The sequence below is a fragment of the Triturus cristatus genome, chromosome 5_1, assembly GCF_964204655.1.
Source record: "Triturus cristatus chromosome 5_1, aTriCri1.1, whole genome shotgun sequence".
In the NCBI taxonomy this organism is placed as follows: Eukaryota; Metazoa; Chordata; class Amphibia; order Caudata; family Salamandridae; genus Triturus; species Triturus cristatus.
The window spans coordinates 946,954,010-947,098,188 of record NC_140587.1 but is presented as its reverse complement, the minus strand read 5'-3'; positions in this window follow the sequence as shown (position 1 = coordinate 947,098,188).

The window sequence follows — 144,179 nt, the reverse complement described above, 5'->3', positions numbered from 1 at the left end:
TGTTGTTTTCAAATGTGTTAGCATTTGCCTCTCTTTTGTGAGATACTGATTTGTGCTGAATGCTAGCCATCACACTTCAACAAAACAAGCTGCCCCTTTCCTACGAATGCATGTCTTACAGAACCAGACCACCACGAATTAAATCTCTGACAACAATTCCTTTGTGCACACAGACTCATGGTGTGATTCTAGGCAGAAAACAATATTCCTGGGTGATACCAGTACACCTTTACTTATGGTGAAGACATACTCCATAATATCTGACAAGTTCAAGGCAGTTAAATATCTTCCAAAACATAAAATGTAAAACACAACTTTAAAACAAGAATCTCATTTATATTTTTTTTATCAAAATGCACCACATACATCCCCTCTCAAATTCATAACTCACCTTTAAAAGTAGTTAGTTGAGAAAGAAATGTGCCACTCACACAGCAGATTATCAGAGCCAGAATCTCTGAGCTGTACTCCTCTCACCAGAACCACTAAATGGCAAAATTCCCCTCTCTTTTTTCACACATATACATGTTAACTTCAAATCACATTGCTTCCCACATTTTTTTAAATGGAAACACACATTTCTATTGGCAGAAGAGAGCTAAAAACACAAGTGGAGAATGTGAAAGGGGGGCAGGGTAGAGAGTCCCTGACCCCCTAGGCCTTCTCAGGGGGACCATGAAAGACCCCTAAGGTCCCAAAAAAAAAGAATTCATAAAAAAAATAGAATCAAAAATCAAGTTTAAGTGTTTAGATGTTGGTTGGCTCTAAAAAGAGCCGTTGTGTTCATTGAGTGTTTTTTGGTACCTACAAGTAAGTACCGATGCAGAGTCTAAAGTTGAAGAGGAAGACTCTGTTGCCTTCATCTGTGAAATGAACACAGTCTCCTCTATAAATGCCTTGCATGTTGTAACGCAAGTTGTTGTGGTATACAGAACCCATACCATAGTCTCTGAGAAAAGCAGAAACAGACTTATTGACGTGCTCTCTTGCTTTGTCAATCTGCGGACAATATTGGTTGGATCAGTTCCACTTTTGCCTTTGGCATATATTAGAATATACAAAGGTAGTTTGTGGAAAAAGTGACATCAGTATGTAAGCCTCCATTTTACAACTATCTTTCTTTTCATATTGCCATTCTACTGAAAGACACCTTCTGAGTGCATCCAGATCTCCTTGAAAGATGTTCACAGTGTGGATTGTAGGTCATAGCTATGTCTTCTGGAGTGAAAAGTATGCAGAAAAAAGAGGTATTTTCAAAGACCTTGCTTTGCCAAATGTAGACATTAAATGGATTGGTCAGAGAGGGTTAAAGTGGCACCAATTAATGCCTTTGGTGAAATCCTTTCTACATCTCCCACAGCCTAACCTTATAATTGTGCACTGTGGTGGAAATGACCTAGGCACTTTAACTGGGGTAGGTCTGGAAATGCTTGTTAAGGACACCTTTGTGCAATTGATGTTACTTTTTCCACAAACTACCTTTGTATATTCTAATATATGCCAAAGGCAAAAGTGGAACTGGTCCAACCAATATGGTCCGCAGATTGACAAAGCAAGAAAGCACGTCAATAAGTCTGTTTCTGCTTTCCTCAGAGACTATGGTATGGGTTCTATATACCACAACAACTTGCGTTACAACATGCAAGACATTTATAGAGGAGATGGTGTACACTTCACTGATGAAGGCAACAGAGTCTTCCTCTTGAACTTTAGACTGTGCATCGGTACTTGTAGGTACCAAAAAACACACAATAAACACAAGGGCGCTTTTTAGAGCCATCTTATATCTTTTCACTTAATTGCAAATGTTTATTATTTTTTTATTTTAAAAAAATTTTTGGGTGCGCGCTGAGTGCGCGCACTCGGCGATATTTTTTTTCAAAATATAAATCTTTTTTTTTGCCCTACAAGGTCCTACTGTGACCCCCTTACAATGCCTAGTGGGTCAATATCTCCCCACTCTGCCCCCTTTTCACGTTCTCCCCCTTTGTTTATCACCCCCTCTTTATGTGAGAGACAAAATGGCGGCCGCCGCTTTCTGATTTCCACCGATTCGAATGTTTACTGACATCTAACAACCAATCAGAAGTGCGCTCGCGCACGGCAGGGTGCGCGCACAGGACTTGCTCAGTGCGCGCACGCTGCGCGCGTACAGATATATATATTGATTTAAATGCTAATTTCTCAGGAAATACTGAACAGATTTACACCAAACCTGCAAAAGGCACTTCATGGACCTTATGGCTACCTCTCTGCCAAATTTCACATAATTCTGTTCAGCCGTTCGGGCTGTAGCTGCGACTAAAGTCCCTATGGGAAAATGCATGGGGAAAACGCGTTTTGGGACCCCCCTTTTTTCTCGGCCCCCGCTTGACGAATCACCCCGAAACTTTCAGGGTAGGAGCTGAGCGGAGCGCCCCATTAGTTTTGAAAATTTCGCGATTATTCGTCAACCGGCGCCAAAGTTATTCAAAATAGAATTTTGAGATTTCCTATGGAAACACGGTCCTAACTATAACTACCTACTGGCGACCGCCAGTAGGTAATATATATATATATATATATATATATATATATATATATATATATATATATATATATATATATATATATATCCAAAAATTAGTGAACCTAATGAGGAGACCGCCACTAAACAGGAGGTTATCAGCCTTTAATGTGAGGAAACACAGTCCGGTGGAAAGACAGTTCCTTTTCAAACATGTGAAGCCCAACGCGTTTCGAGCACTCCTGTGCTCTTGGTCACGGGCAGAGTAAAGGCAAACACCAACGGCAGTCAAAGGGAGCCTTGATAAGCATAACAAGTCCCGCCCTGATAGGCGTGAGCCAACTGGCCTGCTGGTACTTGATGTTCCCTTCGATGTATTATCCTGGTGGATGCCGTAGTATGCCAAAATTAAAACACTGTATTCCCCCAGTGGGTCAGGTGCCAGCTGCCTCTTACATCGTGCTGTGCATCAAACATCGCTCACATCGGCCCTTCTGTTCCTCTGTGTTTCGAGTTTTCAAAGGACCGGGTCCACACCACACGTGGCAGGGCGTCTCCGCGACCTAGGTCAGGCCGCCAAACATCCAAAAATTAGTGAACCTAATGAGGAGACGCCACTAAACAGGAGGTTATCAGCCTTTAATGTGAGGAAACACAGTCCGGTGGAAAGACAGTTCCTTTTCAAACATGTGAAGCCCAACGCGTTTCGAGCACTCCTGTGCTCTTGGTCACGGGCAGAGTAAAGGCAAACACCAACGGCAGTCAAAGGGAGCCTTGATAAGCATAACAAGTCCCGCCCTGATAGGCGTGAGCCAACTGGCCTGCTGGTACTTGATGTTCCCTTCGATGTATTATCCTGGTGGATGCCGTAGTATGCCAAAATTTAAACACTGTATATATATATATATATATATATATATTATCTACTGGCGGTCGCCAGTAGATAGTTATAGTTAGGACCGAGTTTCCATAGGAAATCTGAAAATTCTATTTTGAATAACTTTGGCGCCGGTTGACGAAACCTCGCGAAATCTTTAAAACTAATGGGGCGCTCCATTCAGCTCCTACCCTGAAAGTCTCGGGGTGATTCGTCAAGCGGGGGCTGAGAAAAAAGGGGGTCCCAAAACACGTTTTCCCCATGCATTTTTCCATAGGACCTTTAGTCGATGGTACAGCCCGAACGGCTGAACAGAATTACTTGAAATTTGACAAAGAGATAGTCCTCAGGTCAGGCATGTGCCTTTTGAATATATGGTGTCAATCTGTTCAGTAGTTCCTGAGAAAATTGCAGTTAAAAGTACATAAATATCTATATGCGCGCACCATAATTTCCGCAAGCGTAATTCTGATTGGTGGTTAGATGTCAGTCAACATTCGAATTGGTCGAAATCAGGAAGTGTCGGATGCCATTTTGTGTGTAACAGTGAAAAAGAAAGGTGGAGAACGTGAAAATGGGGCAGGGTAGAGAGTTCCTGACCCCCTAGCCTTTGTCAGGGGGTCCCTGAAGGACCCCGAAGGGTGAAAAAAACATTTTATTTTTTTTCCAAAAATTGCGGCGTGCGCGCACTGTGCGAGCACCGTGCGTGCACGGTGCGCGCACCAAATGTCCTCGAGCATAATTCTGATTGGTGGTTAGATGTCAGTCAACATTCGAATCGGTCAAAATCAGGAAGTGTCGGACGCCATTTTGTGTGTGACAGTGAAAAAGAAAGGTGGAGAACGTGAAAAGGGGGCAGGGTAGAGAGTTCCTGACCCCCTAGCCTTTGTCAGGGGGCCCCTGAAGGACCCCGAAGGGTGAAAAAAACATTTATTTTTTTTCAAAAAATCGCAGCGTGCGCGCACCGTGCGTGCACCGTGCGCGCACCGGGAAAAACCCTTAAAAAAACCCAAAAACATTTTAAACTGTTTATAAGTTTATAGAAGATATTAACTATGCTGTTCAACTTTATCCAAATTCAAAATAAAAGAGCTGAGCCATTCCATATTAAAGGATACAGTCAATCTATAACTATATACATAGGTAGTTTATTGTAAAATAAATATATAAAAAATATACTAATACATACATAAATTAGCATTTAAAAAACCTTACAAATTCACTAAAAAAAACATATGTTTCACACACGTTATAGTTAGGAATTAGCATTTAAAAAACCTTGCAAATTCACTGAAAAAACCATAGGTTTCACACATGTTATAGTTAGCTGGAAATTTCACTCGTAAAAAACCATTGAAATTCCCCCGTTATAGTCAGTTCAGATAACTATAACTCGCGCGACTGCAATCCACTGCTGATGACGTCACATATTACATCACTCATGACATGGTCAGTGACATCACTCATGATATCACTGATGACATCTCAAATGACATCACTGATGACATCACTGATTACATCATCCAGTGAATATGTGTCTTTCTGAAAAATAAATATTTTTTATATATGTATATCTAAAGGTTAATGGAAGAATACATGGGTAAATAAGTGTCTAAATGGATGTTTTTTATTGTAAAATTAATTGTATAACTGACTTATTAACAGTATCTTAGTGAATACAGTGATGTAATATGTGACGTCATCAGCAGTGGATTGCGGTCGCGCGAGTTATAGTTATCTGAACTAACTATAACGGGGGAATTTCAATGTTTTTTTACGAGTGAAATGTCCAGCTAACTATAACATGTGTGAAACCTATGGTTTTTTCAGTGAATATATATATAGGTATAGTTAGTACCTAGTTACAATATGAAAATCATATCATTCTTTTCCTAATAACTTTAGCGCTGGATGACAAATCTTCGTGAAATTTTCAAAACTGGTGGGGCTCTCCGGTCAGCTCCTATCCTGAAAGTTTTGGGGTGATTCGTCAAGCGGGGGCCGAGAAAAAAGGGGGGCCCCAAAGTGCGTTTTCTCCATGTTATTTCCCATAGGAAATTTTGGAATATATATATTATCTACTGGCGGTCGCCAGTAGATAGTTATAGTTAGGACCTATTTTCCATAGGAAATCCGCAACATTCTATTTGGAATAACGTTAGCGCCGGTTGACGAATCCTCGCAAAATTTTCCAAACTTTTGGCCAGCTCTGATCCGCTCCTACCCTGAAAGTTTTGCGGTGATCCGTCAAGCGGGGGCCGAGAAAAAAGGGTGGTCCCAAAACGAGTTTTCCCCGTGCAATTTCCCATAGGATCTGTTGTCGCAGCTACAGCCCGAACCGCTGAATGGAATGACACCAAATTTGGAAAAGAGGTAGTCCTCAGCTCGGAGTCATGCCTTTTGCATACATGGTGTGAATCTGTTCAGTAGTTCCTGAGACAATTAGGGTAAAAAAGTTAGTGATATCTATGGCCGCGGAGGATCCGCGGACCGCATGCGCACCATCCCGAACCGAGCACGCACCCTCCCCGAATCGAGCGCGCACCTTCCCGGTCGCGCGCTGAATGCTAATTGGCTGTCGAGTGTCTCTCTACATTGGAAAACAGGAACTGTTGGCGGCCATTTTCTGCCTCGGTAGAAGCGAGGCTGAAGATGCAAGGGGAATAAGTGTGTAAAACATATTAAGGGGGCAGAGTGGAAATACTTTGACCCTCTAGAGGTGCTTAGGGGGTCTCAGAAGAACCCCCTGGGGCCCACTTTAAAAAAAAAAAACACGGGGAAATGCGCGCACGGTGCGCACATCCTATCGTGTTGGATGCATGGATTCTCTTGCGGTGGGTGCGCGGATCCACAGCAGCGTTTTTTGAAAAACGACAAGAAATCATTGGTTGCATGACAACTTTCTACACTGAAAGGTAGGGTGTATATTTCTGTTTTTTAAAGGTATGATTGTTATTGGTTAACAAAAACAGATTGTAAGGAACATTATATATGATAAGCTGATATGTTGAAAAGTCAAGCACACTTCCTGTCTTGTGTAGGAACATTGTGTGCTGAACTTGTGACCTGTGAGCTCAGTGCAGTGTTCCATGACATGTTTCTATGGTAACAGGCAGAAGGCAGATTGGGGGAAGGGTTGAAATGTATTTCAGTTGGAAAGGGTTGAAATGTTTAACCAATAGAAATGTGTGTTCGCTTTGAGTTTATGTGTGAAGGATTGTGATCTGATGTTTACATGTATATGTGTGGAAAATAAAAAGGGAAACTTTTCCATTCTTTGCTTTTGCTGAGAGGTGCACAGTGCAGAGATTCTGTAAAAGAAAATATGGTGAGTGATTGATATACTTCTTAATCTACAAAAGAACTTGAAAGATGAGTTATTTAATTGTGAGGGGATGTATGTAGACTATTTTGATTTTAATCAGACTACTGTATTTTTCCTGCTAAAGTGTAGGGAGTACTTTTTTTCTCTACAATGTGTGTGCATGTAGAAACCATTCTGTGATAAGCATTTGTGTTTTTCATGTGTTTGTAAACAGATAACTGTGCAGTTTTTATATTTTGGTAGAATTAGAAACCAGTCATTGTTTATGAATTTGTGAAATGAGTTATGTTATGTTTCATATTAAAATGTAGTACTACTTCTAGATGAAGGAATGTGTTTTGGTATAGTGCAAGGGATAGTGTTGTTTGTCTAGAATCACACAGTGAGTCTGTGTGCATTTGGGAACCAATGTAAGAGAAGCATTTGGTAACATTGTGTATTTGCTGACAGATAACTGTTTTAACTTGTCATGTTGTGAAGTTTTAGTAGCATTAGAAGACAGTTATGGCTTATGATTTGATTAAATGAGTCAGGCTTTGACAGAAAAGTGCAGTCCTGAAATATGTAGATTGTGTGCAGTTCCCTTACCAGTTGCACTGTAGTGAATGAGTTTTGGTAAACTCCTAGGGATAGTGGTGCATGTCTAGAATCACAGTGTGAGTTAGTGTGTATTTGGGATCAGTGTGAGAGAAGCATTTGGTGATATTATGTATTTGCTTACAGATAACTTTTTTAAAACCTGTCATGTTGTGAAGTTTTAGTAGCATTATAATCCAGTCTTTGGTTATGCGTTGATTAAATGAGTCATGCTTTGACACTGATGTGCTATACTTAAATATGTAGATTGTGTTCAGTACCTTTAACTCTTCTAGACTAGTGGATGAGTTTTGGTAAACTCCTAGGATAGTGTTGATTGTCTAAAATCACACTGTGAGTCTGTGTGCATTTGGGTAAGGATTGTGAGAGAAGCATTTGGTAATATTGTGTATTTGCTGAGAGATAACTGTTTTAAAACCGGTCATGTTGTCAAGTTTTAGTAGCATTAGAAGCCAGTCTTTGTTTATGATATGATTAAATGAGTCAGGGTTTAACACTAAGGTGCAGTACCATGTACTGTTCTGTTCACTGTGGCAGAACTGAAAATTTTAAAGTTTTACCTAAGCACTGTCCTAGAAGTAGTCTGATTATTTAGTCAGTTTCTAAGTACCAAATAGACTGCTTCAAATGTCTATGCAGTATGCATGTAGTGTTCTAACATACTATACACTTGTCTTTTACACCTTCAATTCCCTAGTCAGTATCCATACACTTCCAGGAAATATCCTGTCACTTCCTTTGCAGTCCTCTAGAGACCCATTCAACAGCCTGTACTAATCCATTCACTGTGCCAAAACCCAAACACTTATAAATTCACCAAGACACTCTCTTTCCAGTACTCTAATGATTCAGTCACTGCCTAAGTATTCATGCACAGAGCCAGGTCTTAGCATATGGACTTCTTCATACCCCTATCCACTATGCATGCAGTCCTCTAAGCACCTACACACTTGTCTTTCACACCTTCAATTCCCCAGTCAGTATCCGTTCACTTCCAGCAAACACCCTGCCCCTCCATCTGCACTCCTCTACTGACCCATTCAGCATCATGTACTAATCCATTCACTGTGCCAAACCCTAATAAATTCACCCAGGCACTCTCCTTGCAGTACTCTAATCATTCAGTCAGTACCCAAGTACTCATCCAGTGACCTAGGCCTTAGTATATGGACTGCTTCAAACCCTTATCCACTATGCATGCAGTCCTCTAACCACCTACACAATTGTCTTTCTCACCTTCAATTCCCTAGTCAGTATCCATACATCTCCAGGAAATACCCTGTCACTCCCTTTGCAGTCCTCTAGTGACCCATTCAGCACCATGTACTAATCCATTCACTGTGCTAAAACCCAAACACTTATAAATTCACCAAGATACTATCTTTGCAGTACTCTAATCATTCAGTCAGTGCCTAAGTATTCATACACTGAGCCAGGCCTTAGCACATGGACTGCTTCAAACCCCTATGCACTATGCATGCAGTCTTCTAACCACCTAGGGGCATATGTATCAAGCAAATTTTTAGTCGCAAACGCTGCGATTCGCAAAATACAGCGTTTGCGATTAAAAATTCGCAAAACGGGATGTATTAGGCAAATTCCCAACGCAAATTTAAGGAATTACTAATTTAGCGATTTCTTAAGTTTGCGTAAGCATTTAAGAAATCGCAAATTGCGATTTCTTAAATGAAATGTAACACTCACCAAAGGATTGCGATTAATCCTTAAGAAATCGCAAATTACCACCAACTACTAGTTGGTGTTAATTTGCGATTTCTTTTAAAAATGCACGTTTTGTAATTTTACAAAGTGCCACGTGACGCACATACATTCCCTTAGGGCATGTATGTGCGCCATATGACCACACATGCTAATTTCAGGGGTGTATCAGGGTGTCATCTTGACACCCTTGCACCTTTGAAATTATTCTCAAATTGCGATTAGCAAATTGCGATTCGCAATTTGAGAATTACTTCCCATATATTCCTATGGGTCTCCTGGCCCATAGGAATGAATGGGCAGGTATTCCTTAATTGCGATTTTGCAATTTGCTAATCGCAATTAAGGAATTTTAAGAAATCGCAAAAAGTTTGCAATTTTTTAAATACATCCCGTTTTGCAATTCTCAAATAGCGATTCCTTAAAAATCGCTATTTGAGAATCGCAAATGGTGATGTTGATACATATGCCCCCTAGACACTTGTCTTTCACACTTTCAATTTCCTAGTCAGTATCCATACAGTCCAGCACTTGTGACTGCCTTTGCACTCCTCTAGTGACCCATTCAGTACCAAGTACTAATCCATTCCCTGTGCGAAAAGCCTAGCACTTATAAATTCACCTAGGCACTCTCCTTGCGGTACTCTAATCATTCAGTGAGTACCCAAGTAGTCATGCAGTGAGCCAGGCCTTAGCACATGGACTGCTTTAAATGCCTATGCAGTATGGATGCAGTCCTCTAATCTCCTACACAGTTGTGTTTCACACCTTCAATTCCCTAGTTAGTATTCATACTCTTCTAGCAAACACCCTGTCACTCACCCAGTGTGTCTCCTTATAGTATTGTAATCATTTAGTCAGTTAGCATGTAGTCTTTTAGTGAGGTAGGCTTTAGGGCATGAACTGCTTCAAAGTAGTATGCACTATGCATGTAGTGTTTTAACGATCGTCACACTTGTGGTTCAGGGCTATAGTTTCTTAGTCAGTTTTTATATAAAATGTGTTTGTACAGTAATGGAATAGTATAAATTTGAAAGTTATTAATATACATGTATTTGTGTTTCTTTTTTACAGATACAGAACAGGAGTGTTTCTCATCTGTTTGCACTCTTCTCGTGCAAGATTATTTGGATGAAGGGTCCTTAGGTGTTTCATCATACTTGCTGTGCCGCACGAGTATTTTTTGTTAGGATCCCCTCGTAACAGAACTCTTTTGCAAATCTTGCGAATGAAGAAGGTGGCATTGGTCTTTGTTTGCTCCTTGGAAAAAGTTAAAAATGTCTTCACCACTGAAGAAAAACATTGTGGGCGTGGTGCCTTCTGCAAAAAAAATTCCACAGATTCGGTAAATATTTTAAAGCGGCAACATTTACAGTTTTTGTAAGGTAAACTTATAATTTTTTTTTAGCTGTATACATTTTATATATCTGTGATTTGTTTCTTGTGGTATTTTGTTGAGAATACCATGTTGTTTTTTTTTTAACAATCTTTTTGATTTTCCACAGGAATGTTCCGCCTTGTTGTTTTGTATTATTGTTTTTACATTTTGTTTATTAGTTTATTGTTTATATTTATGTTAATAAAAAATAAAGTTTGAAAATAGTTTATCGTTTATATATTTATTATTATAAAAAATAAAGTTTAACCCCTTCGATGCTCATGACGGAACGGTTCCGTCATGAGCATCGGTTGGGCTGTGCTCATGACGGAACCGTTCCGTCATGAGGACAGCCCCCGGGGGAAGCGCTGGCGCTCCCCCCCTTGAGCAGCGATCTTCACCCCCTTTACGGGGGTGGCAGCGGAAGAGCTTCCGCTGCCACCCCCGAGCCCCCCCGAGCCCCCCCACGCTTTCTGATGACGTCAGCGCGCACAGCGCGCGCCGGCGTCATCAGGAAGCGTTGGACGCGCTGGAATCCATTTCTTCCAGCGCGTCCAGGGGAGCAGAGGTAGGTGTTTGTAGTCCGGTGGGGGCCGCGGCGGTGAAATCTGTAGTATTGAGGCATCGGGGGAGAGGAAAGAGTATTTCCTCTCCCCCGATGTCTCAATACAGGGCATTCCTGCTCCACGATCGCGCACAGCGTCACGATCGTGGAGTAGGGATGCCCCACTAGACACCAGGGATTTGGTATTTCGAATTTGGGAAGCGACCCCTTAGGCAAGGGTCGCTTCCTTGGGGATAAAAATTTGGCGAAGTCTTTTCTGCCCCCCCTGGGGGCAGATCGGTCCGCTTTCTGCGCGTTTCTGCCCCCAGGGGGGGCAGAAAAGCCCACTAGACACCAGGGATGTCGTTTTTACTATGTAGGAAGCGACCCCTTAGGCAAGGGTCGCTTCCTTGGGGGCAACATTTTTGGAAGTCTTTTCTGCCCCCCCTGGGGGCAGATCGGTCCGCTTTCTGCGCGTTTCTGCCCCCAGGGGGGGCAGAAAAGCCCACTAGACACCAGGGATGTCGTTTATGCTATGTAGGAAGCGACCCCTTAGGCAAGGGTCGCTTCCTTGGGGGGCCCAATAATTTGAAGACTTTTCTGCCCCCCCTGGGGGCAGATCGGTCTTCTTTCTGCCCGTTTCTGCCCCTAGGGGGGGCAGAAAAGCCCACTAGACACCAGGGATGTCTATTTCGTTATGTAGGAAGCGACCCCTTGGGCAAGGGTCGCTTCCTAGGGTGGTAAAGTGATTAGAAGACTTTTCTGCCCCCCCTGGGGGCAGATCGGTCGTCTTTCTGCCCGTTTCTGCCCCCAGGGGGGGCAGAAAAGCCCACTAGACACCAGGGATGTCTTTTTCTTTATGTAGGAAGCGACCCCTTGGGCAAGGGTCGCTTCCTTTGCGGCCTAATTATTTAGAATACTTTTCTGCCCCCCCTGGGGGCAGATTGGTCGTCTTTCTGTCCGTTTCTGCTCCTAGGGGGGGGGGGCAGAAAAGCCCACTAGACACCAGGGATATAAATATTATTGTAGGAAGCGACCCCTTGGGCAAGGGTCGCTTCCTTGGGCCCCTAAATGTTTTGAAGACTTTTCTGCCCCCTCTGTGGGCAGATCGGTTTTATTTTTTTGCCGTTTCTGCTCCCATTGGGGGCAGAAAAGCCCACTAGACACCAGGGAATTAGTTCAATTAGAAATAGAAGTGACCCCTCGCTTCCAGGGTGCAATTTGTTATATGTATTTGGCTCACCTGCCCCGGGACTGAATAGCCTTTTTTTTCCTGCTGTTTTCTGCCTGACCTGGCACACAAACCGATTGACCATTTGGGTAGTGACATGGCATGTTATAATGTTTATTGTTATATTTTTTGTGATTTCCAATTGTAATGTTTTTTTGTTTACTTTTTTGTTCTAGGTGAAGGCTTTTCTTCTGTTCACGGTGACGTTTTGGTTCTGGTGGTTTTGCTGTTTGTGTAGTTTGGTAAGAGACTGTTTTTTTGTACAATGCAAATGTGTTTGATTTCTCTGCCTGTTTTTTTTTGCATATGGTGTAATAATAGCAGTATGTTTGGTTTTTGAGTTTCAAAAACGTTTTGCATTGGTGCACGATGTGTATTTTGTTGTCTTGTGAGTAATTTGTTTTTTTTTCTTCTTTCTAGTTTGATATCGTTGGTCTTTGCTGTGTCACTGCAGAGTTTGTTTCTGGTGAGTGCAGCTGTCTCTTTTGATTTTGGATTGTATAGTTTTTGAGTACATTGATCTTATTGATATAAGGTACACATTTCTTTACTTACTTGGTTTGCACATTGTTGGTTGTTGTTGACTTGTTTGTGCAGTCTTCTATCTTAGTAGGTATAATGGCTAGCCGCAGGATGACTGCTCAGCAGGTTGTTGGTTTGCTGTTTGAGTCTTCCTCTGATATTGGGTCAGAGACTGACTCTGCTTCTGAGGGAGAGGGGGCAGGGGACGATTCTGGCAGTGAGTTTTCTCTCCGTATGGGGTCATCGGATGATGAAGATACTCTTAGTGCGGATGAAGTGCCTGTGTTAGAGGAGGAGACTGATGTGCCGATAGTGCGGCAAGAGGCATCTGGGCTGCAGCCTGCGGCTGCAAGGCTTCCCGTTGGTGTAGTGCGGCAAGAGGCATCTGGGCTGCAGGCTGGGGCTGCAAGCCTTTCCGTTGGTGTAGTGCGGCAAGAGACATCTGGGCTGCAGGCTGGGGCTGCAAGGCTTCCCGTTGGTGTAGTGCGGCAAGAGGCATCTGGGCTGCAGGCTGGGGCTGCAAGCCTTTCCGTTGGTGTAGTGCGGCAAGAGACATCTGGGCTGCAGGCTGGGGCTGCAAGTCTTCCCGTTGAAAGTGATGACCTCTGGGTTGCCCCTGGCATGGTGCAGCCGGAATTTCCTGAGTTTACTGGTGTTCCAGGGTCTAGAGTGAATACCGAGAACTTTTTGCCTGTAAATTTTTTTCAGTTGTTTATGGACGATGTGTTTTTGGCAGAGATTGTTGAGCAGACTAATTTGTATGCCGAACAGTTTTTGAGGGACAACAGTGCCAGTCTTAAGCCACACTCTAGAGCTACCCGGTGGACTCCCACAAATGTTGAAGAGATGAAGAAGTTCTTGGGTTTAACTTTTTTGATGGGCTTGCTAAGGAAGCCATCATTGGCTTCATATTGGTCTAGCAGTCCCTTGATGGCAACGTCTATTTTTCCGGCAGTCATGAGTCGTGACAGGTATTTGCTTCTGCTTCGGATGATGCACTTTGTAGATAATGGTTTAGCGTTGCCACGAGATCACCCTGATTGTGACCGTCTTTTTAAGATTAGGCCTGTCCTTGATCACTTTGTTGATCGATTTTCTGAGATTTATGCCCCTGGTAGAGAAATTGCAGTGGATGAGTCTTTGGTGTTGTTCAAGGGCCGCTTGGTTTTTAGGCAATACATTCCTAGTAAGAGGGCACGCTATGGAATAAAGCTGTATATGCTGTGTGACAGAAGGACTGGATATGTCTCTAATTTCAGGGTGTACACCGGTAAGGAATCTAGGTTTAACCTCCCTGGTTGTCCGTCCACTTTTGGAGTGACTGAGAAAATTGTTTGGGAACTTGGTAGAGGATTTTTTAACAAAGGCCACCATTTATATGTAGATAACTTCTACACTGGTGTACGGTTGTTCAGGGAATTGGCCAAAGTGGACACTTTTGCTTGTGGCACAGTCCGCTGTAACCGTAAAGGTTTTCCGAAAGAACTTGTTTGTCAAAAGCTTGTGCGGGGACAGTGCAGTGCGTTGCGTTGCCAGGAGCTTCTTGCTGTGAAGTTTACAGACAGGAGAGATGTCTACATGCTGACTTCCATCCATGATGAAAGCACTGCACCTGTGACTGTTTGGGGTCAGGTCGCTGAAGCGCGCAAACCTGTATGTGTTTTAGACTATAATAGGTACATGGGTGGTGTTGACAGAGTAGATCAGAGGTTGGAACCTTACACTGCTCTTCGTAAGGCTTACATTTGGTACAAGAAGTTGGCTATCCATCTTTTCCACTTGGCAATGTTTAATGCTTTTGTTGTGTTCCAGGATTCTTGCCCTGAGTCAAAGATGACTTTTGCTAAGTTTCAGGAGTCTGTAATAGGCAGCCTTGTTGTAGTGGAACAGGCAAGTGTTCCTAGAGTTGGACTGGTGGAGGATGTTGCTAGATTGAAAGATCGCCACTTTCCAGATCACATTCCTCCCACACCCGCAAAAGATTTTCCCAGTAGGAGATGTAGAGTCTGTTGGCGAAGAGGTTTGCGGAAGGAGAGTCGTATGTACTGCCCCGATTGTCCCTCTCATCCTGCACTGTGTCTCTCTGCTTGTTTCCGAGCGTACCACACGCGTAAAAACTTCTGGGAAGATTCATGAGTGGTAAAGTGAACTGCCTGGTCTGTATTCTTTGGAAAATATGATTCTGTTTCAAGGTTGGTGTTAGTGCAATGTATTTAGTTGCTGATTTTCTGTTAGAAGATTTGTATCTATTTGCAATTTGTTTGTGTTTTTATTTTTTTCTAAAAAAATCCAAAATGTGATGGCGGTGTGTGTAGGCTTGCGCTTGGCTGTTGGTGTGTGTGGACTGGCACTTGGTTGGTGGTGTGCGTGGAATGGTGCTTGGCTGACGGTGTGCGTGGACTGGCGGTGTGCATGGACTGGCGGTGTGCGTGGACTGGTGCGTGGCTGGTGGTGTGCGTGGAATGGTGCTTGGCTGGCGGTGTGCGTGGACTGGTGCGTGGCTGGTGGTGTGCGTGGAATGGTGCTTGGCTGGCGGTGTGCGTGGAATGGTGCTTGGCTGGTGGTGTGCGTGGAATGGTGCTTGGCTGGCGGTGTGCGTGGACTGGTACTTGGCTGGCGGTGTGTGTGGACTGGTGGTGTGTGCGGACTGGTGTTTGGCTGGTGGTGTCCGTGGACTGGAGCTTGGCTGGTGGTGTCCGTGGACTGGAGCTTGTCTGGTGGTGTGTGTGGACTGGAGCTTGGCTGGCGGTGTGCGTGGAATGGTGCTTGTCTGGTGGTGTCCGTGGACTGGAGCTTGGCTGGCGGTGTAGGTGGATTGGCGATTGGCTGCCGGTGTGCCTGGACTGGCGATTGGATGGCGGTGTGCCTGGACTGGCGCTTGGCTAGCGGTGTGCGTGGACTGGCGTTTGGCTAGCGGTGTGTGTCGACTGGTGCTTGGCTGGCTGTGTGTGAGTAGTGACTTTCTGCTGGTCACTACACACACTGCTAGCTGAGTGCCACTCCATGCAATCCTTCAGCCTGTGTAGTTGCTGTGTCTGGATTGTGGGCGTGTGAAAGTGATGGGCCCTTGAATGGCGCTGTGTGCTGGTGTGAGTTTTGTTATGTGATGGGCCCGCGGCTGGCGGTGTGAATGGTTTTGTATGTCTCACACGTATGAAAGGTGTATGAATGGCCTGTAAAGAGGTTGGTGCCTTGTCGTGGCTTTACAGCTCACGAGCTGTGAGTCAATGGTTCAGTTTCTTGCCCTTTCAATTATTACCAGTGCATTTCATGTTTTGTGAAATCACTTGGTAATACAATTTTATCTACTGAACCATCACTCACCCTCGTGCCAAATCCAACCAGTATGTGTGTGTGCTTGCGGCTTAGATGACTGTGCAGTAATATTTGTCTTTCTGAAGCAGGGTGTACCTTGTCCCTTTTTGGTGATTTTTGTACTGTGTTGCTTTTGTACCTGGTGGTGCGAATGGTCTTGTTTGTATCACGTATGAAAGGTGTGTGAATGGCCTGTAAAGCGGTTGGTGCCTTGACGTGGCTTTACAGCTCACGAGCTGCAAGTCATTGGTTTGGTTTTTTGTGAATTTAATTATTGACAGTGCATTTCATTTTTGTGAAATCTCTTGTTAATAAAATTTAATACACTGAACCATGACTTGCCCTCGTGCCAAATCCAACCAGTATGTGTGTGTGTTTGAGGAATAGATGGTTGTGCAGGAATCTTTGTCTTTTGTTTCTCTGCCAAGGTACACTTTCCATGTAAGAATAACCCACCAACTGTAGATATTGTCGAAAACCCTTGGGAGTTCATGGTGATGTCTCTCTAGTGATTTGAAAAATATTTTTTATCCCCATTGTCCTGTAAACCTCAAATTGTCTGCCACATTTTCTTTGCAGTATTATTCCTAAATTCTCACGCTGTAGTAACAATAGGTAATCTGGTTTTGCAAGGGGGGTTACTTTGGTTTTTTGCCCAGGGCTCGGCGGCCATCTAGGGAAACCTTTCCAACCCACGCATTTCTGAAAACTAGACACCCGGCGGCTTCCAGGGAGGTATGGCTTGCGTGGATCCCCCAACGTTTCCTTACCCAGAATCCCCTGCAATCCTCATTTTTTGCCCTAAAAATCACTTTTTTCACACATTTTGGGGTGGGAAAGTAGTGGCATCACCGGGCTCACACAAATTTACCACCACCCAGCGTTCCCCCAGGTCTCCCGGTAAAAATGGTGCCTCACTTGTGTGGGAGGCCCAAGTACCCGCGGCAGGCAAGGGCCCCAAACGTAGTGAGGCGACATCAAGATGGCCTATCGCCAAACCACCTGGTTTTGCAAGGGGGGTCACTTTGGTTTTTGGCCCGGTGCGCGGCGGCCATCTAGGGAAACCTACCAAACCCAGGCATTTTTGAAAACTAGACACCCGGCGGCTTCCAGGGAGGTATGGCTTGCGTGGATCCCCCAACGTTTCCTTACCCAGAATCCCCTGCAAACCTCAAATTTTGCTCAAAAAATCACTTTTTTCACACATTTTGGGGTGGGAAAGTAGTGGCATCACCGGGCTCACACAAATTTACCACCACCCAGCGTTCCCCCAGGTCTCCCGGTAAAAATGGTGCCTCACTTGTGTGGGAGGCCCAAGTACCCGCGGCAGGCAAGGGCCCCAAACGTAGTGAGGAGACAACAAGATGGCCTATCGCCAAACCACCTGGTTTTGCAAGGGGGGTCACTTTGGTTTTTGGCCCGGTGCGCGGCGGCCATCTAGGGAAACCTACCAAACCCAGGCATTTTTGAAAACTAGACACCCGGCGGCTTCCAGGGAGGTATGGCTTGCGTGGATCCCCCAATGTTTCCTTACCCAGAATCCCCTGCAAACCTCAAATTTTGCTCAAAAAATCACTTTTTTCACACATTTTGGGGTGGGAAAGTAGTGGCATCACCGGGCTCACACAAATTTACCACCACCCAGCGTTCCCCCAGGTCTCCCGGTAAAAATGGTGCCTCACTTGTGTGGGAGGCCCAAGTACCCGCGGCAGGCAAGGGCCCCAAACGTAGTGAGGCGACATCAAGATGGCCTATCGCCAAACCACCTGGTTTTGCAAGGGGGGTCACTTTGGTTTTTGGCCCGGTGCGCGGCGGCCATCTAGGGAAACCTAGCAAACCCAGGCATTTTTGAAAACTAGACACCCGGCGGCTTCCAGGGAGGTATGGCTTGCGTGGATCCCCCAACGTTTCCTTACCCAGAATCCCCTGCAAACCTCATTTTTTGCTCAAAAAATCACTTTTTTCACACATTTTGGGGTGGGAAAGTAGTGGCATCACCGGGCTCACACAAATTTACCACCACCCAGCGTTCCCCCAGGTCTCCCGGTAAAAATGGTGCCTCACTTGTGTGGGAGGCCCAAGTACCCGCGGCAGGCAAGGGCCCCAAACGTAGTGAGGCGACAACAAGATGGCCTATCGCCAAACCACCTGGTTTTGCAAGGGGGGTCACTTTGGTTTTTGGCCCGGTGCGCGGCGGCCATCTAGGGAAACCTACCAAACCCAGGCATTTTTGAAAACTAGACACCCGGCGGCTTCCAGGGAGGTATGGCTTGCGTGGATCCCCCAACGTTTCCTTACCCAGAATCCCCTGCAAACCTCAAATTTTGCTCAAAAAATCACTTTTTTCACACATTTTGGGGTGGGAAAGTAGTGGCATCACCGGGCTCACACAAATTTACCACCACCCAGCGTTCCCCCAGGTCTCCCGGTAAAAATGGTGCCTCACTTGTGTGGGAGGCCCAAGTACCCGCGGCAGGCAAGGGCCTCAAACGTAGTGAGGCGACATCAAGATGGCCTATCGCCAAACCACCTGGTTTTGCAAGGGGGGTCACTTTGGTTTTTGGCCCGGTGCGCGGCGGCCATCTAGGGAAACCTACCAAACCCAGGCATTTTTGAAAACTAGACACCCGGCGGCTTCCAGGGAGGTATGGCTTGCGTGGATCCCCCAACGTTTCCTTACCCAGAATCCCCTGCAAACCTCAAATTTTGCTCAAAAAATCACTTTTTTCACACATTTTGGGGTGGGAAAGTAGTGGCATCACCGGGCTCACACAAATTTACCACCACCCAGCGTTCCCCCAGGTCTCCCGGTAAAAATGGTGCCTCACTTGTGTGGGAGGCCCAAGTACCCACGGCAGGCAAGGGCCCCAAACGTAGTGAGGCGACATCAAGATGGCCTATCGCCAAACCACCTGGTTTTGCAAGGGGGGTCACTTTGGTTTTTGGCCCGGTGCGCGGCGGCCATCTAGGGAAACCTACCAAACCCAGGCATTTTTTAAAACTAGACACCCGGCGGCTTCCAGGGAGGTATGGCTTGCATGGATCCCCCAACGTTTCCTTACCCAGAATCCCCTGCAAACCTCAATTTTTGCTCAAAAAATCACTTTTTTCACACATTTTGGGGTGGGAAAGTAGTGGCATCACCGGGCTCACACAAATTTACCACCACCCAGCGTTCCCCCAGGTCTCCCGGTAAAAATGGTGCCTCACTTGTGTGGGAGGCCCAAGTACCCGCGGCAGGCAAGGGCCCCAAACGTAGTGAGGCGACATCAAGATGGCCTATCGCCAAACCACCTGGTTTTGCAAGGGGGGTCACTTTGGTTTTTGGCCCGGTGCGCGGCGGCCATCTAGGGAAACCTACCAAACCCAGGCATTTTTGAAAACTAGACACCCGGCGGCTTCCAGGGAGGTATGGCTTGCGTGGATCCCCCAACGTTTCCTTACCCAGAATCCCCTGCAAACCTCAATTTTTGCTCAAAAAATCACTTTTTTCACACATTTTGGGGTGGGAAAGTAGTGGCATCACCGGGCTCACACAAATTTACCACCACCCAGCGTTCCCCCAGGTCTCCCGGTAAAAATGGTGCCTCACTTGTGTGGGAGGCCCAAGTACCCACGGCAGGCAAGGGCCCCAAACGTAGTGAGGCGACATCAAGATGGCCTATCGCCAAACCACCTGGTTTTGCAAGGGGGGTCACTTTGGTTTTTGGCCCGGTGCGCGGCGGCCATCTAGGGAAACCTACCAAACCCAGGCATTTTTTAAAACTAGACACCCGGCGGCTTCCAGGGAGGTATGGCTTGCGTGGATCCCCCAACGTTTCCTTACCCAGAATCCCCTGCAAACCTCAATTTTTGCTCAAAAAATCACTTTTTTCACACATTTTGGGGTGGGAAAGTAGTGGCATCACCGGGCTCACACAAATTTACCACCACCCAGCGTTCCCCCAGGTCTCCCGGTAAAAATGGTGCCTCACTTGTGTGGGAGGCCCAAGTACCCGCGGCAGGCAAGGGCCCCAAACGTAGTGAGGCGACATCAAGATGGCCTATCGCCAAACCACCTGGTTTTGCAAGGGGGGTCACTTTGGTTTTTGGCCCGGTGCGCGGCGGCCATCTAGGGAAACCTACCAAACCCAGGCATTTTTGAAAACTAGACACCCGGCGGCTTCCAGGGAGGTATGGCTTGCGTGGATCCCCCAACGTTTCCTTACCCAGAATCCCCTGCAAACCTCAATTTTTGCTCAAAAAATCACTTTTTTCACTCATTTTGGGGTGGGAAAGTAGTGGCATCACCGGGCTCACACAAATTTACCACCACCCAGCGTTCCCCCAGGTCTCCCGGTAAAAATGGTGCCTCACTTGTGTGGAAGGCCCAAGTACCCGCGGCAGGCAAGGGCCCCAAACGTAGTGAGGCGACATCAAGATGGCCTATCGCCAAACCACCTGGTTTTGCAAGGGGGGTCACTTTGGTTTTTGGCCCGGTGCGCGGCGGCCATCTAGGGAAACCTACCAAACCCAGGCATTTTTGAAAACTAAACACCCGGCGGCTTCCAGGGAGGTATGGCTTGCGTGGATCCCCCAACGTTTCCTTACCCAGAATCCCCTGCAAACCTCATTTTTTGCTCAAAAAATCACTTTTTTCACACATTTTGGGGTGGGAAAGTAGTGGCATCACCGGGCTCACACAAATTTACCACCACCCAGCGTTCCCCCAGGTCTCCCGGTAAAAATGGTGCCTCACTTGTGTGGGAGGCCCAAGTACCCGCGGCAGGCAAGGGCCCCAAACGTAGTGAGGCGACATCAAGATGGCCTATCGCCAAACCACCTGGTTTTGCAAGGGGGGTAACTTTGGTTTTTGGCCCGGTGCGCGGCGGCCATCTAGGGAAACCTACCAAACCCAGGCATTTCTAAAAACTAGACACCCGGCGGCTTCCAGGGAGGTATGGCTTGCGTGGATCCCCCAACGTTTCCTTACCCAGAATCCCCTGCAAACCTCAAATTTTGCTCAAAAAATCACTTTTTTCACACATTTTGGGGTGGGAAAGTAGTGGCATCACCGGGCTCACACAAATTTACCACCACCCAGCGTTCCCCCAGGTCTCCCGGTAAAAATGGTGCCTCACTTGTGTGGGAGGCCCAAGTACCCGCGGCAGGCAAGGGCCCCAAACGTAGTGAGGCGACATCAAGATGGCCTATCGCCAAACCACCTGGTTTTGCAAGGGGGGTCACTTTGGTTTTTGGCCCGGTGCGCGGCGGCCATCTAGGGAAACCTACCAAACCCAGGCATTTTTGAAAACTAGACACCCGGCGGCTTCCAGGGAGGTATGGCTTGCGTGGATCCCCCAACGTTTCCTTACCCAGAATCCCCTGCAAACCTCAATTTTTGCTCAAAAAATCACTTTTTTCACACATTTTGGGGTGGGAAAGTAGTGGCATCACCGGGCTCACACAAATTTACCACCACCCAGCGTTCCCCCAGGTCTCCCGGTAAAAATGGTGCCTCACTTGTGTGGGAGGCCCAAGTACCCGCGGCAGGCAAGGGCCCCAAACGTAGTGAGGCGACAACAAGATGGCCTATCGCCAAACCACCTGGTTTTGCAAGGGGGGTCACTTTGGTTTTTGGCCCGGTGCGCGGCGGCCATCTAGGGAAACCTACCAAACCCAGGCATTTTTGAAAACTAGACACCCGGCGGCTTCCAGGGAGGTATGGCTTGCATGGATCCCCCAACGTTTCCTTACCCAGAATCCCCTGCAAACCTCAATTTTTGCTCAAAAAATCACTTTTTTCACACATTTTGGGGTGGGAAAGTAGTGGCATCACCGGGCTCACACAAATTTACCACCACCCAGCATTCCCCCAGGTCTCCCGGTAAAAATGGTGCCTCACTTGTGTGGGAGGCCCAAGTACCCGCGGCAGGCAAGGGCCCCAAACGTAGTGAGGCGACATTTGGGATAGGCAATGTTGATGTTGCCTCACTACGTTTCTAGTTTTCAAAAATGCCTGGGTTTGGTAGGTTTCCCTAGATGGCCGCCGCGCACCGGGCCAAAAACCAAAGTGACCCCCTTGCAAAACCAGGTGGTTTGGCGATAGGCCATCTTGATGTCGCCTCACTACGTTTGGGGCCCTTGCCTGCCGCGGGTACTTGGGCCTCCCACACAAGTGAGGCACCATTTTTACCGGGAGACCTGGGGGAACGCTGGGTGGTGGTAAATTTGTGTGAGCCCGGTGATGCCACTACTTTCCCACCCCAAAATGTGTGAAAAAAGTGATTTTTTGAGCAAAAATTGAGGTTTGCAGGGGATTCTGGGTAAGGAAACGTTGGGGGATCCACGCAAGCCATACCTCCCAGGAAGCCGCCGGGTGTCTAGTTTTCAAAAATGCCTGGGTTTGGTAGGTTTCCCTAGATGGCCGCCGCGCACCGGGCCAAAAACCAAAGTGACCCCCCTTGCAAAACCAGGTGGTTTGGCGATAGGCCATCTTGATGTCGCCTCACTACGTTTGGGGCCCTTGCCTGCCGCGGGTACTTGGGCCTCCCACACAAGTGAGGCACCATTTTTACCGGGAGACCTGGGGGAACGCTGGGTGGTGGTAAATTTGTGTGAGCCCGGTGATGCCACTACTTTCCCACCCCAAAATGTGTGAAAAAAGTGATTTTTTGAGCAAAATTTGAGGTTTCCAGGGGATTCTGGGTAAGGAAACGTTGGGGGATCCACGCAAGCCATACCTCCCTGGAAGCCGCCGGGTGTCTAGTTTTCAAAAATGCCTGGGTTTGGTAGGTTTCCCTAGATGGCCGCCGCGCACCGGGCCAAAAACCAAAGTGACCCCCCTTGCAAAACCAGGTGGTTTGGCGATAGGCCATCTTGATGTCGCCTCACTACGTTTGGGGCCCTTGCTGCCGCGGGTACTTGAGCCTCCCACACAAGTGAGGCACCATTTTTACCGGGAGACCTGGGGGAACGCTGGGTGGTGGTAAATTTGTGTGAGCCCGGTGATGCCACTACTTTCCCACCCCAAAATGTGTGAAAAAAGTGATTTTTTGAGCAAAAATTAAGGTTTGCAGGGGATTCTGGGTAAGGAAACGTTGGGGGATCCACGCAAGCCATACCTCCCTGGAAGCCGCCGGGTGTCTAGTTTTCAAAAATGCCTGGGTTTGGTAGGTTTCCCTAGATGGCCGCCGCGCACCGGGCCAAAAACCAAAGTGACCCCCCTTGCAAAACCAGGTGGTTTGGCGATAGGCCATCTTGATGTCGCCTCACTACGTTTGGGGCCCTTGCCTGCCGCGGGTACTTGGGCCTCCCACACAAGTGAGGCACCATTTTTACCGGGAGACCTGGGGGAACGCTGGGTGGTGGTAAATTTGTGTGAGCCCGGTGATGCCACTACTTTCCCACCCCAAAATGTGTGAAAAAAGTGATTTTTTGAGCAAAATTTGAGGTTTGCAGGGGATTCTGGGTAAGGAAACGTTGGGGGATCCACGCAAGCCATACCTCCCTGGAAGCCGCCGGGTGTCTAGTTTTCAAAAATGCCTGGGTTTGGTAGGTTTCCCTAGATGGCCGCCGCGCACCGGGCCAAAAACAAAAAGGGACCCCCTTGCAAAACCAGGTGGTTTGGCGATAGGCCATCTTGATGTCGCCTCACTACGTTTGGGGCCCTTGCCTGCCGCGGGTACTTGGGCCTCCCACACAAGTGAGGCACCATTTTTACCGGGAGACCTGGGGGAACACTGGGTGGTGGTAAATTTGTGTGAGCCCGGTGATGCCACTACTTTCCCACACCAAAATGTGTGAAAAAAGTGATTTTTTGAGCAAAAATTGAGGTTTGCAGGGGATTCTGGGTAAGGAAACGTTGGGGGATCCACGCAAGCCATACCTCCCTGGAAGCCGCCGGGTGTCTAGTTTTCAAAAATGCCTGGGTTTGGTAGGTTTCCCTAGATGGCCGCCGCGCACCGGGCCAAAAACCAAAGTGACCCCCCTTGCAAAACAAGGTGGTTTGGCGATAGGCCATCTTGATGTCGCCTCACTACGTTTGGGGCCCTTGCCTGCCGCGGGTACTTGGGCCTCCCACACAAGTGAGGCACCATTTTTACCGGGAGACCTGGGGGAACGCTGGGTGGTGGTAAATTTGTGTGAGCCCGGTGATGCCACTACTTTCCCACCCCAAAATGTGTGAAAAAAGTGATTTTTTGAGCAAAATTTGAGGTTTGCAGGGGATTCTGGGTAAGGAAACGTTGGGGGATCCACGCAAGCCATACCTCCCTGGAAGCCGCCGGGTGTATAGTTTTCAAAAATGCCTGGGTTTGGTAGGTTTCCCTAGATGGCCGCCGCGCACCGGGCCAAAAACCAAAGTGACCCCCCTTGCAAAACCAGGTGGTTTGGCGATAGGCCATCTTGATGTCGCCTCACTACGTTTGGGGCCCTTGCCTGCCGCGGGTACTTGGGCCTCCCACACAAGTGAGGCACCATTTTTACCGGGAGACCTGGGGGAACGCTGGGTGGTGGTAAATTTGTGTGAGCCCGGTGATGCCACTACTTTCCCACCCCAAAATGTGTGAAAAAAGTGATTTTTTGAGCAAAAATTGAGGTTTGCAGGGGATTCTGGGTAAGGAAACGTTGGGGGATCCACGCAAGCCATACCTCCCTGGAAGCCGCCGGGTGTCTAGTTTTCAAAAATGCCTGGGTTTGGTAGGTTTCCCTAGATGGCCGCCGCGCACCGGGCCAAAAACCAAAGTGACCCCCCTTGCAAAACCAGGTGGTTTGGCGATAGGCCATCTTGATGTCGCCTCACTACGTTTGGGGCCCTTGTCTGCCGCGGGTACTTGGGCCTCCCACACAAGTGAGGCACCATTTTTACCGGGAGACCTGGGGGAACGCTGGGTGGTGGTAAATTTGTGTGAGCCCGGTGATGCCACTACTTTCCCACCCCAAAATGTGTGAAAAAAGTGATTTTTTGAGCAAAATTTGAGGTTTGCAGGGGATTCTGGGTAAGGAAACGTTGGGGGATCCACGCAAGCCATACCTCCCTGGAAGCCGCCGGGTGTCTAGTTTTCAAAAATGCCTGGGTTTGGTAGGTTTCCCTAGATGGCCGCCGCGCACCGGGCCAAAAACCAAAGTGACCCCCCTTGCAAAACCAGGTGGTTTGGCGATAGGCCATCTTGATGTCGCCTCACTACGTTTGGGGCCCTTGCCTGCCGCGGGTACTTGGGCCTCCCACACAAGTGAGGCACCATTTTTACCGGGAGACCTGGGGGAACGCTGGGTGGTGGTAAATTTGTGTGAGCCCGGTGATGCCACTACTTTCCCACCCCAAAATGTGTGAAAAAAGTGATTTTTTGAGCAAAAATTGAGGTTTGCAGGGGATTCTGGGTAAGGAAACGTTGGGGGATCCACGCAAGCCATACCTCCCTGGAAGCCGCCGGGTGTCTAGTTTTCAAAAATGCCTGGGTTTGGTAGGTTTCCCTAGATGGCCGCCGCACACCGGGCCAAAAACCAAAGTGACCCCCCTTGCAAAACCAGGTGGTTTGGCGATAGGCCATCTTGATGTCGCCTCACTACGTTTGGGGCCCTTGCCTGCCGCGGGTACTTGGGCCTCCCACACAAGTGAGGCACCATTTTTACCGGGAGACCTGGGGGAACGCTGGGTGGTGGTAAATTTGTGTGAGCCCGGTGATGCCACTACTTTCCCACCCCAAAATGTGTGAAAAAAGTGATTTTTTGAGCAAAATTTGAGGTTTGCAGGGGATTCTGGGTAAGGAAACGTTGGGGGATCCACGCAAGCCATACCTCCCTGGAAGCCGCCGGGTGTCTAGTTTTCAAAAATGCCTGGGTTTGGTAGGTTTCCCTAGATGGCCGCCGCGCACCGGGCCAAAAACCAAAGTGACCCCCCTTGCAAAACCAGGTGGTTTGGCGATAGGCCATCTTGATGTCGCCTCACTACGTTTGGGGCCCTTGCCTGCCGCGGGTACTTGGGCCTCCCACACAAGTGAGGCACCATTTTTACCGGGAGACCTGGGGGAACGCTGGGTGGTGGTAAATTTGTGTGAGCCCGGTGATGCCACTACTTTCCCACCCCAAAATGTGTGAAAAAAGTGATTTTTTGAGCAAAAATTGAGGTTTGCAGGGGATTCTGGGTAAGGAAACGTTGGGGGATCCACGCAAGCCATACCTCCCTGGAAGCCGCCGGGTGTCTAGTTTTCAAAAATGCCTGGGTTTGGTAGGTTTCCCTAGATGGCCGCCGCGCACCGGGCCAAAAACCAAAGTGACCCCCCTTGCAAAACCAGGTGGTTTGGCGATAGGCCATCTTGATGTCGCGTCACTACGTTTGGGGCCCTTGCCTGCCGCGGGTACTTGGGCCTCCCACACAAGTGAGACACCATTTTTACCGGGAGACCTGGGGGAACGCTGGGTGGTGGTAAATTTGTGTGAGCCCGGTGATGCCACTACTTTCCCACCCCAAAATGTGTGAAAAAAGTGATTTTTTGAGCAAAAATTGAGTTTGCAGGGGATTCTGGGTAAGGAAACGTTGGGGGATCCACGCAAGCCATACCTCCCTGGAAGCCGCCGGGTGTCTAGTTTTCAAAAATGCCTGGGTTTGGTAGGTTTCCCTAGATGGCCGCCGCGCACCGGGCCAAAAACCAAAGTGACCCCCCTTGCAAAACCAGGTGGTTTGGCGATAGGCCATCTTGATGTCGCCTCACTACGTTTGGGGCCCTTGCCTGCCGCGGGTACTTGGGCCTCCCACACAAGTGAGGCACCATTTTTACCGGGAGACCTGGGGGAACGCTGGGTGGTGGTAAATTTGTGTGAGCCCGGTGATGCCACTACTTTCCCACCCCAAAATGTGTGAAAAAAGTGATTTTTTGAGCAAAATGTGAGGTTTGCAGGGGATTCTGGGTAAGGAAACGTTGGGGGATCCACGCAAGCCATACCTCCCTAGAAGCCGCCGGGTGTCTAGTTTTCAAAAATGCCTGGGTTTGGTAGGTTTCCCTAGATGGCCGCCGCGCACCGGGCCAAAAACCAAAGTGACCCCCCTTGCAAAACCAGGTGGTTTGGCGATAGGCCATCTTGATGTCGCCTCACTATGTTTGGGGCCCTTGCCTGCCGCGGGTACTTGGGCCTCCCACACAAGTGAGGCACCATTTTTACCGGGAGACCTGGGGGAACGCTGGGTGGTGGTAAATTTGTGTGAGCCCGGTGATGCCACTACTTTCCCACCCCAAAATGTGTGAAAAAAGTGATTTTTTGAGCAAAATTTGAGGTTTGCAGGGGATTCTGGGTAAGGAAACGTTGGGGGATCCACGCAAGCCATACCTCCCTGGAAGCCGCCGGGTGTCTAGTTTTCAGAAATGCCTGGGTTTGGTAGGTTTCCCTAGGTGCCGGCAGGGCTAGGGTACAAAATCTACAGCTAGTCACTTTGCCAAAAACAGGGTCATTTTTCACTGCAAAACCACGTTGCGTTCTGCGCCGTTTCCTGTCGCGGGCACTAATCCGACCCGCACAAGTGAGGTACCATTTTTCTCGTAGGACTTTGGGGAACGCAGGGTGGGTGGAAATTTGTGGATCCACGCAGATTCCAGAACTTTCCATCACAGAAATGTGGGGAAAATGTGTTTTTTTTGTCAATTTTTTACGTTTGCAAGGGATGCTGGGTAACAGACCATGGTGGGAGGCAGTCAAGTCACCCCATCCTGGATTCCCCTGGGTGTCTAGTTTTCAGAAATGCATGGGTTTGCTAGGTTTCCCTAGGTGCCGGCAGGGCTAGGGTACAAAATCTACAGCTAGTCACTTTGCCAAAAAAAGGGTCATTTTTCACTCCAAAACCACGTTGCGTTTTGCGCCGTTTCCTGTCGCGGGCACTAGGCCAACCCGCACAAGTGAGGTACCATTTTTCTCGTAGGACTTTGGGGAACGCGGGGTTGGTGGAAATTTGTGGATCCACGCAGATTCCAGAACTTTCCATCACAGAAATGTGGGGAAAATGTGTTTTTTTTGTCAATTTTTTACGTTTGCAAGGGATTCTGGGTAACAGACCATGGTGGGAGGCAGTCAAGTCACCCCATCCTGGATTCCCCTGGGTGTCTAGTTTTCAGAAATGTATAGGTTTGCTAGGTTTCCCTAGGTGCCGGCAGGGCTAGGGTACAAAATCTACAGCTAGTCACTTTGCCAAAAAAAGGGTCATTTTTCACTCCAAAACCACGTTGCGTTTTGTGCCGTTTCCTTTTGCGGGCACTAGGCCGACCCGCACAAGTGAGGTACCATTTTTCTCGTAGGACTTTGGGGAACGCGGGGTGGGTGGAAATTTGTGGATCCCCGCAGGTTCCAGAACTTTCCATCACAGAAATGTGGGGAAAATGTGTTTTTTTGTCAATTTTTTACGTTTGCTAGGGATTCTGGGTAACAGACCATGGTGGGAGGCAGTCAAGTCACCCCATCCTAGATTCCCCTGGGTGTCTAGTTTTCAGAAATGTATAGGTTTGCTAGGTTTCCCTAGGTGCCGGCAGGGCTAGGGTACAAAATCTACAGCTAGTCACTTTGCCAAAAAAAGGGTCATTTTTCACTCCAAAACCACGTTGCGTATTGCGCCGTTTCCTGTCGCGGGCACTAGGCCGACCCGCACAAGTGAGGTACCATTTTTCTCGTAGGACTTTGGGGAACGCGGGGTGGGTGGAAATTTGTGGATCCACGCAGATTCCAGAACTTTCCATCACAGAAATGTGGGGAAAATGTGTTTTTTTTGTCAATTTTTTACGTTTGCAAGGGATTCTGGGTAACAGACCATGGTGGGAGGCAGTCAAGTCACCCTATCCTGGATTCCCCTGGGTGTCTAGTTTTCAGAAATGTATAGGTTTGCTAGGTTTCCCTAGGTGCCGGCAGGGCTAGGGTACAAAATCTACAGCTAGTCACTTTGCCAAAAAAAGGGTCATTTTTCACTCCAAAACCACGTTGCGTTTTGCGCCGTTTCCTGTCGCGGGCACTAGGCCGACCCGCACAAGTGAGGTACCATTTTTCTCGTAGGACTTTGGGGAACGCGGGGTGGGTGGAAATTTGTGGATCCACGCAGATTCCAGAACTTTCCATCACAGAAATGTGGGGAAAATGTGTTTTTTTTGTCAATTTTTTACGTTTGCTAGGGATTCTGGGTAACAGACCATGGTGGGAGGCAGTCAAGTCACCCCATCCTGGATTCCCCTGGGTGTCTAGTTTTCAAAAATGTATAGGTTTGCTAGGTTTCCCTAGGTGCCAGCAGGGCTAGGGTACAAAATCTACAGCTAGTCACTTTGCCAAAAAAAGGGTCATTTTTCACTCCAAAACCACGTTGCGTTTTGCGCCGTTTCCTGTCGCGGGCACTAGGCCGACCCGCACAAGTGAGGTACCATTTTTCTCGTAGGACTTTGGGGAACGCGGGGTGGGTGGAAATTTGTGGATCCACGCAGATTCCAGAACTTTCCATCACAGAAATGTGGGGAAAATGTGTTTTTTTTGTCAATTTTTTACGTTTGCAAGGGATTCTGGGTAACAGACCATGTTGGGAGGCAGTCAAGTCACCCCATCCTGGATTCCCCTGGGTGTCTAGTTTTCAGAAATGTATAGGTTTGCTAGGTTTCCCTAGGTGCCGGCAGGGCTAGGGTACAAAATCTACAGCTAGTCACTTTGCCAAAAAAAGGGTCATTTTTCACTCCAAAACCACGTTGCGTTTTGCGCCGTTTCCTGTCGCGGGCACTAGGCCGACCCGCACAAGTGAGGTACCATTTTTCTCGTAGGACTTTGGGGAACGCGGGGTGGGTGGAAATTTGTGGATCCACGCAGATTCCAGAACTTTCCATCACAGAAATGTGGGGAAAATGTGTTTTTTTTGTCAATTTTTTACGTTTGCAAGGGATTCTGGGTAACAGACCATGGTGGGAGGCAGTCAAGTCACCCCATCCTGGATTCCCCTGGGTGTCTAGTTTTCAGAAATGTATAGGTTTGCTAGGTTTCCCTAGGTGCCGGCAGGGCTAGGGTACAAAATCTACAGCTAGTCACTTTGCCAAAAAAAGGGTCATTTTTCACTGCAAAACCACGTTGCGTTTTGCGCCGTTTCCTGTCGCGGGCACTAGGCCGACCCGCACAATTGAGGTACCATTTTTCTCGTAGGACTTTGGGGAACGCGGGGTGGGTGGAAATTTGTGGATCCACGCAGATTCCAGAACTTTCCATTGCAGAAATGTGGGGAAAATGTGTTTTGTTTGTCAATTTTTTACGTTTGCAAGGGATTCTGGGTAACAGACCATGGTGGGAGGCAGTCAAGTCACCCCATCCTGGATTCCGCTGGGTGTCTCGTTTTCAAAAATGTATAGGTTTGCTAGGTTTCCCTAGGTGCCGGCAGGGCTAGGGTACAAAATCTACAGCTAGTCACTTTGCCAAAAAAGGGTCATTTTTCACTCCAAAACCACGTTGCGTTTTGCGCCGTTTCCTGTCGCGGGCACTAGGCCGACCCGCACAAGTGAGGTACCATTTTTCTCGTAGGACTTTGGGGAACGCGGGGTGGGTGGAAATTTGTGGATCCACGCAGGTTCCAGAACTTTCCATCACAGAAATGTGGGGAAAATGTGTTTTTTTTGTCAATTTTTTACGTTTGCAAGGGATTCTGGGTAACAGACCATGGTGGGAGGCAGTCAAGTCACCCCATCCTGGATTCCCCTGGGTGTCTAGTTTTCAGAAATGTATAGGTTTGCTAGGTTTCCCTAGGTGCCGGCAGGGCTAGGGTACAAAATCTACAGCTAGTCACTTTGCCAAAAAAAGGGTCATTTTTCACTCCAAAACCACGTTGCGTTTTGCGCTGTTTCCTGTCGCGGGCACTAGGCCGACCCGCACAAGTGAGGTACCATTTTTCTCGTAGGACTTTGGGGATCGCGGGGTGGGTGGAAATTTGTGGATCCACGCAGGTTCCAGAACTTTCCATCACAGAAATGTGGGGAAAATGTGTTTTTTTTGTCAATTTTTTACGTTTGCAAGGGATTCTGGGTAACAGACCATGGTGGGAGGCAGTCAAGTCACCCCATCCTGGATTCCCCTGGGTGTCTAGTTTTCAAAAATGTATAGGTTTGCTAGGTTTCCCTAGGTGCCGGCAGGGCTAGGGTACAAAATCTACAGCTAGTCACTTTGCCAAAAAAAGGGTCATTTTTCACTCCAAAACCACATTGCGTTTTGCGCCGTTTCCTGTCGCGGGCACTAGGCCGACCCGCACAAGTGAGGTACCATTTTTCTCGTAGGACTTTGGGGAACGCGGGGTGGGTGGAAATTTGTGGCTCCACGCAGATTCCAGAACTTTCCATCACAGAAATGTGGGGAAAATGTGTTTTTTTTGTCAATTTTTTATGTTTGCAAGGGATTCTGGGTAACAGACCATGGTGGGAGGCAGTCAAGTCACCCCATCCTGGATTCCCCTGGGTGTCTAGTTTTCAGAAATGTATAGGTTTACTAGGTTTCCCTAGGTGCCGGCAGGGCTAGGGTACAAAATCTACAGCTAGTCACTTTGCCAAAAAAAGGGTCATTTTTCACTCCAAAACCACGTTGCGTTTTGCGCCGTTTCCTGTCGCGGGCACTAGGCCGACCCGCACAAGTGAGGTACCATTTTTCTCGTAGGACTTTGGGGAACGCGGGGTGGGTGGAAATTTGTGGATCCACGCAGATTCCAGAACTTTCCATCACAGAAATTTGGGGAAAATGTGTTTTTTTTGTCAATTTTTTACGTTTGCAAGGGATTCTGGGTAACAGACCATGGTGGGAGGCAGTCAAGTCACCCCATCCTGGATTCCCCTGGGTGTCTAGTTTTCAGAAATGTATAGGTTTGCTAGGTTTCCCTAGGTGCCGGCAGGGCTAGGGTACAAAATCTACAGCTAGTCACTTTGCCAAAAAAAGGGTCATTTTTCACTGCAAAACCACGTTGTGTTTTGCGCCGTTTCCTGCCGCGGGCACTAGGCCGACCCGCACAAGTGAGGTACCATTTTTCTCGTAGGACTTTGGGGAACGCGGGGTGGGTGGAAATTTGTGGATCCACGCAGATTCCAGAACTTTCCATCACAGAAATGTGGGGAAAATGTGTTTTTTTTGTCAATTTTTTACGTTTGCAAGGGATTCTGGGTAACAGACCATGGTGGGAGGCAGTCAAGTCACCCCATCCTGGATTCCCCTGGGTGTCTAGTTTTCAAAAATGTATAGGTTTGCTAGGTTTCCCTAGGTGCCGGCAGGGCTAGGGTTCAAAAACTACAGCTAGACTCTTTGCAAAAAAAGTGTAAATTTTCAGTGTGAAAATGTGGTGTGTTCACCTTAGGTTTTGAGCCACTTCCTGTCGTGGGCACTATGCCTACCCACACACGTGAGGTACCATTTTTCTCGGGAGACTTAGGGTAGTTCAAATTTGTAAAGCAACTGTTATTACCTATTGATTTTTGATGCATTTCTCCCTTCCAAATGAAAGACATTGTGTAAAAAAAAAGTCATTTTGAAAAATGACTAATAATTGTCATGCAAATATGAGTATTCCCAATTTCGAAAATGTGCAAATATCCACTGTTTCTGAACTCTGTAATTTGTTCCCATTTCAGAAATACATAGGTGACTTTCATACCGATTTTTCCAAGTATACATTTTCACACAATAATTGCTATATACCCGGACCAAAAAAAAAAACATTACAAAATGCTGCTCATTTTTCTACTCTGGGTTCGTTGGGCTCTTGGTGAACCTACAAGTCCTATATGTCCCCACAACCAGGAAGGTCTACCGGATGTAACGGTACATTGCTTTCAAAGAGATGTCATAATTCGAAGAAGTTACAGGTAAAAACGTTGACTCAAGAGGCTGCTTTTTTCAACAAATTTTTAATTTTTCGTATATTTGCCTGTAAATGTCTATAAAGAAACCTTGATGGATCTACGCAAATGACCCCTTGCTGCATTCAGAATTTTGTCTACTTTTCAAAAATGTATAGCTTTCCAGGATCCATTATTGTTTTGTTACCCTTTTCTACCGTTAACTGGAAGGAGGTTGAAAGCACAAAAAATAGCAAAAATAGGGTATGTCCCAGAAAAATGCCAAAACTGTGTAAAAAATGTTGGTTTTCTAACAAAAGTCTGTCATTCCCTAAAAGCTGGAGAAATTGTGATTTCAGCCCCACAAACCCTTTTTTGATACCATTTGCAGAGAAAAACCCAGAAGCTTTCCTTTGCAGCCCGTTTTTCACATTTTTCACAAAAAAAAAAAAAAATTGCTGTATTTTGACTAATTTCTGGGAACCCTCTAGGAGAATCCACAAACCCTGGGTACCTTTAGAATCCCCAAGATGTTGGAAGAAAAGGACGCAAATTTGGCGTGGATACCTAATGTGGTCAAAAAGTTACAGGGGCCTAAACACGCACTACCTCAAATAGCCCAAAAAGGGCTTAGCACAGGAGGGGAAAAGGCCTGGCAGCGAAGGGGTTAAAAAAAATAATAATAATGTTTTTGGTTGTTCTCTTAACTGCTGTGTGACTCTTTCTTGTTCCTATTACTGTTATTTGATGGAGTCCACCATGGTGTTAAATTTTGGGGCACTTATGGCTGGAATACTAGTGATATCTGCAGTTTGCACCAACTTCTGAATAGTGTGTTAGATTTATCTCAACTTTACTTCCATTAAAGTGCTGATAATGAAATGGAGAGTAGCCGTTCCCGTGCAAAAAGACATGAGGTGCACCTTTGCGATTTATTCTAAATACTAAAATCCTGTATTGTATTGCACTGAGGTATTGGCTGGACTTACAGTGTACACACAAAATCTATTAAGACATCTCATTGTATTTATATTGATTGGGAATAGTGCATCAGGTGCTGGATCTTGACGAGATACGCTGCTCAGTTCGTATATTGTTGTGCACACGAAAAAAATCACATAACAACTTTCACACCAATTGCAATGCGAAACAAATTCCGGCGATAAGACATGTTAGCACCAGGAATTTTACACCTGCTTTCTGCTGGTGTTAAGCAGGACAACTACCTGCACCATGAAAGGGAACACAGCCAAGAGCCACACCAGAACACCCACAGGTGCCACAGAGTCAATGAGCATGATACAGGGATACCCATGAGAGCCAGAAGACTCATCTCAACAACTCTAGGATCGCCAATGCCCCCCAAACCCACATCTTAGTAAGTGTGTCCCTGTGGTCATTGTCTTAGCATGATAGGCACGAGCCCTGCAACATCACAGTGTGCTGTCACCTCAGCGTTGGCAGTGAGCCTGGATGTGTAGCTACGTACGCATCCTCCTGCATGCACAACTGGCGTGTGCTGGTCTGTTGTTCACAGGTCAGAGCAGGGGTGTGCCTATCCGGCAAGAGGAACGGGGTGTCTCGGACATGTCCGTGTAAGGGAAGTGTGGTGTGTCTCTGTTTTCTGGTGTGGCCTGTTACAAGAGCCGCAGTAGTCGATGTTGTAAAGTGGCATGCACCACCTCCAAACGGCACTGAGATGTCGTTGTTAGATTGTAGCAGGACATGCGCAAATAGGCATTACAATGGCGTGCCGTACGAGTGCACGAGATACAACAGCTCACCGTACAAAAGTGTGGGGGCTCATGGGAGGGAGGAGCAGCCGTTTGACAACATAACACACAGTGAACTCGACCATGTGCCACATGCTGGGCATCTCATCCATGATGACCACGGTCGCAGACATCCCACAACACCAACGACTGGCCTTTGTACACATCCTGTATGAATGCAGCGTGGTTTTCACTTCTATGCTCGTTCAGTGGTGTGATGTTGGCAGGTTGTGTGACTTGTGCTCCTTGTTGGTGTGTTTCATTTTGGCCATTGTTAGTCTATATGTGTGTTGTACTTAATTGTGCATGTGTGCCATTCTTCCCATCTCCTCCCCTCCCCCCACTCCCTGCTTCTTCTTCTTCCTAGTGCTGTTGTGTCTATAATTTTGTTGCTGCACACATAAATACATGTAAAGAATAAATTAGAATAGTTCCTGGATTCTTTTAGGTTTCAAAACTTCTCTATTGGTTTCTTTTTAATTTTCCATATGAACCGTTTTTTTAAATATTCAACAACACATAGAAGTCAGAAGTGAAACGTATTCTATCAACACACTTTCTAGAACATTCTACAATACGTGCAGGTTAAAAGTTCATACATTTTTTAAAACTTTACGATATTTTTTTGTAACATTTTCTTGAACATTTAACGACACATGCAGGTTAAAAGTTGATGATTGTTTTAAGTTCGAACAGTGCCTTCCAAATGCAAGTAGCAGGTGTGGTTGAGCTGAGCAATTTTTATCCTATGATATGTACTCCACGTTGAAACTGCTTTTTCTTAACCAATCACAAAGATGCTTTTCCACAAAACTAATGGGCACCCTACTTTTAAAAAAGAATGCTTTTCATGATATCTTCAGAGATAAGTTAGATAGGAATTAGCATTTAAAAAACCTTTGAAATTCACTGAAAAAACCATAGGTTTCATGCACGTTATAGTTAGGAATTGGCATTTAAAAAACCTTTGAAATTCACTGAAAAAACCAAAGGTTTCAGGGGCGTTATAGTTATGAATTGGCATTTAAAAAACCTTAGAAATTCACTGAAAAAACCATTGGTTTCAGGGCTGTTATAGTTAGCTGGACATTTCCCTCGTACAAAACCCTAGAAATTCCCCTGTTATAGTTAGTTCAGCTAACTATAACTCGCGCCCCCGCAATGCACTGCTGATGACATCACATATTACATCACTCATGACATGGTCAGTGACATCACTGATGACATCTCAAATAACATCACTGATGACATCACTGATGATGTCATCCATGTGATAAATTAGTGCATCTTCTCACACCCTAATATAACCTTTGATGCAACGACTCAAAATTTCAGACGGCTATTTTGACAACCATAGATACTCCAATACCAATAACTACTCACCCACTCATTGACTTTTAGGTCTACATACATCTCCACTCACTCACCTGTACAGTTACTCATACTTACAGTCACTCTGTGCATTTATACACCTATATAGACACTCACACACCGCCAATCATCCATTGAGGTACTGATACATCTAGTCAGTCATGTAAATAATTAATCACAGCAAAATTTACTCAGCTATACAGTTAAAAACACTAAAGTTCACTTACTCATAAAAATACTAACAAATTATGTGTCTTCCTGCAGAAAAACAAACAGCACATGACACAGATATCCTTGCACTATGGCGCATACAGCCACTCACAAAATCACACACTCTCACATATAGATAGTTATATACTCTTATACACATATACACTGTGTTTCACATATGTAGTTACTGACACATGTACAACTGAGATATACATTCAATCACTAACACACCCATACATACACTCACCCAACCATACAGTCCATCACAGATGCACTCTTAAAAACATGCACCCACTGAGTCACCCACTCACACATCTAGTCACAGAGTCACACACACCCTACCCACACAAACTCTCAGGCACCCATACAGATACTCAGACAACCAATCAATAACCCATATAGACACTCATATAGCTATTCACAAAACCATGCAGCCACTTATACACCAACACACAGACACATACAGACATTCACACAGTTTAGTCACTAGTCTGCACTAAGATACATTTAATGACTCACTTATAGACTCAGTTACGCACCTAGAAAATCATCCATTCACACACTTGTACATCCACTTATTTTGCAACAGGCCTTTCCCTATATATATTAAACATAATAAAACTGTTCAGAAACACATACTCAATGGATGATGTTATCAGTGATGTCATCAGTGATGTCATTTGAGATGTCATCAGTGATGTCATCAGTGATGTCACTGACCATGTCATGAGTGATGTAATATGTGACGTCATCAGCAGTGCATTGCGGGGGCGCGAGTTATAGTTAGCTGAACTAACTATAACAGGGGAATTTCTATGGTTTTGTACGAGGGAAATGTCCAGCTAACTATAACACCCCTGAAACCAATGGTTTTTTCAGTGAATTTCTAAGGTTTTTTAAATGCCAATTCCTAACTATAACGCCCCTGAAACCTTTGGTTTTTTCAGTGAATATACATATATATATATATATATATATATATATATATATATATATATATATATATATATATATATATATATATTTTCAGTGAAAAAACCATAGGTTTCACACACGTTATAGTTAGGGGACATTTCACTCATAAAAAACCATTGAAATTCCCCCGTTATAGTTAGTTCAGCTAACTATAACTCGTGCACCCGCAATCCACTGCTGATGACGTCACATATTACATCACTCATGACATGGTCAGTGACATCACTCATGACATCACTGATGACATCTCAAATGACATCACTGATGACATCATCCTGTGAATGTGTGTTTTTCTGAAAATTAAATATGTTGTATATATGTATATCTCAAGGTCGATGGAAAAATAAATGGGTATATAAATGTCTAAAAGGATGATTTGTTTTTGAAAATTTGATTGTGTTATTGACTGATTAAGTGTATCTTAGTGAATACATTGCTTAGTGAGTAATGTTTAAATATGTAATTATCTATATCAGTCTCTGACTTTGTGTATAAGTGTCTGCTTGGGTTGGTGAGTAGCTACATGGGTGTTTATATTGGATTTAAGGATGTTTTTTGAGTATCAGTCTGAGTGTCTGCATGGTTCGGTGGGGGGTATTACGTACTGCATAGGTGCATGTATGATTGGCTCTCTGGTTGTATGTGTTGAGGACAGCATGTGTGCATGACTGTATGGGTGGATGAGTGTGTGTATGGGTGTGTGTTGGACTTGGCCCTTCTGGCAGGTTCACCCCTGAACTTTTTGCTTTTTATTGGTGACTTGGTGTGGTGATTTGTTTGGTTCCTGCGCACTTTCCCTGTGTCCCAGGGTAAAGTGCGTGCGTGCTCTGAGTGCATGTGGTGAGATAGGCCTGCCCTCCCATAGGAATGCATGGGGAATGTATGTGTCCCTAGTAGTTCCTGAGGTGTGGGGTGTGCAGGCCCGAGTTTGGTATGTGCGGACTCGTGGGAGTGAATGCTGCGCGATGATGTGTGCGGCGTGCATGTACCTAGTGTGGAAGTGCCACTTCTAGAAGTGGGCACTTCTGTGTGCAGTGCGTCTGGCGTGTGATTGGCTGGAGCTGGCTGGTGAGCCTGGCTCCAGGAGTCTGGTTGGGTCTGCCCCAGTGGTGAGTGTGAGATTAGCATGCTGATGGCTGGGGAGGAGTGCACCTTGGACCTGAATAGGGCAGGGTTTTCCCCACACACTGCTGGCTCCGCCCCCTGTGGTGCGACTGACGACCCTAGCCCTGCCAGTGAATAGAGTGAGGGGCTGAGCACATCAAGGGTGCTCCCCAACCAGCTGCGACTGGTTTTCCCCCTCACCCTGAACCCAGACAAAGGGATTTGGTGTATAAAAAGGGGCTGTGTCCCCTTACAAAATGTTCTTGTTCTGACTTGAATCTGCCAGGGGCGCGCTGCTGCTGGGGCCCAGGAGGGACCGCCATTGGGGGCTACCTTCCTGCTGGAGGGCCCTGTGTGCCGGCCCCTGGGCCCTGCGTTGCCCCCTGGATGCCTGCAGGACCTTTTTGGACCTTTTGCTGGTCCTTTTACACTGCCCAGGCTTGATACAGCCTTCTAGCGCCTGGGAGCGCTGAAATCGGGCTCCTGACGGAGCACTGGAGCTCTGCAGCATGCTGCTGCCTATTGCCTGAGGGAATCCCCACTGGAGGGATTCCCCCGTCATGGCTGCCGAGCGGGAGCCACCCCGCTTCATCCTTGTCCTAGATTGCGGGTGCCCACCCCGCTTCATCGGTAATTGTAGATTGCGGGTGCCACCCCACGTTATGCCTCCTTTAAGGGGAGCGGGTGCCCACCCCGCGATTCACCGTGTGTGGCGGGTGCCCACCCCGCTGTTTGGTGTGTCCGGCGGGTGCCCACCCCGCCTTATGTCGTGAATTTAGAGGGAGCCTACCCCTCTTACAAAGAAATCACCGCCGCGGCCCAAGCTGCCTTTGAAAGGCATCGCCGAGCCCGCGGCCCGCCTGGTTGTGGGCGGGGCCGCGGGACGGAAGGGGAAGTGCGGCCATTGCCGGCAAACTGTCCCGGAGCCTCGCAGGCTCCACCGAGAAGCACCCGGGAGCTGGAAAGCCTCGCAGCCTCACGAAGCCAGGCGGGAGCCTACCCCGCTCTGGCCAACGCCCCACAAGCCGGCCGTGGAGAGAGCCAGGCAGCGCGACTCGGCTGCCCGGCCTCAGGAGAGCCGACATTAGGAGCAGAGCCGGCGCGTAGGAGACCCCGGTAAGGAGAGGGCTCGGGGTGGTCTCTGTGCGTGTCTGAGCCCCCCCCACGAGGAGGCTCCACCAAAGGGGACAGCATTCTCTGCCTGGGAGCCCACGAGGCTCCAACGCATACGGGGGCAGTTCGTTTGGTACTCAGAGCGGCCCCGGAAGGCAGCGGGCCGCTCCAACGTTACTGGGCATTGTTTTCTCTGAGCCCACGTGGCTCCAACGGTGGGGGCATATTTGTTTTAGAGCGCTCGTGCGCTCCAACGAAGAGGGCATCATTTGTCTAGAGTCCAGAGGGACTCCAAGGGGGACATGTTATTTTCTGAGCCAGGTGGCTCCAGCGTTTTGGATAATGTGTTCAGGGGCCAGTGAGAGCCCATGCCTCCTATTTGCCTTCCCCAGCTGCGCAGCACTTAGTGCCAGCTGCAGCGTTTAGGCCCTGTGCTTGTCCCCAGCTGCCCAGCAAGTAGTGGGCAGCTGCTACGTTTAGGTTTTGGCGCAACCTGGACTATAATGTGATTTTGGGTGCCAGGAAATGTACTGTGTAGTATGTTTGGCGCACCCTGTGTTCATGCTTTTGGTGCTAGGAAATGTACGGTGTATAGTATGTTTTGCGCACCCTGTGTTGTGTACCTCTAAATGTGGTTAGTTCTGCCTAGGAGGTTGTTTTACCTTGTTTAGGTTGATGGTAAGGAGAATGTACTTCCCTGTGTTATGTACGCCCCTAGTGTAGGTGTACTTAGGTGGCTAGGTCTAATACGTTAGACCAATGAGAGTTGCATAATGTGATTTATGCCCCTGTGATAGATGCAGGATAGGTTTTATACCTGATGCTAGTGTGATGACGCTGAGGTCATTATTGCGCCAGTAGAGACTGGTTATGTTCTACATGTACACTTGGTAATTTGTGTTATGTTCTAAGAGTGCTAATTCCTGACAGTGGTCCATGTGGCCCTGTCCCCTGAATATATAATCCCTTGTAAATTCTGCCCGTGCCTGTTGGCACATTGTAGAGTGTGTGTTTTTATCTAAGGTGTTGTGTATAATACAAAGGCTATTTTTATAGAATACCTTGTGTGGAGTTTCCTTTGTGGTGGGCCTTGGGTGTTGTTGCTGGGTGCGCGCGCAAACGCTTTACACATCGCCTCAGGGATAAGCCTGTCTGCTCGTGCCAAGCTACCAAGGGGGTGAGCAGGGGTTATCTTTGGCGTGTAACTTCCTTGCCCTGACTAGAGTGGTGGTTTCTGCCTGGCTTTGGCGCAAGCCTCAGCCAACCAGAAATCCCATTTCTAACAGTGTGTTAGTGAGTGAATGACTGTCTCAATAGTGTCTTTATGAGTAACTACATATGTTTTAAAGAAGTATATTTGACTATTGGTGTATATAAGTGAGTATGTGTGAGAGTGAGAGATTGAAACAGTTCCTGTATGTTTAATTATGTTTTTTTAATAGTGAATATTTAAAAGAGTAAGTATGTGTAAGTTTCTGTAGAAGAAATTGATGAGGTGTGTGTATAACTGAATATGCAAGTAAATGGATGTTTGACTCTTTATTAGCATGAGTGACTATGTGTGTGAGTAACTCTATGGATGAGTGACAATGTGGAACAGGATGTGTAGGTGTATGAGTACATATGATGAGTGAGTACATGTATGAGTGACTGTACAGGACTGTTGGTGAATGAGTGGATGTGTATGTGATTCTTAGAATTACTGAAGAGGTTGTTGTAACTGGTATTGGTATGTCCATTTTTTTGAAAATTTCAGTCTCTATTTTTGAATGTTTGTGTCATAGGTTATATTAGGGTGAGAGGAGGTCTACCACTCTGTCACAAGGATGATGTCATCAGTGATGTCATTTGAGATGTCATCAGTGATGTCATGAGTGATGTCACTGACCATGTCATGAGTGATGTAATATGTGACGTCATCAGCAGTGGATTGCGGGTGCGCGAGTTATAGTTAGCTGAACTAACTATAACGGGGGAATTTCAATGGTTTTTTATGAGTGAAATGTCCCCTAACTATAACGTGTGTGAAACCTATGGTTTTTTCACTGAATTTGCAAGGTTTTTTAAATGCTAAATCCTAACTATAACGTGTGTGAAACCTATGGTTTTTTCAGTGAATTTGCAAGGTTTTTTAAATGCTAATTCCTAACTATAACGTGTGTGAAACCCATGGTTTTTTCAGTGAATTTGTATGGTTTTTTAAATGCTAATTCTTACCTATAACATGTGTGATTCCCATGGTTTTTTCATTTTTTTTTTTTTTTTTACAAATACTTAAATTAAACGTGTTTTTTTTTTTATTTGCAAGTGGTTTTTTTTGTTTTTGTTTTTTTACTTTATATTCCCTTAAAACACTATGCTTAATTTAAAAAAATTCTGCAATATATTAATTTTTCTCATTTTTTTTTTCCAAACAGGTAAGATATATTAGTATAACATAGAGATTATTTTTTTCCTTTTTTTTTTTTTTTAAGTGCGCGTACGGTAAGCTTACGGTAAGCGTACGGTTTGCGTAATGTTAGTAAAATTTCTACTCTTTTTGCGTTTAGTTACGCAATTTACATAGCCGTGCGTACTGCGTACGGGGCGCGTAAGCGTGTACGCTACACGCGGACGTTACGCGGAAGTGTTGGGGAGTGCCTGTTATGCGCATGCGCGTGAGCGCGTGTCTTTTTTACGCGCATGCGTACTTTTACCGTAAGCGCACCGTAAGCGCTCCGTAAGCGTAACGTAAGCGTAACGTACGCGCGCGGTGGGTCATGTGATCATGAAACAAAACTTTTGATTGGTTCAAAGGAGTTTCAGTTCTAGAACTCTCCTACACCACACCCATTCCCCTCATTTCTGCTTGTGATCCCTTAGGAGAAGGAGCTGAGTTGTCTTTGGGATACGATGGCAGACCAGCACTCTTCTGCTGAGAGTGAGGCTAGCAGCACCACCATCAGGCAGAGAAAGAGGAAACAGAAGAGCTCTTTTATATGGGAGTATTTTAGTTTTCCAGAGGGTGAGAAAAAAGTCAATGCTGCTTTGGTGACTTGTAAGCTGTGCCAGCGTGTACTTTCAAGAGGTAATCCTAACAAGAAGTATTCCTTCGGGAATCACACAATGTTAAGACACCTTGAGGATGTACACCCTAGGACACATGCACGACATACTAGAGGTAACCCTTCAGTAAGTCGAGCAAGCACATCCACAGCAGCTCAGTCGAGTCCTTCTTCGGAAGCTCAGCAGAGCCCTTCATCTGTGGGGGCAGAATCACCTTTTTCTGATCCTGTGGAAATGAACCATCGGTTTGCGAGGGTTACAATGTGGTGTTCATTTTGCCATGGTCTAATTGTTCATAGGGAGACCAGTCTTCCCCTCATTAACAACAAAATAGACCAGCACATTTGTCCTACCAGCTAATGTTCCCATTCTTCCTTTCCTCTGTCCCTGCATGAACACAAGGGCTCTTTTAAGAGCCAACCTTACCTCTCAACTTCTTTTTTTAACTTTTTTTTTTTTTTTTACCGTACGCGTACGGTAAGCGTATTTTTTTTTTTTTTTTAAAAACACAAAAAAAAAATTACCACATTTCAAGATACTTGAGAGATTAATAACTAAATAATGTAAATCTGTTTGAGGAGAAGTGGAAGAAAGGGACCATCTAATTTCTGACTTACCTGACCCACCCAACAATTTAATTTTTATTTAAAATTTAAATTGAAATTACTTGTAAAAATGGATGGTTTTTTTCGAAAATTTTCTTTCACAATCTGAAAAAAAAGAAAAAAGTATTAATATTTAATAAATCATTATATAACACAGTACACGTATTTACATATTTTCCAAAAACAATTTTTTGCCATTTTTTTGCTGTTTTCAGAATATATTGCATTTCACTATAAATCGTGAAAGCAATTGCATTCATCACTTAACAGCGGGCAAAAAAAAAATAACAATCTCAAAGATTGTTTTCAAAAAGCCCAGAATCTCTTCTCACTTAAACATAACATTATAGAAATGCAAAATATTCAAAAAAAATATCATCTAATAACAATAACTTTTTCTTTAAAATACCGTCTGACAATTTTGTTACAGAAGCATAATCACAAAAATAATATATCTCAAATAACTCCACAATACATCTGGTTACCTTTCCTTTAGGCCAAATGGTAATTTTACAATTCTTTTTTGATTAAATTTCCAATGGTAATCCAATAAAATTCCAAAATTTAAATTGGACAGATGTTACTGATTCTCTCTAAAAGTTTGGTTTCCGAAAGATTAATTAGGAATTAAATAAGTCCACAATACAATTGATTACCTTTCCTTTAGGCCAAATGATATTTTTAAAAATCTTTTTTGAAGAAATTTCCAATGGTAATCCAATACAATTCCAAAATTTAAATTGTACAGATGTTACCGATTCTCTCTAAAATTTTTGGTTTCCGAAAGATTAATTAGGAATTAAATAAGTCCACAATACAATTGGTTACCTTTCCTTTAGGCCAAATGGTAATTTGAAAAATCTTTCTATTTGTAAATTCCTATGGTAATCCAATAAAATGGTAAAATTGTTTTGCACAGATCTTGCCAAGTCTCTCTAAAATTTAGGTTTCAGGAAGATTAGATAGGAATTTGCTAAATCAAAAGGCAAACATTGCTTGAAAATCAATTGGGAATCATTACACAGTGTCCAGCCTTTTTCACATTTAAGATAAACTGTGTAATGTCCAGAAGTTACAGTAGGTCCTTCATGGAAAATTATTGCAACTGTTACAAAAGTTTTTCCTGAAATTGATAATTGCTGTCCTATAAACTTCTTTATTAAAGTATCCAATTTTGAACCATCAGCTTTACATCGTTGCATCATTAAAATTACATACTGTCCGTATTCCTTTAAAATTAATGTTGAAAACATGTCAGATTTACACTCCCCGCATTCCATGCTATGATTAGCATCTTTAACTAATTTAGCAAAAGTGACTGTTTTACTGTCTGGCAATGTTAAATAAATAAACCTTTCTGAATCAACATTAGACCCACATGTATTGAAACAGTTTTCACAACTATGTTCCCATTTATAAGAGACACCAAACATATTTTCAATTGGTACCCCTTCTTCTTCCAGTACCTGAAGAAAATACATCAAGAATTCCTGTGCGTCTTGCTGTACATTTTGAGAAAACTGTGTTCGTCCTGAACATACATCTAAAAGTTTTCTAATTTCAGTAGCACTTTCTATTTGAGTTTTATCATTACTCAGTTTTTGAAAAAGGAGACTCAACTCACAACAGAATCTTTTTCTCTGATTTACTATTATCTGCTCTTGCAAATTTTCCAGATAAAATGCAACATTCAGCACTACATTAGCGTAGCAGTTGACACCAGAGCTATTTTCAAAATGACAACCTACAACCTCTTCAACATTTTCATTTTTCTTTTTTCTTGCAATTACATCACTCCTCTTTTTTTTCCTCCTCTCTACATCCTCATTACAGATATTCTCAATTCTCCTTTTTCGAGAAACTACACGTTTCTCCAACACAGGATACTGACCTAAATGAGGAGCATAGGTTCTTCTTAATCTATTATACTCCTTTACACAGTTTGTATCAGCACTAACTTTTGAATCATCAAAGTCTATCATGAATAAACCAGATAATGTTTTCACTCGTGACAAAGCTACATAAGCCATACCTTCTTTGAACACAGTTGAACCAATGTTTACAAATGCACAATCTACAGTCAATCCTTGAGACTTGTGAATAGTTACAGCATATGCTAGTGAAAACGGAAACTGTTTCCTTTGTACATATAAGTCTTTCACAAGCATGAAACGAACTGTACAACGACAAATGTCTATAACTTCTTCTATCTGATCAAATTTTATTTTTAAACATTCAATTCCATCTTTTTTCTGATAATTAATAAAACCCACAACTTTACCCATAGCTCCATTTACTAAGCCTTTTTCTACATCCAAATTTCTCCTTAAAAATACTCTACAGTTCATGCAAACATATAGATTTTTTTCTAATCCAGCAGTTTTTGAAATGTTCTTCTCTAGTGAATCCAATTTATTTTTCAGTTTGCCTGTTAATGTGATAGTAATTCTTCCATCCTGAATTTTGTCCACTGCTTCCAATTTCCTAATCTCTTCCTTTTCCAATTTCAAAAGCTCCTCATTGAATATTGCGCATTCACGTAGAGTTGGCATTAAGCAGATTACACTTTTCTTTTCTGCAATGTTCTTGTATATCTTCTCAGCAAATATTTCTTCCTTTGGAAATAAATTATGTAGCAACCGACTCTGTAATGCTTTCGTGCCAGCTTCAGTGAGTAGTCCAATTCTGATATCTTTCAGAATACTTCCATATTCTTCATCGTTTGCTTGCCTCATATTAGTAGTAAGTTCCTTGTACTCAAAGAAGGACCAAATATTTCCATTACCAATGCTTCCCAATGACTTCTTTGTGTCTTCATGTGTCACAGTATTAAACACTGGTTGTCCTTTAACTGGAGTAAGTTGTAGAAGATCCCCAAAAACTATGACATGTTTTCCACCAAATAACACGTCATAGTCTGTCCTTAGAATTTGCTGCATTCTTAAATGCACAAAGGCAAGCATTAAGTTTGATACCATGCTCACCTCATCAATAATGAGAACTTGCATCTTCTTCAATACTCTTGAAACTTCCAAGCATGCTTCTCCAGTTAGCTTGTGGTATTGTATTTTGTTCTCATGCTCCACTGGTAACATTAGCAAACGATGTAAGGTGATTCCTTTTATGTTATATGCTGCTAACCCAGTTGGAGCAGTAACCACACAAGACAAAGTTGAATCCGTTTTTTGCTGTAGGTAGCTTCTGATGACTTTTATTAAGAAACGTTTTCCAGTTCCAGCTTGTCCGCTTACATACATCCTGATTGGATGAAATGATGTGCATGAGCACTCTTTTTTTTCATGTAGTAATCTGTGATCTATTTTGTTTCTGATCTCTTCATACATTTGTTGCTGCTCTTCATTCAGTTGTCTTTCCAAATTTGGTAAGTCTATAAATTCTTCTTGAGCTTGATTCATAGCCGTTTCCACTTCATTCATGGCTATTGCAGCTTCATTTTCAACAATTGGTGGTCCTAGGGGATCTTGACTGAGTGTTCCTGAACTTTGGCTGTCTTGAGAACTGTCTCTAGCTATTTCAGCTGCAATTGTAGTTTCCTGTTCAATTTCTTCATTTAACATTTGCACATAATTTGTGAAAGTACTGCATTCTATGCTGTCTTTGCAAGCATTAAAGGAATCTTCATAGCTTTGAAATTCTCCCAGTAGTTCATCCTCTGTACGCCATGGTTTAAACAGCTGTAAAAGTGCCAAGTAGTAAAATTCCTTTTTGTCAGTATTGTCGCAACTCAGCTTCCGGTGATTTATCAAACTTCCTTTTGTTTGCTTCACCAAACATCCTTCCTCACCAATGACTTTATATTTTCCATTGTTGATGTCTTCTGTGGCTTTCTGTGAATAAATGTAGTTCTGTAGCACTTCATAGAGACACATGTTCTCTAGATGAAGACTTCTCTTGGGGTAATATGTGTCCAACATGTTTGATTTCAAAATATCTGTACTTTCTGGGTCATTCTCGGCCAAATATTCAATTTCTCCAACAGATTTCAGTACCCGATTTCTCATTGCTGCAAGGCCTAAACTTGCCCAAATTATTCTTCTTGATTTCGAGTAGAGACTTGCAGAAGATAACCTATCTGAACATTCGTAGGATCCAATTTCTCGATGCGATAACATCTTTAAACTGAAACTGTACAGCTTCTTACTGACAGTCTTCTCGTGAGAAATCTCTTACCACATTTCTTTCAATTCAGTTTTTTCTGATTTAGTAATGTAAGACGTTACATATCGTGCAACAGCAATGGAATTGTCAGCTACATACTGTATATCCATGTTAGCATTCCACATGGATAAAATGACTGGGTTGTAGTCATTTATATTTTTTGATTCTTCTTTTCTTTTAAGGTTGTAGGTATTCTTAGGTGATTTTCTTGTATTAGTATGTCTCACAGATGACATAAAACTGTTTACTCTTCCATTTGAAAGAACAGTTCTAGGAAATCCAAATCGACATTTAGTGTAGTATTTATCTTTGGTCTTGTACTTCCGTCGACAGTATTTTCCACACCGATGACTTTGGAAACGTAAAACTTGCTCTTTTAACTTTTTCTCTTCTGTGCTTTTTGGTATAGCACATGTTGCATATTCTTCAATGAAAGATAACACTGCTTCATGAGTATCTGTTCCAAACTTTGGGGCATCCTTGATCCACAACAGCATATGAATATGAGGAGCACCTCTTGCCTGGTACTCTTTTCTCCAAAAGAAATCCACTACTTCTCCAAGAGGTGGATTTTTTTATTGCAGATGAAGGACATCATAGCCTCAAATCTATGATTGAAATATCTGCAAACATTAACCGGATCCAATGAGCACAGTTCTCCTGCTGTCTTGTATTCGATGTTTTTAATGTTTGAATTTGCCTCTCGTAGAAAATCCAGTAAATCATCCCAAGCGTACTCAGCACAGCTTAGGGTAAGGAACCATGTTGGTGTTCCTAAATTCCGTAACATGCATTTTAATTCACCATGGCGTCGGTACCAATATTCATTTGTCCCACGCTGACAAGCCATCAGATTGATCAGTTGTGTTTCCAAATGATCATCTCGTTGCTGCACTTTCTCCATAAAATCCTTAGCAGACACATTTTGTAAATGTACTCCACTTTTTAAAATGTGATTTACTGCATATGATAATGCAGACAAGTCGCTTTCAAATAAAAGATGGAACAAATAAGGAATACTTTGTCGAAATCTGGGATCTTCTGAATATAGTCTTGTAGTTCGATACTCAGAAGCTGGAATCTGTTCTGGGCGTTCATCGTATCGTCCACCTTTTCCTGTAGGAAACAGCTGGGGAAAACATCGAGCTTCCAAGCTCTCCTCCCATACACTCACAGGAGTTCCTTTTTCTTTCTTCATCTGAAACAGATCAATATTGTCTCCCATAACTTCTTTTGAATGAAGAGGATGTATGCTAAAATGTTCATAAATTTCTTCTTCCTTTGACTTGCCCACTTTTTCAATTTGTCCAGTTGGTGTTTCAGTGTCTTCTTGTAAATCTTCTTCTTCTTCTTCTATATAAATTGATTCATACCATTTGTTATTCCTTTTCAAATACAAATTTGCTCTTTGTACTTTCCGTACATCTACCAGCTCCTGCCAAATCTTCTTATTCTTTGTAGGTACACCATTAACCAGAATAACTAATGGTTCAGTTTCCAAAGTATCTGCATCAATAGTTTCCATATTTTTTTTCAAATCCAAGGGCAAATACACCACTCTACCTTTTAAACCTCTCAGTAAATCTGAAGGAGGTAATTTACCAGTTTTTGGCTCCATACGTACTATGGTCTGGAACGGATGAACACATTGAATAAGTATAGACTCATATGTATTTAATTCAGAAAGTTCGGCAGGAATAGCATCCAATTCTAAATTATTATGTACAGCTCTGGTCGGCATTCTATTTTCCTCTAACTTGTTGTAACAGTATTTACAAATACGCTGATCTTCACCCAATTCAAAACAATTTTCAAGAAATATATAAGTGGCAAAATCCTTCCACTTATAATTATCTTCATTTTCACTTTTTCTGTAGAGATCAACATTCCTGGTTTGTTTTCTATAATGAGTTCTGCGGCAACAAATACAAGTAATATTTGGTCTTTCATTAGAGATTATTGCAAATTTTGTTATGTGATCATTAAATGCCTTACTTACAGAGGGTTCTACATTCTCTTCCACTTCTTCCTCATTTACTGTGTCCTTTTCTGCACTTTCTTGTTCTGGACCAAAGTAACAAAACTGAATTTCATCAGTAACCTTCTCTACATCTGATACCGATCCACGGAACAGAGCCCTATTTAATTCATCTAACTTTATTGCTGGACTTTTTGCAAAATACAACCGCCTCACAAACTTTCTCATTTTAGAATGATGAACAGCCAGCATCCTAAAATGATGAAAAACACTTTTACACACTTTTCTAGATAGACAAGCCAGAGAATGTCCCTGCAAACCAGTATTCTCTCTCACTCTAAATGGATCTAGACTTTGAAGCACCTTAATCTTCTGTTTAACACTTTTTTTACTATATTCTCTAAGAAACTCACGAAATGTATCAATAGATTCCTGACGCACAGTGCAAATACTACTACAATTCCAAGTGTACACTGGGGCTCTAGGACGTCTCCCCATAGCCTCATCCGCCATCACTTGTACCTCATCTCTTGGAACCATTTTCTCCTTCTCCATTATACAACCATTTTTCACTTCATAAGCACGACCTCTGGTGTCAACAGCATGCAGCAAACTATTACTTTGAAAATAACTCTCTTCATTAAAAAAAGGTTCACTACTTGACCTATGCATCCATTCTCCTAAAAACACTTTACAAAAGTTTGTTCTTTTCACTAGTCTTTTCCTTTTGCTTTGCGATTTCAGTACATTGACCATTTTATCTAATGTACGCATCCTATTCAAAATTAAAATGAATAGTTTCCTTTTTAATTCTAAAGCCTTTGCTGCAATGGCTTCAATTTCTTTTTTTCTCTTATAAAATGTAGCTTTTTTCTTATATTTCTTCACATCCTTTATCAAATTGGACATAACTCTTCTCTGAAACATTTTTCTACGAATCTCTTTAAACACTGTTTTTCTTTTTAAGTTAATCTTTATTGTTTCTGAAGGTACATTTGCATTAACTAAATGCTCAATTTTTTCCTGTTGTTTTCTATTTAAAACATTCTTTCCAGTGCAGACATTTTGTACATTTTTCCTTTTTTTGAAGATATTGCTTAAAAAATCTTTTGTCTGCTTACCAGAAGACTTTCTCTTTTTCCCAAAATGAGCATCTCCAACTAACTTAGGTCCTCCAGTTGTCTTCAAATATATTTTTTTTTGTGGTTTTTCCTTAGTCTAGATTTTGTAGGCATCTTAAATTTTGTTCACTGCTCTTCAGCAATACCTGAAAAAAACTAAAAAAAAATTCCTTTATTTTATTTAAATATATTACTACATTTTTTATGATCTTTTCAAATCTTAAAATACTATGTACCCCTTTTCCTACAAGTGAAAATCACAATAACACCATCACAAATTAAATATCTAAAAACAATTCCTGTGTGCACACAGAGTCATGGTTTGAAATTAGGCAGCAAACGAAATTTCTTTGCCAATTTGAAAGCACACTTACTACTCTTTTTTTTGGCAAGTGATAAGTACTTTTACAGTCTGACACATTTTGAATGCACTTTTCAGATTCTGACAACAGCACATGTCCAAACTGCTTTTTGAGACCAGCAACATGTGTAACCTGGGTGACTGACTACACTCCAGCAAGGGCAACCAGCCTTAGTGATGCTGAATGTATTTGCATTACTGACTGCAACCTCAAACCCCACTCGGTTGTGAAAACTATGCATGATTCTACAGGATAAGCAGCTGGGTGTGTGCTAAGAGTCTGCTTCTGCAGAAAAAATAGCTCCCCCTTTCCATCTAATGCAAATGTAAAATTACCAGAGTAATACGCAATAAATCTCTGTCTATAATTCCTCTTTGCACACAGAGTCATGGTTTGATATTAGGCAGAAAACGAAATTTCTTTGCCTATTTGAAAGCACACTTACTACTCTTTTTTTTGGCAAGTGATAAGTACTTTTACAGTCTGACACATTTTGAATGCACTTTTCAGATTCTGACAACAGCACATGTCCAAACTGCTTTTTGAGACCAGCAACATGTGTAACCTGGGTGACTGACTACACTCCAGCAAGGGCAACCAGCCTTAGTGATGCTGAATGTATTTGCATTACTGACTGCAACCTCAAACCCCACTCGGTTGTGAATACTATACATGATTCCAGAGGAAAAGCAGCTGGGTGTCTGCTAAGAGTCTGCTTCTGCAGAAAAAAATAGCTCCCCCTTTCCATCTAATGCAAATGTAAAATTACCAGAGTAATACGCAATAAATCTCTGTCTATAATTCCTCTTTGCACACAGAGTCATGGTTTGATATTAGGCAGAAAACGAAATTTCTTTGCCTATTTGAAAGCACACTTACTACTCTTTTTTTGGCAAGTGATAAGTACTTTTACAGTCTGCACATTTTGAATGCACTTTTCAGATTCTGACAACAGCACATGTCCAAACTGCTTTTTGAGACCAGCAACATGTGTAACCTGGGTGACTGACTACACTCCAGCAAGGGCAACCAGCCTTAGTGATGCTGAATGTATTTGCATTACTGACTGCAACCTCAAACCCCACTCGGTTGTGAATACTATACATGATTCCAGAGGAAAAGCAGCTGGGTGTCTGCTAAGAGTCTGCTTCTGCAGAAAAAAATAACTCCCCTTTTCCATCTAATGCAAATGTAAAATTACCAGAGTAATACGCAATAAATCTCTGTCTATAATTCCTCTTTGCACACAGAGTCATGGTTTGATATTAGGCACAAAACGAAATTTCTTTGCCAATTTGAAAGCACACTTACTACTCTTTTTTTTGGCAAGTGATAAGTACTTTTACAGTCTGACACATTTTGAATGCACTTTTCAGATTCTGACAAGAGCACATGTCCAAACTGCTTTTTGAGACCAGCAACATGTGTAACCTGGGTGACTGACTACACTCCAGCAAGGGCAACCAGCCTTAGTGATGCTGAATGTATTTGCATTACTGACTGCAACCTCAAACCCCACTCGGTTGTGAATACTATACATGATTCCAGAGGAAAAGCAGCTGGGTGTCTGCTAAGAGTCTGCTTCTGCAGAAAAAAATAGCTCCCCCTTTCCATCTAATGCAAATGTAAAATTACCAGAGTAATACGCAATAAATCTCTGTCTATAATTCCTCTTTGCACACAGAGTCATGGTTTGATATTAGGCAGAAAACGAAATTTCTTTGCCTATTTGAAAGCACACTTACTACTCTTTTTTTTGGCAAGTGATAAGTACTTTTACAGTCTGACACATTTTGAATGCACTTTTCAGATTCTGACAACAGCACATGTCCAAACTGCTTTTTGAGACCAGCAACATGTGTAACCTGGGTGACTGACTACACTCCAGCAAGGGCAACCAGCCTTAGTGATGCTGAATGTATCTGCATTACTGACTGCAACCTCAAACCCCACTCGGTTGTGAATTCTATGCATGATTCTACAGGATAAGCAGCTGGGTGTGTGCTAAGAGTCTGCTTCTGCAGAAAAAATAGCTCCCCCTTTCCATCTAATGCAAATGTAAAATTACCAGAGTAATACGCAATAAATCTCTGTCTATAATTCCTCTTTGCACACAGAGTCATGGTTTGATATTAGGCAGAAAACGAAATTTCTTTGCCTATTTGAAAGCACACTTACTACTCTTTTTTTTGGCAAGTGATTAGTACTTTTACAGTCTGACACATTTTGAATGCACTTTTCAGATTCTGACAACAGCACATGTCCAAACTGCTTTTTGAGACCAGCAACATGTGTAGCCTGGGTGACTGACTACACTCCAGCAAGGGCAACCAGCCTTAGTGATGCTGAATGTATTTGCATTACTGACTGCAACCTCAAACCCCACTCGGTTGTGAATACTATACATGATTCCAGAGGAAAAGCAGCTGGGTGTCTGCTAAGAGTCTGCTTCTGCAGAAACAAATAGCTCCCCCTTTCCATCTAATGCAAATGTAAAATTACCAGAGTAATACGCAATAAATCTCTGTCTATAATTCCTCTTTGCACACAGAGTCATGGTTTGATATTAGGCAGAAAACGAAATTTCTTTGCCTATTTGAAAGCACACTTACTACTCTTTTTTTTGGCAAGTGATAAGTACTTTTACAGTCTGACACATTTTAAATGCACTTTTCAGATTCTGACAACAGCACATGTCCAAACTGCTTTTTGAGACCAGCAACATGTGTAACCTGGGTGACTGACTACACTCCAGCAAGGGCAACCAGCCTTAGTGATGCTGAATGTATTTGCATTACTGACTGCAACCTCAAACCCCACTCGGTTGTGAATACTATACATGATTCCAGAGGAAAAGCAGCTGGGTGTCTGCTAAGAGTCTGCTTCTGCAGAAACAAATAGCTCCCCCTTTCCATCTAATGCAAATGTAAAATTACCAGAGTAATACGCAATAAATCTCTGTCTATAATTCCTCTTTGCACACAGAGTCATGGTTTGATATTAGGCAGAAAACGAAATTTCTTTGCCAATTTGAAAGCACACTTACTACTCTTTTTTTTGGCAAGTGATAAGTACTTTTACAGTCTGACACATTTTGAATGCACTTTTCAGATTCTGACAACAGCACATGTCCAAACTGCTTTTTGAGACCAGCAACATGTGTAACCTGGGTGACTGACTACACTCCAGCAAGGGCAACCAGCCTTAGTGATGCTGAATGTATTTGAATTACTGACTGCAACCTCAAACCCCACTCGGTTGTGAATACTATGCATGATTCTACAGGATAAGCAGCTGGGTGTGTGCTAAGAGTCTGCTTCTGCAGAAAAATAGCTCCCCCTTTCCAACTAATGCAAATGTAAAATTACCAGAGTTATACGCAATAAATCTCTGCCTATAATTCCTCTTTGCACACAGAGTCATGGTTTGATATTAGGCAGAAAACGAAATTTCTTTGCCTATTTGAAAGCACACTTACTACTCTTTTTTTTGGCAAGTGATAAGTACTTTTACAGTCTGACACATTTTGAATGCACTTTTCAGATTCGGACAACAGCACATGTCCAAACTGCTTTTTGAGACCAGCAACATGTGTAACCTGGGTGACTGACTACACTCCAGCAAGGGCAACCAGCCTTAGTGATGCTGAATGTATTTGCATTACTGACTGCAACCTCAAACCACACTCGGTTGTGAATACTATACATGATTCCAGAGGAAAAGCAGCTGGGTGTCTGCTAAGAGTCTGCTTCTGCAGAAAAAAATAGCTCCCACTTTCCATCTAATGCAAATGTAAAATTACCAGAGTAATACGCAATAAATCTCTGTCTATAATTCCTCTTTGCACACAGAGTCATGGTTTGATATTAGGCAGAAAACGAAATTTCTTTGCCAATTTGAAAGCACACTTACTACTCTTTTTTTTGGCAAGTGATAAGTACTTTTACAGTCTGACACATTTTGAATGCACTTTTCAGATTCTGACAACAGCACATGTCCAAACTGCTTTTTGAGACCAGCAACATGTGTAACCTGGGTGACTGACTACACTCCAGCAAGGGCAACCAGCCTTACTGATGCTGAATGTATTTGCATTACTGACTGCAACCTCAAACCCCACTCGGTTGTGAATACTATGCATGATTCTACAGGATAAGCAGCTGGGTGTGTGCTAAGAGTCTGCTTCTGCAGAAAAAAATAGCTCCCCCTTTCCAACTAATGCAAATGTAAAATTACCAGAGTTATACGCAATAAATCTCTGCCTATAATTCCTCTTTGCACACAGAGTCATGGTTTGATATTAGGCAGAAAACGAAATTTCTTTGCCAATTTGAAAGCACACTTACTACTCTTTTTTTTGGCAAGTGATAAGTACTTTTACAGTCTGACACATTTTGAATGCACTTTTCAGATTCTGACAACAGCACATGTCCAAACTGCTTTTTGAGACCAGCAACATGTGTAACCTGGGTGACTGACTACACTCCAGCAAGGGCAACCAGCCTTAGTGATGCTGAATGTATTTGAATTACTGACTGCAACCTCAAACCCCACTCGGTTGTGAATACTATGCATGATTCTACAGGATAAGCAGCTGGGTGTGTGGTAAGAGTCTGCTTCTGCAGAAAAACAGCTCCCCCTTTCCAACCAAATGCAAATGTAAAATTACCAGAGTTATACGCAATAAATCTCTGCCTATAATTCCTCTTTGCACACAGAGTCATGGTTTGATATTAGGCAGAAAACGAAATTTCTTTGCCTATTTGAAAGCACACTTACTACTCTTTTTTTTGGCAAGTGATAAGTACTCTTACAGTCTGACACATTTTGAATGCACTTTTCAGATTCTGACAACAGCACATGTCCAAACTGCTTTTTGAGACCAGCAACATGTGTAACCTGGGTGACTGACTACACTCCAGCAAGGGCAACCAGCCTTAGTGATGCTGAATGTATTTGCATTACTGACTGCAACCTCAAACCCCACTCGGTTGTGAATACTATGCATGATTCTACAGGATAAGCAGCTGGGTGTGTGCTAAGAGTCTGCTTCTGCAGAAAAAATAGCTCCCCCTTTCCAACTAATGCAAATGTAAAATTACCAGAGTTATACGCAATAAATCTCTGCCTATAATTCCTCTTTGCACACAGAGTCATGGTTTGATATTAGGCAGAAAACGAAATTTCTTTGCCAATTTGAAAGCACACTTACTACTCTTTTTTTTGGCAAGTGATAAGTACTTTTACAGTCTGACACATTTTGAATGCACTTTTCAGATTCTGACAACAGCACATGTCCAAACTGCTTTTTGGGACCAGCAACATGTGTAACCTGGGTGACTGACTACACTCCAGCAAGGGCAACCAGCCTTAGTGATGCTGAATGTATTTGCATTACTGACTGCAATCTCAAACCTCACTCGGTTGTGAATACTATGCATGATTCCAGAGGAAAAGCAGCTGGGTGTCTGCTAAGAGTCTGCTTCTGCAGAAAAAAATAGCTCCCCCTTTCCATCTAATGCAAATGTAAAATTACCAGAGTTATACGCAATAAATCTCTGCCTATAATTCCTCTTTGCACACAGAGTCATGGTTTGATATTAGGCAGAAAACGAAATTTCTTTGCCAATTTGAAAGCACACTTACTACTCTTTTTTTTGGCAAGTGATAAGTACTTTTACAGTCTGACACATTTTGAATGCACTTTTCAGATTCTGACAACAGCACATGTCCAAACTGCTTTTTGAGACCAGCAACATGTGTAACCTGGGTGACTGACTACACTCCAGCAAGGGCAACCAGCCTTAGTGATGCTGAATGTATTTGCATTACTGACTGCAACCTCAAACCCCACTCGGTTGTGAATACTATACATGATTCCAGAGGAAAAGCAGCTGGGTGTCTGCTAAGAGTCTGCTTCTGCAGAAAAAAATAACTCCCCCTTTCCATCTAATGCAAATGTAAAATTACCAGAGTAATACGCAATAAATCTCTGTCTATAATTCCTCTTTGCACACAGAGTCATGGTTTGATATTAGGCACAAAACGAAATTTCTTTGCCAATTTGAAAGCACACTTACTACTCTTTTTTTTGGCAAGTGATAAGTACTTTTACAGTCTGACACATTTTGAATGCACTTTTCAGATTCTGACAAGAGCACATGTCCAAACTGCTTTTTGAGACCAGCAACATGTGTAACCTGGGTGACTGACTACACTCCAGCAAGGGCAACCAGCCTTAGTGATGCTGAATGTATTTGCATTACTGACTGCAACCTCAAACCCCACTCGGTTGTGAATACTATACATGATTCCAGAGGAAAAGCAGCTGGGTGTCTGCTAAGAGTCTGCTTCTGCAGAAAAAAATAGCTCCCCCTTTCCATCTAATGCAAATGTAAAATTACCAGAGTAATACGCAATAAATCTCTGTCTATAATTCCTCTTTGCACACAGAGTCATGGTTTGATATTAGGCAGAAAACGAAATGTCTTTGCCTATTTGAAAGCACACTTACTACTCTTTTTTTTGGCAAGTGATAAGTACTTTTACAGTCTGACACATTTTGAATGCACTTTTCAGATTCTGACAACAGCACATGTCCAAACTGCTTTTTGAGACCAGCAACATGTGTAACCTGGGTGACTGACTACACTCCAGCAAGGGCAACCAGCCTTAGTGATGCTGAATGTATCTGCATTACTGACTGCAACCTCAAACCCCACTCGGTTGTGAATACTATGCATGATTCTACAGGATAAGCAGCTGGGTGTGTGCTAAGAGTCTGCTTCTGCAGAAAAAATAGCTCCCCCTTTCCATCTAATGCAAATGTAAAATTACCAGAGTAATACGCAATAAATCTCTGTCTATAATTCCTCTTTGCACACAGAGTCATGGTTTGATATTAGGCAGAAAACGAAATTTCTTTGCCTATTTGAAAGCACACTTACTACTCTTTTTTTTGGCAAGTGATTAGTACTTTTACAGTCTGACACATTTTGAATGCACTTTTCAGATTCTGACAACAGCACATGTCCAAACTGCTTTTTGAGACCAGCAACATGTGTAGCCTGGGTGACTGACTACACTCCAGCAAGGGCAACCAGCCTTAGTGATGCTGAATGTATTTGCATTACTGACTGCAACCTCAAACCCCACTCGGTTGTGAATACTATACATGATTCCAGAGGAAAAGCAGCTGGGTGTCTGCTAAGAGTCTGCTTCTGCAGAAACAAATAGCTCCCCCTTTCCATCTAATGCAAATGTAAAATTACCAGAGTAATACGCAATAAATCTCTGTCTATAATTCCTCTTTGCACACAGAGTCATGGTTTGATATTAGGCAGAAAACGAAATTTCTTTGCCTATTTGAAAGCACACTTACTACTCTTTTTTTTGGCAAGTGATAAGTACTTTTACAGTCTGACACATTTTAAATGCACTTTTCAGATTCTGACAACAGCACATGTCCAAACTGCTTTTTGAGACCAGCAACATGTGTAACCTGGGTGACTGACTACACTCCAGCAAGGGCAACCAGCCTTAGTGATGCTGAATGTATTTGCATTACTGACTGCAACCTCAAACCCCACTCGGTTGTGAATACTATACATGATTCCAGAGGAAAAGCAGCTGGGTGTCTGCTAAGAGTCTGCTTCTGCAGAAACAAATAGCTCCCCCTTTCCATCTAATGCAAATGTAAAATTACCAGAGTAATACGCAATAAATCTCTGTCTATAATTCCTCTTTGCACACAGAGTCATGGTTTGATATTAGGCAGAAAACGAAATTTCTTTGCCAATTTGAAAGCACACTTACTACTCTTTTTTTTGGCAAGTGATAAGTACTTTTACAGTCTGACACATTTTGAATGCACTTTTCAGATTCTGACAACAGCACATGTCCAAACTGCTTTTTGAGACCAGCAACATGTGTAACCTGGGTGACTGACTACACTCCAGCAAGGGCAACCAGCCTTAGTGATGCTGAATGTATTTGAATTACTGACTGCAACCTCAAACCCCACTCGGTTGTGAATACTATGCATGATTCTACAGGATAAGCAGCTGGGTGTGTGCTAAGAGTCTGCTTCTGCAGAAAAATAGCTCCCCCTTTCCAACTAATGCAAATGTAAAATTACCAGAGTTATACGCAATAAATCTCTGCCTATAATTCCTCTTTGCACACAGAGTCATGGTTTGATATTAGGCAGAAAACGAAATTTCTTTGCCTATTTGAAAGCACACTTACTACTCTTTTTTTTGGCAAGTGATAAGTACTTTTACAGTCTGACACATTTTGAATGCACTTTTCAGATTCGAACAACAGCACATGTCCAAACTGCTTTTTGAGACCAGCAACATGTGTAACCTGGGTGACTGACTGCACTCCAGCAAGGGCAACCAGCCTTAGTGATGCTGAATGTATTTGCATTACTGACTGCAACCTCAAACCACACTCGGTTGTGAATACTATACATGATTCCAGAGGAAAAGCAGCTGGGTGTCTGCTAAGAGTCTGCTTCTGCAGAAAAAAATAGCTCCCACTTTCCATCTAATGCAAATGTAAAATTACCAGAGTAATACGCAATAAATCTCTGTCTATAATTCCTCTTTGCACACAGAGTCATGGTTTGATATTAGGCAGAAAACGAAATTTCTTTGCCAATTTGAAAGCACACTTACTACTCTTTTTTTTGGCAAGTGATAAGTACTTTTACAGTCTGACACATTTTGAATGCACTTTTCAGATTCTGACAACAGCACATGTCCAAACTGCTTTTTGAGACCAGCAACATGTGTAACCTGGGTGACTGACTACACTCCAGCAAGGGCAACCAGCCTTAGTGATGCTGAATGTATTTGCATTACTGACTGCAACCTCAAACCCCACTCGGTTGTGAATACTATGCATGATTCTACAGGATAAGCAGCTGGGTGTGTGCTAAGAGTCTGCTTCTGCAGAAAAAAATAGCTCCCCCTTTCCAACTAATGCAAATGTAAAATTACCAGAGTTATACGCAATAAATCTCTGCCTATAATTCCTCTTTGCACACAGAGTCATGGTTTGATATTAGGCAGAAAACGAAATTTCTTTGCCAATTTGAAAGCACACTTACTACTCTTTTTTTTGGCAAGTGATAAGTACTTTTACAGTCTGACACATTTTGAATGCACTTTTCAGATTCTGACAACAGCACATGTCCAAACTGCTTTTTGAGACCAGCAACATGTGTAACCTGGGTGACTGACTACACTCCAGCAAGGGCAACCAGCCTTAGTGATGCTGAATGTATTTGAATTACTGACTGCAACCTCAAACCCCACTCGGTTGTGAATACTATGCATGATTCTACAGGATAAGCAGCTGGGTGTGTGGTAAGAGTCTGCTTCTGCAGAAAAATAGCTCCCCCTTTCCAACCAAATGCAAATGTAAAATTACCAGAGTTATACGCAATAAATCTCTGCCTATAATTCCTCTTTGCACACAGAGTCATGGTTTGATATTAGGCAGAAAACGAAATTTCTTTGCCAATTTGAAAGCACACTTACTACTCTTTTTTTTGGCAAGTGATAAGTACTTTTACAGTCTGACACATTTTGAATGCACTTTTCAGATTCTGACAACAGCACATGTCCAAACTGCTTTTTGAGACCAGCAACATGTGTAACCTGGGTGACTGACTACACTCCAGCAAGGGCAACCAGCCTTAGTGATGCTGAATGTATTTGAATTACTGACTGCAACCTCAAACCCCACTCGGTTGTGAATACTATGCATGATTCTACAGGATAAGCAGCTGGGTGTGTGGTAAGAGTCTGCTTCTGCAGAAAAATAGCTCCCCCTTTCCAACCAAATGCAAATGTAAAATTACCAGAGTTATACGCAATAAATCTCTGCCTATAATTCCTCTTTGCACACAGAGTCATGGTTTGATATTAGGCAGAAAACGAAATTTCTTTGCCTATTTGAAAGCACACTTACTACTCTTTTTTTTGGCAAGTGATAAGTACTCTTACAGTCTGACACATTTTGAATGCACTTTTCAGATTCTGACAACAGCACATGTCCAAACTGCTTTTTGAGACCAGCAACATGTGTAACCTGGGTGACTGACTACACTCCAGCAAGGGCAACCAGCCTTAGTGATGCTGAATGTATTTGCATTACTGACTGCAACCTCAAACCCCACTCGGTTGTGAATACTATGCATGATTCTACAGGATAAGCAGCTGGGTGTGTGCTAAGAGTCTGCTTCTGCAGAAAAAATAGCTCCCCCTTTCCAACTAATGCAAATGTAAAATTACCAGAGTTATACGCAATAAATCTCTGCCTATAATTCCTCTTTGCACACAGAGTCATGGTTTGATATTAGGCAGAAAACAAAATTTCTTTGCCAATTTGAAAGCACACTTACTACTCTTTTTTTTGGCAAGTGATAAGTACTTTTACAGTCTGACACATTTTGAATGCACTTTTCAGATTCTGACAACAGCACATGTCCAAACTGCTTTTTGGGACCAGCAACATGTGTAACCTGGGTGACTGACTACACTCCAGCAAGGGCAACCAGCCTTAGTGATGCTGAATGTATTTGCATTACTGACTGCAATCTCAAACCTCACTCGGTTGTGAATACTATGCATGATTCCAGAGGAAAAGCAGCTGGGTGTCTGCTAAGAGTCTGCTTCTGCAGAAAAAAATAGCTCCCCCTTTCCATCTAATGCAAATGTAAAATTACCAGAGTTATACGCAATAAATCTCTGCCTATAATTCCTCTTTGCACACAGAGTCATGGTTTGATATTAGGCAGAAAACGAAATTTCTTTGCCAATTTGAAAGCACACTTACTACTCTTTTTTTTGGCAAGTGATAAGTACTTTTACAGTCTGACACATTTTGAATGCACTTTTCAGATTCTGACAACAGCACATGTCCAAACTGCTTTTTGAGACCAGCAAGATGTGTAACCTGGGTGACTGACTACACTCCAGCAAGGGCAACCAGCCTTAGTGATGCTGAATGTATTTGCATTACTGACTGCAACCTCAAACCCCACTCGGTTGTGAATACTATGCATGATTCCACAGGGTAAGCAGCTGGGTGTGTGCTAAGAGTCTGCTTCTGCAGAAAAAATAGCTCCCCCTTTCCATCTAATGCAAATGTAAAATTACCAGAGTAATACGCAATAAATCTCTGTCTATAATTCCTCTTTGCACACAGAGTCATGGTTTGATATTAGGCAGAAAACGAAATTTCTTTGCCTATTTGAAAGCACACTTACTACTCTTTTTTTTGGCAAGTGATTAGTACTTTTACAGTCTGACACATTTTGAATGCACTTTTCAGATTCTGACAACAGCACATGTCCAAACTGCTTTTTGAGACCAGCAACATGTGTAGCCTGGGTGACTGACTACACTCCAGCAAGGGCAACCAGCCTTAGTGATGCTGAATGTATTTGCATTACTGACTGCAACCTCAAACCCCACTCGGTTGTGAATACTATACATGATTCCAGAGGAAAAGCAGCTGGGTGTCTGCTAAGAGTCTGCTTTTGCAGAAACAAATAGCTCCCCCTTTCCATCTAATGCAAATGTAAAATTACCAGAGTAATACGCAATAAATCTCTGTCTATAATTCCTCTTTGCACACAGAGTCATGGTTTGATATTAGGCAGAAAACGAAATTTCTTTGCCTATTTGAAAGCACACTTACTACTCTTTTTTTTGGCAAGTGATAAGTACTTTTACAGTCTGACACATTTTAAATGCACTTTTCAGATTCTGACAACAGCACATGTCCAAACTGCTTTTTGAGACCAGCAACATGTGTAACCTGGGTGACTGACTACACTCCAGCAAGGGCAACCAGCCTTAGTGATGCTGAATGTATTTGCATTACTGACTGCAACCTCAAACCCCACTCGGTTGTGAATACTATACATGATTCCAGAGGAAAAGCAGCTGGGTGTCTGCTAAGAGTCTGCTTCTGCAGAAACAAATAGCTCCCCCTTTCCATCTAATGCAAATGTAAAATTACCAGAGTAATACGCAATAAATCTCTGTCTATAATTCCTCTTTGCACACAGAGTCATGGTTTGATATTAGGCAGAAAACGAAATTTCTTTGCCAATTTGAAAGCACACTTACTACTCTTTTTTTTTCAAGTGATAAGTACTTTTACAGTCTGACACATTTTGAATGCACTTTTCAGATTCTGACAACAGCACATGTCCAAACTGCTTTTTGAGACCAGCAACATGTGTAACCTGGGTGACTGACTACACTCCAGCAAGGGCAACCAGCCTTAGTGATGCTGAATGTATTTGAATTACTGACTGCAACCTCAAACCCCACTCGGTTGTGAATACTATGCATGATTCTACAGGATAAGCAGCTGGGTGTGTGCTAAGAGTCTGCTTCTGCAGAAAAATAGCTCCCCCTTTCCAACTAATGCAAATGTAAAATTACCAGAGTTATACGCAATAAATCTCTGCCTATAATTCCTCTTTGCACACAGAGTCATGGTTTGATATTAGGCAGAAAACGAAATTTCTTTGCCTATTTGAAAGCACACTTACTACTCTTTTTTTTGGCAAGTGATAAGTACTTTTACAGTCTGACACATTTTGAATGCACTTTTCAGATTCGGACAACAGCACATGTCCAAACTGCTTTTTGAGACCAGCAACATGTGTAACCTGGGTGACTGACTACACTCCAGCAAGGGCAACCAGCCTTAGTGATGCTGAATGTATTTGCATTACTGACTGCAACCTCAAACCACACTCGGTTGTGAATACTATACATGATTCCAGAGGAAAAGCAGCTGGGTGTCTGCTAAGAGTCTGCTTCTGCAGAAAAAAATAGCTCCCACTTTCCATCTAATGCAAATGTAAAATTACCAGAGTAATACGCAATAAATCTCTGTCTATAATTCCTCTTTGCACACAGAGTCATGGTTTGATATTAGGCAGAAAACGAAATTTCTTTGCCAATTTGAAAGCACACTTACTACTCTTTTTTTTGGCAAGTGATAAGTACTTTTACAGTCTGACACATTTTGAATGCACTTTTCAGATTCTGACAACAGCACATGTCCAAACTGCTTTTTGAGACCAGCAACATGTGTAACCTGGGTGACTGACTACACTCCAGCAAGGGCAACCAGCCTTAGTGATGCTGAATGTATTTGAATTACTGACTGCAACCTCAAACCCCACTCGGTTGTGAATACTATGCATGATTCTACAGGATAAGCAGCTGGGTGTGTGCTAAGAGTCTGCTTCTGCAGAAAAATAGCTCCCCCTTTCCAACCAAATGCAAATGTAAAATTACCAGAGTTATACGCAATAAATCTCTGCCTATAATTCCTCTTTGCACACAGAGTCATGGTTTGATATTAGGCAGAAAACGAAATTTCTTTGCCTATTTGAAAGCACACTTACTACTCTTTTTTTTGGCAAGTGATAAGTACTCTTACAGTCTGACACATTTTGAATGCACTTTTCAGATTCTGACAACAGCACATGTCCAAACTGCTTTTTGAGACCAGCAACATGTGTAACCTGGGTGACTGACTACACTCCAGCAAGGGCAACCAGCCTTAGTGATGCTGAATGTATTTGCATTACTGACTGCAACCTCAAACCCCACTCGGTTGTGAATACTATGCATGATTCTACAGGATAAGCAGCTGGGTGTGTGCTAAGAGTCTGCTTCTGCAGAAAAAATAGCTCCCCCTTTCCAACTAATGCAAATGTAAAATTACCAGAGTTATACGCAATAAATCTCTGCCTATAATTCCTCTTTGCACACAGAGTCATGGTTTGATATTAGGCATAAAACGAAATTTCTTTGCCAATTTGAAAGCACACTTACTACTCTTTTTTTTGGCAAGTGATAAGTACTTTTACAGTCTGACACATTTTGAATGCACTTTTCAGATTCTGACAACAGCACATGTCCAAACTGCTTTTTGGGACCAGCAACATGTGTAACCTGGGTGACTGACTACACTCCAGCAAGGGCAACCAGCCTTAGTGATGCTGAATGTATTTGCATTACTGACTGCAATCTCAAACCTCACTCGGTTGTGAATACTATGCATGATTCCAGAGGAAAAGCAGCTGGGTGTCTGCTAAGAGTCTGCTTCTGCAGAAAAAAATAGCTCCCCCTTTCCATCTAATGCAAATGTAAAATTACCAGAGTTATACGCAATAAATCTCTGCCTATAATTCCTCTTTGCACACAGAGTCATGGTTTGATATTAGGCAGAAAACGAAATTTCTTTGCCAATTTGAAAGCACACTTACTACTCTTTTTTTTGGCAAGTGATAAGTACTTTTACAGTCTGACACATTTTGAATGCACTTTTCAGATTCTGACAACAGCACATGTCCAAACTGCTTTTTGAGACCAGCAACATGTGTAACCTGGGTGACTGACTACACTCCAGCAAGGGCAACCAGCCTTAGTGATGCTGAATGTATTTGCATTACTGACTGCAACCTCAAACCCCACTCGGTTGTGAATACTATGCATGATTCTACAGGATAAGCAGCTGGGTGTGTGCTAAGAGTCTGCTTCTGCAGAAAAAATAGCTCCCCCTTTCCATCTAATGCAAATGTAAAATTACCAGAGTAATACGCAATAAATCTCTGTCTATAATTCCTCTTTGCACACAGAGTCATGGTTTGATATTAGTCAGAAAACGAAATTTCTTTGCCTATTTGAAAGCACACTTACTACTCTTTTTTTTTGCAAGTGATAAGTACTTTTACAGTCTGACACATTTTGAATGCACTTTTCAGATTCTGACAACAGCACATGTCCAAACTGCTTTTTGAGACCAGCAACATGTGTAACCTGGGTGACTGACTACACTCCAGCAAGGGCAACCAGCCTTAGTGATGCTGAATGTATTTGCATTACTGACTGCAACCTCAATCCCTAAAAGTATTCCTCATTTATACCAGTACACCTTAATTTATGGTGAAAACATAGTCCATATTATTTTACATGTTCCTTACATTTTAATTTCTCCCAAAACACAAAATGATAAACACAACTTCAACAAAAGGAATTCCAAATCTATTATTCATTTCTTAATTTACCATATACATCCCCTCTCAAACTCATAACTCACCTTTAAAATTAGTTAGTTGTGAAATAAATGTGGCATTCAAACAGCAGATTATCAGAGCCAGGATCTCTGTTCTGTACACCTCTCTCCTCTCAGCAGAACCAGATAATGGCAATGCTTCCCTCTCTTTTTCCACACATATACATGTAAATTTCAAATCTCAGTGCTTCCCTTTTTTTTTCAAATCTAATCACACATTTCTATTGGTTGAAAACCAACCCTTTTCCAAAAGTACCCTTCCCCCAACTTGACTTCAGCCTAGTACCCTTCCCCCAACTTGACTTCTGCCTGCTATCATAGCAACAGCTCATGGAACACTGCTGTGTAGAGTTAGGTCAGAAGTTCACCACACAATGTTTCATTTCCAAAGAGCAAGAGTGCTTGACTTTTCAAACCTAACAGCAAATCCATAGTACTGTTCTTTGGTAACACATTTTTCTGTACCAATACAAAACATGCTTCTATAAATTGACACATGCAGCCTAGTTTTTAGTGTAGAATGGTATGAAACAGCCAATGATTTCTTTTTATTTTATAAAAATATGTATGCCTCCATTTCCAAACTGTCTTTCATTTCTTTTTCCCATTCTACTGAAATACACCTCCTGAGTTCATCCAGATCTCCTTGGAAGATGTTCACAGTGTGGATTGTAGGGCACAGCTATGTCTTCTGGAGTGAAAAGTATGCAGAGAAAACAGGTATGGTGAGAGACCTTGCTTTGCCAAATGTAGACATTAAATGGATTGGTCAGAGAGGGTTAAAGTGGCACCAATTGATGCCTTTGGTGAAATCCTTCATGCAAATCCAACACCCTGACCTCATAATAGTGCACTGTGGTGGCAATGACCTAGGCACTTTGACTGGGGTAGGTCTGGAAATGCTTATGAAGGAGACCTTTGCACAACTTTTTTCACTTTTCCCTAAAACTGCCTTTGCATATTCTAACATATGCCAAAGGCAAAAATGGAACTGGTCCAATCATTTTTGTCCGCAGATTGACAAAGCAAGAAAGCACGTCAACAAATCTGTTTCTGCTTTCCTCCGAGACTATGGTATGGGTTCCATTTACCACAACAACTTGCGTTACGACATGCAAGACATTTATAGAGGAGATGGTGTACACTTCACTGATGAAGGGAACAGAGTCTTCCTCTTGAACCTTAGACTCTGCATCGGTACTTACTTGTAGGTACCACTTAAAAATCAAATCACTTCATAAACACAACGGCTCTTTTTAGAGCCCCCCAATATCTTAACACTTAAATCTGATTTTTGTTTCTTTTTTTTTTTTTTTTTTACCATACGCCTACGGTAAGCTCACCGTAAGCTTACCGTACACGTACCCCGCGATTTTTTTTTAAAATTAATAAATGTTTTTTTTGTACTTTTCTGTCCTTCTTTGACCCCCTTTCAAATGTTAGGGGGTCTGTAACTCTCTTCCTTGCCCCCTTTTCAAGATATCTCCCTTTTTTTCTCTGTGTGAAACACACAAAATGGCGGCCGACACTTCCTGATTTCGTCCGATTCGAATGTTTACAGTCATGTGACAACCAATCAGAATCGCGCTCGCGCACGTCACCGTACGCGTACGGTAAGCTCACCGTAAGCTTACCGTACGCGTACCCCGCGATTTTTTTTTTAAATTTATAAATGTTTTTTTTGTACTTTTCTGTCCTTCTTTGACCCCCTTTCAAATGTTAGGGGGTCTGTAACTCTCTTCCTTGGCCCCTTTTCAAGATATCTCCCTTTTTTTTTCTGTGTGAAACACACGAAATGGCGGGCGACACTTCCTGATTTCGTCCGATTCGAATGTTTACAGTCATGTGACAACCAATCAGAATCGCGCTCGCGCACGTCACCGTACGCGTACGGTAAGCTTACGGTAAGCGCACGGTAAGCGCACCATAAGCTGCCACAGATATATATATTGATTTAAATGCTATTTTCTCAGGAACTACTGAACAGATTTACACCAGACCTACAAAAGGCACTTCCTTGACCTGCGGACTTCCTCTCTGCCAAATTTCAAGTAACTCTGTTCAGCCGTTCGGGCTGTAGCTGTGTCTAAAGGTCCTATGGAAAAATGCATGGGGAAAACGCGTTTTGGGACCCCCCTTTTTTCTCAGCCCCCGCTTGACGAATCCCCCCGAGACTTTCAGGGTAGGAGCGGAGCGTAGCGCCTCATTAGTTTTGAAAATTTCGCGAGGATTCGTTGACCGGCGCCAATGTTATTCAAAATAGAATGTTGCGCTTTTCCTATGGAAACAGGGTCCTAACTATAACTACCTACTGGCGACCGCCAGTAGGTAATATATATATATATATATATTCACTGAAAAAACCATAGGTTTCAGGGGCGTTATAGTTAGCTGGACTTTTCACTCGTACAAAACCATTGAAATTCCCCCGTTATAGTTAGTTCAGCTAACTATAACTCGCGCGTCCGCAAAGCACTGCTGATGACGTCACATATTACATCACTCATGACATGGTCAGTGACATCACTCATGACATCACTGATGACATCTCAAATGGCATCACTGATGACATCACTGATGACATCATCCAGTGAATGTGTGTTTTTCTGAAAATTACATATGTTTTATATATGTATATCTCAAGGTCGATGGAATAATAAATGGGTATATAAGTGTCTAAATGGATGATTTGTTTTTGAAAAATTGATTGTATAACTGACTGATTAAGTGTATCTTAGGGAATACATGGCTTAGTGAGTAATGTTTAAATATGTAAATATCTGTATCAGTCTCTCACTTTGTGTATAAGTTGCTTCATGGGTTGGTGAGTAGCTACATGAGTGTCTATATAGGTTATTAGTTGTTTTTTTGAGTATCAGTATGAGTGTCTGAGTGTCTGTATGGTTTGGTGGGGGGTATTACGTAGTGCATAGGTGCATGAATGAGTGACTCGCTGTTTGTATGTGTTGAAGACTGTATGGGTGGATGAGTGTGTGTATGGGTGTGTTAGTGAATGAATGACTGTCTCAATAGTGTCTTTATGAGTAACTACATATGTTTTAAACTAGTATATGTGACTATTGGTGTATGTAAGTGAGTATATGTGAGAGTGAGAGATTGAAAGAGTTCCTGTATGAATAAGTATGTGTTTCTATAAGTGATTGTTTAAAAGACTAAGGGGCATATGTATCAACATCACCATTTGCGAATCTCAAATAGCGATTTTTAAGGAATCGCTATTTGAGATTTGCAAAACGGGATGTATTTAAAAAATTGCAAACTTTTTGCGATTTCTTAAAATTCCTTAATTGCGATTAGCAAATTGCGAAATCGCAATTAAGGAATACCTGCCCATTCATTTCTATGGGCCAGGAGACCCATAGGAATGAATGGGAAGTAATTCTCAAATAGCGAATCACAATTTGCTAATCGCAATTTGAGAATAATTTCAAAGGTGCAAGGGTGTCATGATGACACCCTGATGCACCCCTGAAATGAGCATGTGTGTGCATATGGCGCACATACATGCCCTAAGGGCATGTATGAGCGCCACGTGGCACTTTGTAAAAATCAAAAAAGTGCATTTTGAAAGGAAATCGCAAATTACCACCAACTGGAAGTTGGTGGTAATTTGCGATTTCTTAAGGATAATTCGCACAACTTGGGTGCTTTTTACATATCATTTAAGAAATCGCAATTTGCGATTTCTTAAATGCTTACGCGAACTTAAGAAATCGCTAAATTAGCGATTCCTTAAATTTGCGTTGGGATTTTGCCTAATACATCCCGTTTTGCGAATTTTTAATCGCAAACGCTGTAATTTGCGAATCGCAGTGTTTGCGAGTAAAAATGTGCTTGATACATATGCCCCCAAGTATGTGTAAGTTTCTGTAGAAGTAAGTGTGGTGGTGTGTGTATAACTGTATATGCAAGTAAATGGATGTTTGATTATTTATTAGCATGAGTGACTATGTGTGTGAGTAACTCTATGGATGAGTGGTGTTGTGTAACAGGATGTATAGGTGTATGAGTACATATGATGAGTGAGTACATGTATGAGTGACTGTATAGGACTGTTGGTGAATGTGTGGATGTGTATGTGGATCTTAGATTTACTGAATAAGTTGTTGTAACTGATATTGGTATGTCCATTGTTTTGAAACTTTTAGTTTCTATTTTTGAATGTGTGTATCAAAGGTTATATTAGGGGGAGAGGAGGTCTGCCACGCTATCACAAGGATGATGTCATCAATGATGTCATTTGAGATGTCATCAGTGATGTCCTGAGTGATGTCACTGACCATGTCATGAGTGATGTAATATGTGACGTCATCAGCAGTGCATTGCGGGCGCGCGAGTTATAGTTAGCTGAACTAACTATAACGGGGGAATTTCAATGGTTTTGTACGAGAGAAAAGTCCAGCTAACTATAACGCCCCTGAAACCTATGGTTTTTTCAGTGAATTTCTAAGGTTTTTTAAATGCTAATTCCTAACTATAACGTACCTGAAACCTATGGTTTTTTCAGTGAATTTCAAAGGTTTTTTAAATGATAATTTCTAACTATGCCTACATAGATAGAACATGTGAAGAAAGAAGAAAAAACGCACAGAAAGAAAAAAAAGAAAGGCAGAAAGAAGCAACAGAAGTCCTCAAAGACGAAGAAAAGTGCAGGAAGAAGGATAACGTGCAGAAAGAACAAACAGAAGAGCAGAAAGAAACCTTGTTGCAAAATAATCCTGTACCCTCAACTTTTTCAGACGGATACTGGTGGTAACTGAGTCTGACTAACCAGTCCTAGAGCCAGTGCTATGTTAAAAGACACACAGAATACAGTGAAAACGCCTACATACACTATGGAACACTATGCATTAGGGTCCCCCTGTGATCAGCATGACCTCCTCTGTAAGCCCCTAGTATATAATAGGGCAGGGGATTAAAACTACCTCTCAAAACGCGCCACAGGACGTGTTTGCACACGTCACCTCAGGCCCCGTCCCCTCACTTCCTCACTGTGTAAACACGCCCTGTGGCCATTTTAAGTTAGGAGATTAAGTCCCCTTGAATCCTGAGGGTCCCTAGGGTCCAACTAGACCACTAGGTACATCCAGTAAGCACCACAGAGCTGCATTGCAGAGAGATGTAAAAAGGGGCACGGCCTAGACCACCTCTCTGCAACGCAGCTCAGTGGCACTTACTGTTCGCCAGAAGTTGGCAGGGTATGCTCAGACGTGAGTCCCTTGCTCACTTTGCCACTGGATTCAAGCAAGCCTGGCTGAAGACGGCTGAAATGGCAGAAACCAGTCCTAAGAAGCTTGTTTCCAGTCCAGGGAAAACATGGCTTGGCAGTTCGGGCTGGACTGTTCCCATGAGGCACAGGGTCAGACTGATTTGCATATGGCCATGTCTGAACTGGGGTGGCAGAGTGGGCTAAAGAACTGTGATGGATCAAACCCAGATCTGTTGACTGGGTGTGAGTGTTTGATTGGTTCTGATGCTCCGTCCATCACCACCCCCTTTTGTACCGTTTGTTCGCCATAAGTTGGCAGGGTATGCTCAGACGTGAGTCCCTTGCTCACTTTGCCACTGGATTCAAGCAAGCCTGGCTGAAGACGGCTGAAATGCCAGAAACTGGCCCTAGGAAGCTTGTTTCCAGTCCAGGGAAGGCATGGCTTGGCAGTTCGGGCTGGACTGTTCCCATGAGGCACAGGGTCAGACTGATTTGCATATGGCCATGTCTGAACTGGGGTGGCAGAGTGGGCTAAAGAACGGTGATGGATCAAACCCAGATATGTTGACTGGGTGTGAGTGTTTGATTGGTTCTGATGCTCCGTCCATCACCACCCCCTTTTGTACCGCTTTGTTCGCCATAAGTTGGCAAGATATGCTCAGACGTGAGTCCCTTTCTCACTTTGCCACTGGATTCAAGCAAGCCTGGCTGAAGACGGCTGAAATGCCAGAAACCGGTCCTACGAAGCTTGTTTCCAGTCCAGGGAAGGCATGGCTTGGCAGTTCGGGCTGGACTGTTCCCATGAGGCACAGGGTCAGACTGATTTGCATACGGCCATGTCTGAACTGGGGTGGCAGAGTGGGCTAAAGAACGGTGATGGATCAAACCCAGATCTGTTGACTGGGTGTGAGTGTTTGATTGGTTCTGATGCTCCGTCCATCCATACCCCCTTTTGTACCGCTTTGTTCGCTATAAGTTGGCAGGGTATGCTCAGACGTGAGTCCCTTGCTCACTTTGCCACTGGATTCAAGCAAGCCTGGCTGAAGACGGCTGAAATGCCAGAAACCGGTCCTAGGAAGCTTGTTTCCAGTCCAGGGAAGGCATGGCTTGGCAGTTCGGGCTGGACTGTTCCCATGAGGCACAGGTTCAGACCGATTTGCATATGGCCATGTCTGAACTGGGGTGGCAGAGTGGGCTAAAGAACGGTGATGGATCAAACCCAGATCTGTTGACTGGGTGTGAGTGTTTGATTGGTTCTGATGCTCCGTCCATCACCACCCCCTTTTGTAGCGCTTACTGGAAGCACCTGGTGGGCTAGTTGGCCCCCAGGGTCCCTCAGGATTGAAGGGGAATTATTTCCCCAACTTAAAATGCGCCACAGGGCTTGTTTGCACACGTTAACTCAGGCCCCGTACCCTCCCTTCACCACTGGGTAAACACGTCCTGTGGCCGTTTTTAGTTGGGAGATTAAGTTCATTTGAATCCTGAGGGTCCCTAGGGTCCAACTAGCCCACTAGGTACCTCCAGTAAGCGCCACAGAGCTGCGGTGCAGAGAGGTGTAAAAAGTGGCACGGCCTTGACCACCTCTTTGCAACACAGCTCAGTGGCGCTTACTGGAAGCACCTGGTGGGCTAGTTAGCCCCCAGGGGCCCTCAGGATTGAAGGGGAATTATTTCCCCAACTTAAAACGCGCCATAGGGCGTGTTTGCACACGTCATCTCAGGCCCCGTCCCCTCCCTTCCCCACTGTGTAAACACGCCCTGTGGCCGTTTTTTAAGTTGGGAGATTAAGTCCCCTTGAATCCTGAGGATCCCTAGGGGCAAAATAGCCCACTAGGTACGTCCAGTAAGCGCCATTGCAGAGAGGTGTAAAAAGGGGCACGGCCTGCATCACCTCTCTTCAACGCAGAGCAGTGGCGCTTACTGGAAGCACCTGGTGGGCTAGTCAGCCCCCAGGGTCCCTCAGGATTGAAAGGGAATTATTTCCCCAACTTAAAACGTGCCACAGGGCGTGTTTGCACACGTCACCTCAGGCCCAGTCCCCTCCCTTCACCACTGTGTAAATGCGCCCTGTGGCCGTTCTAAGTTGAGAGATTAAGTCCCCTTGAATCCTAAGGGTCCCTAGGGTCAAACTAGCCCACTAGGTACCTCCAGTAAGCGCCACAGAGCTGCGTTGCATAGAGGTGTAAAAAGGGGTGTGGCCTCAGAACACCTGTCTGCAACGCAGCTCCCTGGCGCATACTGAAGATACCTGTTGGGCTAGTTGGCCCTCAGGGGCCCTCAGTATTGAAGGGGAATTAATTCCCCAACTTACAACTGGCCAGGGTGCGCGTGTGCAGAGTGCTGCAAGGAGGAGGCACGGCCTCCGGCGCGATGCCGGTCTTTTATTTATTATTTTTTTTAAAGAAGGAGGGCTGTGTGGCCCCCCTTCTTTTTCTAATTTACTGGCCCTGGGGACCCCATCCTCCAGGGCCTTCACCCTAATTTGTTTTGTCGAAAAAAATACATTTGGCCCTCCCAAGGCCTTAATCGGCCCCGGGGATCCCATCCCTCGGGTCATGGCCTTTTTTTGTTTTTAAATTCTTTAGGAGGGGGCTGCGTTGCCCCCCTCCTCAGGCCACTTATGGCCCCGGGGACCCCATCCCCCGGGGCCGGCCTTTGTTTTTTATTATTTTAAAAAAATATATATTTAGAGAAACACCTAGGACATGCTGGACAAACCATATGTACCTATCACCATGACGATTTGCGTGATATTCATTAAAAGGCGACTATGCATAGAATGAATCCACATGGAATGTATTTACACCGCTAGTGAAGCTCTGACGTGTCTGACGCCCTACCGTGCCTAATCCCGGCGCCCCCGCCGGTGGGTACTCTCCAAGTAGACACCCTTGTTGTTTATTTATACAAACATGGGTAGCTATTGACGGGCACATTTAATATACACGCACACCGAGGCATTCAAAGGGGACTCGACAAAAATTCGACCAAACTATGCAAGAAACCCCCCTCACGGTTAATAAAACACACATCCACCGCCGGATGTGTAATACTTTTTATTTTACTCTCTGGAAAGGAGACAAACCTCACTTGAGAGTCACAGCGTGCTCCTGGCTGAGCCCAATGCTGTGTTCCACCCACCAGTGCCTGCCGAGTGCCTCACACCTCTGTGTTGTATTCCACCAGCTAGTACGTATGCTATGACACTCTCTAGCCCATGTGCACTGTAACACCACCCCGTGAATATGTCATGCCACACTTGCCTTCGCACGGGCTATATTGCCCCATCTAACGTGCCTTCTTCAATGCCTATGTTATAATGCACAGCGCTATGCCATACATATTACAATCTGGGATCCATATCTTTGTCACAGTGCATATGCAACGTTACACTCTCCAGCACATATTTTATATTACAACTTTAGAGACTAGTTAGGTTACACAACACTGCCCTGTGCATATTACACTCCAAGGCGCATATCGCATAGCACGCGCTAGTGCCTGTGCTATCTCGTGCTCTCCAATGAATCTGTCATTGCGCACAATGTATTGCATATTATATTTCACGCCCGGTTCATCTTATATGACACTTTTTGGTGCATAGTTTATACCATATACCATATCTAATTTTCATTTTCAATCGTGCTCTCAGGACTATGTTCTATATAACACTGCATCCACCTACCCTTTTCACTGGCATTACATTTTGCGATGGGGGTGGAGGGTCAGGGGGTGTTTCTGCCAAGTGAGCCCGGAGTCACAGTCACAAACGTCCTCTTCTTCCTGAATAAAAGTGAGATTATGCTGCATACTTGTTCATATTTTAAGTAGTTCGCACAGACACACATTTTAAAAACAATAAAGTTCCTAATACCCACTTTCTCTGAACAGTTAGCTTGCTGCCCCATCCACCTCCTCCCTATCCTCTGTTGTCTGAATCCATGGACTAGCCTCCTCCCTCCTGCCATGCATGGTTTGCTGATGTGCTGGCACTGCCCTCCATTTAGCATGATGTACCAGTCCACTCCTCCTGCCCTCCATTGCCCAATGCTATGGCCCATCATTGACCTCCTGCTTAGCCTCTGTGCTTAGATTGCTGCCCCTATTCTCCTTCCCCTGCCCTCCGATGTCTTTGTGCATGCCCCTGCTCCATCCTTTTTGCCCACCATGTTCCATGGACCTGCCACTCCTATCTACTCTGAGTGTTCTGTTGAGCTGCCACTCCCCTCCCACCTGCCTAGCATTGTCAGATGACTGTAACCTGTCCCTGCCAACTCCACCCTGCCTGTCCACATGCCGTGCCCCTATACCCTTCCTCCTGTCCTCCATGGTCCATTTTACTGCTACACCCTTCTGCCCTCCCTGGTCTGTTGTGCTGCAACTGCTCCTCCTGCCTGCCCCGCGCGGTCTGTTGTGAGGCCCCTTCCCCTGAACTCTCTTGTCTGTGCCCAGGTCATGACCCTCCCTTCTATCCTCCATGGTCCTTTGTGCATGCCCCTGCACCTTCCTTCTTGCCCATCATAGCCATTGTGCTGCCACTAACCCTCCCGCTTGCCATGCATGGTCTTCTGTGCTACCATGGCACCTCCCACCTTCCCTGTGTGGTCAGCTAGCACCCACCTTCCCTCCATTGTCTGTGTGTATGGCATCAAAGTCTCACTGTTGCTCTCCATGGTGTGTCTTGTTTCTAGTGCCCATCCTGCCTGACCTCCATGGTCACCTTGCTGCTCCTGCCCTGCCCCCTTGCCCCCAGCCCTCTGTTTCCATGTGCAGACCCTTATTCCCTCCCTCCTGGAGGGTCTGTTCCATTGTAATGCCCCTGATCCGTCCCTCCTGCCCTTTATGGTCTGTTATGCTGCAGCTTTCTCTCCTGTCTGTCCATTATGGTCAGTTAGCTACCATTGCCTCTTTCCCCTCTGTTCTCTGTTGTCCATGTGCATGGTCCTGTCCCCTCCCAATTGCTTTCCATGGATTGTTGTGCTGCACTCCCGTCCTGCATGCGTTGTGTGGTGTATTGTGCTGCTGCAAACCCTGATGCCTGCCCTGTAGGGTCAGTTTGGTGCACCTCTCCATGTCCCTCCTGTCCTCTGTTTTTCCAGTCCATGTCCCTACCCCAATTCCTCCTGCCTACCATGAGCCAATGTACCATACTTGCGAACATTTTGAACATGGTAAGAGGGAGATTTTGAAAAAAAACTGGGGTATTGATTTTCCCCTTTGAGTTACATTGAATAGAGGAGATTGTAGACAGGAGACAGATCAAATAAAGCCCATTTGAGCTTAAAAACATTGGATGTTTCCTGGCTGAAACGGGTCTGTTGGCATGTATGGTTTCACTACCACTGCCTCTTCCTTCTGCCCACAATGGACTATTATATTGCCACAGCCTCTCTTGCCAGTCCTGTATTGTTGGTTTGTTGCCCCTGCCCCCATTTCCACTGCCCTTCATAGTCTGTTGTGCTGCCACTGCCCTTCCTGCCTGCCCAGTGTGGTCAAATTGTTGCATCTGCACTCACCTACCTGCATTCAATTTTCAGAGTCCGTGCCCCTGGCCTCTGCCTCTCAACAGTATCCCAATGAACAACTAGACTGCTAACATTCTATATTTATTACAAAAGTGTGGAACGTCTGACGTCATCTTGATGTAATCAAAACTGTAATACCTAGAGTATTTCCTTTCGAAATTACATATATGAGAGGGTCTTATTTGCATCAAAATTATGGTTAGTGCTCTAAAAAACTAAAATGAGGACATATTTTCTGAGTTTTCAAATAGCGACAAAGAACTTTTAAATTATTTGTAATCTTCATGTTTTTTTATCCAGTTGACCACTTGATTAAATGTTGCACCTAGGGGAGAGGATGTGGTGTTACTTCCAGAGCTGCAGACTTTGCAACTGGGGAACCAGGTTGGAGTTTCTGCTTAAGCTCAACATTCTGTGATTCTGGTCAAATCACTTAATCTCCCCATGGCTACAACCAACATGAAGTTGATCTTGTGTGATGGAACCAGTGCTCATGTAAAGCACTCCAATACCTGACTAGTCTGCACTATATAAAACTGCAAATACACAAAAAATAAGTGTTTTGCACACTTCTGTCATTGGGCTATACTTGGGCTACATATGGGTGATATTTGGGCTACATTTGTCTCTGGTGGCCATCTTGGGAGATTTATTTGTTATGAAGTTTCCTAATTTCCTTATTTACTGCAGTCTCCTCAGTGGGAATACTTTCAGTTTTTTATTTTGGTCCCATCAAGAAGGCATTCAGATGTGTCACACATTTGCCATAAATTCTGAATGTTAGCACTCTAGTTGCTCATTAGATCACTGTAGTAAAACTACTGCTCACCAGGGAAGTCTGCTGCTGGTATTCAAAGTGCATGTTTCAGTCAGCATGTCAGAATTTTTTTATGAAATAGAAGAGGATTTGAGAAGTCAAAATGTGCCCTAATTTTTCTTTCTGCAGAACTAATCATAATTTCTATGGCAAAATTAACCCCCTTATTTTGTTCCTTTGTAAATTAAATGTTTTAAGTGTTACCACTTTATTCCAATCAAGATGGCTTCAGGTGTGCCATACTTTTGTCATAAGTAAGACTGTTAGCGCTCCAGTTGTTCGTTAGAACACTCTGGGACATTCTGTCATTGGGCTATACTTGGGCTACATCTGGGTGATATTTGGGCTACATTTGGGCTCTTTTGTCTGTGGTGGCCATCTTGGGAGATTTATTTGTTATGAAGTTTCCTAATTTACTCATTTACTGCAGTCTCCTCAGTAGGAAATACTTTCAGTTTTTTACTTTGGTTCCATCAAGAAGGCATTCAAATGTGTCACACATTTGCCTTAAATTCTGAATGTTAGCACTCTAGTTGCTCATTAGATCACTGAAGTAAAGCTACTTCTCACCAGGGAAGTCTGCTGCTGGTATTCAAAGTGCATGTTTCAGTCTGCATGTCAGAATTTTTTTATGAAATAGAAGAGGATTTGAGAAGTCAAAATGTGCCCTAATTTTTCTTTCTGCAGCACTAATCATAATTTCTATGGCAAAATTAACCCCCTCATTTTGTTCCTTTGTAAATTAAATGTTTTAAGTGTTACCACTTTATTCCAATCAAGATGGCTTCAGGTGTGCCATACTTTTGTCATAAGTAAGACTGTTAGAGCTCTAGTTGTTCATTAGAACACTCTGGGACATTCTGGCATTGGGCTATACTTGGGCTACATCTGGGTGATATTTGGGCTACATTTGGGCTCTTTTGTCTCTGGTGGCCATTTTGGGAGACTTATTTGTTATGATGTTTCCTAATTTCCTCATTTACTACAGTCTCCTCAGTAGGAAATACTTTCAGTTTTTTACTTTGATTCCATCAAGAAGGCATTCAGATGTGTCACACATTTGCCATAAATTCAAAATGTTTGCACTGTAGTTGCTTATTAGATCACTGTAGTAAAGCTACTGCTCACCAGGGAAGTCTGCTGCTGGTATTGAAAGTGCATGTTTCAGTCTGCATGTCAGAATTTTTTCATGAAATCGAAGAGGACTTGAGAAGTCACTCAAAATGTGCCCTAATTTTTCTTTCTGCAGCACTGATCATACTTTCTATGGCAAAATGAACCCCCTCATTTTGTTCCTTTTTAAATGAAATGTTTTAAGAGTTACCACTTTATTCCAACCAAGATGGCTTCAGGTGTGCCATACGTTTGTCATAAGTAGGACTGTTAGCGCTCTAGTTGTTCTTTAGAACACTCTGGGAAGCTGCAGTAGAACACAAAGGAATCAACTGACAGTCTCTGTCCTTGTTGGATGTACATGTTTTACTGAGAATGTCAGACTTCATTCTCGCATGACTGAGAAAGATAATGTGAATTTACAGAAAATATGCTCTCAGTTTAGCTTATAGATCATCTTCCAAACCTCTGTGGGAAAAGCATGAGAAAATAGTTTTCTCTCAAACATGATTCATGATATCACAGCAGAAGGCTTTTTCACATGGTAAAATCACCTTAGAACACACCACAATTCCTAAAATGAGTATGGTACCATCAACAAATGATTTATAATGTAACTAAAGTCTTAAAACCTTCTATTAACTGCAATGCTTTTTAATGAGGTGCTATCATGTATATTGGTCCCAAGATGGCTGCCAACACTTCTTGGATGAAGTGCTGACAGCCAATCAGATCTCACGATGAGATGTGTGGTTAGGCTCCGCCCAGATATGTATATGATTTTACTTTTGATTTTCTCAGGAACTACTGAACGGATTTACACCATTTAAGCAAAAGGCACGAGTCTGAACTGAGGACTACCTCTTTGCCAAATTTGGTGTAATTCCGTTCAGCACTTCGGGCTGTACCTTCGACTAAAGGTCCTATGGGAAAATGCATGGGGAAAACGCGTTTTGGGACCCCCCTTTTTTCTCAGCCCCCGCTTGACGAATAACCCTGAGACTTTCAGGGCAGGAGCTGAGCGGAGCGCCCCATTAGTTTTGAAAATTTCACGAAGATAAGTCAACCGGTGCCAAAGTTATTCAAAATAGAATTTTCAGATTTCCTATGGGAATTCGGTCCTAACTATAACTATCTACTGGCGACCGCCAGTAGATAATATATATATATATATATATATATATATATTACCTACTGGCGGTCGCCAGTAGGTAGTTATAGTTAGGACCACGTTTCCATAGGAAATCCGCAACATTCTATTTTGAATAACTTTGGCGCCGGTCAACGAATCCTCGCGAATTTTTCAAAATAGGTGGGGCGCTACGCTCCGCTCCTACCCTGAAAGTCTCGGGGGGATTCGTCAAGCGGGGGCTGAGATAAAAGGGGGGTCCCAAAACGCGTTTTTCCCATGCATTTTTCCATAGGACCTTTAGACAGGGCTACAGCCCGAACGGCTGAACAGAATTACTAGAAATTTGGCAGAGAGGTAGTCCTCAGGTCAAGGAAGTGCCTTTTGTAGGTTTGGTGTAAATCTGTTCAGTAGATTCTGAGAAAATAGCCTTTAAATCAATATATATATCTGAGCCAGCTTACGGTGCGCTTACGGTACGCTTACCGTACGCGTACGGTGGCGTGCGCGAGCGCGATTATGATTGGCTCTTAGATCTTAGTAAACATTTGAATCGGCCGAAACCAGGAAGCGGCGGCCGCCATTTTCTCTCTCGCACTGAGAGAGATGATTAACAAACAAAGCACAAAAACATTTAAAGGGGCTGTTTTGACAGCTCCCACACACATAGCCATGTAGAGGGAGTCCCCATAGATCCCCCAAGGCCAAAAAAGGAATTTATATTTTTTCGCTAATTTCGCTGATGATGCTTACCGTACGCGTAAGGTAAAAATATATAAAAAACAAAAAATTATCCACACTAACCCCACCCCGTGTGCAATTGGTGACCGTAGGTCATCAATTGTGCATGGCTTATCACTTAAGTGAAAAACGAAAATATTAAAAAAAAAAATATTAAAAAAAAAAATTATCCACACTCTCTCCACCCCGTGTGCAAATGGTGCCCGACGGGCACCATTTGTGCATGGCTTATAATTATTGCGAAAAATTAAAATATTACCTTTAAAAACGAAGTGCATCATATGTCCTCCATGTGCGCACGGTGCGCGAAGCGCATCGTGCGTACATGGCCCATCTAGCGTAACGTGGGCATGCGGTGCGCGTAGCGCACCGCGTGCCCACCGTGCGTGCACGGCACTAACTGCGTAAAGTGGGCGCGCGGTGCGCGAAGCGCACCGCGTGCTACGGAACGAACTGCGTTAAGTGGGCGCGCACGCCACGAATGGCGTAAAGTAACTTAGCATTTAAAAAAACGTACAAATTCACTGAAAAAACCATAGGTTTCACACACGTTATAGTTAGGAATTAGCATTTAAAAAACCTTGCAAATTCACCAAAAAAACCATAGGTTTCACACATGTTATAGTTAGCGGAAATTTTACTGATAAAAAACCAATGAAATTCCCCCGTTATAGTTAGTGCAGGCAACTATAACTCACGCGACCGCAATCTTCTGCTGATGACATATGTGTCTTTATGAAAAAAAAATATTTGTAATATATGTATAGCTAAAAATGTATGGAAGAAGACATGGGTAAATAAGTGTCTAAATACAGTATTAGCATCAGCAGAGGATTGCGGTCGCGTGAGTTATAGTTGCCTGCACTAACTATAACGGGGGAATTTCATTGGTTTTTTATCAGTAAAATTTCCGCTAACTATAACATGTGTGAAACCTATGGTTTTTTCAGTGAATATATATATATATACATATATATAAATATCCAAACATACAGGAGCCCATTTGGGGGAGGCCACACGAATTAAATGATGCTCACATTTCTATATTGAATGTTTGCCAGCAGGTGCCTCTTCAAGAAACAAGACACCAAACACTTTTATCGCCTGACGCGTTTCAAGGAATACAAAAATAACAATTGATGGACAGAATGCAGAACAATGTCATACATTCACCCCAGTACAGAGATCTGGGCCTAAATCCATCGTTTTTTTGCTCACCATGCCATTCCAGTTTGAACCCAGCCATATGCAAATCAGTCTTGACCCTGTGCCCCATGGGAACAGTCCAGCCCGAACTGCCAAGCCAGGTCCTCCCTGGACTGGAAACAAGCATCCTAGGACCGGTTTCGGGCTTTCAGCCCTCATCAGCCAGGATAGCCTGATTCCAGTGGCATGGAGAGCAAGGGACTCACGTCTGAGCATACCCTTCCCAAGGAATAACCTCTCTTTAGTGGCGTGATAACAAATGAAACGCTACCATGCACAGTCATTTAAACACCTGCCTCAGTGGGCGTGGTCCAAGGGCCTTCTGGGTGTTGTAGTGCATCCAATATTCCCAAGTGGGTGTGTTATCATTGTTGAAATCAAATCAATCAACTGATGTGCAAAGTCTTGAAGGGAACCTGCCCCGCTTTGTAACAGTCAAAAAGAGCCAAAGCTGACACCAACCTGCATCGGTGTCAGCTTTACATCGTTCCGATTCTGCCGCACCCGATGGTGCAGTCACGGATCCGCTGTTCAGGCGGTGGGCCTCTCCTCACGACCGGGACCGGCCGTTAACAAATCCAAACATACAGGAGCCCATTTGGGGGAGGCCACACGAATTAAAAACCTTAGAAATTCACTGAAAAAAACACAGGTTTCAGGGATGTTATAGTTAGGTGGTCGTTTCACTCGTACAAAACCAGAGAAATTAGTCCGTTATAGTTAGTTGAGCTAACTATAACTCGCGCCCACGCAATGCACTGCTGAAGACATCACATAATACATCACTCATGACATGGTCAGTGACCTTACTGATGACTTTTCAAATAACATTACCGATGACATCACTGATATCATCCAGTGACTGTGTGCTTCTAAAAAGTTTAAGTATGTTTTATATATATACATACATATATATATATTCACTAAAAAAACCATAGGTTTCAGGGGTGTTATAGTTAGCTGGACTTTTCACTTGTACAAAACAATTGAAATTCCCCCGTTATAGTTAGTTCAGCTAATAACCTATATAGACACCCATGTAGCTACTCACCAACCCATGCAGCCACTTATACACAAAGTGAGAGACTGATACAGATATTTACATATTTAAACATTACTCACTAAGCCATGTATTCACTATGATACACTTAATCAGTCAGTTACACAATCAATTTTTCAAAAACAAATCATCCATTTAGACACTTATATACCCATTTATTCTTCCATCGACCTTGAGATATACATATATAAAACAAATTTAATTTTCAGAAAAACACACATTCACTGGATGATGTCATCAGTGATGTCATTTGAGATGTCATCAGTGATGTCATGAGTGATGTCACTGACCATGTCATGAATGATGTAATATGTGACGTCATCAGCAGTGCATTGCGGGCGCGCGAGTTATAGTTAGCTGAACTAACTATAACAGGGGAATTTCAATTGTTTTGTACAAGTGAAAAGTCCAGCTAACTATAACACCCCTGAAACCTATGGTTTTTTCAGTGAATTTCTGAGGTTTTTTAATGCTAATTCCTAACTATAACGTGCCTGAAACCTATGGTTTTTTCTGTGAATATATATATATATATATATATATATATATATATATATATGTGCACAAAAGTCCCTCCGTGTAGAAAGACCAGAGGACACAGCGGGGAATTTCTCGGCAGCCTTTAATTCACCAACAATAACAGGCATAATGCATTTTGGCTAATGCCTTCATCAGACGCCCAGTTGTCTCAGGTTTCACTCGCTTCCTCCCTTGGTGTTCTGCAGCGCTCCTAATGACTGGAGTGTAGCTGGCTCCGTTATTTATTGCCTCCAGCTGCAGTCCGTTGTTCTAAGGACTTCAATTCCCAGCAGTCAGTATCCTGGTGAGTTTCAGTGACGGAGCCTTATTGTACTTCTCTGAGTGCTTCTGTGTCTTGCAAGGGGAGGAGAGGGCAAATGTCAGCCGAGTGAATCCCACAATTATGGTGTTAGGGGCAGCCTCGAGTCCCCAATGCCTCAACCACAGGAGCAAGGTCCAAAACCGGGCCGTGGCGTGCAGATTAAGTAATCCCATGTCCCCGTGTAATCACGGACTGCTAGCAGCAGCGGCCACATGCCTGGCTTGTCCCCAGGGTGGGCCTGCAACTTCCAATACCTTGGATTGTTTCACACTCGTTGCCAATATTTGTCGCAGGCCACTTATAAGGCGGGTCCTCTGTACACGCGTAACTGGCCAACGAGTGATAATATGCACAATATATTTTGATTGCAAGGTCTCAACCCCAAACTCCAATGTTCTCCCCCACCTGTCTTCCATCTGCTTGGAGCAAGCAGCAAATATCCTCATGTGCTGCCTGACAGAAACAGATGAATTACTTAACTTTTTTCCAGTCTTCAGAGATGCCTGTGATAGGAGAGCATAACTTTGTCCCTTGTCCCAACAACCAGGTCATGTATGTAAAACTAAGAAAAGTGTCAGGACACCAGGAAAGTCCACTGAAAACCAGGACTCTCCAGGGAAATCCAGGGTGTCTGTTCACCCTATTTTTGTTACAAGAGTGCTATCATCCTTTCACCTTTACTATCAGAGTGGGTTGACCTGTCACATTTGCTTCTAGAATACTGCGGCCTTTTGCCTTTGCTTTCACAGTATACAGAAATAGAAAGGATTGTGCCTTATTTGCACCTTTAATAATTGGGATTTGGACTTTTTAGGGATGAGTCACAAAGGCATGTAAAAGTGCATAAAAGAGTACTTCTGCATTACTACTTACCATAATTATAAGTGCTCAAAAGAGTACTCCGGTAGTACTTCCCATACTCATAAGTGCTTTTCTGAATCAGTTCAATGTCTGTACAGCTAATTGTCTGAATCTATCTCTGGCAGATTCACTCAGTGGCATGTCAAGAACTTTCTTTCAAGTTCATATCAACAATATCAGGTCATCTAGTGAAACAGATGTAAGAGGAGGCTGAGAAATAAGGGAGTCGGTTTAAAGTAAAATGAGAGGAAACTTTGCTATGGCGGTTGGAGAGACGTTCCTGGAATTTTTTGTAGCCACACTGCAAACTGAATCGGATTTTTGCTTCTAGGCACTCCCTTCCAGGTATGGCATTTTATTGTATGACAAACTGCAATTGAATTAGATAACCATTTGCAAAGGAGAAAGCCCTGAACAGAGAAGAATTGAGTCCTAGGTTCTAATCATGCTGGAGAAAATAGAGTGAGGTTAAACTGTGATGTCAGGGTGGCTTTTTGAGGAAATTCCCTGCTTTGCTTGTTTCCTCTGATTTTTGCTTTTATTGGATGTCTGGAGTCTGCATTTCTTTCTGTGTATTATAAGTTTGTGACCTGATAAATGAGACCCAGAGATGAACATTGTCATTACAACTGCAATCTCTGTGGAATATACTTTAACAGTGGAGTTAAGGAAGGCTTGGAGAGAAGGTGAATTTGTATGGGTGTTGTGCTCTGTGGCTATGAACAAAGTGCTTCAAGCACATCATGCCATCTAGCAACGCATGAAAACACAGCCAATGTGGTATTTTAAGTCAGGCCCGATAGCCCATAACACAAACTAATAAAATGTGAACGTTCAGAATTTAAACATGTTGTGAAGTATAGAGTAGGATATATACACTGTGGCACTCATTTATAAGGCCTTTGCGCCATCGGACCATCACGTTTTGTGAGACCACGGTGGTGCTGTGTCCAGCTCCATATTTACAAGGCAGTGCTAAGCCACTTTGGGTGACTTAATGCAGCCTTGTAAATATCATTCCCTTTGACACAGTTTTCTGCATTAAAGGGGAGTGGAATGGGTGTTGCTGTGGGCTTCCCCAGCAACACCCATGGCTTTTTGACACTGCCCCAGATTTAGAAGGAATTGTAAATCTGAGGCAGTGCCAAAAATGTACGCCTCCCCAGGGGAAGCGTAAGGGTGGTGCAACAAGGATAAATACTTTCATTTTTCCTCATGTTTTGCTCTTTCTATGTGTGCTGCAGAATGCAGCACACATAGAAGGTGCAAAATGCCATTAAATATTGTTTTTGTGCAGGAATGTGTGCCTTCCTGCACAACAACAATCATCCCTGCAATGCAGGCATCCTTGCACCATGCTACCAGTTGATGTAGGCTCCTGCACTTACTCTTTTTTTAACTTTTCGACACGCATGAATTATTAGAGAGTCCATGTGACTACAGTCCTTCTCCTTCACCACCTCCCGCTCCCCATGGTGTCAATCCTCCCCCTTCCCGTCGTTTCATCCCTCTCATTGCATTACTCCTATTCCCCTTTATGTCTTCTTCCCGCTCACTTTCCTCCCCGTGGTGCCACCAATCCCCACCCCACTCTCCAATGTCTTTCACACCCTCTTCCCTTGTGTTGCTTGACAAACATTGTTTTTTACTTTTGTCACACCCGCGGTGTCCCTCTTCTGTCCACCCTACTCCAACTCCCTGTGGTGTCCCCCACTCTTCCCGCTCCCCGTAGTTTGATTGACTAAGCCAATAGATTTTGCATAGGGGAAACCTATTGCCTTTGCCAATGCTTGTATTTATTAGCCTACCTGTCCTGTGCTAGATACAGCTAGATACAGCTTCCCACCCACACACCCTACCTTAAGTGCAGTCAGCTCTCCAAAGTAGTTGTGATAGCTGCAGATCTTCATGTACAATCGTTGTAAGACAAATATATATATAATCTGTACCAGATTTAAAATTGCATGGCTGGTGACAAAATTAGGCTGTGGCATCGGAGAACCCTTGCTCACTCTAAAGATCACCAAACTGCTTCACTTCGGCTCCTGGGAAGGGAGGGATTTTGAATATTGTTCTAAATCAGTTACTGGTGAAAAGCAGATGAAAAGTTGTCATCTCATATTATAGTGCTAGCATCAGGTGAAGAATGCTTGACGGACTCCAAGGAGCTTCATAGCACCATGGAGAAACTGATACAGGGGCTCTATATAATCGAATGTGCCAGGATTTATCTTCTGTATTCATCCAGGAAGAATTCACACAAATGTGTTCAGTTATAAGATATCCCCCTAAATATAAGGAGTACGTATATGTCTCTGAAGTAGCTGAGTGGTCTGTGATCAAATATTCCTGCTGTATGTGCGTATCACAAAAAGTTCTTTATTGCCTGGTCGACATTAATACATGTGTTCCAAACTGATCTCTCAAAATATTTCCAGATGCTGCAGGAAACACCTATGATCTTCACCTTGTTTATGGCAATTGGTGGGACAGTCCTGCGGACAGAAAAAGGGGGGCTTCAGCTGTTTGGTGAAAGGGGGTCATCAATGCTTTTTCTCCAGATCCTGGGCTAGCAAGCAGCACAAGGTAGTATTAGCTTAGTTGGGTGTTCTTATGGACACCATTTGCCAATTACTTGCCCTAATAGTACCTTGTACAGACATCAGCCTGTGATTGTGTTTTATCAAGTGGATTCTCTCCACTGAGGGAATTCATTTCTGAACCATGTTGGTGAGATGAAGTTGCCTGATTTTCCTGCTTGTCAGAAGACATCATTCAATTGCTCCTAAGGTCTTACCCAAGACTCTCTTGATTAAGTTAAGTTGTTTCTGTGGTTGTGCAATGAAGGCTCGTTTAGAGACGGCTGTGTGAAGGATGATTTCAGTCAGCCACAAACTGCACATTTTTCTCAAATTTGTAGTTGATTCGAGTAACACTTACTTAAAGGTTCAAATATATGTATGGTTCCATGTGGTGTCCTGAACCTTCTAGTCAACCACATTCTCTATGTTCTGGAATGTGGGAAAGGTTGCCAGGAGGTGAGATTGGAACTGCTGGTGTTGGCAGTTAGCCTGAACCTGTCACTGGATGAGGTCTCTGCTGCTTGTGTTGGCAGTTACAAGGAAACTATGGCACTCAGAGAAGACAGGATTCTCCTGCACCGTAAGGGCCGAGAGGGATTCTCTGGTGGGAGTACGTCCTCCCAAACTAGACACTATTCCACAAAAAGTACCCCACAGTTTTGTAAACCACGTTTACAAGCTCTCTGAAACTAACCCTGGTTAGTTAGATATGGGAAGGTTCTTCTGAAGCATCCTAGTTGTTACCCACTAGATTGTGGGGAAGGAAACGATTCATTTTGTTAATATTCCCCTCAAACACTCTAGTAGTGTCATGCTTCATCATCGGGTCACCCTGGCTCCTAAAGGCCAGGGTGGGCTCAACCGTATTCCAGGGAGCTCTTGACAAGATGTGACCAGGGGGTGTTAAAGATTAAGAATCCTCAGACAGATCCCATTATCCCTTTATTAACTGAACTGTCGGGGATATGAAAATATAAGACTAGGCGGGGTCAATTGCAGTTTTATGGTGAAATGACCCTAGTGCCAACATGTTTCAGTCCAAAAATGGCCAAACAGGTCATGGACTTTCATCAGGGCAAAAAAACAGAGGGAGTTTTGGGTTATCTTCCCTGGTTTTTGCCGACAGCACGGTACCTATCCACTTCTGTGTTATAAGGGCAGATAGCTGCTCCTCATTAAAAACACCAGATTCTTTATCTTGCTCTTTATATGTTTCTTAACTCCATCTGTAAATGCAAAAAGAAGAGAAAATAAAACCATAAGGCAACTTTGCTTTTATAGTATCAACGCTTCCCATTGGTGATGTGCTTTTAAACACCCATGCTTGTCAAACAGGGAGGATGTGTAGAGGACATCACACATCATACGAACTTGGTATGTTTTTCCAGAACTATCTTCAATTTCAGCTATTTGCGTTGCGTTATATACAGTGAAGTAGCGATAAAAAATGCATTCTGCCACTATTCAAACCTTATTGCATGTGTAGTCAACTCAAAAACCACTCCAGTATCACTCGCATCAAACCGCACATCATTACAATCAATCGCCATTGTATTATTCACACACATACTTTTCACACATAATTCTCTCCGTTACCCCACTTTGGGAGAGTGTATACTTCACTGGGGATTGCAGCGTATCAGGGGTAGCCCTGTAATCATACTCTGTTAGTTGTCGTGTGTCCATTATAAATCCATACGAAGGAGGGAGATAAAAAAGAAGAAAAAGGCACGCTTTTGCCTTTAGTCATTCATGTCAGCATTACAGTGCTAATGCATACCTGTTTGCAGAATATTCAGCAGTCTGCCCCCTCTTGTACTTACTCCTTCAAGGGTCCTGGCCCATAAACACACCTACTTGGTCTGCATCCCGTGGCTTGTGCCCCGAGGAACGTCTCATCCATGTTCTTAAAGCTGGCGTCTCCGCGTTGTTCCGGGTGGAGACCACGCCCATGGGTGTGTCTGCATGTCGGGGCACCTGGGTAACAGATGTGCGTATTACAGAGTTTTAGCTGATTCTGGGGATTGTAGTCCCCTGAATGTGCGTATTTCAGATACTTATCAGATTCTGGGAAATGTAGTTTGTGGTGTATCTGAACACCAGGTCGCGTTAGTTTTTTATGAAAATGGAAACTCATTTCTCCGTGTATATACCCCTCATAGGTTCGTGTCTTTCAGTTACACAGGTTTATCTGAAAAAAATGTTTATCATTTGTAGTTATTTATTTACAGCAATAGGGATATCATTGTATAATTGTTTCAATTCAATTTGAAAAAACTTTATTAATTTCCACTTGCAGTTATAAGGAATTGCTGATCTCGGGCTAGTACCCCTACTCTGTAGTTCTCATTGCTGGTTTAGTTGATTTCAAGGGATGGAATCGTTTAGTCCATTCTCATGTGTCCTCAAACGGTAAACCCAGCGCTGTTCCCTTTCTAGCAGTCTTTTAGTCAGGTTTCCACTTCCCCTAATTTTCTCTATGATGGTCCACTTCATGTCTTTGTCACTGTGGCGCTTGTCTAGGTAGTGTGCCGTCAGTTTTGTTGCTGTTACAGACCACCTTATCGTACTGCGATATTCACTTAGTCGTACCTTCACATTTCTGCTGGTCACCCCAACATACTTCAGTTCGCAGAGGCATGTAATCAGGTACACCATGTTGTCCGAATTACAGTTTGTGTGTGCCCGTTGTTCCCATGGATACACTAAGCCTAGGTTTATCTGTTTAGGATGTTCGGTGAATGGACATACCACACACGACCCACATGAAAAGTGACTCATAACCACGGGTTGGTTCCTTAATTCATTCGGGTGGTACCCATTGTATCAGGGTTTGGGTCACTTCTCGAACGTTTGTCAAAGTATACAGACTGGTTCCTTAGACCACTGGTCATGAAGATAAGATCATAGGTAAAGGAAACATCTGCTATACCTTCTTGTTGATCTCGAATATAACCCAGAGGAGAACACAATGATGTGTTTAGACGTAGAGGCACTGTACATCAGTATCCCTCAAGAGGAGAGCCTCTGTATAGTTAAGGAACTGCTAATCAAGCAAGAATGGCAATGGAATGCCCCAGTGAATTGGGTGATTACTTTGATGCATCTGGCCCTCACGGAAAATGTCTTCAAATTTGAAGATCAACTGTTCCTCCAAGTCCATGGGACTTCCTTGGGCAGTACATTTGCGCCAAGCATAGCATGTCTGTTCATGAGCCAGTTTGAGGAACAATACATATGGTCCACTAATCCATTCTCGGACAAAATTTGCAAATGGTACAGATATGTAGATGACATCCTTGTCATCTGGAAAGGGGATGGTCCCAGCATGGCAAACTTTGCAAGGTGGATTAACCAATTTCAAGTTTCAAGTTTATTTTATTTAGCAGAGTTACTTAAAATCATTGCTACAAAATATCTCATTACATGTGAAAAATTAAAACCGATTAAAAAAACATTATAACAAAATGGTGTTTACAGTACATTAAAAGAATAAGCAATTATTTTAGCAGCGTCAGTCTTTTTCCTTGTCCAGCTGTATTGCTGTTCTGACTTGGCATTTTCTTCTCCACTTGTCTTAAGAATTTTACAAAGCGACAGTTGAGCTGCATGTCCTCGGGTGCAAAACATGCCAGCACAGCCTGTCTCCGTGTGTAAATGCCTCTCTGGTTAAAAAGTGGTTTTAAAAGCTGTCTTTTTTCCTCTGTTAGATCTTTACATGTGCAGAGGAGATGCAGCATATCTTCTTGCGGTATACCACATAAACGGCAATTAGAATCAGATTGGTTTTTCAGCCAATGTGGAAAGTGCTTTATGCATGGCAACAAGCCTAATCTGTCTTTTAAAAATTTAATTTTTGTATGTTTGGCAAAACCCGAAGCTAAATACTTTTGTGCAGCCAGGGAGGAGTAGGAACTTAAAATCATCCAGCCATGCGACCTCCTTGTTAGGGCTGCCTTATCTTCGATCCAAGATTAATTCTTTACTATTTTCTTTGTTAATTTTTTAGGGAGGCATTGACTTGTAGGAGTTAACCAAAGTTCGGTAAGACCCAGAGTTGGCACACTAGTTGCTAAATATATTTAAGCTGGTGATGACTCTGTCTGTTGTAACTCAGTCCACAAGTGCCAAGTTAGGGTACCTGGTTTGGATTTCCTTCCTTTGTCCCAAAAAATGACTATCGCTTTTACTTGCAATGGTCTGTTTTTGCACACCAAACTCGAGCCTAATTTGTGCTGGAGAGACTCGTGTTGGTTGACCAAAGATTATTCTGTACATTTATGTGACCACAGCATCCAAGAGTTTCAAATCCCTTCCCCTCTGTGCCTCGCTCCCATAGGTTATTGTGGGTAGGAGTTGTACTCGCGTAACTTCAACCAGTGGGGCAAGTGAGGGGGCCCATCAGTCTGGAGTTGAGGTTTCTCATTGAGGCGGCTAGGGCTATACCTTTCCTTTTAATTGTATCTCTTTGGGTTAGAAAGTGCCCGCCTCTGTCAATGATCACCCCCAGATATTTGTACTCTGTAACTGAGTCTATTTGAATCTTGTCCCAAAACCAGACAGGTATTTTCTGAAGGTTCTTTTTAATTGTCATGGTTTGGTTTATTTCCAGATTGATGTTTAAGTCATTAGCCTCAGAGTATTCAAACGTGATGTCAAGAAGACGCTGTAGACCCACCTTCGTTTGGCTGATCAATACTAGGTCATCAGCGTAAAGTAGGCATGGTAGTACTAGATTCCCAATCTTTGGAGAATGTGAATTGCTAGCATTTAATAGCGGGACCAGATCTGCAAGAAACAGATTAAATAACGTCTTGGCCAGTACACAGCCTTGTTTGAGGCCTTTTGTTGTTGGAATTTTCCTCGATAGAGTTGACCCGTCACACAGCTTTACTTGCCCCCAGGTCTTAGTGTGCAGATTAATTAACAAGTTCAGTAAAGCCTGGGGAATGCTCCAGCCTGCCAGTTTCAACCAAAGTTTATGACGATTTACATGATCAAAAGCTGCCCGGTAATCAATGAAGCACAAATGTAGTGGCGTTCTAGTGATCTCAGCCTTATCGATTAACAAAGCCGTTGTTGTTATGTTTGTTGTGGTCCCAACAGATTTAGAGAAGCCAGTTTGATTTATGGGGATGATTGAATTGTCTTCCGCCCAGAGTTGCAGTTCATCCAGCAGCGTGCCGGCAAAGTATTTTGCCTTATTGTCCAAGAGGGCAATTAACTGGTAGCTCTTAGGCTGGGTCTTATCACCTGATTTGAAAATTGGTGAAATTATCGAAGTCCGCCAGGATGGTGGGAGTAGGCCTGTTGTTCTTATTTCCCTAAACAGAGGACTGAGTGCCTTCGCCCAATATTCGGTGTCTTGTTTATAAAGCACGGGTGGAATTCCGTTGGGCCCCGGTGCCCCTTCTTGCCTTCTCTTCTTGATGTATTTGTTGATTGATTTTATGTAATCATTAAAAGGAGTAAATCCCGGTGGTTCTCCTTCTTGCCATTCCTCTGAAGTTACATTTCCCTCGTTGGACTGATGCTTAAAAATCATAGGCCGCTGTGTGGAATCCATGCTAGTTTCTACAAGTAATACGTTTTTTTCTTGATAGAAGTGATTTCCAAGAAAAGTGGCCCGGTCTTCCTCAGATATATTTGAAGACAGACCCTCGTGCATCGGATGGGTAAATCTTTTTATTGTTTCCCAAAATCTCGCGCTGTTTTTCTGCTTAGAGTCCGCATGCAGTTTTGCCCATAGGATATCCTCGTTGTCATGCCTGGCTTCCCAAATTGCTTGCTTTAGATGTGTTTTCGGCAGTCGCAATTCAGCAAATTTTGTGATGTTGGTTGGAGACTAGCGCACCTGCTGCAAAGAGTAGTTGATGCTTTTTTTGATGGATTTTATCTTACTCTTTTGAGGCATGGTGAAGTTGGTGTGACCCTGCTTTGGTTTAGATTTAATTGGGGCGGAAAAAGATGTTGCCAAAGCATGTGTATAATTTGTCCATTTCTCTATTTCTTTGTCCCCTTCCCGTGATTCAAATAGAAATTTAGCAGCTTCCTGGAAGTTATCTTGTGTTGCTTGCGTAAATTTTATTTTCCTGAAGTTGATTGTAGCAGTTGTGCCTGGTAGGCCCTTCCATTTAGTTAATCTTGGGATATTTGTGCGCAATATTAGTTCCTGGGGCCGGTGATCGCTATCAGCTTTGTCGCCCTTACTAAATGAGAAGATTTCTTTAAAGAGAGTTAGGGGCACAAAGGTATAGTCCAGTGTTGAATGTTTTGTTGATGATTGATAAGTGAATGCAGGGGGTGTATCGCCTGTGGTTCTGCCATTCGCTGCTCGCAGCATGAGATGTTCAAGGTCCTCTATAAGAAGCTGACCGATTTTTGAGGGAGCTGCTGTTGAATTGGTTCCCTGTTGCGGGATGTTCCATAGCTGGTTGAGTATAGAAACTTCTTCCGCTTTTGATGGGCCAAGTAGATGTAGATTAAAGTCTCCTGTCAATATCATGTCTGGTGTGTTGACTTCACTCATGCAAGACTCTACGAAGTTGGCCAACTGCTTTACCTCGTTAGATTTCCTGTTAGGATGTTTGTATGTGTTTATTATTACTATATCCTTGTGCCTATTCCCTGATGGCCCCTTAATGGTGGAGATTTTTATAGTAATGGATTTCAGTGTTGTTAAGGCCACTAGATGGACTGAATTTGCGCAGGTGTTGTTTACGTAGATCACCAGACCTCCCTGCAGATGACCAAATCTTGCTCTTTTGAGGGCTGGGGCATGGAACCGTAAATATCCTTGTAGGTGTGGTGGATCCATCATCCACGTCTCTTGGAGAGCAATGATATGGAATTACTTTTGATAATTCATAAAGGTGTGGTCTGACAGCTTACTGTTTAGCCCATCGATGTTCCATGAGCATATCCATAATAGGTTTATTTCACCTTCTGAGAGATTGTACCTGCTATTCTGTCATTTGCTTATTTCTTGGTTGGAAACTACCCTTATGGGCCATCCTGAGTCTTCGTGGCAGGGACCTTGGTGTAGATGATTCGTTGATATCTCCCTTTATCCTGTGGCTGCCTCATGCTGACCGGCGATGGACCCCTTGCCTCTCTCAATATTGACTTAGGGGCGTTGGACCATTCTGTTATCCGTCTATCCCCTTGGCTCTGTAATAATGGTGCTGGATAACCGGATGAGATGATGGGTTTTATTTTTATGCCCCAATTTTCAAATATCAAAGTTTCCAGTAATATTTTTTGTGCAATGGATTCTGACCCCCATGTTGTCCGTGTGGTCTCACCCCCCCAAAGGTCCCCTTGGCTGATAAACTCTACTGAGTCCAGGTCCGTTGAGTTTACCTCCGTTAGTGAGGGTATATGTGAAAATAAGCGAAGAATTTTCCCACGATTTAATATGTCGTAAGCCCCTCTTGATCTGTATGCTGGTGCAAACTCTAGTGTTTTCACATTCCTATTGGGATCCTTTCCTAGATTATCTGATTGTGGTCTGTTAGTGGACGTGTGGATGTTTGTGCCTACTTGAGATAACTTAGTGATTACTACTGGCCTGCTCTGGACGTCTGGAATTAAGTTTGTAACTGACCCAGCACAGAGCTGCCCCATAGATTCCAAGTGAGCGGACTTAGTTCTTATATTACCATGTGTAAGTTCTATATGTTCATCTCCTCCAATTTTGGATGCAGGGATGGGCGGATAGTTTAACGCCCTTTCTATTCGGTGTTAAAAAGAACAACAGGAGCATAACCCGTAAACCTCGTTGAGATAGGGTAATAATGTAAGAAACAACAACAACTCTCAACTGGTATCATTCGACCAAGACAAATAATGTGCATGTAAAAAACATTACAAAGGAGATAAGGAAGACTCAAGAAGAGAATGATTTAAGAAAAATACTGTATTTGGTTAGGAAAAAATTGCCTACATAAAAACATGTATAAATTTGAAAGATCCAAAAAATGAAGCAGTAATAGCAGCACTGTACATACAATTAATATATCATAAAGACAACCCGGACTTGTACTTGGTGCTTAAAGTGTATGTGACACGAAGACGGCGACGCAAGTGACAAGGTGAGATCAGCAAGGGACGGCGCAACGTGAAGTGAAAGTGAATGGTGGAATGATAATTACACGGTTCTGAATTCAATTTTCGACATTACAGAATTATTTTTACATCAATTTGAGGAACCATAAAGCCATCAGTTAAGCTGAAAAGGTCGACGGCGTTTCGATCCTGATTAAATTGGGATCATCGTCAGGACAGGGTTGAATTATTCATCACAGTGCTAAATGGATGAAGGTTCAAGGTTAAGGAACGGTGGAGAGAAAGGGTCCAGAGTAATTCTAGGACTGGGTGACAAGGGGCGGGGCGCTGGATCCAGAGGAGCAATGAAAGTCAGCAGGTCTGGGTCGGCGAGAATGAACTCGTGGCCGTAAAGGCGAAATGGCTGATCAGGTGTCAACAATTAATGAATAGGTATTCGTTTCAGATACAACGACTAGGGGCTTGAAACAGAAAGTAGTTGGTCACGAGGAATCCATGATCATGATGGACTGGAGCGGGGAGGATCCGAGGGAGGGGGAGGGGCGGCCAGGACAACCTAATGTATGCGGTGTCCGGAGGAAATTTCAGGGGATTAGGGCGGTCAGGACTGCCTAATGAATATGACGTCCGGGGGGTGTCTCAGTCACCAGGACTCCAGCAAAAGTGATTAGCAGAGATGGTGATTGTGGAGAATTTATTGTCTTTGACCATGGGTCCTGCAGATGTTTGGTTGGGAGTATGACACTGTGTGATGGTTTCTTCTGGTTTCATTCTGCATGGCAGCAATTGATATTCCACTTCTTCCCTGGGTAAATTGTGATCCTTAGGAGTTCAGGTTCCTCCTTCTTCCCCTGATAATATTTGTTGCAAGGAACCCCTGAAGGCCGTTTTTTGATTGGAGTTTGAGACCAACCCTTGCCCAGTGCGCGATGTACTTGATTGTATTTTGCCCTTTACCACTGGAGAAGTCTGATTAGAAAGGTCAGGTTTTTCAGGTGGTATTTGCCTGAAAAGACGGGCAAAGTCCTCCTTTTTTGTGATTGTTTTTTGATTCCTGCATTTTCTCCTTTGAGCTCGCCTTTGTTTGGCATTAGATGTTGCTCCTGTTTCAGCCAGCTCTATCACCGAGCCCCGAGAGAATCCTGTTACTGGTTCCTGTTTCTTGGTGCACTCGTCTTTTTTTACATTTCATGTACTTATAGGGTTTAAAATAGATGTTGTCAGACCTGGATTTCCTGTGTTATGTATGTTTGTTCTGTGCTTGACCTCAACAGGATGGGTAGCCTTTTGGTTAGACTTGATGTTATTCCTTGCTGACTCTTTAATTTGGGCACACAAGTCCTCCAGAATCAAGGGGAGAGAGATGAGCTTATCGACTATTGGGCCACAGCCACAATTTAGCTCCCAGTCTCGTAGTTTCCCGTGTGAGCTCTGAAAGAGCAGGTTCAGGGCGCCAAGTTTTCATCGATTGCCACCACAAACACTGCCAATGTATTTAATAAGGTTAATTGGTCATTCATTTTGTCTGACTGATACTGGAGGGCTTCCACTAAAAGTTGTACTGTCTTGAGTAAGCTGGCCCAGGCATTTTCAGAGTGTAGATTTTGATGAACATTGGTTGAAATTCCTAAATCGGGTGTCAGTGAAAGGGCCTCCCTGCCCTGAGTCCTTTTCAACTCTATGTTCTCTGGTGAGGTGTTCTCTGGTGAGGGGAAGTTTTGGGGGTTCAACCTGAGTTTCACCGGAGTTTGTTGTGTGCGGTTTGTCAGTAAGTTATCCCAGTCTCCCTCATCTAACTTATGTGATTCCTTCACATTTTCTGACTCTTGTCCGAGTACTGGTTCAGTGGTGTGGGGCGTTGATGACAATAATTGACGAGGCTTTGGCGGTGGGGTCTAACTGATCCTTGATTTTTTAATAGCTATAGGTGGTGTACCTATCTCTATTATGGACAATTCCTTATTTGTAGTACAGTTGTTCCCTTTTCCCCTGCTGCAGCTTCTCTCTTCCTGCTTGTCCCTATTGTTTCTTCCAGCTTGTCCAGGAGGCACTGCCGGCTTATTTGTTGTTTCTAAATTGCTTAGTGTGACTGCTTTTGGTATTTCAGCTTCTGGATGGCCCTGTGGCCCTTGTGGCAATAGTTTGGTTTTACTTTGCGCAACTAAAGTTGAGGCCAAAATACTGTGTGGTTGGTATAATGATTCATTTGACCCGGGGATGCTTTTTATGCCAATTGTTGTGCTTTGGTCATTGGCTTGAGTCCTGTTCTCCCCATTGTCCAATAGTTTGAGTGGTGAGATCGGAATTTTGAGGCCTTGTGCTGCAATTAAACTTGATAAAAGGGCATCCCCCGGGTTTTTTAGAAACTGAAATTTTGTATAAATCTTGGGCTGTAACCAGTTGTAGCAATTCTGGGTTAGACCTGCCTCCAGGTTGATGTCACTTGTAGTAGGACCCATATCAGGGGATGAAGCGCCTGCTCTAAATTTGGTTTTGGTGAGTGGCTCGGCCGCGCTGTTCTTGAGTGTCAAAGATTCTCTTTTGCGCTTACTCATTTTTGTCTCCTTTTTTGTTCTAGACGGACATCCCCTGACCCTGCCAGATCTAATTTCCCTTTTAGGGGGAACGGCTGAATCGTTTGTGGTCCTCCTTGGCCTTTATTCGGCACTATGCTCAGAGAGAGTGGGCTGTGGGGGATGTGTTGGTGTGAGTTAAATAAATCCCCGTACACCACCATGCGCTAGGCACCATTCACCACCATTTCACAGTCCAACCATCCCTGACTGGTTTGACCAGGGATGAAAACGCTCACCTGCCTTCTTCTTTGTCACCCTTGTCCTGGGCCTGGTCAAGCCGGTAGCTGGTTGTGGGTAATCAGGTGGGCAGTAAGCGGATGGCAGGAGAGAGGCAGATAGCAGTCAGCAGGCCGCCGCCACCCTCACTCCTCTCCTCGTATCTTTCCGAGGCTCGCTGCTGTTTACCGCTCTCTGCTGCTCTCTAGTGGTTGGGTCTACTCATTGACGATTGAGACGGTAGGTATATAGGTATGGCAGGAGGTAGTGATGTTTGTCGCGCACCGTGAGCCAATGGGGTGAGAAGTGCTCTCCTCGACACACACCGAAAGGGGGGAGAAAGACTCACAGGGCCACACTCCACTCGTGGCACCCACAGCTGTTCACCTCGCCTCTGGTGCAACCTGGAAGACACCTGGAAGACAGGGACTGGCTCGCTGCTCGCTGGGTTCAGATCTACAGGCTTGCGCTGCTTACAGATTGTTGATCCTCACTCGACGCCGGTACCAGCCACCAGCAGTTGTCCGTACACAGCTCAACCCACACCTGCGGTTTACTATGACATCAAGTAATGAGAGGGTATCCTTCCTCGATGTAAGCATCTTAGCAAAGGAAGGTAAACTCATGAGCTCTCTGTACACAAAACACACAGATAGGAACAGCTTGTTGCACTTTGATAGTGCACATCCACGAGCCCTGAAAGAGAATCTACCCGTCGGACAGTTCCTCAGAGTGCGTAGGAACTGTGCTGACTTAGGGGACTACAAGAAAGAAGCCAAAAAATTGACTAGCAAACTACAACAGAAAGCATATCCTAAGAGAATCATAGATAAGGCCCAAAAAAGATCACGGAACACCCAGAGAGCAGCACTTTTGGAAACTATTATAAGGCCGGAGATAGTCTCACTGATATGTGTCACCACATATAATTCATCCTCAAACGAAGTTAAAAAGATCATAAATAAAAAATGGCCAATCCTGACGTCAAATAAACTAACATTTGAAAGATCGATGTTCTCTTTTAAAAGAAACAAAATCCTTAGAGACACACTTGTCCATATAGACACATGCAAACCTAAGAGTACCAACCAAATGACATTGTGGAAACAACCCATGGTTATGGGTCACTATCCATGTGGGTCGTGTGTGGTATATCCATTCACTGAACATACTAAACAGATAAACCTACGCTTAGGATATCCATGTGAAAAACGGGCACACACAAATTGTAATTCGGACAATGTGGTGTACCTGATTACATGCCCCTGCGAACTGAAGTATGTTGCGATGACCAGCAAAAAGGTGAAGGTATGAACAAGTGAACATTGCAGTACGTTAAGGCGGTATGTAACAGCAACAAAACTGACGGCACACTACCTAGACAAGGGCCACAGTGACAAAGACATGAAGTGGACCATCATAGAGAAAATTAAGGGAAGTGGAAACCTGACTAAAAGACTGCTAGAAAGGGAACAGCACTGGGTTTACCGGTTGAGGACACACGAGAATGGGCTAAACAATTCCATCGCTTTGAATCAACTAATCCAGAAATGAGAAATACAGAATAGGGGTACTAGCCCGAGATCAGCAATTCCTTATAACTGCATGTGGAAATGAATAACGTTTTTTTCAAATTGAATTGAAACAATTATACAACGATATCCCTTTTGCTACAAATAAATAACTACAAATGATAAGCATTTTTTTCAGATGAACCTGTGTAACTGAAAGACACGAACCTATGAGGGGTATATACACGGAGAAATGAGTTTCCATTTTCATAAAAAACGAACGCGACCTGGTGTGCAGGTACACCACAAACTACATTTCCAAGAATCTGATAAGTATCTGAAATACGCACATTCAGGGGACTACAATCCCCAGAATCGGCTAAAACTCTGTAATAAGCACATCTGGTACCCAGGTGTCCCGACATGCAGACACACCCATGGGCGTGGTCTCCACCCGTAATGCAGAGACGCCGGCTTTAAGAACATGGATGAGATGTTCCTTGGGGCACAAGCCCGGGATGCAGATCATGTAGGTGTGTTTACGGGGTAGGTCCCTTGAAGGAGTAAGCACAAGAGGGGGCAGACTGCTAAATATTTTGCAAACAGGAATGCATTAGCACTGTAATGCTGACACGAATGACTAAAGGCAAAAGCGGTGCCTTTTTCTTCTTTTTTGTCTCACGACAACTAACAGAATATGATTACAGGGCTACCCCTTATACGCTGCAATCCCCAGTGATGTATACACTCTACCAAAGTGGGGTAAGGGAGAGAATTATGTGTGAAAAGTATGTGTGTGCATAATACAATAGCGATTGATTGTAATGATGTGCGGTTAGATGAGATTGATACTGGAGTAGTTTTTGAGTTGCGATTTTTACTGCCACTTCACTGTATTAAACACAAAGCAAATAGCTGAAATTGGAGATAGTTATGGAAAAACATACCGAGTTGGTATAAAGTGCGATGTCCTCTACACACCCTCCTTGTTTGACAAGCATGGGTGTTTAAAAGCACATCACCAATGGGAAGTGTTGATACTATAAAAGCAAAGTTGCGCTATGGTTTTCTTTTCTCTTCTTTTTGCATTTACAGATGGAGTAAAGAAACATATATAGAGCAAGATAACAAATCTGGTGCTTTTAATAAGGAGCAGCTATCTACCCCTATAACACAGAAGTGGATATGTACCGTCCTGTCAGTGAAAACCAGGGAGGATATCCCAATCCCCCCCCCTGTTTTTTTGACCTGATGAAAGTCCAGGACCTGTTTGGCCATTTTTGGACTGAATCATGTTGGCACTAGGATCATAGGACCATAAAACTCCAATTGACCCCCCTAGTCTTATATTTTAATATCCCTGACAGATCCATGAATAAAGAGATACTGGGATCTGTCTAAGGATTCTTAATCTTTAACACCCCCTGGTCATATCTTGTCAAGAGCTCCTGGAACACGGTCGAGCCCACCCTTGCCTTTAGGAGCCAGGGTGACCCGATGATGAAGCATGACACTACTAAAGTGTGTAAGGGTAATATTAACAAAAGGAATCATTTCCTTCCCCACAGTCTAGTGGGTAACAAGTAGGATGCTTCAGAAGAACCTTCCCATATCTAACTAACCAGGGTTAGTTTCAGAGGACTCTATAAACGTGGTTTACAAAACTGTGGGGTACTTTTTGTGGAATGGTGGTGGCAGTTAGCCTGAACCTGTCACTGGATGGGGTCTTTGCATCTTCGTGTCTTATTAAAGCATCTTTACCTCTGAACTGTGCCTCCTGCAGTGCTTGATGAGGGGAGTCACCTTTACATTCCACCTCCTATCAAACTACTGCACACTCCTCTCGCTACCCATTCTCGGCCCTCTTCCACTCGCTGTTGTTTCAGCAAAATACCCACACCCAACCCTCTAGAGGCTCTCTGATGTGTTTCCCACCCTCCTTCCTCGTGTTGCTGGATCTCCCAAACCTCTTGTACTATTTTTATCCATTTTTTTGCACGACTGTGCAGGCTGCTGTGCAACATAGCTCAAAGGAAAAAGAGAGAAATAAAAGTGCTATGATGCGGTCAATGGTAGCTGCATCATGTTGATTTTTTTCTTACCTTTAAGAAACATTGACAAAGCTAACAGATATTGCATAGGTGAAACCAATTGGCTGTACCAAAGCTTGTTTTTTTATTCTAACTCAGAAGACTCTGAACCGCCTTTTATAAACAACCAGGAATCGTCCATCTGGTAGCTACTCCCTTTGCATATCAAGGTATGTGGCACTTATTGGAGTGGGACACATAGGTTTACATATGGTTGGCCCTCGATAAGGCAATGCAGGGCTTAAAAAGATCTGGGAAGCAACTCATAGGGCTGTTGACAATGCACCTTTGCCTGAAGCTCCTTTGATTTGTGCGCATCGACATCTGAAAGTTTACATCACACCCCTTTACCCTGTTGTGTGGTTATTGATTTTATCTTGAAACATAGGATGGGCTATAAAAGACTGAACACTTCAATGCAAGGTGGCCTAGTAGAACATGTGAATATATTGAGCCCAGATGTATAATGTGATGAAATCAGAACACATGGTTACACAGATCAAGTGAGGGTCCTACGAACATGGAAAAGTTATGGTTATTAACGTGCAAACTAAGGTATTATGATGATGATGTTGGTGGTGGTGATGATGATGAATAATAATAATAATAATAATATATGCTCATTTGCAGCCAGCCAGCTTTTGCCACTGTGAGCATGTGGGAAACGAGGAGCGGAGCAGACCGGGAGTGTAGTGGGAGGAAGAACTACTCTCCCCAGGGTCCCTTGCGATGACTCGTGCCGTCGCTCACCCGCCAGCATCACCGGAGCGTCAGGAGGCACAGTCAAAATGCCCAGGGGCTCCCACAGCACAGGACGCCCATTTGTAGCCACCCAGCTTTTGCCACTCTGAGAGTGCGGGGAATGAGGAGCGGAGTGGACCAGGACCGGGAGTGTAGTGGAAGGAAGAACTACACTCCCCATGGTCCCTTGCGGTGACTCGCGCCATCGTGCACCCGCCAGCATCACCGGAGCGCCTGGAGGCCCAGTTAACACTGCCCAGGGTATCCCGCGGGACACACCCAGGCCAAGGGCGGGCCCGTCTGCGCCTGTCCACGACAGGACGTGGCAGGGCCACCCCCCTTTCGTTTCGTGGAGAGGCACATAAGCCTTTATAAGAGAATTTCTACACCGTTATATTTACCCAACATCAAACAGATTGCTAACATGGGTAAAAGGAAGTTATTGCAAGAAGGGGGGAAGAAGTCAATGAAGACTATAAAGAATGCTCCAATAACTAAATATTTAACAAATGCAGTAGGCCTTATAAATGATGAAATTATTCACGTAGAGGAGCAATTGGCAGCAACAAAGACAGCCCTTGATGCGGCACGAAAAGAATCAATACCAGAGGGAAAAACGGAACCTCTGGTACCTGAAAATATCGTGAGAGTTAGGGTCGCAAAGCCAGATACACGTGTGGCAACCATGTGTCCTAAACTCATCCCTGGAAATCTCAGAATTAACAGATGATACCTCCCTGATATCTCCACCAGTGAAAAAGATTAAACAACCAGGCCAACTTGTAGATAGCCCAGTGGAAAATCAAAAGACCACACCTAAGGTCAAATAACAGTCAAGCAAGCAAGGGGAGGATGTCATCCTGGGCAGATTAGAAAGGAACATGATTTTACAAAACAGAAACCCCCAGATCTTGAAATCCTTTGTAAAAAACTACATGGTAAAATGGACTGCATCAAAAGACGACTAACGCAGGAGATTAAGCAGATACAGAAGGATGTGGCACACCTAACGGACATGGTTACCAAAATATTATCCCTTAAAATAGTAGGTAAAACACCTAACATCTCCAAGACAGGACAAAATCAAATGGGAACTGTAAAAGCAAAACTAAGTCTCGCGAATAGAACTAGCTCTGCAATACATAGAGAGACAGAGTTGACTATTACAGCTACATCAAAGGACACTAATCTATCAACAAAAGATATAAGCCAACCCATTATAGATAAAGAAGATACTTATCATGATACTATAGTACCTAAAAAATCGCCAATATACATGAAGAATAGCACTATACATCCTGTAAATAACTTCAAGGGGATAGTAAATCTCCCACCTGAAGCAACACCGTATGTTATAGTTTTAAACAATGTGCCTAAACTATTGAGAAACCAGAAGGAAACATACGACACCATGAAGAATCAAGTGGTACATTGCTTTTCTACAAACACTAACGTTAGGGCACATATTTTATATCAGGATATAATCATGTTAAGGAGAACTGACTGGATGGGTCCATCTAGGAAATCATGCCAGGGAGATTGTATAGTGGTGAACTTTCGAAGTAAAAAATTAGTGGGTGACCTATTGAAAATCCTTATGTATTGTGAAAAAGGAGATTGTCTGGATGCTACTAATTCTATAATGGCCGTTCCTTTGGGCTTTTTCTATAGGCCAAATTACGACAGTATTATTGCAAATGCTAGACTTAATTCACCTTTGTACATGCCACTGCACAACAGATATGCGCCACTGCGGAGATGTAGCAGAATAGACTGACATAAAATTGCCAACCAACCATATGGGATTAAGGATCAAGTAACTGTTTATGGTTTTTTAGATGTTGGTAGCATAGATTACACCAGGGAAATTGATCCGGAAGAGCCTCCTTATAGTATCATGGGAGATGTCAATTTTCATAATTCAAATACCTACATGGAAAACCGAAAAGTAACATCGCATATAGAGACCTCAGACATTCCTGTGTATGACCATAGTAATAGTCCCCCATTAGTAATTTATCGAAAGATGAACCCAGATTATACCATAGAGAGTTCTTGAAAATTATGACGTGAAACATTGCAGGTATTAAAAATAAGATGTACGATACTCATTGGCTACAAATGCTGGATGGTTTTGGAGTGGTGTTGTTACAAGAAACCTGGTGTACTGAACCCTTTTGTATAAATGGCTACCAGACAATTTGTACCAATGCCATTCCATCTAGGATGGGAAGGGCGAAGGGCGGTCTTGCCACATTAATTGCAGTCACTTCACCCTTTACTTTAAAGAAAGCCTTTATCACATCACAATATTATCAGTTTGTATACCTTTATTCAAATGGAAATCAGGCTATTGCTGTAATACATTTTTACAACAATCTATTCGATAACACAAAGAGTAAGGTAATTAGCTTATTAGAAAAGGACTTGGACCTCTTTTTAAAGGGAGTGGCAGGGGATTATGTTTTAGTGTGGCAGGGGATTTCAATTGTGTCAAATGCGACTATGAAGTAGGCGAACCTTGTGGATATTGTGATCATTATGGTGACAAGATTCCACATTTTTCGCATGACATGTATGGGGAAGCTATCAATAAGGTTGTACATAAATACGACCTAACTGTTTTAGAACCTTATACACCAGAAGGGGAAACAAATATGCACACTTTTGTAGGAGCAATGTCATCATCAAATATAGATCACCTTATAATATCAGCAAATGGTAGTAATTTGGTTGAAAAGGTTTTGATAAATATTAGTTTGTTTAGTGATCATCACCCTTTAAGTGTGAAATTGAAAAAAAACTTGCCAACAAAATTACGAGGAAATACAGCAGATGCTGAAATTGATACCCAAGGAAATAATGGTGTCTCCATAAAATGGACGGGTGTTAATCCAGTTATATTCATGGAAAACATTAGAGAGAAAACACAAAAAGACCTAGAAATATGTTTGGATAGCTCTTCTACTGAAATAGCGACCATAATTGCCTTTTCTAATATTACCAAGGAAATTGCAGGTAATTTAACAACTAAAAGGAGGAAGAAATTCAGTGATTTTAACCCAAGATGGTTTAGCCATGAGTATACAAGGCTGAATTGGGCAATGAAATTGGCTCTTAAACAAAAACCTAGAGATCCTCACAGGATTAGTACTGCAAGGAAAGATTGTCAAAAAAACCTCGGAAAAAAGAAAAAGGGAGATCCGTGAGGGAACTTGGGAGAAATTAAACCAGGCAGCAGAGCTGAAAGATTCTGCTCTTTTCTGGAAGACAATTAATCACCCATATTTTAAAGAAAACAATCAAGTAAAGATTGATTCTGTAGCTCCACCGGAAGATTGGGTGTTACACTTCGAGAACATTTTTTAACCCAGAAGCTTTAAAAATAATCGACCGTAAAAGAGAAAAGTTTATAATAGTAAAACCAGTCAAAGTACTACCAATAACCACAGAAGAAATCAAACTAGTTCTCTAAAAAAGTGCAAATAGAAAAGCCGCAGGACCAGAAGGGGAGCCCATAGATGTTTTTAAGTATAATATGGATTTTTGGATACCTATTTTATTGAACGTTTTAATGCTGCTTTGGGAGGTGCATTACCCTCCAACTGGGTTGAAGGTTTTATCGTACCCATTTTTAAAAAGGGGGACAGAGGGAAGGCAAACTGCTACCGCCCATATCCCTTCTTGATTCCTCATCAAAGTTGATGGGCCGAATTATGTTGGAAAGGCTAGAAGACTGGGCTAGTGAAAAGACAATCTTGACAGAAGCCCAGTATGGTTTCAAAAGGGGTATTGGGACGGTAGAGCAATGCTTACATTTAGAATTGTTAATAGGGAAGTATACACTGGCCAAGGAGGAGGCACTTCACTTATGTTTTGTAGACCTCATTAGCGTCTTCAATTTAGTCAATCATCAAAAACTCTGGCAAACACTGAAGGAGCTAGGGGCTCCCATTGAAATAATTTTATTTCTATCACAAATTTATGCCATTTTAACTACTAGGGTACGATATGGTAAGATGGGGGAATGTACACCTGATTTTATGGTAAAGCGTGGTATTAGACATGGATGTGTTTTAGTTCCCCTTTTATTTTCATTATACATGAACAATGTGGATTCGTTTTTACAAAAATTTGTTGTAGATGCCCCAAAAGTAGGAAAACGCCCCACACATGTTTTATTATACGCAGATGATGCTGTCTTAATGTCCAGGACCGCAAATGGCCTGCAATGCTGAATAGAAAACTTTGCCCTATACATGTCGGATATAGATCTGCAGTTACATTTTAAGAAAACTTTTGTAATGACATTTGGGGGCAAGAGGCCGAAGTATAGACAGCATCATGTGGGTGGGGTCCTTATTAATAGAGTGTCAACTTTTTCTTAATTAGAGATGCTATTCTGCAAAAATGGTACTTGGTACAAGCATATCGAATTATGTAAAATGAAATTTTAAAGAACCACCAAGGGTATTTTTAGATTCGCAGCAAAATTGGGAAACAAACCCATACGGGAAATGTTATCATTGTATAGGAGCAAGTGTGTCTCAGGGGTTTGTTATGGTGCAGCGATATGGGGGAGAGCAAACACGGGTGCACTACAAATTAAGGAAAATACGTTTTAAAAAGACTGTTGGCTGTCCCTAGTGCTACTGCGAACATCATCGTACACAAAGAACTATTTGTATCATATTTAAGTGACACAATAAACATGGCAGGCCTTACACTTTGGCAAGGGTTATGGGCAAAGGAAAAAACTAAGTTCACAAAAGATTTAATAATGGACTGCCTAGCTCTTGACCATAGTTCGAAAATACCATGGCTGGAGTACATTTTTAAACTTTTAATGAAATGTAAAGTAAATATTGATAAAAACAATCCTATTACTATACAGGACTATAGTAAAAGTGATTTGAAATCAAGATACTTAAACACAATGGCGCAGGAACGGGAAAGGGCTGCCAGTCAAAAACAGAGTATGGTTAGTTATTGTGAACGCCCGCTCATGAGGGGCATCCAGTTATATTTGACATTGGTAAGGAATACCCAGCATAGATTCTACCTGACCAAGTTGAGTATGGGTACCTTACATTATTTAATTGCCTTTCCAAGAACTGAAAAAAGGTGCCATATATTACCACCTTGTCCATGTGATGGTAAAACTTTACAATCAACTCTGCATTTTATACTTTTCTGTCCTTTTTATATGGGTATCCGGAAAACAGTTTTAAAACGCCTCTTTTTAAGAAACACACTTTTTAATTACAAAAATGCGTTTAACTTCGTTTGTAGACTGGATAACATGAAAACAATAAGTTCTGTCATTCGTTTTGTACAACTCCCAATTAGGAAGAGATAAGAATATGCTTACCTGGAGGTACTGTTATATGAAAGACAGGACGAATAATTATAATTTACCTATGTATGCTTTTATATATCTATATGCACTTCTAAGCACTAGCACTTTATTGCATATACTGTGGCAGCTTGTACTTCTGCATTTAGGGTACTTTCATGCACTGACAACTTACTAAATTCATATTGATAGTATCCCCATGAAAAGTTCAATGTGCAAAATTGATATTTATTTTGATTATTGATTATGATGTAATATATGAATGTTTTTCTTTTATTTGTGTACTAGCATGCTTTTATGGTGTTTGTTTTATTTACACAGAATAAAGCTATTTGAATTTGAATTTAATAATAACAATAACGGAATTATTATAATCATCCTTATTATCATTGCGAATAGTGATACTAATAATAGTAATAGTAATAATAATAACAACAATAATCAAAATCATCATAATAAGGTGTGAGTTCTGAGAACATGCAACAAGTATTTTATTATTATTACTTTTAGTAGTAGTATAATATTAATATGAATATTTGGAATAATAATATCAATAACAACAGCAATGATAATTTTGAATAATACTAATACTACAATTCATAATTGTTTATCTCATATATTTTAGAATATTAGATACGTTCAGTATTGCATTACTTCTACATTATAATATTTTTGCTTATGTAATATTTTCTTATACTGGCTTATCATTTAAATAACATATTTGTTTAAAAAATGCACCCTAGAAGGTGGCTGCTGAGGGTAGGAAAAGGGAACCCTGTGTCCATCACCTGGACAAGATCATCACGTAGACAAGAAACACAATTTATAATAAAAAGATTAGTATGAGAGGTGCCGTAGTTGAGTTCTGAATTGCGAACCAATGTGCTCAAGAGTGGCCTGCCGCACTGAGCTTCTATTGGACAGGTAAATAAACCTGTTCAAACTATGGGGGCGGGGGGGGGCCGAAGCATCCACTGGTGAAAACAGAAAAAATTATTGAGTGGCAGTGAGTGAAGTGAATAGATAAGAAGAGTGTTTCACAGTGCAGGCAAGTGCTGCTTGAAAAGATAAAAAGACTAGCGAGCCAAAAGAAAGCCTTGAAATGGAAAAAAGAGAGGCGAGTGCAGTCTTTTGCCACGATGATGTATCATATTTTAGAAAATACAAGTTTGACAGGAGTTTATCTTACCTCTTGAATTAGAAATGCAGCCTGAGGTCTCGACACTGGAATTATATTGTGGTGCTTGGTTTTCCGCTGAAAGCGGACTCTGCAAGCATAATTCTCTGGGAAGGTTTTCAAAATGGCATAGCCGCTGCACAAACGCCGATAATGTCTATCTGCAAAAAACAGGCATGGGAGGGTCACACATGAAACATCTTGAGTGATGTGTCCAGTTGGTTTGCTTCTTGTCAGTCCTGTTGAAAAGATCAACAGAAAAGTCGAAATACATGCAGGCCTACGTTTTGACAGGCGTAACTCTTTGGTGTGAATTGCACATCTGCTACATGGTGATTGTGTGGGATTCGGTATTTAACAGCGGCCTAACTAGCAATCGAATCTACTTAACCGTTTAGGAGAGGGAAACAACATGAATAATGGGTCAGGGCCGCTGGAATTATGAGGCAGGGGAGCACCAAATTATGCCGCAGCATTGACGCAATTATGCAACAAGTAAAGGTAAATTATATGGCATAATACTGCACATTTTCGACACTATTACTACATTATCTTGTTATTTTTACACCTGGTAATACTGCCAGGGAAAGATTTTACCTTATTCGTAGCAGCTGAACAACCAAATGCAGAAATAAGCAAATGAAAGATGACCAGTTAAACTTTGAGCATGGCCTTCCACTGTCCATGAACACGGCACCACAGGGCATATCAGCAACAACCGGCGATAATTATCGCTAAGCGCACTTAGTGCTAGGATAATTATCGCCGGCTAACGTGGATTTTTATCGCTGAGATAGTGTGCTATTAGCAACACTTATCTCAAAAGCGATAAAAATCCTAGCGCTAACTGCCAAACGTGAGATTATCGCTGGAAACCCAGCGATAATCTCACGAAGTTTGGCATTAGCTTGATGATAGGGCCTCACATAGTTAGCCATGAAATCCACCTTCCATAGGATATCATGGCTAAGTCAGTCCTGAAGCAGGCGTAAGGAAAGTAGCGATAACAGGGGTTATCGCTACTTTTCTTGCCGCTATGCTTCATAGCGTGGGGCTTGATGATAGAAGAAATGTCGCTTAGCGACATTTCTCCAGTCTTTTCAGGTCAGAAACGCCCACTTTGCATCTCATTAGAGATGCAAAGCTGGGCGTTAAGAATACGAGCGCTAATGCAAGGTTTCACGCGATAGCGTGACCCTGCTAACTAGGCAATAAAATTATCGCTGCTTTTCGGCCGAAAACGGACGCAAAAGCGGCGATAATTTTATATCGCCTCGTTGCTGATGTGCCCCCACGTTTTTAGTAACATATAATCCATTTGAACTAGAATGTTTTTGGCATTAAAATCTGCTGCTTACGTAGCAGATGACGTATTATATGACAAATGTGGCAAATCCCTAATTTTGCAGAAAAAAACGAAGCCACAGAATTGAATAATTCCAGTGGCCTTCATTATGGGGATGTTTTTCCGCAAGGAATGCTGAGAAACATCAAATAGAGAGCAACACTTGAGCCATCTATGGTGTCACACAGAACCCTGAGGTGAAAAACTATACCTGTAATTCATTTTCTAGACACCTGAAATTGTATGTGATGTATGGACTACAAAATCATCTGCCCCTGTGTTTGAAATTGGGTTTCTGGTTGGCAGAGGTATGCACCCTTTTCAAGTAGGAACCACAATCCTAGTCAGGGTAAGTTTTAGTACACATTAAGGTGCCGATTCCGATACGGGTCGGAAAGCACTCCGACCGAGCCGGATCCGGAGTGTTTTCCGACCGAGCCGGAGTCCTGCAGTCTGACCGAGCGAGTACGATGCGGCCGTAGGCTGCCAGACTCGGTTCGGTCAGACTCCCATAGAAGTCAATGGGAGCCGGTCGTACGAGGCGTACATGGGCTCCCATTGACTGAATGGGTATGTCTCGTGCAAGGGCTCCCAGGGCGCCCCCTACAGTGGATTCTGCACCGTACATGCCTGTGTTGGGGGGACCCTTGGGTCTCCCCCTGTGTCTGAGTCATAGGGCTGCGGGTGACAGGGGGTCCGACGCAGACCCCCAAAGGCAACCACCCGGACGTTTTGCGAGCCGGACACTCCGGCTCGCACAGGCTGTCCAACGCGTGCATCATACTGGCTCGGTCGTAAATTGCATCCATTGCACGCCACGGTTAGCTTACAACCGAGACGTACGGAGTGGTTCGGTCCCAGAAACGACTCGGTCGGTGAATTTCATGTAGCTCGCATCATACTTGCTCGCTCGTACAGCTGTACGAGTCGGGCGGAAAACACGCGTACGGCTCATAGTTTTTCCTGCCGGATCGTGTTCGGTGCCCTTCTGACCCAGATCACAGTTGGCCCCTAAAAGTTTACCTGTGCTCACCCTCTGGTAGTTTAGCACAGAGCAGTCAGGCTAAACTAAAGAGACAATGTGTAAAATATTTGTGCAAACACAAGAACACAGTGTAAACACCACTAAAGTACTCCATACAGTTTAGAAAATAATACCTAATATTTATCTGAGTAAAACAAGTACAAAACGACAAAAATCCAATATACACAAGTCAAGATATGAATTTTGCAAGATTTAATCAAAATGCAGCGCTTAGAAGTCAATAGCTCCAACTGGCTATTAAGTCAGGCCTGACCGGAGCACATCCAAAAGTTCAGTCCTACCGCAACATAGCATGTGCCAGATACAGAAGTCACGCAGACCCGCTGACAGTACCTTAAATGCATTGAATCTCTGGGATGATGCATTGAATAATGGAGGGAATGCGTCGCTGTCACAGGCGATGCGTCGGTTCCGAAGTCAAGCAACGTGGTTGATGTGTCGATGTCAAGAGTGCTGTGTGTCACTTCCAAGGTGTTGACGTCGAACCGCTGGGCTGTAGGCAATGCATTGGTGAGAAGCCGCACAGGGCCAGGAATGTGTCAGAGTTGGTGACAGGGCATCACAGACATCAACGATGCTTTTTCTAAGACTCACACTGCAGTGGTGGTTCTGAGGCACTGCGTCGTCAAAGACGGGGCTGCGTTGTAAGCCGAGGTTGTTGCGTTGTACAGTCGGTAAGCGGAGTCCACGGCTTCAGTGCAGGCAGCGTCAATGCGTAGATATAGCAGAGAATGCACCACTTCCTGAATGATGCTTTAATGTCAATGCATTGGATTCTTGGGTTGCAGCACCAAACACTCACTTACAAGGCCACAGACTGGATTTGGCACCACTTGGCAGAGCAAGACTCACAGTATAGAAGCCCAGGTGCTGGTAGCAAGATGCAGGTGAAGTCTTTGATGTCCTTTAGGCTTCAGAAACAGGAGGCAAGCCGAACAAGCCTTTGGAGTAACTTTAGAGATGCAGGATGTAGAGAGTCATTTCCAGTTTTCTCCCTCCCAGGTAAGAAGCTGCAGGCAGCAGGCCAACACAGCAAAGCAAGCAGCAAAGTGGCAGTCCCTCCTAGCAGCACAGCAGCTCCTCTCCTTGGCAGAATGTCCTCAGTTCCAGAAGCGTTCTGAGTATATGGTGTTAGCAGTCCAGTACTTATACCCATTTCAGGATTTGAAGAAGGGAGACTTCAAACAAAGGTCTTTGTAGTGCACAAGACCCTGTCCTGGCTCTAGACACTAAAGGGGGTAGGCAACTCTTACTGTGGGGACAGGCACAGCCCTATTCAGGTGCAAGTGTCAGCTCCTGCCTCTCACTCTAGCTCAGGAAGATCCATCAGCCTGGTGATAGGCCATCAGGATATGCAGGGTACAGATTAGCTCCCTTTGTATGTAGCTGTCTAGAGGGAATTCACAAAACCCAGGCATCACCCAACCCAGAGATGTGCTCCAGAGACAGGCAGAGGCACAGAATGTTTAAAATAAGAAAAGGCCAGCTTTATAAAAGTGTCATTTTCAGACCTGCAATTTAAAAACCAACTTTACTAAAATATGTGTTCTTAAATTATGAGTTTAGAGACACCAAATGTACTCTTCCTATCTTTTCCCAATTGGAAGTTACACTTTTACAGAGTTACAAGGCAGCTCGAATGCTAACCTATGGGAAACTTAGACCTTGCTGTAGTGAAATACGAAGTTGAGGGTATTTCAGCACCAGGACATATACAACTGAAAAGTACATGCCCCACCTTTTAGATAAACTGCATCCTGCCTTTGGGGCTACTTAGGGCTTACTTAAGGGGTGAGCTATATGCAATAAAAAGGAAGGGTTGGGCCTGGGAACTTGGTGAACTTGCCAGGTCGAAATGGCAGTTTAAACTGCCCACACAGGCTCTGCAGTGGCATGTCTGAGACATGTTTCAAGGGCTACTTATATCAGTGCTGCAGGCCCACTAGTAGCATTTGATTCACAGGTGCTGTGTACTGTACTAGTGCATTGTACTAGGGACATATCAGTAAATCAAATATGCCAATCATGAAGAAACCAAATGCCATTACATTTTAGACACAGAGCACATATACTTGAGCACTGATCAGCAGTGAAAACGTGCACAGAGTCTCCATGCCACTGGAAATCAAGCAAGCCTGGCTGAAGACGGCTGAAATGCCAGAAACCGGTCCTAGGATGCTTGTTTCCAGTCCAGGGAGGACCTGGCTTGGCAGTTCGGGCTGGACTGTTCCCATGAGGCACAGGGTCAAGACTGATTTGCATATGGCTGGGTTCAAACTGGAACGGCATGGTGAGCAAAAAAACGATGGATTTAGGCCCAGATCTCTGTACTGGGGTGAATGTAAGACATTGTTCTGCATTCTGTCCATCAATTGTTGTTTTTGCATTTGTCACCCCGAGTGGGAAGGGTATGCCCAGACGTGGGTCCCTTGCTCTCCATGCCACTGGAAATCAAGCAAGCCTGGCTGAAGACGGCTGAAATGCCAGAAACCGGTCCTAGGATGCTTGTTTCCAGTCCAGGGAGGACCTGGCTTGGCAGTTCGGGCTGGACTGTTCCCATGAGGCACAGGGTCAAGACTGATTTGCATATGGCTGGGTTCAAACTGGAACGGCATGGTGAGCAAAAAAACGATGGATTTAGGCCCAGATCTCTGTACTGGGGTGAATGTAAGACATTGTTCTGCATTCTGTCCATCAATTGTTGTTTTTGCATTTGTCACCCCGAGTGGGAAGGGTATGCCCAGACGTGGGTCCCTTGCTCTCCATGCCACTGGAAATCAAGCAAGCCTGGCTGAAGACGGCTGAAATGCCAGAAACCGGTCCTAGGATGCTTGTTTCCAGTCCAGGGAGGACCTGGCTTGGCAGTTCGGGCTGGACTGTTCCCATGAGGCACAGGGTCAAGACTGATTTGCATATGGCTGGGTTCAAACTGGAACGGCATGGTGAGCAAAAAAACGATGGATTTAGGCCCAGATCTCTGTACTGGGGTGAATGTAAGACATTGTTCTGCATTCTGTCCATCAATTGTTGTTTTTGCATTTGTCACCCCGAGTGGGAAGGGTATGCCCAGACGTGGGTCCCTTGCTCTCCATGCCACTGGAAATCAAGCAAGCCTGGCTGAAGACGGCTGAAATGCCAGAAACCGGTCCTAGGATGCTTGTTTCCAGTCCAGGGAGGACCTGGCTTGGCAGTTCGGGCTGGACTGTTCCCATGAGGCACAGGGTCAAGACTGATTTGCATATGGCTGGGTTCAAACTGGAACGGCATGGTGAGCAAAAAAACGATGGATTTAGGCCCAGATCTCTGTACTGGGGTGAATGTAAGACATTGTTCTGCATTCTGTCCATCAATTGTTGTTTTTGCATTTGTCACCCCGAGTGGGAAGGGTATGCCCAGACGTGGGTCCCTTGCTCTCCATGCCACTGGAAATCAAGCAAGCCTGGCTGAAGACGGCTGAAATGCCAGAAACCGGTCCTAGGATGCTTGTTTCCAGTCCAGGGAGGACCTGGCTTGGCAGTTCGGGCTGGACTGTTCCCATGAGGCACAGGGTCAAGACTGATTTGCATATGGCTGGGTTCAAACTGGAACGGCATGGTGAGCAAAAAAACGATGGATTTAGGCCCAGATCTCTGTACTGGGGTGAATGTAAGACATTGTTCTGCATTCTGTCCATCAATTGTTGTTTTTGCATTTGTCACCCCGAGTGGGAAGGGTATGCCCAGACGTGGGTCCCTTGCTCTCCATGCCACTGGAAATCAAGCAAGCCTGGCTGAAGACGGCTGAAATGCCAGAAACCGGTCCTAGGATGCTTGTTTCCAGTCCAGGGAGGACCTGGCTTGGCAGTTCGGGCTGGACTGTTCCCATGAGGCACAGGGTCAAGACTGATTTGCATATGGCTGGGTTCAAACTGGAACGGCATGGTGAGCAAAAAAACGATGGATTTAGGCCCAGATCTCTGTACTGGGGTGAATGTAAGACATTGTTCTGCATTCTGTCCATCAATTGTTGTTTTTGCATTTGTCACCCCGAGTGGGAAGGGTATGCCCAGACGTGGGTCCCTTGCTCTCCATGCCACTGGAAATCAAGCAAGCCTGGCTGAAGACGGCTGAAATGCCAGAAACCGGTCCTAGGATGCTTGTTTCCAGTCCAGGGAGGACCTGGCTTGGCAGTTCGGGCTGGACTGTTCCCATGAGGCACAGGGTCAAGACTGATTTGCATATGGCTGGGTTCAAACTGGAACGGCATGGTGAGCAAAAAAACGATGGATTTAGGCCCAGATCTCTGTACTGGGGTGAATGTAAGACATTGTTCTGCATTCTGTCCATCAATTGTTGTTTTTGCATTTGTCACCCCGAGTGGGAAGGGTATGCCCAGACGTGGGTCCCTTGCTCTCCATGCCACTGGAAATCAAGCAAGCCTGGCTGAAGACGGCTGAAATGCCAGAAACCGGTCCTAGGATGCTTGTTTCCAGTCCAGGGAGGACCTGGCTTGGCAGTTCGGGCTGGACTGTTCCCATGAGGCACAGGGTCAAGACTGATTTGCATATGGCTGGGTTCAAACTGGAACGGCATGGTGAGCAAAAAAACGATGGATTTAGGCCCAGATCTCTGTACTGGGGTGAATGTAAGACATTGTTCTGCATTCTGTCCATCAATTGTTGTTTTTGCATTTGTCACCCCGAGTGGGAAGGGTATGCCCAGACGTGGGTCCCTTGCTCTCCATGCCACTGGAAATCAAGCAAGCCTGGCTGAAGACGGCTGAAATGCCAGAAACCGGTCCTAGGATGCTTGTTTCCAGTTTCCAAAGCAGACAAACAGCTCTGCTCTGACAGGCTTTCAGAGAGCCATGTCAGTCTTAAATGATGTAGAAACAATGGGTAATACGTTTTCTTATCAACTATTGCTACATCATAGCAGTGAATTATCAGAACCCCGAGGAGAAAAACATCTATAATAGAATGTTATGTATGGCCCCAATCATCTTTGCCTGCTTTCAGCTGGTATGCAGGGACAGAGGAGCAATGGGGAGCCATACATAACATGGCCTCTCCTCCCTGTCCCAAATGTAAATAGAAAAGAAATATCTGACCTCCTTCCACCCATCACTACTTCTCTCTGTGTCATTGCACCCCCACCCCCTCCTGAAGCTTTGCACCCACACAGCACTGCTCTGATAGGTTAGCATAGAGCCAACCAGAGCAGCCTGGGATTCATTTATGACTTAGCAAAAGTGTTTACCAAGTTCTGATACCCATGGTTGTTACATCGTAGCAGTGAATTACTAGATTTAGAATGCAGTCATTCATGCTAATGGTCGTTTATGAGAGTCATGCATAACAAGTAGGCCTGGGCTAAAATTTCATTCCGTTCGCGGAAATTGCGATAATTTGACATTTTCGCGTTCCGCGGAAAGCGCGAAAATGTCAAAATTTCAGCATTCCGCATCTTTGCGATAATTTGGGTCTTGCTTGCGATCTAAAATAATACCTTCTCGTGCGCGCGCGATCGCCTTACCTGAATCCCTGTGCTCGCCGACAAGTTTTCTTGATCCGGTCGCGTTCTCCATGAGATGTTGTATTGTTTTTAGCCATTTGCACTGTCTCGCGACAGTTCGCGCACGCAGTGACGTCATGCGTCGCACGATCTCGTCTTCTCGCGATCATGCACCGCGAGACAACTGAAAACAAGATGGCCGCGCCCGCGAGCAACCGCATGGGTAAGTTGGCGAGCCGCAACCATGCAGAAAATCTCGCGAACATGCGGGAAAAAAACTTCCGCATCTTCGTGATATTTCCACGTGTTTGCGATAATTTTTAACATTTTCGCGATAATTTGCGAAAGTGGATTTCGCAAATTCCGCCCACCCCTAAAAACAAGTAATAACAATGTTTAATTCTCATTACTAATGTTGCAGTTTTATTGTGGCCTGGATGATAGGTGCCTGGCTGATTTGTGCAAATTAGCTGGTCAAAAACCTCTGTGATGCACATTTAGTGCTCAGGTTGTAATACTGAGTCGGGCACACACAAGGTCTTCGACCCAATTAGATGTTTGCAAACCAATCAGAAGTGGGCCCTTTATGTTGTTTCAATCTTTCACAAGAGCACAGCAGAAAGTTAGAAGCAAATGCACAAAACTCAGCCGAGCTCTTCAGTCCCCAAAGTGTCTCTTGAAAGTTAAAAATGTTGAAAATTCAGAGTGAAAAGCAAAGAACAAAAAACAAGCAACCTCTAGAGTTCTAGAATTACATTTCTTTCAGTTACAGAATATTGACTTGCATGATATTTTCAAAGTAAGAATATATAGGTAAGTTAGATGCAATGTTCTTAACTCCACAGCTACTTAACTTGATGATACAATGATACGTACATGTATAGTCACTGAAAAACACAAAGGTTAAAGGAACAGTTATATTTAGGTATTCAAAAATATTGTAGAAATTTACTGATAAAATCAAAGGTTAAGGGGACGTTATAGTTAGGTGAAAAGGTCAGTTAAAACATACTGCTTTAGAGAAACAAAACCACTGAAATTCACCAGTTATAGTTATCTCAAATAATTATAACTTGTCCTCTAAATTACCTATAACTCGTGCCCCCATGCACAGTGATTTAATACATTATTTCATTTAAGATGCTGCATTGGGTGTTTTATCAATGGAGTCGTAGAACATGTCTTGAGTGATATACTTTGTAAGGTAATTAGCATTGCATAGCAAGGGCGTGAGTCCCATATTGGGGCAGTTAATGCATAAGAATACATGGTGCTAATTCTTTTATAAAACGGTCGCCATTGCTGTCTAGTCAGTCTTACAACATAGACAGTTTGTCTCTGTACATTTTTGATTAAATATCATGGCACCTAGGTCTGTACTTCCATGAGTACCTGCCAGCACTATTTTATTCAGACCACTTACTTCTTTCTGCAAACCCCTTTGTTACATATTGTAGAAGAGTTTCAAGATAACAGTCTTCTTGATTCAGAAGGTAGTCCTCTTTTCTCTGTATTTCCTTTTAGGTTGTCAAGAGCCACTCTACTCTGCTTGTCTCCCTAGAGTAAATGGTGTAGTTGCTTATCTATACTAGCAGAAAATCTCTGCATGGAAAGTGAGTATTCAACCTTGGAAGACATTGAAAAATCTAAATAGTATATCATTTTTAATAATGTCAGGGAGTGTCATCCAAAATACCACTGCCCTCTCACATGATCCTATTACTGTCATAGTATTCAGTGTCTTCATTCCATGTGACCATTGTAACCAAATATCTGTAAAATTCTCTCTGTCATTTATGGAGTGACTAGGGCCTCTCCATATTCCGGTTTCCTCTATTTTATTTCTTTTATTTATAAAGTTTTATATAGAGCTAGCTAGACCGTGCGTATCAGAGCGCTTTACATACGCAAAGGAAAAGAAAAGATTGCATAACATCCCAGGACATGAGGATGCATAAAGATAAAAGCAAAGACGTAATACTTATGTATCCAGTGAGGGGAGAAGGACACAGGTGGCTGACACAGTCAGAAAACCACCATCCTTGAAGGTCAAAGTGAGTGGGGAGTCCATTAGGTTATTGATGCCTAGGATGGTTGCCTTGGTTGGTAAAGTATTAGTTGAGGAGAAAGAGTTTCAGGTCCTTTTTGAAGCAAGAGTAGGAGGGGTTGCATCTGAGGTCAATAGGGAGTGTGTTCCACATCCTGGGTACCTTGCCAGAAAAGTACCGGCACTGGGTCATTTTCCTTTTTCAGTTTCGGAGGGATGAGAAGAAGAGAGTTGGTGCTTCTCAGAGTTCTGGATTTTCCTGCTTTTACTAGTTTGCTGTTTAGGTAGTTTGGGGATTGGGTGTGAAGGGCCTTGTGTGTGATGCAGGCCAGTTTGTACATACATCTACCTTCCATGGGAAGCCAGTTGAGTGCGTTGAAGGTTGGTGAGATGTGTTCAAATCATTTTACACCAGTTATGAGCCGGGCTGCCATGTTAATGACTGACCTTAGTGGTGCTAGTTGAGCTTTTGGTGACCCGGTTAGGATGGCATTTCCTTAGTCCAGTTTAGAAAGGACTAAGGATTGTACAATTGTCTTGAGATCATCTTGAGGAATGGTAGGTTTAATTTTCTTGAGGTGTTTTAGAGAGTAAAGCGTACTTTTTGCAGAGTTCTTGATGTGGTCCTTTATTGACAAGTGCTTGTCCAGGGTAATGCGTAGTGCCTTTACTGAGTCGGATAGGACGAGGGAGCAGTTTAGAGCATAAAGCTCCTTGAGCCAGACTTTGATTGGTTGGTGGTTACTTTTCGTAGAGAACAATATTAATTCCGTTTTTTCCGGGTTCAGTTTTAAATGTTTTGCGTTTAACCAGGTTTGGATCTTGCTTAGTGTGACATTGAGGTGTCGGATGTCACTGGGCGATTTGATTTTGTAGTATATTTGTTTTTCATCAGCCTTTAGTGGTATTGGAGGGGAGGGGAGCGGTTGGTTGGTGGGCCAATGCCCCAGCTGTAACTGTCCTGGCCAGCCCTTTTGCCCCACCACAGGGTGACAGCCACACGTGGAAAAAAAACAGACACTGCCCTCGCAGCATGGGAGCAGTGATGGCGTTCTGGTTTATTATTCAAGTTTTATTTGCTCTTGCATTGCCTAGGAATATTTTCTTTTTCTGAGATATTGTTTTTCTGTAGTTTTTTATGCTAAATATTATTCATGCATAGTGCATACTATAAAAAGAGTCAGCTATATATATCTTTGTGAGGTCAGGTTGTGATTGGTTGTTTATAACTTACCTTAATTTTGAATGGTGGCATTCAAGCTGAATGAAGTGCAAAGTTCTCATAGTGCCTGTCAGTGGGTAATAAACAGGTTTAGAATACATGCTCATACAATTCTTGCCACCTTTGCAGAGCACACAAGAGCAATAGTCAGGTGTATCAGTTGTGACTGTGATTGTTTTTTAAGTGTATGAACTAGGTACACAGCTGCCTACATTGACACAGTGAAAGCTAAAAAATAATTGTATTGCTTACAGGAGAGTGGATGGGTGTGGGGTTTAGTGAAGTGAAGGAGGGGCAAAATGTATGTGCAAGAGACAGTGAAACCTAGAGAAAGAAATGAACATCTTCAACTACACGGATGATATGCAACTATTGTTCACGATCAACAATAGCCCCACATCTAGACAACAATTCCAGGACACTATGCAGTGCAATCGGGATGGGATAACCAGCTGAAATTGAACTCTGATAAAACGGAGATAGTAATCACGAAGAGTAAGGTGGACCGCTGGGTTCCATCACTCTGGCCCAGTGAAATGTGTTCTCCGCTTGTCCCTAAAAAGGCATAAAAAGCCTTGAGGTTATTATTGATGAGGAGCTTCCATTTAAGCAGCAAGTAGGTGCCATTACATCGGCAAGCTTTTACCAACTGCGGCGCATAAAAAGGACATTTCTCACTAGGGAGCCTCTGATTCAGGTAATAATAGCCCTAGTCACGTCCAGAATTGGCTATGCTATCTCTCTCTACTTGGACCTCCCTAAAATCCTTTTGCGAAGACTCCAGCTAATTCAAAATCAGGCCGCCTGACTGATATGCTATCTGCCCAAATATGGCCATATCTTCTACGTGATGAAGGACCTTCACTGGCTGCCAGTTGAGCAGAGAACCAGGTTCAAGGTGTGCTGCATGGTATTTAAGGCCCTGAATCTCAACTGTCCTGCCTTCATAAACTCACGGATCAACAAGTACTGTCCTACCAGACAACTGAGATCTAGTCATCTACATTACTTGGTGGTCCCACCATGTAAAAAACAACAAACTGGAGGGTGTAGGTTCTACTTTATTGCTCCGCGAATGTGGAAGTCTTTGCCCGTGGATCTTAGGTCTACTGCAAAATACACCAGATTCAGACAACTTATGAAAATGTGGTTGTTCAAGCAGGCTTACCAATAATCAGGGGCTTAGGCCGTATTAACATCCACCACCAAAAGACCGGTTGGCGAACGTGTGCTTTAGAAACACTCAGTAACATAACATAACATAACATAACATCACAAAAGAGGGTAATGAAAAGGAAACAGATGAAGTGTGTGATCGATATTGGTGGTGTTTCATAAAGTTATGAGGTGAAAAGGGGCATAAGGGTCTAACCAAAAGACTGCAGAATAAAATGCTGTAATGAAGAGAATGAGACTAATTGACAACCTTTGAACATTACTACCCCTTTCACAGACCTTTATAATATTCCACAATCTGCTTAAATTACTTTGTGTGTATATATATATATATATATGTGTGTGTGTGTGTGTATATATATATATTATCTACTGGCGGTCGCCAGTAGATAGTTATAGTTAGGACCGTGTTTCCATAGGAAATCTCAAAATTCTATTTTGAATAACTTTCGCGCCGGTTGACGAATCCTCGCGAAATTTTAAAAACTAATGGGGCTCTCCGCTCAGCTCCTACCCTGAAAGTCTCGGGGGGATTCGTCAAGCGGGGGGCGAGAAAAAAGGGTGGTCCCAAAACGCGTTTTCCCCATGCATTTTCCCATAGGACCTTTAGTCGAAGGTACAGCCCGAACGGCTGAACAGAATTACTTGAAATTTGGCAGAGAGGTAGTCCTCAGGTCAGGCATGGGCCTTTTGCATATATGGTGTCAATCTGTTCAGTAGTTCCTGAGAAAATTGCAGTTAAAAGCACATACATATCTATATGCGCGCACCGTACGTGCACGGTACGTGCACGGTGCGCGCACCCTAACGTGCGCGAGCGTAATTCTGATTGGTGGATTTATGTCAGTCAACATTCGAATCGGTCGAAATCAGGAAGTGTCGGCCGCCATTTTGTTTGTTTTCAGTGCGAGAGTGGAAAAGGAAGGTGGCAAACGTGAAAAGGGGGCAGGGTAGAGAGTTCCTGACCCCTAGCCTTTGTCAGGGGGTCCCTGAAGGACCCCGAAGGGTGAAAAAAACATTTTATTTTTTTCAAAAAATCGCGGGGTGCGCGCACCGTGTGCGCACCCCCATTCGCCATTTTGAGTTTTATAGCCCCCGTCCGCCATTTTGAGTTTTAGAGGTAGAAGAGAGTTAAAAACAAAAGAGGAAAACGTGAAAAGGGGGCAGGGTAGAGAGTCCCTGACCCTCTAGGCCTTGTCAGGGGGACCATGAAAGACCTCTTAGGTGTCAAAAAAAGCCAAAAACATATTTTAAAAATATCGTGTGGTGCGCGCACGGTGGCAAAAAAAACATAAAAAATATAGATTAAAAAATCAAGTATAAGTGTTTAGATGTTGGTTGGCTCTAAAAAGAGCCGTTGTGTAGAAATCATTTAGAATGGGTTAAAATTTGCAAAAAAAAAAAAAAAAGTGTGTTTCAATTTAAAAAAAGGTGCAGAACGTGAAAAGGGGGCAGGGTACTGAGTTCCTAACCCCCTACCTTTCGAAATGAGGTCCCTGAAGGACCATGAAGGGTGAAAAAATATTTTATTTTATTTAAAAACACAAGGGGTGCGTGCACCGTGCGCGCACGGCGGGGAAAACATTTTTTAAAAAATGATTATAAAAATACAAAAAATTTAAGAAGTAAGGTGGCTCTAAAAAGAGACGTTGTGTTAATACAGGGACAGAGGAAGGAAAGAATGGCAAAATTATATGGTGCCGCACTTGTGCTGCTGTATCTTATTATCTATTAGGGGAATGCTGGACTCCCCAAAAGCAATAAGAGCATAGCAAGTATTGCACCGTATATGCACCCTCTCAAACATAGGGTGAATGTCCAGAGGAGCAGAAGAGGGTGACGCTCCCACCGCAGAGGAAGTGCTCGGCTGAGCTGCCGATGATGTACTCGGCTGAGCTTCTGCGGATGTGGTTGGCTGAGCTGCTGGAGGGGTTGCTCTAGTAGCTCGAGCAAAAGTCACAGTATGTACATCCCTAATGTGCCTGAACATAGTGAAGATACTAGAAGAGTACTTCTTCTTAGGATCTCCTCTAGATAAGACACACCCACAAAGTTTGCAGGTGACTTTTGGAGCATTGACTTTCTTCTGCCCCTCTGGAAATGTAAAATATTGCCAGACAAAAGAATCTTTCTGTTTCCTCTGTCTCTGTCTGATAAGGCTCTCCTGCTCACTCCCAGAAGATGACTGCTGCTCAGCCATTGTATCACAAAAACAGTTCAGCTCCTTCTCCCAGGGAATCAGAAGAAATATTGAGGGGAATGGGTGTGGTGTTGGAAGTTTCTGGAAATGAAAGAACTTTAAACCAATGAAAAGTGTTGTTTCTTGATCACATGACTTACCGTGTGCGCACCATACACTTATGGTGCGCGCACGGTACAAGTACGCATGCGCGTATGTAAGACGTGCGCATGCGCGTACGGAGCACGCGCGTACAACGCACGCGCGCATGCGCATTAGGGGCACACGCGCATGCGCGTACGGCGGATCCGCGTAAGGAGAATGCGCGCACATGCGCAAAAAGAAAACGCGCGCATGCGCGTACGGAGCCCGCACGTACGCATCGCAGATGAAGTACGCATGCGTACGTAAATCGCGTACGCATGCGCACACGGAGCACGTTCGCATGCAAACTACGTGCGCGCACCGTACTTGTACCGTACCGTGCACGCACCGTAAGCTTACGGTGCGCGCACAGTAAAAATCGCTTAAAAAAAAAAAAAAACAATGTTTACAGGTTTGTAGAACATATTAACTATGCTGTTCAACTATATCTAAACATTTTTTTTAAAAAAGGTGAGCCATTCCAAATTGCAGGATGCAGTAAATCTATGATTATATACATAGGTAGCATATTGTTAAAAAAACAAATCTCAAAAAAAATAATAAATTCAAAAATTAGCATTTAAAAAACCTTGCAAATTCATAGAAAAAACCATAGGTATCTCACACGTTATAGTTAGGAATTAGCATTTAAAAAACCTTGCAAATTCACTGAAAAAACCATAGGTTTCACACATGTTATAGTTAGCTGGACATTTTGCTCGTAAAAAACCAATGAAATTCCCCCGCTATAGTTAGTTCAGCTAACTATAACTCGCGCGCCCACAATCCACTGCTGATGACGTCACATATTACATCACTCATGACATGGTCAGTGACATCACTCATGACATCACTGATGACATCTCAAATGACATCACTGATGACATCACTGATGACGTCATCCATGTGATAAATTACCACATTTTCTCACACCCTAACATAACGTTTCAAACACCGACTGAAAATTTCAGAGTTACATTCTCAAAACCATTCGTAATCAAATACCAATAACTAGATACTCACTTATTAACTCTTAGGTCTACAAACAACTCCACTCATTCACCTGTACAGTCACTCATACTTACAGTTACTCCATACAAGACTATCATATGTATTTAGACACCTATATAGACACTCACACACCGCCAATCATCCATTGAGGTACTAACACACCTACTCAGTCATGCAAGTAATTAAAAACAGTCCAATTTACTCACCTATACAGTTAAACACACTCAAGTTCACTTACTCTTAAAAATAGTACCACATTCTTACGCTCTTATACAATAATTGATACAAGCACACACGCATCCATACAGCCAATCTCACAATCACACACTCTCACATATACCCACTTATATACTCTTACACGCATATATACTGCCTTTCACATATGTAGTTACTCACAAATGTACCACTGAGATATACATTTAATCCCTAACACACCCATACATACACTCACTCAACCATACAGTCCATCACAGATGCACTCTTAAAACCATGCACCCATAGAATCACCCACTGAAACACATCTATGCACAGAGTAACACACACCCTACCCACACAAACACACAGGCACCCATACAGATACTCGGACAACCAATCAATAACTCATATAGACACTCATATAGCTAATCATAAAACCATGGAGCAACTTAGACACCAACACACAGACACATACAGACATTTACACAGTTAAGTCACTAGTGTGCAGTAAGATACATTTAATGACTCACTTATAGACTCAGTTATGCACCACAGAAAATCATCCATATACACACTTGTACACCCACTCATTCTTCAACAGGCCTTTCCCTATATATATTAAACATATTAAAATTGTTAAGAAACACATACTCAATGGATGATGTCATCAGTGATGTCATCAGTGATGTCATTTGAGATGTCATCAGTGATGTCATGAGTGATGTCACTGACCATGTCATGAGTGATGTAATATGTGACGTCATCAGCAGTGGATTGCGGGCGCGCGAGTTATAGTTAGCTGAACTAACTATAACGGGGGAATTGTTTTTTTACGAGCGAAATGTCCAGCTAACTATAACATGTGTGAAACCTATGTTTTTTTCAGTGAATTTGCAAGGTTTTTTAAATGCTAATTCCTAACTATAACGTGTGTGAAACCTATGGTTTTTTCTGTGAATATATATATATATATATTCAGTGAAAAAACCATGGGTTTCACACACGTTATAGTTAGGAATTAGCATTTAAAAAACCTTGCAAATTCAGTGAAAAAACCATAGGTTTCACACACGTTATAGTTAGCTGGACATTTCACTCGTAAAAAACCAATGAAATTCCCCCGTTATAGTTAGTTAAGCTAACTATAACTCGCGCACCCGCAATCCACTGCTGATGACGTCACATATTACATCACTCATGACAATGTTTTCCCTCTGAGGCGGAAGCCGGAGGTTTGCTCTGTGTACTTTTGATGATTTAAAAACGATTGATTACTATATTCGTTTTTAACCTCTGTAAATATTTTAAACAGGTTCTGTTTTATATTCCCGCCCCCCCACCCAGGCGAGACTAATTCGCCGAGGCTCGGGTTCATTTTCTTCCCTCAGCGACGCTGTTCACGCGCTGGGGAGCTATCAGCTTGACTTTGGGCGCCATCTTGTGTTGGGAAGGCTGCCCGGTTTGCTCGGCGCACCTCCCACCCTCCTCCCGCCCGCCCCGCTATGTATATTAACAACAGAGCCGCCCGACCACGCAGCGGGCGGGCGCAGCGGGCGCACCGGCGGTGCGCCAAAGGCGCGCCAAAGGCAAGCCCGTCTGCGCCCGTCCGCGCCTGGCCCGGGCCCAGGGCCACCCCCCTGGTCTGTCCCATCCTACCCCTCGTATCTGTTACTCAGCCGCTCAGCTACAGTCTTTTCGCCCCCCGACCAGTCATTTATGTTGCATATCCCACCCTAATGCCCTGCTCACAGAGCTTGCAGCATACTGCCCTGGCTGTCACGCCATTTTACCGTCCATTCGCAAATCTTTTCAGATTGGTAAGCACCATCCGACGAAATCTTACACCATTGCGCTCACAAACGTCCGCTCGCTTGGCAAACATAGCCAGGACATCCATGAACTGATACAGGACCATAAAATAGATATCCTGTTCATGACGGAAACTTGGATGGGCCAAGCATCTGATCCGGATCTTGTCATAGCCGTTCCTGCTGGGTTTGCCACTTATAGACTGGACAGGCAAACCAAGAAAAAAGGTGGCGGCATTGCTATCATTGCCCGTGACACCTATATTGTAAGGCACACGCTAATTCCCCAGACTTCCTGCGAAGCTTTAGAATTCGCAATAAAACTGACCCCTTCCTATACCTTCAAAGGGATCCTCCTTTATCGACCACCGGGACCCAGGTGTGACTTCCTGGGGGCTCACAGATCCTTCCTGGAAACATCCGCACTGGAGAACTCCTTCACCATTCTAGGTGATTTTAATTTCCATTTTGATGTGCCCGACAATCCTGACACAGCCACGCTTTTAGCTGACATGTCCACTTTTGGTCTATCCCCTTTGGTTCATTCCCCTACGCATGAAGGAGGGCACACACTAGACGGCATTTTTTCTAATGCCTCGGGCCTCAAACTTACAGAAATACTCCCTCTAATTTGGTCGGATCACCATCTCATCCTGGCTTCACTTCCAGTGGGCGACCCCCTGGTCGACAAGCCCCACCCTAATCCCTGTCTCCCCTACCTGGCATGGGATGACTTAGATGTACGCAGGCTGGAAACCTTGCTTAATGATACCCTCCCTACGTTATCTCCGGACCCCAATAACGCCACGTCCCAATTTTACAACTGGGTGAGCTCAGCAGCAAAAGATCTGGTCCCACTTAAACACTGGTCACGCAATAGATCTACCCCCTCGGCCCCGTGGTACTCAGAGGAACTGCGTACCCAAAAACAAAAGTGCCGAAATAGAGAGAGACACTGGCGGAAGGACTACACACCCGAAGCCAAACTCTTATATAAAGAGTCGGTAGCAAAATACAAACATCTTATCTTGGACGCGAAAAAAAAAGTATTATTGCAATAAAATTGAAACAGCACAAAACTCCAATAAATGTCTATATGAGACCACCAAACAATTGGCGGGTTTCTCTGTGGATCTCACACCTCCCCCGTCCCAAACCCTTTGCGACGCTTTATCTAAGTTCTTCTTCAGCAAAGTTGATGACATTTACAGGGTTTTCGCCAATAACGTCACTCTCTTCCACAGCCCATCAATTCAACCTGAAGGACCCATTCTCTCGCAGTTCAGCGAGGTCACGTGTCCGCAGGTGCTAAAAACGATATCCACCATCAAATCGGGATCGGCCCTCGACCCTTGTCCCTTGAAGGTCCTGAGACTTATCATGGATGCAGTCTTACCCTCTATAACCAATATCTGCAACTCCATGTTTAGCACCGGCATCTATCCCGAGACACTAAAGAAAACCCTAATAAAACCGTTGCTCAAAAATCCTACCCTTAATAAAGAAGAACCCAAAAGCTACCGCCCCATCGCCAGTCTCCCACTATTAGCAAAAATTGTGGAAAAAATTATGAATGCCCAACTCTCCTCCTTCATCGAGGATAACAAATGCCTAGATGAATCACAGTTTGGCTTCCGTAGCTTCCACGGAACCGAGACGGCCTTGGTCAAAGCGGCGGACGACATCAGATCTATCCGGGATGCGGGAGGTACCGCCGTCCTGATATTACTAGACCTGTCGGCGGCCTTTGACACGGTCGACCATACCACCTTGGTCGACCGTGTCGAGAGCATAGGCATCCAAGGTAACGCCAAAAATCTTCTTGCCTCCTTCCTGGCCAACAGGACCCAGGTGGTCACCGTGGGACCTTTTGAATCCTCCCCCCTGTCACTACCGTGTGGAGTTCCCCAAGGCTCATCCCTTAGTCCGACACTATTTAACATTTATGTGTCGGACCTTGCCAATGTCATCAGGGCACACGGGATGAGCCTCACTTCATACGCTGATGACACTCAACTGGTCCTAGCCGTCAAAAACGACGGCCTTCAGAAAGCCAACATGTTCAACCAGGGCATGTCGGCTATCGGGAACTGGATGTCATAAAATTGTCTGAAGCTAAACTCCGACAAATCGGAGGTTGTAATCTTCGGCAATCTCTCTCCGGAGTGGTCCCCCCGTTGGTGGCCGTCATCCATGGGCCAGCCCCCAGTCCCGGTTGATAAAGTGAGGAACCTGGGAGTCATGTTTGACAACCGTCTGAACTTCCTACCACACGCCAATCAGATATCCTCTTCAGCCTTTCATAAACTTAGGCTCATCAAAAAAATTCTGCCCTTTTTACCTGAAAACATGGCGAAAGCGCTGGTAAGCTCCCTGGTGCTCTCCACCCTAGACTATTGTAACGCTTTGTTTCTAGGGGCCCAGGAGAGAGTGTTAACAAAAATGCAGTCCATACAGAACGCGGCCGCCAGGCTCCTAGGGCGAATCCCCAAACTCCATCCGGTTTTACCCACCATGAAACAACTTCATTGGCTTCCGGATGAGGAAGAGGATTATGTTCAAAACCTTGTGCCTGGTATACAAGGCTTTACACAACGCTGTCCCAGCGTTCTTCACTCAGAACCTTACCCCCTACTGTCCATCCAGAGCACTGCGCTCTTCCAGCTCCCTGGACCTGGTGATCCCCCGAACTAAATCTGTCAACTGGGGTGACAGAAGATTTCTTGTGGCTGCTCCAAAATTATGGAACACACTGCCTCATCCCATCAAGACCAGCACGTCCCTCTGGTCTTTCCGAAAAAACCTCAAAACCTGGCTTTTTAATCATTGATCTCCCAGTCCCCTTGTTGGCTAAACATTGCAGATACTTAGCGCCGAGATGCCCACGGGCCTTCGTTTCGCGCTTTACAAATGTCAAAATAAATAAATAAATGGTCAGTGACATCACTCATGACATCACTGATGACATCTCAAATGACATCACTGATGACATCACTGATGACATCATCCATTGAGTATCTGTTTCTTAACAATTTTAATATGTTTAATATATATAGAGAAAGGCCTGTTGAAGAATGAGTGGGTGTGCAAGTGTGTAAATGGGATGATTTTCTGTGGTGCATAACATTATTCTTTAAGTAAGTCATTAAATGTATCTTACTGCAGACTAGCGACTACACTGTGTAAATGTGTGTATGTATCTGTATGTTGTTGTATAAGTGGCTGCATGGTTTTGTGAACAGCTATATGAGTCTCTATATGGGTAATTGATTGGTTGACTGAGTATCAGTATGGGTTCGTGAGTGTTTGTGTGGGTAGGGTGTGTGTCACTCTATGCATAGATGTGTGAGTTGTGATTCTATGGGTGAATGGTTTTAGGAGTGCATCTGTGATGGACTGTATGGTTGAGCGAGTGTATGTATGGGTGTGTTAGGGATTGAATATATATTTCAGTAGTACATTTGTGACTAACTACATATGTGAAAGGCAGTATATGTGCGTGTAAGAGTATATAAGTGAGTAGATATGAGAGTGTATGATTGTGAAAGTGACTGTATGGATGACTGTGTGCTTGTATCAATGATTCTATAAGAGTGTAAGAATGTGATACTATTTTTATGAGTAAGTGAACTTGAGTGTGTTTTACTGCATAGGTGAGAAAATGGGAGTGTGATTATTTGCATGACTGAGTTGGTGTAACAGTAGCTCTATGGATACTTGTTAGTGTGTGAGTGTCTATATAAGTGTTTAAATGTATATTATAGTTTTGTATGGAGTGACTGTAAGTATGAGTGACTTTACAGGTGAGCAAGTGGAGGTATATGAAGACTAAAGAGTTAATAAGTGGGTATGTAATGAATGGTATTGCAGTATATATGGTTTTGAGAATGGAACTGTTAAATTTTTTCTCGGTGTATCAAAGGTTATATTATGGTGTAAGAAGATGTGGTAATTTTTCTCATGGATGACGTCATCAGTGATGTCATCAGTGATGTCATTTGAGATGTCATCAGTGATGTCATGAGTGATGTCACTGACCATGTCATGAGTGATGTAATATGTGACATCATCAGCAGTGGATTGCGGGTGCGCGAGTTATAGTTAGCTTAACTAACTATAACGGGGGAATTTCATTGGTTTTTTACGAGTGAAATGTCCAGCTAACTATAACGTGTGTGAAACCTATGGTTTTTTCACTGAATTTGCAAGGTTTTTTAAATGCTAATTCCTAACTATAACGTGTGTGAAACCCATGGTTTTTTCACTGAATTTGCAAGGTTTTTTAAATGCTAATTCCTAACTATAACGTGTGTGAAACCCATGGTTTTTTCAGTGAATTTGTATGGTTTTTTAAATGCTACTTCTTACCTATAACGTGTGTGAAACCCATGGTTTTTTCAGTGATATTGTATGGTTTTTTTAATACAAATTCTTATTTTAAACATGTGATTTTTTTTTTTTATTTGCAAGGTTTTTTACATTTTTTTTTTTTACTTTATATTCTCTTAAAACACTATGCTTAATTTTTAAAAATTCTGCAATATATTTTTTTTCTCATTTTTTTTTTACCAAACAGGTAAGATATATTACTATAACATAGTGATTCTTTTTTTCCAATTTTTTTTGTTTTTTTTTTTACGTGCGCGTACGATAAGCTTACGGTAAGCGTACAGTTTGCGTAATGTACGTAATATTTCTACTCTTTTTGCGTATGGTTACGCAATTTACGTAGCCGTGCGTACTGCGTACGCGGTGCGTAAGCGCATACGCTACACGCGCACGTTACGCGTAAGTGTTGCGGCGTGCCTGTTATGCGCATGCGCGCGTGCGCGTTTCTTTTATACGCGCATGCATACTTTTACCGTAAGCGCTCCGTAAGCGCACCGTAAGCGTAACGTACGCGCACGGTGGGTCATGTGATCAAGAAACAAAACTTTTGTTTGGTTTAAAGTAGTTTCCGTTCTAGAACTCTCCTACACCACACCCATTCCCCTCATTTCTGCTTGTGATCCCTTAGGAGAAGGAGCTGAGTTGTCTTTGGGATACGATGGCAGACCAGCACTCCACTTCTGAGAGTGAGGCTAGCAGCACCACCATCAGGCAGAGAAGGAGGAAACAGAAGAGCTCTTTTATATGGGAGTATTTTACTTTTCCTGAGGGTGAGAAAAAAGTAAATGCTGCTTTAGTGACTTGCAAGCTGTGCCAGCGTGTACTTTCTAGAGGTAATCCTAACAAGAAGTATTCCTTCGGGAATCACACTATGTTACGACACCTTGAGGATGTACACCCTAGGACACATGCTCGACATACTGGAGGAAACCCTTCAGTAAGTCGACCAAGCACATCCACAGCAGCTCAGCCGAGTCCATATTCGGCAACTCAGCTTAGCCCTTCATTTGTGGGGGCAGATTCACCTTGTTCTGATCCTGTGGAAACTAACCATCGATTTGCGAGGGTTACAATGCGGTGCTCAAATTGCCATGGTCTAATTGTTCATAGGGAGACCAGTGTTCCCCTAATTAACAACAAAATAGACCAGCACATTTGTCCTACCAGCTAATATTCCCATTCTTCCTTTCCTCTGTCCCTGCATGAACACAACGGCTCTTTTAAGAGCCAACCTTACCTCTCAACTTTTTTTAATTTTTTCTTAAAATCTTTTTTTTTTTTACCGTACGCGTACGGTAAGCGTATTTTTTTTTTTAAAAACACTAAAAAACAATTACCACATTACAAGGTCTTTGAGGGATTAATAACGAAATACTGAAAATCTATTTGAGGAGAAGTGGAAGAAAGGGACCATCTAATTTCTGACTTACCTGACCCACCCAACAATTTAATTATCAATTTATATTTAATTGAAATTGCTTGTAAAAATGTTTTTTTTTTCGAAAATTTTCTTTCTCAATCTGAAAAAAAAGAAAAAAGTATTAATATTTAATAAAACATTATATAATACAGTACACGTATTTACATATTTTCCAAAAACAATTTTTTGCCATTTTTTTGCTGTTTTCAGAATATATTGCATCTAACTATAAATCGTGAAAGCAATTGCATTCATCACTTAACAGCGGGCAAAAAAAAAATAACAATCTCAAAGATTGTTTTAAAAAAGCCCAGAATCTCTTTTCACTTAAACATAACATTATAGAAATGCAAAATATTAAAAAAAAATATCATCTAATAACAAAAACTTTTTCTTTAAAATACCGTCTGACAATTTTGTTACAGAAGCATAATCACAAAAATAATATATCTCAAATAACTCCACAATACATCTGGTTACCTTTCCTTTAGGCCAAATGGTAATTTTAAAATTCTTTTTTGATTAAATTTCCAATGGTAATCCAATAAAATTCCAAAATTTAAATTGTACAGATGTTACCGATTTTCTCTAAAATTTGGGTTTCCAAAAGATTAATTAGTAATTAAATAAGTCCACAATACAATTGGTTACCTTTCCTTTAGGCCAAATGGTAATTTTAAAAATCTTTTTTGATTAAATTTCCAATGGTAATCCAATAAAATTCCAAAATTTAAATTGTACAGATGTTACCGATTCTCTCTAAATTTTTGGTTTCTGAAAGATTCGTTAGGAATTAAATAAGTCCACAATACAATTGGTTACCTTTCCTTTAGGCCAAATGGTAATTTGAAAAATCTTTTTTTTTGAAAATTCCAATGGTAATCCAATAAAATGGTAAAATTGTTTTGTACAGATCTTGCCAATTCTCTCTAAAATTTAGGTTTCAGGAAGATTAGATAGGAATTTGCTAAATCAAAAGGCAAACGTTGCTTGAAAATCAATTGGGAATCATTACACAGTGTCCAGCCTTTTTCACATTTAAGATAAACTGTGTAATGTCCTGAAGTTACAGTAGGTCCTTCATGGAAAATTATTGCAACTGTTACAAAAGTTTTTCCTGAAATTGATAATTGCTGTCCTATAAACTTCTTTATTAAAGTGTCCAATTTTGAACCATCAGCTCTACATCGTTGCATCATTAAAATTACATACTGTCCGTATTCCTTTAAAATTAACGTTGAAAACATGTCAGATTTACACTCACTGCATTCCATGCTATGATTAGCATCTTTAACTAATTTAGCAAAAGTGACTGTTTTACTCTCTGGCAGTGTTAAATAAATAAACCTTTCAGAATCAACATTAGAGCCACATGTATTGAAACAGTTTTCACAACTATGTTCCCATTTATAAGAGAGACCAAACATATTTTCAATGTGTACCCCTTCTTCTTCCAGTACCTGAAGAAAATACATCAAGAATTCCTGTGGGTCTTGCTGTACATTTTGAGAAAACTGTGTTCGTCCTGAACATACATCTAAAAGTTTTCTAATTTCAGTAGCACTTTCTATTTGAGTTTTATCATTACTCAGCTTTTCAAAAAGGAGACTCAACTCAGAACTAACCCCGGGCGTAGCACTACGCTTCGCCCACGTAGTGTACGTAGCGCTGCCTGCTTCGCACTTTCCGAAGTAGGCGAAGCAGGGCAGCGCTACGCACACGCCGAGGGCGAAGCGTAGCTGCTTGCCACCCGCCACCCACCTCCCGCCTGCCCTCCTTTTAATAATATAAGCAATGAAAAATAAATTAAAGTAAGTCGACTTACCCGTAAGCGCGGCGTCTCCGGGGCTCCCTCTTTCTGTTTCTAATTTCTTCTGGCAAATGCGCATGCGCGGACACCCGCGCATGCGCATTTCTCGCGAGAAATGCGCATGCGCGGGCGTCCGCGCATGCGCATTTGCCAGAAGAAATAAGAAACAGAAAGAGGGAGCCCCGGAGACGCCGCGCTTACGGGTAAGTCGACTTACTTTAATTTATTTTTCATTGCTTATATTATTTAAAAGAAGGGCGGGAGGGAGGTGGGTGGCACGTAGTGGGGCTACGCGAAGCGCGTAGTGTGCGTAGATTTGGGCACACTACGTGCTGCTTCACGTAGCCCCACTACGCCCACTACGCCCACCCTTACTCAGAACAGAATCTTTTTCTCTGATTTACTATTATCTGCTCTTGCAAACTTTCCAGATAAAATAAAACATTCAGCACTACATTAGCGTAGCAGTTGACACCAGAGCTATTTTCAAAATGACAACCTACAACCTCTTCAACATTTTCCTTTTTCTTTTTGCTTGCAATTACATCACTCCTCTTTTTTTTTCTCCTCTCTACATCCTCATTACAGATATTCTCAATTCTCCTTTTTCGAGAAACAACACGTTTTTCCAACACAGGATACTGACCTAAATGAGGAGCATAGGTTCTTCTTAATCTATTATACTCCTTTACACAATTTGCATCAGCACTAACTTTTGAGTCATCAAAGTCTATCATAAATAAACCAGATAATGTTTTCACTCGTGACAAAGCAACATAAGCCATACCTTCTTTGAACACAGTTGAACCAATGTTTACAAAAGCACAATCTACAGTCAATCCTTGAGACTTGTGAATAGTTACAGCATATGCTAGAGAAAACGGAAACTGTTTCCTACGTACATATAAGTCTTTCACAAGCATGAAACGAACTGTACAACAACAAATGTCTATAACTTCTTCTATCTGATCAAATTTTATTTTTAAACATTCAATTCCATCTTTTTTCTGGAAATTAATAAAACCCACAACTCTTCCCATAGCTCCATTCACTTAATCTTTTTCAACATCCAAATTTCTCCTTAAAAATATTCTACAGTTCATGCAAACATATAGATTTTTTTCTAATCCAGCAGTTTTGGAAATGTTCTTCTCTAGTGAATCCAATTTATTTTTCAGTTTGCCTGTTAATGTAATAGTAATTCTTTCATGCTGAATTTTGTCCACTGCTTCCAATTTCCTAATCTCTTCCTTTTCCAATTTCAAAAGTTCCTCATTGAATATTGAGCATTCACGTAGAGTTGGCATTAAGCAGATGACACTTTTCTTTTCTGCAATGTTCTTGTATATTTTCTCTGCAACTATTTCTTCCTTTGGGAATAAATTATGTAGCAACCGACTCTGTAATGCTTTCGTGCCAGCTTCAGTGAGTGGTCCAATTCTGATATCTTTCAGAATACTTCCATATTCTTCATTGTTTGCTTGCCTCATATTAGTAGTAAGTTCCTTGTACTCAAAGAAGGACCAAATATTTGCATTACCAATGCTTCCCATTGACTTCTTTGTGTCTTCATGTGTCACAGTATTAAACACTGGTTGTCCTTTAACTGGAGTAAGCTGTAGAAGATCCCCAAAAACTATGACATGTTTTCCACCAAATAACACGTCATAGTCTGTCCTTAGAATTTGCTGCATTCTTAAATGCACAAAGGCAAGCATTAAGTTTGATACCATGCTCACCTCACCAATAATGAGAACTTGCATCTTCTTCAATACTCTTGAAACTTCCAAGCATGCTTCTCCAGTTAGCTTGTGGTATTGTATTTTGTTCTCATGCTCCACTGGTAACATTAGCAAACGATGTAAGGTGATTCCTTTTATGTTATATGCTGCTAACCCAGTTGGAGCAGTAACCACACAAGACAAAGTTGAATCCGTTTTTTGCTGTAGGTAGCTTCTGATGACTTTTATTAAGAAACTTTTTCCAGTTCCAGCTTGTCCGCATACATACATCCTGATTGGTTGAAATGATGTGCATGAGCACTCTTTTTTTTCATGTAGTAATCCGTGATCAATTTTGTTTCTGATCTCTTCATAAATTTGTTGCTGCTCTTCATTCAGTTGTCTTTCCAAATTTGGTAAGTCTATAAATTCTTCTTGAGCTTGATTCATAGCCGTTTCCACTTCAGTCATAGCTATTGCAGCTTCATTTTCAACGATTGGTTGTCCTAGGGGATCTTGACTGAGTGTTCCAGAACTTTGGCTGTCTTGAGAACTGTCTCTAGCTACTTCAGCTGCAATTGTAGTTTCCTGATCAATTTCTTCATTTAACATTTGCACATAATTTGTGAAAGTACTGCATTCTATGCTGTCTTTGCAAGCATTAAAGGAATCTTCATAGCTTTGAAATTCTCCCAGTAGTTCGTCCTCTGAACGCCATGGTTTAAACAGCTGTAAAAGAGCCAAGTAAAAAAATTCCTTTTTGTCAGTAGTATCGCAACTGAGCTTCCTGTGATTAATCAAACTTCCTTTTGTTTGCTTCACCAAACATCCTTCCTCACCAATGACTTTATATTTTCCATTGTTGATGTCTTCTGTGGCTTTCCGTGAATAAATGTAGTTCTGCAGCACTTCATAGAGACACATGTTCTCTAGATGAAGACTTCTCTTTGGGTAATATGTGTCCAACATGTTTGATTTCAAAATATCTGTACTTTCTGGGTCATTCTCGGCCAAATATTCAATTTCTCCAACAGATTTCAGTACCCGATTTCTCATTGCTGCAAGGCCTAAACTTGCCCAAATTATTCTTCTTGATTTCGAGTAGAGACTTGCAGAAGATAACCTATCTGAACATTCGTAGGATCCAATTTCTCGATGCGATAACATCTTTAAACTGAAACTGTACAGCTTCTTACTGACAGTCTTCTCGTGAGAAATCTCTTCCCACATTTCTTTCAATTCAGTTTTTTCTGATTTAGTAATGTAAGACGTTACATATCGAGCAACAGCAATGGAATTGTCAGCTACATACTGTATATCCATGTTAGCATTCCACATGGATAAAATGACTGGGTTGTAGTCATTTATATTTTTTGATTCTTCTTTTCTTTTTAGGTTGTAGGTATTCTTAGGTGATTTTCTTGTAATAGTATGTCTCACAGCTGACATAAAACTGTTTACTCTTCCTTTTGAAAGAACAGGTCTAGGAAATCCAAATCGACATTTAGTGTAGAATTTATCTTTCGTCTTGTACTTCCGTCGACAGTATTTTCCACACCGATGACTTTGGAAACGTAAAACTTGCTCTTTTAACTTTTTCTCTTCTGTGCTTTTTGGTATAGCACATGTTGCATATTCTTCAATGAAAGATAACACTGCTTCATCAGTATCTGTTCCAAACTTTGGGGCATCCTTGATCCACAACAGCATATGAATATGAGGAGCACCTCTTGCCTGGTACTCTTTTCTCCAAAAGAAATCCACAACTTCTCCAAGAGGTGGATTTTTTTTATTGCAGATGAAGGACATCATAGCCTCAAATCTATGATTGAAAAATCTGCAAACATTAACCGGATCCAATGAGCACAGTTCTCCTGCTGTCTTGTATTCAATGTTTTTAATGTTTGAATTTGCCTCTCGTAGAAAATCCAGTAAATCATCCCAAGCGTACTCAGCACAGCTTAGGGTAAGGAACCATGTTGGTGTTCCTAAATTCCGTAACATGCATTTTAATTCACCATGGCGTCGGTACCAATATTCATTTGTCCCACGCTGACAAGCCATCAGATTGATCAGTTGTGTTTCCAAATGATCATCTCGGTGCTGCACTTTCTCCATAAAATCCTTAGCAGACACATTTTGTAAATGTACTCCACTTTTTAAAATGTGATTTACTGCATAAGACAATGCAGACAAGTCGCTTTCAAATAAAAGATGGAACAAATAAGGAATACTTTGTCAAAATCTTGGATCTTCTGCATATAGTCTTGTAGTCCGATACTCGGAAGCTGGAATCTGTTCTGGACGTTCATCGTATCGTCCTCCTTTTCCTGTAGGAAACAGCTGGGGAAAACATCGAGCTTCCAAGCTCTCCTCCCATACACTCACGGGAGTTCCTTTTGCTTTCTTCATCTGAAACAGATCAATAGTGTCTCCCATAACTTCTTTTGAATGAAGAGGATGTATGCTAAAATGTTCATAAATTTCTTCTTTCTTTGACTTGTCCACTTTTTCAATTTGTCCAGTTGGTGTTTCTGTGTCTTCTTGTAAATCTTCTTCTTCTTCTTCTATATAAATTGATTCATACCATTTGTTATTCCTTTTCAAATACAAATTTGCTCTTTGTACTTTCCGTACATCTACCACCTCCTGCCAAATCTTCTTATTCTTTGTAGGTACACCATTAACCAGAATAACTAATGGTTCAGTTTCCAAAGTATCTGCATCAATAGTTTCCATATTTTTTTTCAAATCCAAGGGCAAATACACCACTCTACCTTTTAAACCTCTCAGTAAATCTGAAGGAGGTAATTTACCAGTTTTGGGCTCCATACGTACTATGGTCTGGAACGGATGAACACAATGAATAAGTATAGACTCATATGTATTTAATTCAGAAAGTTCGGCAGGAATAGCATCCAATTCTAAATTATTATGTACAGCTCTGGTCGGCATTCTATTTTCTTCTAACTTATTATAACAGTATTTACAAATACGCTGATCTTCACCCAATTCAAAACAATTTTCAAGAAATATATATGTGGCAAAATCTTTCCACTTATAATTATCTTCATTTTCACTTTTTCTGTAGAGATCAACATTCCTGGTTTGTTTTTTATAATGAGTTCTGCAGCAACAAATACAAGTAATATTTGGTCTTTCATTAGAGATTATTGCAAATTTTGTTATGTGATCAAAAAATGTCTTACTTACAGAGGGTTCTACATTCTCTTCCACTTCCTCCTCATTTACTGTGTCCTTTTCTGCACTTTCTTGTTCTGGACCAAAGTAACAAAACTGAATTTCATCAGTAACCTTCTCTACATCTGATACCGATCCACGGAACAGCGCCCTATTCAATTCATCTAACTTTATTGCTGGACTTTTAGCAAAATACAATCGTCACACAAACTTTCTCATTTCAGTATGATGAACAGCCATCATCCTGAAATGATGAAAAACACTTTTACACACTTTTCTAGATAGACAAGCCAGAGAATGTCCCTGCAAACCAGTATTCTCTCTCACTCTGCATGGATCTAGACTTTGAAGCACCTTAATCTTCTGTTTAACACTTTTTTTACTACATTCTCTTAGAAACTCACGAAATGTATCAATAGATTCCTGACGCACAGTGCAAATACTACTACAATTCCAAGTATACACTGGGGCTTTAGGACGTCTCCCCATAGCCTCATCCGCCATCACTTGTTCCTCATCTCTTGGAACCATTTTCTGCTTCTCCATTATACAACCATTTTTCACTTCATAAGCACGACCTCTGGTGTCAACTGCATGCAGCAAACTATTACTTTGAAGATAACTCTCTTCATTAAAAAAAGGTTCACTACTTGAACTATGCATCCATTCTCCTAAAAACACTTTACAAAAGTTTGTTCTTTTCACTAGTCTTTTCCTTTTGCTTTGTGATTTCAGTACATTGACCATTTTATCTAATGTACGCATCCTGTTCAAAATTAAAATGAATAGTTTCCTTTTATATTCTAATGCCTTTGCTACAATGGCTTCAATTTCTTTTTTTCTCTTATAAAATTTAGCTTTTTTCTTATATTTCTTCACATCCTTTATCAAATTGGACATAACTCTTCTCTGAAACATTTTTCTACGAATCTCTTTAAACGCTGTTTTTCTTTTTAAGTTAATCTTTATTGTTTCTGAAGGTATATTTGCATTAACTAAATGCTCAATTTTTTCCTGTTGTTTTCTATTTAAAACATTCTTTCCAGTACAGACATTTTGTACATTTTTCCTTTTTTTGAAGATATTGTTTAAAAAATCTTTTGTCTGCTTACCAGAAGACTTTCTCTTTTTCCCAACATGAGCATCTCCAACTAACTTAGGTCCTCCAGTTGTCTTCAAATATAGATTTTTTTTGTGGTTTTTCCTTAGTCTGGATTTTGTAGATATCTTCAATTTTGTTCACTGCTCTTCATCAATATCTGAAAAAAACTAAAAAAAAAATCCTTTATTTTATTTAAATATATTACTATATTTTTTATGATCTTTTCAAATCTTAAAATACTATGTACCCCTTTCCTACAAGTTAAAATCACAATAACACCATCACAAATTAAATATCTAAAAACAATTCCTGTGTGCACACAGAGTTATGGTTTGATATTAGTCAGAAAACGAAATTTCTTTGCCAATTTGAAAGCACACTTACTACTCTTTTTTTGGCAAGTGATACGTACTTTTACAGTCTGACACATTTTGAACCCCCTTTTCAGATTCTGAAAACAGCACATGTCCAAACAGCTTTTTGAGACCAGGAACATGTGTAACCTGGGTGACTGACTACACTCTAGCAAGGGCAACCAGCCTTAGTGATGCTGAATGTATTTGCATTACTGACTGCAACCTCAAACCCCACTCGGTTGTAAATACTATGCATGATTCTACAGGATAAGCAGCTGGGTGTGTGCTAAGAGTCTGCTTCAGCAGAAAAATAGCTGCCCCTTTCCTACTAATGCAAATGTAAAATTACCAGAGTAATACGCAATAAATCTCTGTCTATAATTCCTCTTTGCACACAGAGTCATGGTTTGAAATTAGGCAGAAAACGAAATTTCTTTGCCAATTTGAAAGCACACTTACTACTCTTTTTTTGTCAAGTGATAAGTACTTTTACAGTCTGACACATTTTGAACCCACTTTTCAGATTCTGAAAACAGCACATGTCCACACAGCTTTTTGAGACCAGGAACATGTGTAACCTGGGTGAATGACTACACTCCAGCAAGGGCAACCAACCTTAGTGATGGTGAATGTATTTGCATTACTGACTGCAACCTCAAACCCCACTCGGTTCTAAATACTATGCATGATTCTACAGGATAAGCAGCTGGGTGTGTGCTAAGAGTCTGCTTCTGCAGAAAAATAGCTGCCCCTTTCCTACTAATGCAAATGTAAAATTACCAGAGTAATACACAATAAATCTCTGTCTATAATTCCTCTTTGCACACAGAGTCATGGTTTGATATTAGGCAGAAAACGAAATTTCGTTGCCAATTTGAAAGCACACTTACTACTCTTTTTTTGGCAAGTGATAAGTACTTTTACAGTCTGACACATTTTGAACCCACTTTTCAGATTCTGAAAACAGCACATGTCCAAACAGCTTTTTGAGACCAGGAACATGTGTAACCTGGGTGAATGACTACACTCCAGCAAGGGCAACCAACCTTAGTGATGGTGAATGTATTTGCATTACTGACTGCAACCTCAAACCCCACTCGGTTGTGAATACTATGCATGATTCTACAGGATAAGCAGCTGGGTGTGTGCTAAGAGTCTGCTTCTGCAGAAAAATAGCTGCCCCTTTCCTACTAATGCAAATGTAAAATTACCAGAGTAATACGCAATAAATCTCTGTCTATAATTCCTCTTTGCACACAGAGTCATGGTTTGATATTAGTCAGAAAACGAAATTTCTTTGCCAATTTGAAAGCACACTTACTACTCTTTTTTTGGCAAGTGATAAGTACTTTTACAGTCTGACACATTTTCAATCCACTTTTCAGATTCTGAAAACAGTACATGTCCAAACAGCTTTTTGAGACCAGGAACATGTGTAACCTGGGTGAATGACTACACTCCAGCAAGGGCAACCAGCCTTAGTGATGCTGAATGTATTTGCATCACTGACTGCAACCTCAAACCCTAAAAGTATTCCTCATTTATACCAGTACACCTTAATTTATGGTGAAAACATAGTCCATAATATTTTACATGTTCCTTACATTTAAATTTCTCCCAAAACACAAAATGATAAACACAACTTCAACAAAAGGAATTCCAATTCTATTATTCATTTCTTAATTTACCACATACATCCCCTCTCAAACTCATAACTGACCTTTAAAATTAGTTAGTTGTGAAAGAAATGTGGCACTCTAACAGCAGATTATCAGAGCCAGGATCTCTGTTCTGTACACCTCTCTCCTCTCAGCAGAACCAAATAATGGCAATGTTTCCCTCAGCGACAGCGGAATACTCAGCCCAGCGAGAACTACATGGCCCAGGACCTTACGGGGGCAGCGTGACCTGCAACAGCCCCTCCCTCTCCAGCGGCAGCCTTATCAGACCTCGCGCCTCCTGCTTCGCGGGACGCGCAGCGCACCGACAGCGGAATACTCAGCCCAGCGAGAACTACATGGCCCAGGACCTTACGGGGGCAGCGTGACCTGCAACAGCCCCTCCCTCTCCAGCGGCAGCCTTATCAGACCTCGCGCCTCCCGCTTCGCGGGACGCGCAGCGCACCGACAGCGGAATACTCAGCCCAGCGAGAACTACATGGCCCAGGACCTTACGGGGGCAGCGTGACCTGCAACAGCCCCTCCCTCTCCAGCGGCAGCCTTATCAGACCTCGCGCCTCCCGCTTCGCGGGACGCGCAGCGCACCGACAGCGGAATACTCAGCCCAGCGAGAACTACATGGCCCAGGACCTTACGGGGGCAGCGTGACCTGCAACAGCCCCTCCCTCTCCAGCGGCAGCCTTTTCAGACCTCGCGCCTCCCGCTTCGCGGGACGCGCAGCGCACCGACAGGGGAATACTCAGCCCAGCGAGAACTACATGGCCCAGGACCTTACGGGGCAGCGTGACCTGCAACAGCCCCTCCCTCTCCAGCGGCAGCCTTATCAGACCTCGCGCCTCCCGCTTCGCGGGACGCGCAGCGGGACGTGCCGGGCTAAGCCCGGGGAAAAAGGGCGGGCCGTCTACGGCCGTCCAAGGCCAGCAGAGGCTGGGCTGGGCCACGTCCCTGAGGTCTACATCTCCACAGTAAGAACCTCTTGACTATTTGCACTTGTACGTGATCATGTCACTCACTTCTGATAACGAGGGGATACGCCGCCTTACACCGGCCGCAGCCGGCGGAAGACCTACTGGCACTCTTGATGACTTTTTCCTGAGAGCAGCTGACGTCGTAGGAAGGGAGATTGCCCGGACTGAAAAGCGACTGTCTATGGAACTTTTGAACGTCAGACGCTCTTCCCTAGGAGATTTAAGTAACGTGGTGTCACCGGCAAGGGCAGATCTGATTTCCATATGCCCACGCAGCTCAACGTATTCTGATTACCCGCTTGTAGAGGATATTGTGTCTAAGAGTAATAACTCCTTTAGTAGTCTTGATTCATCCGAGGGCTTTTATCCGATTGAGCCCAGGAAAAGTTTACAGCCAGCAGATTTTGTAGACCTTGAAGCCATCACGGTAGTGGCCCCACCTAGTATGGATAGGAAAGGGAAAAGGAAAAGGGGCGGGAGCAGTCAAACAGGCAGGAAACCAAAAGTTCTAAAGCTGTCTGGTACACAGAGTGTAACTTGTCCTAAGAAAGCCATCAAAAAATCCAAGAGGAACTCTCAAGCACCGACAGATCCTGTTTTGCAGTCTCCTGATTTAAATAATAGAGCTATATTTAGCGGAAGGGACGAGGACACAGTAGTATCACTTTCAAACATAACCCATCTTTTGCGATCCTTTACCCTTCCAATAATTGAGAGACTGAAAAACATCAACGGGAAGTTAGAAGCCTTGGGTGAGCTTGTCAATATTAATACACGTAGGCTCGATAAAATAACACTTCCCAAGTCGATCACTTGTACTGAGATAACGTCTAGCAATAACTTAGCCCCTCAAGGACCAACCATTCCGGTAGCTGCAACCCTTTCTGGTGAAAATAGTACCACTACTTTACCTCTGATGCTCCCTCCAACTAAAAATGTTAATATTGACGAATCCACCTCACTTACTGTTACATCTTCACAAACCAGCGAAAAATGTATGGGGGAGACAGAGCGGGCTGAACAGGTTGAACGGGTCCCTTTACCAGTTATTAATCTTCCACCAGTGTGTTCACCCCTAGTAGTAGTGCTCGCTAATGTCCTTGCATTGAATAAGGGCGTTAGAGAGGACTTTGGGCAGTTAAAAAATAAGGTGCTCCACTGGTTTACAAAGAACACTTTGGCGGGTAACAACATTTGGAATGATTTAATAATGGTACGTAGAGTGTCCTGGATTGGTAGAACCAGGAAGACTAAAGCTGGAGACTGTAT